This window comes from Corvus kubaryi, unplaced genomic scaffold (genome assembly GCF_017639235.1).
Source record: "Corvus kubaryi isolate FWS band 111438036 unplaced genomic scaffold, C.kubaryi_AGA036_p1.0 133, whole genome shotgun sequence".
NCBI classification, from domain to species: Eukaryota; Metazoa; Chordata; class Aves; order Passeriformes; family Corvidae; genus Corvus; species Corvus kubaryi.
Window position 1 is genome coordinate 40,710,310 of NW_024580667.1, and position 124,507 is coordinate 40,834,816.

Here is a 124,507-nt window from a genome sequence, read left to right on the forward strand (position 1 = left end):
AGAAATGGAGAGGAGGCTGCCCTATTTTTGGAGAGAAAAAATGTTTTTAGGCAGGAACACACAAGAGGTACTGTGCTGTTTGTTCTCACAGCCAGGTCTGTTTTTATAGGAACAGACATGCATCTTTTGATATTTTAAAGGTTCTTGATTAAGTTTCCTTTGTTGATTTTATTCCTCTTTGGAATCTGGACATGAATTATCCATCACACCATAGAATCCCTATTATTATTTTCAAGACATAATGAATATTAAAATATAATAGGGACATAGCTTCAACTGCATTAATTCAGTATATTCTAAAGAAATACTGTAATAACCCACATATAGGGTTCCAGTATTTGTTTCAGCTCCAGTAGATTATTGTCTTAATAAGTGTCTTCTGCATTCCAATCATCCAATCTGATTAGTCAAGCAGATGGAAGAGAACTTTGTTCACTCCAAGAATAGGCTTCCATCTATTTCTGAATTGTTTTGGCATTTTGTGCTGGCTGGTTGTTATAGTTCCCCATCACAGCACAGGTTTAGTCTTCTTAGGCTGTAAATGTTTCATTCACCTGCCTTACCATAACTTTCTGAAGCTGCAAAGCTTAGAGATTGATCTCCTGTTAGTGCTGGGGTGGTTTTCAAATACTGACAGTGGAGTGACAGCAGCAATGAAGAGAGGAGTTTTTCATTGATGCAGACAGTCTATAGGAAAATAAAGGAGACTATTTTCACAGGCATAGGAATTGGTCTGGTTAACAAAGGGTTAAAAGAAAGAGACTGAGGAAAATGTATGAAATTTAACATTACTTCTTCATTTCCTTCTTCTTCAATAGTTTAAAAGTCTTTTCCCATTCTTTGTGATCTAAGTAGGCATAGATAAATAGAGGAGAAACGACAATGGCTCTTGAATTTATGAAACTGGAACCTGTTTTAGCCACCAGAAATTAGAGATTTCTTTGCTTTTGTTGGTAAGCAAACATCTACTTAAAAACTCTCTACTTTGTTACAGATATTTTTTCCCCTGAGGTGATGTGGAAGGACAAATAATATACCACAAAAAAAGCTCAGTACAGAGGTTCAGATCTGAGTGCTCTATAATAGTAACTAAATGCAATATTGCTCACTTCAAGTAATCCCTAGAGCTTTTAAGGCCAATAGTTTTCCAACTGTCATGATACAACAAAGTATGACTTTTTCTATTAATTATTTAAAAAAAAACCCTTGCTTTGCCATTATCTGCATAGCTGAGGTCTGAGTGTTTTATAATGGTGAAGAGCTGCACTTTTTCCGTGTTCCTTGCTTGCCTTTTAACTTGTATGTGCATTGTGATAAATGAAGCTTTTAAGTACCTAGATTTTATGTCTTCCCATGTTTCTTAATCAGTTTTATTTTTCATCCTCCAATATTTTGTGCAATAAATGGATGTGAATGGGGTTTCAAAGTACTGAAATGTGATTGTTTTTACTCTACATGCACATTAATGTGTAGGACAAAGAAAGGACTTCAGCGCAGTTCTGGTTGTCATTTGCAGTAAAGCCTAACCTTTTCTAACACAGTAAGTGCCATTATCTGTAGGACAAAACTTGATTTTTCTTAATACAAGGTTGACATAGTTAGTTTTATAAAGAAAATAAAATGAAAGAAAATCAATAACAGAATGATGTTATTGGAGAAGAATAGGGGGAAATAATGCATTTTCTTTCAGAAATATGAAAACTGTGGTGCTGTAAATTGTATTCTGACCAGCCAAATGCACCTAAACAGTTTTCTTCTCCTTCTTTCTAACAGCTTGTTTAAAAATTTTGGGTGTGCACAATTTCGCTCCACATATATACACTCAAAATACATTCCCTTCATCACTAATTTGCATTCTGTAATTAGAGACTATTCCAATGCCTTCATGCATAATATGCTTTCAGTGTAAATCTGCATCGCCTTTTGACAACAGAAGCTGCCCATGCTCCAAGCTAAAGGGAAGTTAGTATCACTACATTACCACGGTACTAACTTGAACCATCAATCAGAAGGATTTATTAGTTTGGACTTAGTGCTGTGCTATTGCTAAAAGCTTAGTCAGCTTCATCATAGGCTGAAATCACTTGGAACTTTCTGCAAAATGTTATGCAAACATACCCTTTCATTTTTATACTACTGCTAAATTATTCAGTTGTATAGCATTTTTGAATCATATATTCACAGCTGTAATTTATTCATGTAACCAGGATCTCAGCTGACCTTCTGAATCATGTTGAAATTGCATTTAAATTGCCATGATCTGTTACTTCTAGGTTTTCCTTTCAGGGAAGCTGGGTAATGCAAAATGATAAGAAACTCCTTTGCACGTTGTTTCACCCTGAGATGGAGCTGTGGTGCAGGCTGGGACAAATACTATACTTTGCAACTCACAAACACTCAGAGGTTTATTAACCTTGATTGGATCAAGGAAGGGGTTTTAATATCTTATACAGTGATTAAATTATGATAATACTTTAACTATTCTGATAAAATACCATTGATTCATGTTTGTTCTTTCAAATCCTGTGGTGGGTGACTTAAATTTTGAAAATAACCCTTATTTCTTTGACTAATATGATAGGTCTATATCCTTGCATGTGCAAATGTTTGAATCAACAAATATTTCTGTATTTATAGTCCTTATTGTCTTTACATTTAATTACATAAAAAATAAAGATGAATTGTTTAGCTTCAGAATGTTCTATGAAGAGATAAGTATATATTTTTAGATGTTAATTAATTAATTAATTACTAAAACATGACATTTCTTCTAGCTCATGCAAATCTTTTCTAAGAGGGTGAGACGTGGACCTTCTGTTGTAGACTAAAGCAACAAGACCATAATTTTTGTTCTAGCTGTTTTATGACAAAAATTAGTATTGCTAGCACCAGCAATCCTGACAAAATTAATACTAACAGAGCTATTCCCAGCTTCTGCCACACACAAATTTTAAAAATTCAGTATGTCTCCTATAGGTCTCTAGCTTTTGTTTTACAACCTGAATAATTCATAACCAGCAAGTCCAGGTCCTCAGGAGAGAGCTATGTTCAGAATGCTAAGCAAGTAAAAATTTTCTTCAACAATTTTGTTGTAAGAAAACATAAAGTGTTACAATATATTGAATTTAGTTCTATTGTGTGCATTTACTTGTAGCTATTCAATTCTCTTCATCTCTTCCTTTGCCTACAATACAAATAAATAAAAATGTTGGGTGTTCATTTCCTCCTCAGGAGACTTATTAAAAAAATTTTCTTAGGTCACAATGTAAGATGTAACTAAAAGTATGTATTCTATCACCATCCATTAAAACCAGGTGGGACAATGTTCTTTAGCTCTTCCATGACACATCCCTGATAATTCCCTCCGGAGGGATATTTTTCTGTTAATGGGCCATCCAGCCTCACTGTATGACTCATAAAATTACATCATCCCACTGTGAGATGCTCTGCCCAGGCGGAGGAATCAAGCATTCCTACCTGGATATAATCTGAGGTTTGGAACATCACACTCAGCCCTTGCCTACTGGATTCCCAGAGGACAAGAGCTACACAACCACCACTGGACCTTCAGAGGAAGACCAGACCCTTCTAGAGGATCACTGCTTCAACAGAACCACATCTATCACCTCAAGAGGACTGCAGCTACCATTCAATCAGGCTACCACCCTGCCCGGCAGGGTGTCGGGTTGTATCCTAACACTGTCAGTGTTTTTGTACTATTGTATTTATTTTTAATTTTCCTATTAAATTTTAGTTCTGATTTCGAGTTTCTCACTGGTTTGCTTTCAAACTAGTAAAAAAATAAACAAGAAAATAAAATGCAGATAACTATACATTCTGAGGAATGCAATTTTGACTGTTGAAAACAAGTTAAAGTATCATTTGAAACAAAATGCTGAAAATTTCATCATTGTTCTGAGCAGTAGATCAAATATTCCATAAAAAAAAAAGTATGAACTTACACATAATTTATTCTAAATTTACAGAAATATTTAAGAAAACATATACCTTATATACTTTGTACACATCTGTGCTACATCATGATGAGATAAAATACATCATAGTAGTGCTACAAAGCAACAGCATGGATAGTGACAATGACATCAGAGTCCTGTAAAATGTGGGGGGATTAGTATTTACACATCCTTTTCTGTTCTTTTCTGAGAGCCATTAAAGATTTTCAAACTTTTCACTTCCCCAATAATGCTAACTTATTGAAAAACAAATAGGTTCAAAAGGAGAAAGTGGCTTTAAACTTCAAGAGGTATAGTTTTGGTAGAGGATATGGAAAACACAGTACAGCGTCTCTTGTAATAGGACCAAGAGGACCCCACGTTCTGGTGAGTGCTCTAAAAGAGACATCTATAGAATCTCATGGATGCCTGTTTCTCTTTAGGTCTGTATGGAAATGAGATTGATATCTTTCTGAATAGTGATTTTAATGAAAAAAAACTTATGCCACATTCAAAATATTTCTCTAAGGGACAAAACTTCTGGGATTAAAGTTATCTCTGACTTTTACTAAGAATGTAATGACTGGATTGAGAAATCTTCCATCTGAAAATTTTAAGGGGAATGGGGAATGTGTATTTGTTTGAAATGGTTGAGTCCAACCAAACTGGCATTTTCTAATGGAATACCCACTGGCAAAATATTTGACAAATTCTATTTTAAGTGAAATATACAAAATTAATTATTTGTGAGTTATCTGTGGACATTCTTCTGTTAATTCAGTGATTTAATGTTTCTGGTGTATATACACACACACACATGGACTTGTATTTTTTGAAGATTCTTTCAGAGCTAAGATTTAATAGCATGCATTGGTTGAATGCTACATTTCAAACAGCTTGAGTTCACAGGGTGAAAAACAAGTCAAATGTAATTTCTGAAGTTCAGTGTGAGCCAATTAAAAAATAGATAAGGGAAAGTTTAATTGTCAAATTATAGGCTTCATAATTAATAACTCAGATAAGTGGTCATTTAGATCAGTTTTTTAATACATGTTCTCAACTAACAAAGTGATGTTTATAGGACATTTTATTGTACTCTAATTCCATATAAAGATTGGATTAAGAGAAAGTTAAACGTATACAGTTCAATGTCAGGAAATAAACAGTCTAAGTTACACGTGGTGAACCATGCTCTTGTTTACAAGTACACTGTTAGATGTTGTTTCTCAGTGGGAATAGAAGAGAATTACACACTTATTCAAGTTACAAGGTGAATCACTTCAAGAAATAGCTCTACCTTTCAGAAGAAGCAAAAATGAAAGGCAAATTTGCAGTTACACTTGCTGGTCATATTTTTAGCCAGTCAAAACTATTGCTCCCAGTCAGAGATACCTTTTCTAAAAGCTAATACCATGAGATACTTTGGTAATAAATGTTTTAACATAAATGAATTTTTCTTCCTGGTGTGTGTTTTTCAACTGCAGTAACAGAAGATTTGTTTTTCAATACTTAAAAGCTTGTCAGGTGTTTAAAATAGTCATAAAATAACCAAACACATAATATGTTTTGGTTGATACTTCCTTGAAACTCTAGTTCCTGCTTTGTCGTGAATGACTATAAACAAACTAAATCTTCAGAAGAACAGGACAGCGATATTGACCTTCTGTCCTTTGAAACTAAGATGAACAATTTACTTAGACAGCATTTATGGCACTTTGCCTGCATTATTTCCAATTTCACATAGTATTTAATGATACAGCTGGAACAGTAGCTGTGATTATCCTGTAACACCAACAAACAATTTCAGGAAATATTAAGGAAATCATGAGATGTGTGTGTCAGAATAGTGGTCATAATTGATTGTTTCCAGTTCCCTAAGGCATTACAACTTCAAAATATCCCCTGATGTTATCTTACCCATAGGTCTGGGTAGACTAAGGTGTGTAGAAAATTGCTTAAATTGCTGGATTGGTCACTTAGTAGCAATAGTAGTTAACTGCAGATTTTGACAACTGTATTTCTGAATGATGAAAGTATGAGTTACAACATCCTCACTGGGAACAACAAAAAGCCCTGAAAGTGTAGGACCTGTTCTCATTGATGGGATATATTTTCCATTAAAAAGAGAGTGACTTTAAATTTACATGTCCTTTATTTTCAATTTATGTAAGAGAATGAAGAACAATATAGTTCAAACTGGGAATCTTTTTATTGTATCAGGTTAGACTCTTAAAATAACAATGGATACTGACAGAGCTAGAAAAATAAAGACACACCACAAAAGATTTTCCTGCATTAAATTGGATCATGTTTTGTATAAATTAGATTAGGTTAAACTGTGTCACTGTTTTGAAGTTTTCAGTAATACTTAAGTTCTTAAAGAAATATTCTGAAACTCAGAAAGAAAACCAGAGATTATTTTGTTTGTTGGTTATGGGGGGTTTTGTGTTTCCAAGGAACTTGGAAGTTGTCTTTTTATAAAAACAATGATGGAGATAATTTTTTATCAGCTCAATTTGTATAACTTTTTTCTTTTTCAGTCAGTATTGTTCAGTTTTAGAGCACTGATGGTTAGGTTCAATTTCTTTTGAATGCTGATACCATATTACCTATGATAATTAATATTTCTGTGATACTTTTCACAAGAACAAGCTCAAAAAGGAAGGTGATCTCATTTTTCTGCTGTGTGGTAAAAGGATGAAAGGGAATGACTCAAAGCTGTGCCAGAGAAAGTCCAGACTGGATTTTAGGAAAAAATTCTTCACTGAGAGGGTGGACAAACAATGCAAAAGGCTCCCTAGGGAAGTGAACACCATCTTGGTGTTCAAGAAGCATTTCAACAGTGCTCTTGAACATATATGGTTTAAGTTTTGGACTGCCCTTTAGAGTCAGGAGCGGGATTAGGTACTCTTGTAGGTCCCGTTCAACTCAGCATATTTAATGATTCTAAGAGAGAATGATTCGCTTATAGATCTCGTGTTAGAGCCATTAAAAACTCAAGCATTTTGAGTCATTTGCTGTAGTATCAAAATGTCAGTGGAGAATTCTAAAAGTTCCTTAATAGCTAGTTTCAAAGCTGCTTGCTCAAAGTATCATTATGCCTCATTGTTCGTAAAAAATGAACAGAGAGAAAAATTGCTAAGCTTTAAAAAAATGAAAGACACAATGTCCCAAAACAAACTAACAGTTCTGTGAAATAGTTTGTTTTGAAAGTCTGAATATGCTGTTTCTTGAAACAAGTTTTCAAGGAATAACATTAGAAAGGACATTAGGAAATTATCTAATCCTTTAGGGCTCTAATAATGAGATCAATAAAATACACTTTTTAATACTCCTGGCACTTTTTCCTCTACATGTTCTTTAAAACCCTAGGCCTCTGATCAAAAGTCTTCATTTGATCCTGCTGTTTTAAAGTTATTAATACCTTCTAGCATTAATATGGTTTGCTTTAATTTAAACCTATTCCTTTTTTTTTTTGCATTGTCCAGCAGAGATATGGAAAATAAAATGCTGTTTTCCTTTTTACAGCAGCCCTTTACAGTCCTGAAAGTTACTTTAATGTTCATCCCAGACTAAAGGACAGGGATTCACTCACTCTTTTCATTCACATTTCTTAAAATCTTTTCTAATCCCTTTCTATTCATCTGTATCTGTATTGAAGTGGCAAATTTAGACATGATAATCCAGCTCAGACCTGCTGAAGCCAGGTTGGGGAGAGGGCTACTTCATGTCCTTTATACATCATACGTATAATATTTGATTATTTTTTCAACAAAGATCATTTAATTAATTTCAACTAGCAGCACAGAGTAGCCCCAGACCTTTTCTTTCCCCAGAAACTACTTCGCATTCACAATATATTCTGTACTTACACAAAGGAAATGCCAAATATTGTCAAGTCATAGTGATGTGCAGCATCCATCAACCAACCAACCAACCAACCAATTCATTTTTCATAAATACCATGCCCAGAGAAGTTGTGGATGCCACATTCCTAGAGGTGTTCAAGGCCATGTTGGGTGGTGCTCTGAGTAACCTGGTCTAATGGAAGGTGTCCCTGTGGTATTATTTCTTAATAATACCACACAAAACTGTAGTTACTCTGGATAACTTTAATATAATAGTTCAAGCACTTAAAATTGTACACCAAAGATGTCTTTAAATGAATTTACAATGCATTTTCTTTCATGAAAATATCTATGACTTTTGTTTAAAGTAGGAATACTATTCATATATTATTAAAAAAATCCTGCTAAGGTGAAACCAACATTTTAAAAAATGTCTGCGCCACAAAGGAAAGAAAATGATTTTTTTTTAATTTTAAAATCTATTGAGGTTTTTTTAGCGGACAATATTACTTTCAGGACACTTCTAAGCTACTTTGCCTACTGATTTTTGTTTTAATCAACACAATGCTTTCAACACTAAATGGATATGTGCATCTGAGAATGTTTTTAATAGCAATATCATATATTTGCTAGCAAGTACTCCTGTTCATACAAATACTCATTGTAAGTGCTAAAAAATTTTAAGTTTGAATACGGATATTTAAAAAGACTATGTACTTTAAAATGTCGGAAGAAGCATCCCAATTTCCTGAAAGCAACTAAGAAGCAATTATTTATAAAGTTTTACATATAAAAGTAACTCTGTTGAAGTCAATGGCAATTTTGAGAGACAACCAATTTCATGAAAGATTCTTCATAGGTTGAGGATGTACAAAGTTTTAAAACATGTTAAAACAAGGAAAAAACTGTCATGATCTTCCTTAATTTTAGTTACATTTAAACAAATGGAGCTACCAAAAATGAGTCCAAGAGAACTATTATGATAAACTCAATTAATATCCAAAACATACTTATCAAAGCACTAGTTGAAGTTGAAATGCTACTCTAAACACTACATTTTACATCTGCTTTCAGTTTCTAAATTTGGATATTCTATGATCCAGCGGAGATATATCTGATCCTTTAGAGAACTGAAAATCATTGTAAATATGGTACAAGATGACCAAATTCCTTCCTTTTTATAAATTTAGATAAACAATGTGTACCTGTGGAATTCCATGTAAGGCAAGTTTATAATGCAAGTTTTATATATATTTTTATTATTTTATTTCTTAATGTTATGATGAACTCTGAAAGTTTTCAATAACTATTTCTTTACTGCAGAGTTATTTTTTTTACAGATGGTTTATTGTACACTGTAACCAGTTTGTGGTGTTGCAGCTGAGTTTTTTGTCTTGCTTGTTTGGTTGGTTTTTTTCCCCAAATAATCTATCCTGTCACTTAATTCTTTTTTTTATTGAGAATTTTTATGAAGATTAATTTTTTGTCTCATTTCCAAATCACCATCTTTAATTAACAATAAATAAGGAGTAACTTCAAATTTTCATTTATATATTACCTAGAAAATGTTTATAGATTTTCATATGCCTCTTGTGGAGATATTTGCTGTGTATAAACACAGTCATACCTTTTTCAAAGATTATCTTATTACACAGATGAACATTAATGCCTCAATTAAGAAGCTGGATTCTACTGTATGAAATTCAATTATGGTATTGAAGGATAAGTCTAGGGAAAACTTTGCGTAACATTTCCACTTGGCACAGAAAAAAAATGTGCTGATAAAAATTGCTGATGACACAAAGTCATAGAAAGAGTTTGTCAATAAAAAGGACAGTTGAGATAAAATATAGAAAAAAATTACTTTGAACACTGAAACATCTGATGTAGGAAGAAATTTAATAATACAAAATTCAAGGTCAGCATCTGTAATTAAAGGATTCTGTGGTACAAATGGACAGGGATATACTCCCCAGCTGAAGGATGACTTTGAAGTCCCCCTATGACACAGCCATGGAGAAAGCAGAGCAAACTGAACAAACAAAAAACCAAACAAGTTAGGTATTTCAGAGACAGGAAAATATTCTTAATGGTGTGAGGAGTCAGTTGAAACATGGTACAGTGTAATCATACATGCTTAAAGGTAATTGTGGAGCTGATGTAAAGAAAGGCAATTTGTATGATCAGAAATATGGTAAACCTGTCCTATTGATGAATCAGAGAGCTCAAACAGTTGAGCTAACCATTTGAATGCTGAGAGGATGACTACTGTTCATAAATGTGTTGGAGAAATCCAAGGAGTAAACACTTTGGAGGAAAAGTAAAAATTTACACTAAAATACTTAGCTACTCTCAGTTACAGATATATTTAGACTGCAATAGAGGTGCATGTTCCTAGTGCCAGAACAATGTAGTTTCATGTCTGTTTTCCAATAGGAGCAAAAGGAACAAAAACCCCTGAAAGGGAGATGAGGTATAGTGGGGAAGTGTTCAGATTTTCTACTGCAGGTAGGTGTCATCATTATATGTCAGAAGACGCAAGATGTGGCATCATTAGGTACTAGATAATTTGAGCTGTCCATCATTTTCCTGACACTACACATGAAAGTTAACACTGAAATATATCTTAGTCACTTCAGCAGGCAGCTAGGAGAAAACAGCTTTATCTATTTTCATATATTTATGTAAAGGAATTTGGTTTGGTTTTTGCCATTTCTATGAAATTTGATGTAATGACCTATCTGGTTTGTGCATGGTCTGAAAATACATTTGTTTCTTTTTCTGCTTCATGTTTACAACAAGGGTTTTAAACATTAAATTCCAGACTTACATAGCTGTAGGGTTTTTAGGTGTCACTCAGCTACTCAGTTTTGTTCAATTTTTGTTTTCACATACACTGAATTTTATGCTATGATTCTGTAAGACCATTAACTTAATCTGTAATATTCTCTAGAATAGTTATTTTCCCATAACTGGCTTTTAAATTTGTTTAAAAAATAGATTAATATCTGCTATCATTGTGGTTTGGTATTGGTGGGGGGGGGTTTGTTTGTTTGCTGTTGGGTTTTTTGGTTTATATATAAAGCTGGGGGGAGAGGAAGGACATTCAGAGTGACGGCGTTTGTCTTCCCTAGACATTGTTATGTGTGATAGAGCCCTGCTTTCCTGAAGATGGCTGAACACCTACCCACTGATAGGAAGTGGTGAAAGGATTCCTTGCTTTGCTTTGCTTTGCTTGTGTGCACAGCTTTTACTTTACCTGTTAAACTGTATTTATCTCAACCCATGAATCTTCTCACTTTTACTCATGGGCAGAGTGACTGAGTGGGAATGTGATGTCTGGTTGCTTGTCTGGGGTTAAATTGTATTTTTCAGATGCAGATACAAGTGTTTACTATAGCTACAGAAAATCACATCTACACATGTATTGAAAGAAACTTCTCTAACACAGGATGTTCTAATTTTTTCATCTTCTGAACAAAATCCAGACCTATGCTATTTACTGTATCACTAGAGAGAAAATTACCTCAGCTCTAATTAATCTAATTGATGTAGGAAGTTAAAGATATATACGGTAAACTAAAGCAATTCTAAAAGAAAATAGTACCTTGTGAAGGAACCTATGCTATTAACATTTACATTTCTTTTCATCGTGTTCTTACATTTTTATTGTCAAAATTGCCTGTTTACTATCTCTTAAAGTTATACTGGAAAATAAAAAAATAGTACATGAAGTTTTAATGGGATAAAATTTCATTGAGTTGCAAAGATTTTTTTTTTTTTATTTTGTCAGGTTAACATATTTCCATATAAGGAGTAACTATTACTAATTTTATAATAAGAAAACAGAGGCTTTACTAGGCAATTGCTACATATTGTATATGAACAATGAGGGAGAATAAGAAATATACTTTTTTTCCTGAATATAATATTTTTAACTTCCTTCTTATCATTTCCAGAAGCAAGAAGAAAAATATTTATATGTTAACAAGCAGATGGAAGTAGATGACAGACATTCAAAAGGAAAATAAATGTAAAATAATTAATAGAACCATTGCTTATTTTTGGTACATTAATGCAAGTACCAAAGTTCTACTACACTCATAAATACAGCAGAAATGGTTCAAGAAAGTAGTAAAATGTGGACATTTTCAGTGGCACTATCTGTCACTATAGATCAGTGTTCACAGATGCACTATATAGTACAGGACTTAAATTGGACAGAGATAAATATCTTATGTAATGCTGACAGAATGTCAGATTTTGGCAAGAAATGAAGTGTATACGGAAAAGAACATGGAAAACGGTACGCAGAAAATCAACACTGTCATAGGCAGAGTAACAATGAAAACAAAAAAAAAATGCTATTCCAACTGTGATGTGGGAAACTGGAAAGAGAACCGGGAAAATATTGTGACATGGTTGGTTTTTATGTGCTGCAATTTAACACACTGGAAATACTTTAAAGTGTCAGCAATTGATATTAGCTCTATGATATAGAAAGATCATGTAAAAAGGAAGTACAGGAGTGATTCAAAGTTCATCAAGGTCAATGAAAAGTTTCTCTTTTATTTAGGTGGGTTATCATCTATATTTTCATAGTCTAAGGCTCTGACAAGACTGTGATCTTCAAAACAGTCTGCAGTGGGAAACAGAGCAGAAGATACCAGATTCCATGCTTCAATTTATTTTGTTAAACCTTTGTTTGATAAGACTTTATTTACTAATTTCAAAATGTCTTTATGGCTCATGATAACTGATTTCAGTTCAGATCTTTCAAGAAAACACAGAAGAGTACAAGGAACTGCTCAACAAAAATCTTTTAAATGATCAGGAAATCACAGAATAGTGTGAGGATAACCTTGCCTTGACTGAAGATTTAATAGTAGAAAGAAAAGTTTGAAATTGTAAAGCTGTATTTGAAATGCAATAAAAGCATTAAAATCTCAGGTTCATTATTTGAAGTTTTCTAGGTCTTTCAAATGAAGACACAACAGAAAATACAAGGAATATTTAACATACACCTGTAGTTATACATTTTAGTATTTGCTGCCATTTTTGGATAGAAAAGGGCTTTGATTTAGAGATAAGTAGAAAGTTAGTTGAATTTACCATGATAATATAAAAATTATAAAATTACAATATAAAAATTAATTCGTGTACTAGAGGTTTAAATGAAGGTGAAGTGAAAATTCCGTCTTATGGTTTGGTGTAAATGACAATCTATTCTGAGAAGTGCTATACTGCAACTATATATGCTTATGTACAAGCTGTTTGAGTTCTAGGTAAACACATAAGCAACTTCAACTACAGCTGCAGTACCACATGACTATAGCAATCTATTGCCTATAAAAAGTTGGTCCTTTTACTTCTCCTCACCATGAACATGCTAATGTCCTGGTGGACAAAGTAACCATGGGCCAGCAGTGCTCCCTTGTGGCCAAGAAGGTCAATGGTGTCCTAGGGCGCATCGGAAGAGTGTGGCCAGCAGGTCAGGGAAGGTGATCCTGATGCTCTACTCAGCCCTAGTGAGGCCACACCTGAAGTGTTGTGTCCTGTTCAGTGCTCCTCAGTACGAGACAAAGATCTACAGAGGAAGGTCCAGTGAAAGGCTGGAGCATCTCTCTTACGAGGAAAGGCTGAGGGAGCTGGGCTTGTTTAGCCTGAAGAAGAGAAAACTGAGAGGGGGATTTTGTCAATGTGTACAAGAGAGCGTGTCAAGAGCATGGTGCCAGACTATTTTCAGTGGTACGCAATGATATGACAAGGGGCAGTGGGCACAAACTAAACCACAGAAAGTTCCACTTGAAGGAAACAGCAGCAGCAGCACTATTCTTCAGCTCCACACAGCCCTTCCTGCCCAGACAGGGGCCCTACTGAGCTGGACCCACTGGTGGGTGCCTGAGAAGGAAACAGAACTTCCTTGGAACAGTGAAGTTCAGTGAAGTTGTTTGGAAGTTTATTTGTGTTTAATGATCTTAACAATATGTAAGTGTGGTTTATCTGTTGCACTGCTTATATTAGCTAATTGATTGCTCTTAAGTCATGTTCTAAATAAACTGTTTCAGTTCTGATCTCACTTTAGGTCATGTGAACTGGCCTGCTCTCCCCTGTGACAGAAGTTTCTTTAGTCTAACTCAGAAATGCTGACAGAGGATTTCTGGAATCAGTTAAACATCGTTATAGTTTTCTTGAGATATCCACTTGCCCTAACAGTACTTCCTCAAAAAAGTTAACTTTCCCCATTCCTTTCAAAATTCCTTTCTCTATTTCTCTTGTCTTTGAATCCTACTTCACTATTCACATTTATCAGGTTATTCGTCTTGGTGTATCATTTTTTGGACCTTTTCCATTAGCAATGTCATCAACAAAGTACAGGACTTTGGGCACTTACTAATGAACTTCTGCTATGTCACATTTCTCCTGCTGCTGTTGTTGATGTGGTGATGATGGTGTTTTATGTGGATATTTTTGTTTTCCATAAAAGCAAATATATGTTTTTCAGAACAGTTAATCACTTCACAGTGAAAGTGTTAAGATGGTGATTGACAGCACAAAGCTTAAATTTCACATTCCGTATTTCTGAGGAGGGAAAGATTCTTATGTACAATCTGCTCTGGTACTCTAAAAATGTTTGTAAAAAGTTTTCCATTTTGCCACAAAAAACTGGAATTTCATGTGAAAGAAAAATTAAAATTTTATTTGTAATTCCTTCCCCCATTCAGTTTTCTTTTCCACAGATCCTTCTATTTTCATTATTTAAATTATATTTTGCATAAGTATTCAACCCAGATTAATTTTATATTTTCCACATTCAGCGGATGTAATTAAGTTTGAATTCCTGGTTACCTCAACAGTAAGTCAGAAGTGATATTTGCTACTGAAGAAATTAGAATTGTTCTCAATAATGCAATGTGTGGATTATATAATAATATACATATTAATTTGACAATTTTTATTTTGGTATTCTAATTTGGTAATATGCATATTTATTTAATAGTTTGAAAGCATTTTCGTTTTCTGAAAACTGGAAGTTTTGATCAAAGATAGAGAAAAAATTATCTATATGTCTAGCTAATAATGCAGGTTAATTTTCTCAAAACCAAATTCAGGCACTGTCAATGTTTATTTTGAAGTTACTTTTCCAATCAGAAATTGTCGCGAACTATCCGCTGCGGCCTGGCGGTGCTGGAGTGCGAGGTGCTGCGTATTACCGCAGGCCTGGTTCCTACGGTATATCACCGTGTCCCGCAGCTATAGGGAGGAGGAGGAGAAGAAGATCCAGCAGGCAGGAATTGTGCAGCAAGATTGATTGATTTAATTATTTTACAAACTCTTTTATAGACTTTTTTCTTCATAGTCTAATTGGACAAAGGACCAGCCACCCCTTGGGGGTGATTGGCCAAAATCCTAAAACATCCATTATCAAAATATTTTCTACTATACCATTAACAAGGCTTTCCAAGGTTGCAGGTGGCTTGGTTGTTTACATTCCCTGCTACCTCTTCTGTGAGAGAGAAAAGTCTCTGACGGACTTAGAAAAATAACAAGAAGATCCTCACTAACAGCATTTTTGTACCTACAGCTGCGACCTTCCTAAAAACATCTCCAAAGCGAAGATGTTCGGCAGGACCACCACATACTCACACATGCGTGCACGCACACATGCATGGACAGCTCCCTAAAAGGGGTCGACGGCAAAGAGGCAGGAAGAGTCTCCATATAGAGTTCCACGGGAGAGGTTTATTGCAGCCACACTCATGAAGGGTTCCAGGGATGAAGACAAAGAACAACGGAGGGTCCAGGGCTATACAGGGCAGAGGAGAGAACATCACAGACCAATGACCTGAGGGCACAGGAGCAGTACACAGACGGGACTAGGGAATGGGAGCCAATAGGAAACTCTGGGGGAGTGGCGATGGGGCAAGGGCCAAAGAAGCGAACAGGCAGTGGAGAACCTTCTAGGTCAGGGACATGTAAGAAGGGGTGGGGAGGCCCACGGGCCAATTGAGAAAGCGGAACTGGGGTACATTAACATACCAAAGGAGAGCATTCTGGGGGAAGCCTCTTCTGTTCACCCTAACCTGGGGAGGATCTTTTGGTACTACGTACTGTCCCACCAGTGGACTCTCTTTGTCACTTGTACCACAAGCCCACCAGCCACCACAAGAAATGATCACAAAATTTGCTGTTTATTTGAGTTAATTGATTAATCTTTTTAATTTTAATCATTTCCCCACTGTCCACAAATGTATACAGAACAAATATTTTGGGACATACTTGCAAAGAAAATTTGCCAAGAAAGAAATATAACCCTTTCTACGCAGGCAGAAATGTGGTTGTCACTGTGTAGAGGTCCCTAATAATCCAGCAGGTAATGACCCTTTTTTTTCCTATAAGAACTACTGAAAGAAAAATCCACTTATTTTGTTAAGGTATAACTGAATCTAAAATCAGGGTGAAAAACCCACTTAACAATAATGGCAAAAAAAAAGTAATTTCATTAAATACTAAGAAGATGCACAAAGAATAGTCCAAAATACTTTATAATGTACAATCTTCAAGGCTTATAATGCACAAACATTATTTGTGAATTAATTAAGCAACCTGACCTTGCTAGTTGTTACTTAGCAAAGAAAAAGTTATTCTTTCAAGGACTGATCTAATGCCAGCTCAAGAGTAAAATACTCTTCCAGTTAGCATCATTAGTGGTTTTATGGTCTCCAAATAATAATAAGACATTAGAGTTTTGTTAAATAATAATAAGCCATTACAGTTTTGTTTCTCTGCCTAGGTAATGAATAACAATTCATACCTATCAGTAATACATTGTCCATGAAAGAACAAAACATATTTTTTTCCGTTTTTTGTACATTGTGTGTGTGCAACCTCTGCAAAGTACTAGTTTGTCAGAACGCATTAAAAAATACCACAATGTCAAACCTGAATGAGCTGTGGATGTTCCTATAAAAATAATGACATCTGTATAAATGCAAGGATGTTCGAGAGAGGAAAATAGTATCTGTAAAATTCAGCAGTGAAGGATTTTTAAGTCATTCTTCATTCAGTGAAAATATGCTACAGAAATAGACACAATCCAGTCTGTTGCCGTTAGTATTGCTATGTGCATTTTTTGTTCATTATTCCTCTGCATTTTCCATCTTTTTATTTTACTATATCTCAGCAAAAATATTTCCAGAAGAAGATGCCATGGAAATTGATATAATGGCTTCACTTTTAGTAGATGCACAAATGCAATGCAGGGACAATACCTTCATTCACTTAAGGTCTAAAGGTACAAAGCATCCCATTTTGTACTTTGACTCCCTATGGGCTCATGCTGTCCATATATTGTCATTATATTCAATATATTGGGCAATAGCCCAAAACTTAACAGTAGCCATATCACCTTCACACTATGGCACATATGCTAAAGCGTTTTCCATAGCAAAAAAAAAAATGATACCTTGTCTAAAGAAAAATACAGGAAAAAACACACTGTACTTTGCAGGAAAATATTATGACCGGATTTTTCATCCTTTTGGGTTATATCCTATCTGATCTTTTTTTGCATTTTTACTTTACCAAATGTCAAAGTTTCATCTAAAATAGAGGAAAATGTTCTTTCCTTACTACTACGCTGTACATATTCAATCTAATTGGTCCTTACTGGAAAGAACTGCTATTTCCCTTATCATGCTTCCTATTTCCTTAAGCTAAAGCAAATGCTTCTGCTTTTCTTTCTTTATTTTTAAAGCTGCAATACAGTCACTTCTGATAAAATTATGCTGAAATGAGAAAAAGGCCTCTCTATAAAACAGACAAGCATTATTAGGCTATCTCTAACCATAAAGGAAATAAATTTAGCACTCTCCATCTTTACCCGTAATTAAACCCAAAGCATAAAAGATGTCAAAGGTATTAATGTAATTGCTATCTAGATTCTCAGAAGGTTTTAAACTGTGCTCTTTGAAAAACATTATAAGGATATGTAAAGTAATACTGCTTCCTCTGGGTTTTTTTTTTTTCAAGATGACAAATGACATTGCCTATCATTTGATTTCAGACTTGAATGCTACAGGCTTCGCAATTTTTTCTATTCTCATAATATTCCTGAAATATGTCTTTAATTAACTCCTTAGAAGGAAACAAGGTAATGCAGAATTTATACCTCCAAACCACGCAATTATTTCAATTTACTCTCACTTACTCTAATTCTAAAGTTCTGTTCTGAACCACTTTATAATGATTTCTGTTGTTATTGTGAGGTTCTATTAGCATTAATTGTTATTAATATTGTGTGTTAATTTCTATCAAAATATCTTTCGGGTATTCATAAATGCTTCTATGTGTTTACAAGTTAAGATTAGGCCTTGCTTTTCTCTTTTGAATTTTCAGGTGGTAAACATCATTACAGTTGAGTAATAATGCTGATATTCTCTCATGGTGTGTCAACCATCTGATTAAGGGTTTTTTTCAAAGAAATTTAGAGCAAAAGGAGAAACATAATTCTTGCATATCATGGAAAAAAATTGAGTAATAAAATTTTTCTAAGACGAAGCTTGCACAGAGTTAAGTTTTTGCAGATGGCTGGAATAAATCCCATGCTGGAGCTACATCTTCCCACTACTGCAGGGGACTGCTTAATCATCAGTGGCACATGTGCCCACTTTAAGTCGAGCACTACTAACTTCTACCAGTTTCACTGATACAGATCACTTATTTACTAACTTCAACTTTCATTTCAAACTTCTGGCCTCCACTTTCATCCTCCATTCTGGGAATGCTTTTGGACCAATATTTTTAATACTTAAGTACATATTGAATATGCCCCAGGCTTTGAAAAATAAGACAAAAGTGAAAATAAATGGGCAAGTAAGCAATTCTGCTAAGGCAGTAAAAATTAATTGTCCTTTTGAGCAAACTAACCTGAGTGATGAGGTTAGCAATCACCATGGGGCCCAAAACCTTGATGTATTAAATTTTAGCTATGTAAGTACATCGAGATGACTGACATCTTCGGAACATTCAGGTGAACATTTTGTCTGTCTCAAATTTTGGCATAGAGTTAGTGCCCAAGGCTGTAACTAAACCAGGTTCTTATATCACAGAGACAGAAGTTGAACTAGGTTGGCATTTTCTTTTTTAATTTTACACAGATCTTTGGAAAATTATTATATCATTGCTTCTGGCTTAACTCAGAACATCATAAATATATTCTTGTTAGTGAGCTTTATGCATCAAGATGAAAAAGTACCTTCCCAGTACTTCAGTGTAACTGCATAAAATCACTTTAATAGGGGTTTTGCCTCCCCCCCCCCCAAAAAATTCCATATCCTAGAATGATGAAAATTTTAAGCACTGCAGTATTTTTGCACTAGACAATCCAGAAAACTGCTACATTTGTTGCTGATTTTAATTATTTATGGAGAAAAAATAAATATTTTTTTCACTCAGGTGAGTTTTTTTTTTACTGTCATGACCTCAAGTACTCCCTTTTCACTGTCCCATTAAAATAGTGAACTACTGACCTGTGGAGATGTTTTAGACCCTTATTCTTAACTGTTGTCTGTTTTCTTCATGATTACTGCTTCCATAAGCATTTGTTATAACTTCAGATGCTTTGGTGGAAACAGAAAAGATACTCTGACTTAAATTTGAATCTCTGGAACTTAGTCTGATATCATAAACTCTTTGGCAGTCTGTGCAGAGAAATGAAAAAAAAAAAAAAGTTCTTAATCTGATCAAGGATAAACATATTGTATCCTGAAAGACATTTTGGGAGACACTTGAAGGAGTAAAGAGCTATTACCTGAAGAATGCAGTAAATTTGAACGTACAAATAATGGTTATAGACTGGGTAGGAAATACAATTTACGTAGAAAAATGGAACAATCAAGGTGAAAAGTTGTATAGAAGAAATAGCAGGAAAACACAATTTAATATAGTATTGGTTTTGAGGAAGTGTGCTAGTTTGAAAACAAACCAGTGGGAGGCACCAAGTCAGAATAACAATTTAATGGAAATTAAAGAAAAGGAGGAAAAAAAGGTAAAAGAAAACACTGTCAAACTGACAGAGTCAAGGTACAACCTGACACCCTGTTAGGCAGGGTGGTGGTAGCAGTCTGGTAGAATGGTGGCTGCAGTCCTCTGAAGCAGTGATCCTGTAGTGAAACAGTCTGCTCTTCCTCTGGAAGTCCAGTGGTGGCTGTGTAGCTCCTGTCCTCTGGAAATCCAGTGGGAAGCCCGGTGTCTCTGGTGTTCAGCCTCAGCTTATATCCACGATGGGATGCTTGGTTCCTCCCTCTGGGTGGAGCATCTCACAATGGGGTAACGAGTCATGAGGCAGAGTGTTGATTAGGCTCATTAACAGAAGATAGTCCGGAGGGAGTTATCTCTGAGTCAGGCGGCAGGACAATGATGGGCAATTAACAGCAAGATAGTCTGGGGGGAAGGAGGCAAGGAAACACTGCCCCACCTGATTTTAACAGCTGATGGGGATGGTAATAGAATACACTGCAACCCAGGACAGGAAGGAAAAGTGAAATAATATTAAAAATCTGTTTCAGGAAAGTAAAATCTTCATTTCAGCAACAGGTGGAAAAATATGTTGTTATGTTAACTGATTAATTATATTTCAAAATTTTTATGATGCCTTTTTAATATTATTTCTAGTTTATTTTATGTTGAAATTATTTCAAAATTAAATTAAATTGTCTTGGAAATTTTAAATAAGCCCATCAGTTGAAGAGGTAAATCTGGACCCATGAAATAATAATTATTTCTACTTAAATCACCAATGCTGTGTTTTCTGATCTGGAGGTTCACAACTGGGAATTCCCCATCATTATTTCCCTTAATATAGTTTGGCAAAGTTTCATAAAGGCACATACTGGATTTAGTTCTACTTGTTTTTATAAACTATAATAATAATGATGGTATTCTTTGATTTTCTCTATTTTGACTAGGATTATTCTTCATAGTAGGTATCAATCATAATCTGTGCCCAACTATGAGACTCAAAATGGCCACTATCATCTTGAAACTATTACATGTCAATGTTATATAATCAGATTTTTGAGACAAAATCTATTGTGGTATATAGGTATTAAAAAAGCAAATAACTGTTCATAAACTTCATTGATAAAGAGGAAAGAGATTGGTGAGAGCACATACTGATTAGGTAAATGCATATGTTCTAGACACAGCAATTTAGTCAGCGACAGCACAACATTTTTCATTAGTCTGGGATCAGTGTTTTCATCTTAAATAAAGAAAATCTTTTTCAGTGACTCCAAGGGAAGCAAAGGTCTGTGATAAATGAGCCAGTAAATAGCTACATATATCTGACAACAGTAATCCATCCCTTTATTTCCTCAGGGAAAGCCAGTAGTTCATGTACATTCTGCTAACCAACAAAAGTGTATTGTCTTTTTTAACAGGTGATTCTTACTTTATTCATTCAAAGCGTACTTGCCAGCTGCTTTACCCTGGAGAAAACTTCATGTTCTGTATCCTAACTGGATGAAAAGAATTAAAATAACTTAGGTTTCAAGTACTTCATTAGGTCAACTATATCTCTGTGGTGAATGCTTTTTTTTAACACAAACTTGGTGAGATTTGAGGGTCCATCTGCAATGTTAAACAAGAGAGACCATAAAGTGAGCTCTAGCACTACAGCCTCATCATCTATAGTTACTTATGAATTCAATTTCAAGCTCTGTTCAAAAGAAATTATACAGTATTGAGATAACTGCTGACTTTAATGAGAGCTCATACAGCTTGAACACATGCAAAAAGCTGTCAGCAAAAAGTGTAACCCCCCAGGAGCACTTAGGTGTTAAGCACCATTTGAGTTTCTCTACTGTATCCTGCACAGCCTATGGTATCCTACCAGCCTAAAGGGCACACATGCCCTGTAGTTCCTGCACTATACACACTATAGGTGCTTTTTATTCTGTAGGGTATATAAAACATCACTAGATGACCATTTCTAAGTCTTGATTTCTGTCCAGAAAAGTTCACCCCAAATCTGAAACCCCATAAAATCATTGCTGCTCCACACTTCAGGATCATCTAGTAACTACCCAAAATAATGTATACCAGTGTGACTGTTTCTATTGCATAAAAATGCTGTTAATTCAATGTCATGATTATATTTCTTTTGTGAATGAAGAAAGCCTGAGGATTCTAAGACTCCTTTTCTTTTCATTCTGTTCTTTGAAAAGACTCCACAAATGGGCTAAATTATAAATTTCTGAAGTATATAATGAAATATTCCTAGTAACAATAATATTAATGGATTTCTTATTCTGAGAGCTGTGGTAAAGAGGCTCAATAAACAAGATCAGCAATAAACTGAGTTACTAGTAATAAGTACAGAAGTTTTTTCTGTATCAGAAAAAAAATTTTCTTCTTTCTAGAAGCAAAAATAGTTTTATCATTCTTCTAATTATAATCTGACAATTCAGCAACTTGAATTATTAGAAATTTCAGATGGTTTAGCATATTGTTATTTAAAGAAGCAATAGAGCAACAAAATAAAGGTAAGGAAAAATGAAATATTAGAAAAATCACAATGGCTGGTAAAAAAACCTGTGTTGCACAGGAAGTAACTGAATCAAAAAAGTTAAATTACAGCAAGAGTTGTACATAATTTTGTTCCCTTGTCCTCTTGCTAGGGGATTCAGTGCTTTGGTGAGTTAACCTATGTTGAAAGCAAAGCACCACTTATCTGCTCACTTACTCTCCTCACCATCCCAAGAGGGACAGGGGAAGGAATAGGAAGAAAAAAAACCAAGAGAACTCATGGGTTGAGATAAAGATGTCTTAATCAGAGAAGAAGAAAAAAGAAGAAGAAGAAGAAGAAAGAAGAAAGAAGAAGATGATCATAGGTAACAGAACAAAATCCAACTCAACCTAATCCCTGTGGGAGATAAAGAGGGAAAAAGAAAAAGCCATGACACTGCTTAAAAGCTGCTCAATAATATTCAGAAAATCAGCGTGTTTTCAACACTTAGTCACAAACCCTAAACACAACACTGTATGGAATGCTGTGAAGAAAAAATAACCAGAACAAGTTTGAAGGACTATTTTTCAGAGCCCAATTTTTATGTGACAGAAGTATACAGTTTTGAGTATCGGCAGCAGTGCTGCAGCCAATGATGCTGGTTGTTACTATGTAGCACCAGGATATGGAGTAGTTGTTATTTGGCTGAAACTACACAATTTGCATCATCTAAACCAACTTGTCAACCTGAAAGTGACCTAACCATGATTTATGACTGCAGTTTTCTAGATTTAAAAAAAAAAAAAGAAATAAGGGAAGGTGGATTTCCCACTATTGCATATTAAAGCCACCTCATATAAATGTTTACTGGTTTACTCAACTGACAATGTATTGCTTCTGTGTTGAATTCAGTACAGCACTCAAGCAGTATATATAAACTTTGAGTATTGTCCCAAGACTGCAGAATTTAGCAGCCATTTCTTAAAAGAAGAGATCTTACATTCCGGAAATTACTTTCTTGTCAAATTAAGATCACCTCAGAACAGTTCTTGACAATCAATATAGTAACTTCTGAGTTCTTAATGCATGGGGGAAAAGTCAAACCCAAGAAAACAATACCCCAATCCTTTTGAATTACACTTCTGAAGAATAAATATACCTCACTTTGTGCTGAATTAAGATACCCTGACTAATGTGTCATAATTTGAAAATATTTACTTCCTATGTCATGTTTTTCCATAATCCACAGAAGGCCCTCCTGAAACGGGAGGACATTTTATTTCCTACTTTCAGAAGAAAGTAGATACTCTGTGAGAAAAGGGTTCTAGATCTCGACGGGATTCTTAACCACTCAACTAGTTGCATGGAATGATTTCCAAGTTTTCATGTTTTTACTAAGTTCTTTCCATAATGATAACTGCAACTTTTGAAATGTGTTCCTTTCTTTCAACTTGTCTGTCCATACGGAGATTTTAGATTATTGCAAATATAAGTACTGTGCTGGTATGACAAGATTCAAGATATTTCAAATGCAGGAGAAATGTAAGTTATTCTGCAGACTGACTTGTCTAATCTGATTTTAGCCACCTAGAAGTTAAGTGTGTGAATCGAGCAGCTCCTCTTGGTGCTCAATATAGTTAATGGAAGGAGACAGTGTGAATGACTGTTAGACAGATAGAGTCACTGTTCTTTCAGTTCTAAAATAATGACCTAAGACAAGCGGAAGAGACTTTACATAATTTAGAGACAGATATAGATGACTAAATTACAGTGACTTAAACTGTATAAAAAGAATCCTTCTTGTAAAATTCATTAGAAAACTAAGCCCAGAAATAAATAAATGGTTAAAAATTTAGATAAAGTTTGTAAACATCACCTGTTTTGACCTGTAGTAAATGCTTCCAGGTGTACCTCCTAGGATGTGATTTGTTGTGAACAGTGGTAAACCAGCTCCCCCTAAACCAGCTCAAAGTAGATGGAATTCAGCATAGAACTTTCAATATTTCCCAGTAAAGACCTTTACGCTCCGTAGTCATAGCTCATAAGCTTGAATAGAAATCCTATGACAAAATCTTTGATTAAGGCTAATCAAACCACAACCTATACACACTGACTGGGTGCAGCATTAGTGCCATGGTCTGATTGACAAGGTGGTGTTTGGTCAAAGGTTGGACCTGATGATCTCAGAGTTCTTTTCCAACCTAATTAATCCTGTGATTCCATCTACAAATTTACATTGCCATAACTATTGCATTACTTCAGAAAACTGAAATACTTAGGTATACCTAAGTTGGTACTTCTGCCTGGTTATATGCATCATTTTCTAATATAGTGCATAACCTGTGGCCTTTGTAGTCTAAAAATTGTATTTCTTCCATATCAGTATATAAACCAAGAACAAGATACCTTGGAATCTACATTTTTAGAAATATGCAGCAGATGGGAACTTTGAAAAAATTATGATCTAGGAAAAAGTTTTCTCCACTATTGTGCCAAGTACTTCACTAATATATGCATATTTTTGAAGTATATATTTATCAGATAAACAAAAAAGAAGGATAGATTTCCATTTAAAACAGAAGTTAGGGAGTTTGTGCTTAACTCATCCCACTCCCACCCACAGTTATGTTATCTTCTGAAAATACAACATTTTCTTTAGTCATATATTCTATGAATCCTTAGTGGACAACTTCCTTCTTTGGGTACACTCTCTTTAACAGAATGCTTAAGGTGCAGGTTTTCAAAAATGTGTTGAAGGACACTACTAAGTGTTCTTGCGCTTTTGAGAAAGATGACTAATGTTGTAGTGACATTTATTTATTTATTTATTCAATTGCCTAGATAAACAGATATGGAAAAAGAAACCAAAACAAACAGAGAACAAAACAACGAAGCCTCCCACACTTTTCTGTTGAAAATCTCCTTTAGCGAAACTTCAACCATATACACCTTTACTATTGAAGCATGATCCCAGAGACAGCTATTCTGAGGAGGTACATCCTTGCAAATTTACCTATTCTCTTTGCTTTATTCTTTGTACAGAAAGTGGCTGTATAGCCTCTGCTGATGCTATTCTAACTGGTGCTACCAAAAACGCAGTCAAATCTTTTTGTCTTTTTCAGTGCATTTGTGATTATGGTCCCATTCATTGCGTCATACTTCACAACCTCCTGATATTTTGAAAATGTAACTTTTTAAGTTACTGAAAAAGAGACTGACAGTGTGATTTAAAAAAAAAAAAAAAAGATTTTGAATCTTTATCTCACTAGCATCCTCTAATGAAGGTTGCTGCTGGTGCAAACAGTACAAAGGCCCTTCCCCTCCACTCCAAAACCTCCCTCCCCACTGTGGTGGCTGGTGAGCGTATGTTACAAGGGATAATGAGAGTCTGCTGGTGGGACAAGTCCCTAGCACCAAAAGAACCCCCTCAGGTCAGGGTGACCAGAAAGGCTTCTCCCAGGATGCATTGTTCTGTTACGTTTATCTACCCCAGTTCTGCTTCCCTGGTTGGCCCGTGGCCCCTCCACCTCCTTGTTGCCTTATATGTTCCATGCCTTAAAAGGTTCTCCCTCCCTGTTCTCCTCATTGGCCTTTGCCCCTCGCCAGTCCCTCAGAGCTTCCCCGTTGGTCACTGGTGCTCGCCCCACTCCCATACTTAAACCTAGACCCTGCATTGTTCTCTGTGTTTGCCTCTAAAACCCTTCACAGTGTGGAAGCAGTGAACTGCTCCTGTGGAAGTCTATGCAAAGACCCTTCCTGCCTCTTTGCTGTGGACCCATATCACTGAAGCTGTCCGTGCATGTGTGCGTGCAGGCGTGTGTGAGTGTGTGTGGCTGATCCCGCTGAGCAGCTTCGATAAGAGACGCCTTTTAGAGATTGCAACACCTCGTGCTCTGGCACAGAAGCTGCAGAGCCCAGGATAGCAATACCCCACCCTGCCACCACATACAAAGCTGCAATCAGTTAACTGATCTTCAGCAAAATCACAGGAGATGGTTGTATCTGGAAGTGTAAAACACTAAAACTGTAACAATGTAAGAGAGAAAAGCTTTAGAAAAACGTTAGAATAACACTTTAAGTGCAGAAATGGCTAAGAATAGATAATTACTGAAATTGAGCTAAGTCTTTAGGCTGTGATGGTTTGTAATATCTCTCTATTTTTTGAGTCTAAGAGAGTTGCATTCTGTGCTATTAGTCTGAATTATGTTTTCTGGTAACATTTGACTGCACTTTACTGCAATTTAACCCATACAAAGACCTCAATTGTTTAAGGTTTTTTTACAAAAGCCTCCCAAAAGTCCTATATATGTAATAAGTATTCTTTGTTGCAAGAGTAGTCTGCATAAAAGTGATCTTCCAGAATAAACTCCCACTTCACTCTTCAGATATTTTCTTCCTGGTGCTAGAAAAAAAAAAAAAATCTATTTACTGAACCTCATCTAGTTATGTTAAAGTTGCTTCTGCTGGTATTGAGACAGGCTGGTTTATCTAGTGCCTTCCTTTTGGGCTGGCAGGTATGACAGAAGACTGCATGAGGTCTGTGTCTACCCGAAATTACAGATTTGGCCCAGCTTAACCAAAGTTTCTCAAATGGCTTTCAGTTCCTACATTCAAGCAACTGAATTGAAGCCACTGTTTCTTTGAATACCAGCTTCATCTGACTTTACAGACTTAAACAGTTCTGTTTTAGCAGGACACTTGGAAAATCCGTCACTGAATAGCAAGTTGACAAGTTGAATATGAGCTCGCAGCGTGCCCTTGCAGCCAGAAGTATCTTGGGGTGATCAGGAAGAGCATGGCTACCAGGTCGAGGAAGGTGATCCTGCCCCTCTACTCAGCCCTAGTGAGGCCACATCTGGAGTGTTGTGTCCTGTTCTTGGCTCCTCAGGACAATTTATAATAATGTTAGCAAGACGAAAAAATTACAGTGATGGAGGTAAAGCATGAGAAAGTTGTTCTGATGATTCAAATATCATCTTGTGTTTCAAGTGCATCTAACAGACCTATCATAAGTGATTTGCAAAATTTTTCAGGAGTAATTTTAAAATAATTTAAAGCAGAACATGTTCATAGATAACTCTCTACTAAATATTCTAAGAAAATTCAAAAGACTTCTTAGAAACGGGAAACAAATTTCTCTGAATAGTGTAATAGTTGGCAAAGGCAGAATGTTAACCTTTTCTATATCAATCCATTCCAGCTTTACAATATACAACTTTCTTTCAGTATTCCTGTCTTCCTCCTAAAATGAATATTAATTGAATAAGTTCTTTTAATAAATTTACTGAGAGGACAGTAGTTTTGTTAATAAACTTTTTCTCAGGATGACAGTGTCTAGTTGATGTACTTATAATCCAAACATATGATTTTCCTGAACTAAATGTAAGCAAGAATGAAAGACCCTTCACACAAGCATGTTTAAACAAGCTAAAATATTATCACATTGTCTGATTACTTTTTCTGCTTTCCTTGATCACTCTCAGTTTTAATGTCTGAAGAGTCTCCTGTTTGGCAAAATTACACCCAGATTTATATGAAAATATTCTGAATTCTTTGGAACAGGACCCATTTGTGCCAACATTTGGGTTCTGTCTTATGCAATTGAGACACAAATTCCAAGCCAAACATCTCAGAAGAAAATAATCTCAAAGTGAGAAAATCTGGGATTTTTCCAAATATGTTTTGTGGATTTTGACTACATGTGTTAGATCCACAGTGGAACCAAATGATTTCTGCACTGGTGTGGTTTACTGTCTGCATTGGATTGACCTGGGCTGGCTGCCAGGCACCCACCAAGCCATTCTCTCCTTCACACTCTATCAGTAGGAAAGGGGGAGAAAATATGATGAAAAGCTTGTGGGTCAAGATAAGGACAGGGAAATTGCTTACCTGTTACCATCACAGACAAAGGAGACAGAACCTGTGGAAATTAATTTAATTTATTGCAAATTAAACACAGTAGGATAACGAGAATTATCCTTATAATATTATATAATAATACAAGAACAAACCTAAACCCCCCTTCTCCCAATCTCTACTTATCCAACACAGTGTCCTCTCCAGAGTCACCAGTTCCTGCTAGGAACCTGCCCTAGGATGGGCTCTCCACAGACTTCAGCTGTCTTCAGAACATATCTACCTGCTCTGGCAATTGGTCCTCTACAGTCTGTGGGGTGGATCTCTGCTGCACCGTGGTCCTCCTGGGACTTCATTTGGCCAACCTGCCTCACCATGGTCGGCATCATGAAGTGCAGGGGAATCTGCACCTGGAGCAAACCCCCTCTCTCCTTCTTCACTGGCCTTGATGTCTGTAGGGCTGTTTCTCTCACATTTTTTCACTCCTATCTTGCAGCTGTTGTGCAGCCATTTTTTCCGCTTTCTTATATGTATTATTACAGAGGTGCTACTACCTTTTCTGGTTGGCTCAGCTTTGGCCAGTGGCAGGTCCATCTTGGGGGCCAGCAGGAACTAGATTTTGATGTCTTCTCCCAGAAGCCATCCCTCCATCCCCCACCCACACACCTGCTGGCAAAAGAGCAGGTGTTTTGTTCCATACAGATGTCTACGTATCTATGTCTGCAGGGGTCTATGTTCTGTCCAGATCTCCTTATTTTTTTCCCCTTTTCCCTATTTATTGTACAGAAAACAAAGCAAAACAAAAAATCATGCCTCAGATGGGCCTTCTGGGCTCTGCCATTCAGCTATTTACCATAGGCATTTTTCTATTATAAATTCAAAGGTGGATCTTATTAGAAAGGGAGGAAAAAACCAAACAGCTGACAACATCCACAAATAAAATGTTGACAGCGTCAATTGCAACCAAAATATTTTGCATATAGATTATAAATTCCACAGAAAAGGAAAAAAGCCATAAAGCAAAAAGTAAATCTCATTCACTTTTGACATGTGGTCAGGATAGTAGCTGTACAGAAACACTTTTTTCATTTAATGCAGGACCAGATTTCAGCTGAAAACTGCATTGCTGTTTTTGCTGTAGAAAAACCTTCTACAGATCAGTAATCCATAAATATACATCAGAGCTGGGACTTAAAGCCTAATGCGACTAATCAGTTTAAGATTTGAATACAAAACTTAGGAGGCAATACCTGACTGCAAATACAGCTGTACTACGTCGTAAAGGCTATAACAGGGCTTTAGTAATCTTAGCGATGGATGAACCTTGGAAATTCTGCCTGCAAAGCAAACTCACCAGCCTATCTGATGTACTCTCAAAGACTGCTAGCGCAGCAGGGTGATGTATTTGATTTGTGGATGGTTTTTTTTCAGTGAGAGAGAGCATGAAAAATAGTCTTTATTTCCAACCAGCTTATGGTTTCATGTTTTGTTTACAAAAGTACATCTCTAGTTCCTATGTTTTTTGTAATACAACTTAGAAGACCGCTATATTTTTATTACTGAATATTTTATCAGTGCTCTTAACTTCACAGTCTTCATTTATTTCTATCTTTCTCTCTATTGGTTATTACATAAGCAATTTCAACCTTTCTTTTTTCATTCACTTTTATCTACACACTATTTTATTCATGGCAATCTCATCTTAAACTTGTCTCTTAAACCTCAGACCACTTCATTTTTCAAGAATTTCTTAAAAAGCTTCTGAGCTTAGTTATTTTTACTTGTGAAACATCAGGTTGAAGAGTTCTGAAGGAATTACTCTAAAATTCTAAATACACAAAAAATGGAATCCTGATGTCAGTCACCCAAAGTTTGTGAATCTTCTTCATTATACTTTTTTAAATCTGTATTTTATCAATCTACCTTAGCTTTGGGGTAGAAATTATTTACCTTTCCTAAGACTGTAATTGTTCAAGGAGAGCTGCCCATGGAGACTTTAATTTTTGCCTTTGTGAAAACAGAAAAGTTAACACTATGAACAAAATAAACATCCTTGCTGATGTAGTGTTCTTGTGTTCCTAGTACTGGTACTGCCTTGTACAGCATCCAACTTCCCTCTGGCATTTCTGTTGCCTCAAAAAGTAATTATACTAATAACATAGTAACATAATAATAGGATATAACATATTGTAAGAGAGATTATGTTTTCAGTAAGTATACTTAGAATTCCTTAATTATTTACTGCTGATAATTTTTCAGAGTAGAGACAACATCAAGCATTCCTATAATCTTGTTAGCTAATAAAGTGGTACTTATCCCATTTTATGTCACCTTCTTTCCAAGTCCTCTGGAAGATCTTGTGCTTTTTGGAGGGGGGGAAAAAACCCCGTCTAGATGTTGAATTCAGGGAAGCTACAACTGAGAATAGATAATAATTTTCATTCCCATGGGGAAAAAAAAAAAAGGTGGAATATGGACCTAAGAGAAATTGTGGAATCACTCAAGGATCTGCCTCTATTAATTTTCTCTTGCTATTTAAATTACACAGAATTAACAAAGGTAACATACATTTTAATGTAAGAACACATTTATTTGTTTCCTTATGCTATTTTTGAGGGTGAGAAAAGTCAAGGTATATTTCAAAGGAAAATTACTATCTAGTTTTATTTTTCAAAAGATAATACCTGTCAGGAGTGATATCATAAGTATTATTAAGCTGAGTGCAAATGCTCTTTATTGGTTCCTGTTGAGTTCAAATATTTCTTGTGCTTCATTTTCATTCAGATTTTTCTTTTCAATATTATACTCCTCAGTTTTTACCTTATTTTCTCACTTTCAGTCTTCCCATTTTCTTCCCTTTCTAGAGTTACCTTAATTTTTAACAGATGCCTTAGCTGTATTACCCCCTCCTTGGCACAGATAATATTCAGAAGGAATAACTAGTAATGCTGTTCTCGTTTATTTTCACCATTCTTATTTCACTGCAAATTTACTAAAAAAAGTCTGTTCCAGTTCTCATGCTTTGTTTTTTATTTTCCCCTGGCTAATTTCTGTGCTCTGCAGTGTCATTATATTTGGATTAGTTTGAACTGCAATTTGCTCTATAATTCTGTGAAGTTCTGTTCTTGTACCCACTAAAAGAAAAATTATATTTGTAAAAATTAATCACGTAACATTCTTATATAGATCTTGGCATAAATTTAGACTCTGTTAGCAAAAAATACTTGAGAGAGAATTTTACATCCTTTCTAGTAGCAATATGCAGCCTTTGCTTGTGTTATCAGGCATAAGCCTGATTCAGTTTGTCAATGATGAGTGGAAATGCATTTTTTACTATTTCCTTTTTTTTTTTTTTCCCTGGATTTGCTTTCTGCTGATTTCATGAAGCGAATTAGTCAAATTAATGTCCAGGAAATCCTGTAATGAGCACAAGGGAATTGGTGAAATCAAGAAAGACTGCCTTTCAGTGAACTGTCAGCTCAACAGTGTAACAGTATTAGGCTACCTACCATAGGTGCAGAGGAAGGGCTTCTAAGTATATTACTTAGTATTCCATGCACTAGAAATAAAGAAAATTCAACATAGTTGGAAACATTTTAGAGCAATGTTACCAAAATGTAGCAACTCCCATTTCTATTTTAGAAAAACAGCAGTTCTGCTGATCTGATGTTTAAAGTTGTATGGACTGAATTATATATGTCACTTATTCATTTGGCTAGATAGATAAATCAGAGTTTTAAGCATTTCAGCAGTATGTCAGCGAGGAAACTCTATAATCTGCTGTAACTCCAGAGTCTGGGAAGAGATAATTAACTCAATTATTTATTTCATAATATTCGAGATAAAAAATAAACTACTATATATTTAAAGCCTGCAATTAATTAAGCTCTCATCTGATTGATGAGAACTTTGATCCAGAACTTGCTTTGACTTAAAACAAATATTAAAAAAAATTGCTAGTAATAAATTAATTTGGTTTTCTTTTGCCAATATGACAAGTTACTGTACAAAAATGGTGCTTGTCATTATTCTATTAGAGTTGCATTTGATGTTATAAAATCTGTCTCCCTGTGTTTTAAATGAAGAGGTGAAGTAACATTTTGAAGTTTTTGATTTCCAATTATTAAAAACAGCGTTGCATTACCATGTTGTTGTTTTTTGCTGGGTTTTTTTTCCTTCTTCTAATAACAGAATACTTCAGATTAATATTAATTTAATGGAGCTTTTTTTGATGTCTCTGACACACTTCTCATTTCTATTAAACTGTTTTGCATTACTTCAAAGTGCTGTTGATTTATGAGTTGTTAATATGCAAAGGGCTAATTTGCCATGTCTCTAGCATGCCTCAACTTTCTGGTTTTGTGTTTATTGTTGTGCTTGTGTTTGTTTGAACATAATTTTATTGCAAGAAAATATTCTACAGCTAAAAGTACTTTAAACTATTTTGGATTTAAGAACACTCTTCATCTTAGAATCCTTGCTGTCTCAGTCTTGTTCATTAATAAGGTTCCTGTTATTTTTCTAGCTTTTCTGCACTCATTCCCACAGTGGCAAAGCCATAATAATATTACTCATATTAACATTTAAATAACACTCATTATTTAATTTTCTTTGAGGTTCCTTTGCATGCAAAGAATAATTTTCTAATTAGGAATGTGCCATGGCTATTAAAAAGAAAAATTATTCTATATATTCTAATCAACATTATGCTTGTGGTGGCTGTAGTGATAACTCTTAAAAGCAGAGTAAATATAGCTTTCAGACTGTATTGTGAATCAACCCTTCCTTACAATGGAAAAGAAATTAAGACACCAAAGTTAAGGCACCAAAATACTTTTAGAAGTGTGGAGTAAGAATTGGAAGCCAGCTCGTGGTGAAAACTTCAAAAGCTTTTACCTTTTTTTTTGATCACGTAAGGATAGCTTAGATACAGGAAGGAGTGTAGCACTCTAGATATTGTAGGCTAATGCAGAAATGTGCGCATATCTCTACATGCCATTCAGTACTGCCTTCACATTTTGCAGGGGTGAAGTGTATTTACGGGTTCTGCTCTCCCAGCTAGGGCTCTGCTGGGTTTAAGGGAAATGTGTGGTAAACATGGATATTTGCATGACATTGCTTTGGAGGTAAAGCCTAAATGTCTTCGGTAGGGTGGTGGAGGTAGAGGAAAGTCCCTCAGCTTTTCCAGTTTCAACTTCAATGAAGATTTCTTCAGCAATTTTCAGAGAAGAATGTATGAAGATGGGTATTCTTAAGCCTTTTCTGTGACTTGAAGGACTTTGCTCAAATTTGGTTAATATGTTCTATATAAAAGATGTAAAACCACAGAAAATGTCTCTCTAGCTGTCTGTTTCAAAGGTGAGTTGAATGTGATGGTAGAAAGTAATATTAAGTGACTTAAACTTGACAGCTTTGAAAGTCTAAAACTGAAATTCTGTTTAGGCATAGAGATAAGGATGCTCCTTTACTACACAGGGCACCACAATTTCATTCTGGCAGCATTCAGAAATAATAGTCCCATGGATTTCTTTGTTGGATATGGGACTGTGACTACAATTAAAATGTAAAGTTCATAAAAGAATAGATGACATCTGAATTTGCATTCAGTAATATATGCTAGCAGGCTCTTTAGTTCGTATCATTACATGCCAGGTGCTGACGTGCTACCGAACCAATTAAGGAAAGTTACCAGACTAAATATAGCTACTGCAGGCCATGAAGCCAAGCCGAAAAATATTTCACATCCTCAAAGCCAAAGTAGCTCTGATTTGCCCTGTAGTAAATGCCTGTTGTTTGGCAGATACAGGTAGTGCTCTGCATTGTCTTTGAGGGCAGCCAGGAGACTGTACTGCATGGAGCATTGTGGAGCAATTATGGGAAGGACTAAAAGACCAAGATACGTCACATCTAACAATGAGACAAATTGCTACCACCTCAGTGAGAGATAATCTTCTTAACAGTAGTAGATCCTGGATTGCTCATATATTAAGCAGTGCAAAAGACCATGGAAAGAAACCACTATACAGGTCACCCACGCTCCAAGGCTGTGTGAACTGTAAAAAGGCAGAAGGAAAATCACACAGAGAACTTCCACATCCCTCTGATATCAGGGAAGGGTCTGAACTGTGTGGATATTGTTGAGTTTGTAGACAAGGACTGATAGACATGGCTACATAAAATGTCTCTACAGTACCTATAGAATCAATGGGTTTTATTTGGTTTTATTTGTTTTTAGAGGCAGAATTTACCTATATAGAGATAGGAAAATATGAAATGTAACTCTAGATGCTGTTTAATTAACTTTTAATGTAACATATTTGACACAGGTGGCTCTCAATACACTCAATACATTTCAGTGATGGATACAACCCACAATAAAAAAAATCCCAAACCAAACCAAACCAAACCAAATCAACCAACCAACCAACCAAAAAAACAAGAAGCAAAAAATATGCAATTTACATGTTGTCATAAATTTGGCCATGTGAAATGAATTCTGGGCCAAAGAACACTGTGGGTCCCATGAAAGGTCTAATAGATTTCCTCCTGTGAAAGCAATGCAATTAACAATACATTGACCTAAGGACTGAAATAATCTAGTTGATATACAACTTGCAAGACATTCAAGGAAAGATGATCTGTACAGGAAGTCATTACAACATCTGAATAAATTAAATTCTGGTTAAGATTCAGACACCATGCATTTTAAGATACAGAGTGCAACTTCAATTCATGGATGAACATAAATGGAAAATTCATTCTAACCTCTAGGCCTATAGATTACATAAAAGTAAATCATATGTGTTCCAAACCAGTAGACTTAATAATAAGGATTTTGGAAATCCAGCTAATAATAATGACTATGGGCTAGGAATAAGCTCATGCTAAGAGAGAATCATAAATCTTGAGTGTTGTAGCAGCATGCATGCTAAAAGAAAAAGAAAAAAAAAACCAGTGTCCTGACACTCTAGTCTATTTTGATGTAAGATAAAACTTGACATTTACTCATCTTTAAGCTATGTACATGGTAATACTACAATGCCATAATGAGTCACTTTAAATTTGTGCTATCATAGTTTGGGCAGAAAATAAAATTTTGGGGTTTATGCTATCCAGAGAAAATGTCATATCAAGTAACTAAATATCATCCTAACACCTTCCTGAAATTGAAAATTCAAATTTTATACACAGAGACACTTAGACACATAGACCAAAGAGTGAAAGAAGAAGATTTTTACCTCAGTAGTGCATAGGTCTGTACATGGACTGATAACAGCCCAGGAGAACACGGGACATAATCAAATAAGACTCAGAGGAACCGACATTTGAGAGTCTAACACAGCTATTCTACCATCATCTCCACAAGGAAGCTTCATTTCATGCTCAGGATTGAGTTTCAATTGTTTTTCTTTGGCTTTTGTTAATGACCATGTACAGAAGAAATCACCTTTTTACCCTACATAGATCAGGTCTCTTCAGGATTTCAATTGCTCTAACATCTAATTCCTCTCTACAGGTAAAAAAAAAAAAAAAAAAAGAAAGTAGAGTTAAAAAATTCCAAACTTACAGGCTCCAGACAATTTTTCCCTGCACTGATGTGGAAAGACTGAGTTTGGATGGATGGATCTGCATTTCCTATATGTAAATGAACCTGCATAGGATTCAAATGAACTGGAAATGCTACACTGAGTGTAAGAACTTGTGTTATCCACAGTCAGCTTTGTTGCTACTGATTATTCTATCTGAATTTTGTCAACCTTTCACGCAAATAAGAAAAATGTAAGTGTACATGCATGTGCCAAATCTGAATACATGTTTATCCAAGATGAATATCAAATTTGTGAGTTAAGGGTTTCCATCCTATGCTTTAAAAGCACTGTAAAGTGCAGCAGGAAATCTCCATTTATTTACATCTCCTGAGCTGTCTGCTACCACTGTCATTGAAATATGATTCCTTCTAGTCTTAACACGAAATAGATTATCTCCAGAAAAACATCTAAGTCCTTCCTTTATATGTCATGCTAGTGGAGCTATTTTTTCCCCAATTCTTTTACTGAGAGAAAGAAACTTTTTTATTTTTCAATTAATTTAAACTGAGAACAAACAGACAATAGAGCCAAGTAGAAGAAAATTTATCACACCAGAAAGATGATGTATGTATCTAGAGCATTCTGAGAAAAATCCCCGGGTCAGTTCTACAAGGCATTATTACACTGGAAATAGTGAGAATGGAGTACTCTACTCCAGCAGGTAGCACAATGCCTCTATTTATGATATTGATTGTACAAAATTCTGACTAGCAAAATTTGTATCATGCCTTCCACATGAAAAATTCCTCATGTTTTTCTCACTTTCAAGTGTGTTTATATAGAGAATTTTTTCTTTATTATTTCTCTCTGAGACAGTGCATATCTATAATCAACTGCACCAGAGCATGGGCAACTAACAGGACGAGGTGGAAGCCAGAATGCTGCTAGAAAATGCTGCTAGAAAGCTGCAACCTAGTTGCCATTACTGAAAATTGGTGGAATGAATTACAGGACTGAAGTGTGGCTATTGATGCCTACATGCTGTTCAAAAGGGGCAGGAGAGGAAGAAGAGGTGAAGGGGTTGCCCTCTACATCAAGAAAGGGATAGAGTGCAGAGATGTTTCTGAATAATAGCCATGAGCTGTTGGGGTCTCCTCCTCCTGCCATGGAGCCCTGGGAGATGGGCCCTGGGGGGGAGACACGGGGTCTCCCTACCCCTGGTCAGTCTCATTTCCCATTGGTTGTTTTGTGTTCCCCTGTGTGGCCAAGGACCCTCGGGTCCCGTGACTGAGGAGTTCCTGAGCAGAGCCCCGGCCATGCGGCTGGAGAAATAAATATCTCTGAAACATCTACCACAAATCTGTCCATATATTTCCTTTCCATGGGACTCCTGGTTTGAAATATGCTTGTTGCAGTAATGAGCAAGTTGAAAGTAAGAATTAGAGACTGGGCATCAAAGTGAAAATGGTGTCTGGTATCTACTACAGGCCACTTCCTTGCTCCAGCCACAGGAGGCATCGTGCTTGTAGGCACTTGTCCTGCTGGAGGACTTCAACCACACCAATATCTGCTGGAAAAGGAATAGAGAGTTTTAGGCAATCCAGGACAACCCTATATGCACTAACCAGAGTGAGATGTATTACTAGACCAGTTGGCCACCCACACAAGTGAGCTAATCAGGAACATTAAGAGTGGAGGCTGCCTGGGCTGCAGTGATCATACACTAGAGGACTTTGCAGTCCTGAGGGATATGGGTCAGGTGAAGGATAGTCTTCAGAGTAAAGAACTTCAGAAAAACAGAATTCCAGTTGTTTAACAATCAACCAGACACCCTGGGAAATTGCCCTCAGGAACAAGGAAGGAGAACAGAGTTCTTTAAGGCAGGTCATTAAGGATGCTTTCCATAGAGCACAAGAGTTATTGATCCCCAGGTGTCATAAATCAAGAAAGGACTGTCATGACTGAGTTGAGACCTGCTGAGCAAACTGAAGGGCAAGAGGGATAGCACAGGCATTGGAAGCAGATACAGGTATCCTGGAAAGACCATGAGGACAGAGCTCAGTTGTGTAGGGATGAAGTCAGGAAGGCCAAGGCATGGCTGGAACAGAAATTGGCAAGTGATGCAAAGAGTAACAAGGAGGGCTTCTTGTCAGCCAGAAAAGGAAGGCAAAGGAAAGCATATGCCCCTGAGCAGGATTGGCAAACATAAGAGCTGATGAGGAGAAGGCTGAGATATTCAACCCCTTTTGCCTCAGTTTTACTGGCAACCTCTCTTCCCACATCCCTTGAGTGGATGGATTACAAGAGAGGGACTGCAGGAGCAAAGTCTCTCCCACTGTAAGAGAAGATCAGATTTGTGACCTGCTTGGTGGCAAGACTAGACTGATCTTCACTAGTTGCTCACACATTCATTCACACACCTACACTAGCTCCAGTTCCTGGCACCACAGATACTGATCTATCAAGATAGGTTATTGCCTTAAAAAGAACTAGACATTCAGTTAAAAAAAAAAAAAAAAATATATATATATATATATATATATATATATATATATAGGCTTTCAGAGAACAGAGAAGATCAGGTTCATGGCCACTTGTGGAACCTGACCATACATAAGTCTGTAGGACCTGATGAGATGCATCCCAGAGTCCTGAGAGTACTGACCGATGCAGTTGCCAAGTCATTCTCCATCATATTTGAAAAGTCATGTCAGATGAAGTCACAGGTAACCACAAAAAGGTAAGCATTGTACCCATCTTTAAAAAGAATATGAAGGAAGACCCTGGGAACTACTGACCTTTCAGCCTCATCTCTGTGCCTGAGATCATGGAACAGATCCTCCTAGAAGCTCTACTGAGGTACATGGAGGACAGGGAGGTGCTTAGGTTTCACCACGGGCAGTTCCTGCCTGACCAGCCTAGTGGCCTGTGATGGAGTGACTATATCATTGAACAAGGTAAGAGCTATGGGTGTCAGCTACCTAGACTTCTGTAGTGCCTTTGATGCAGTCCCCAACAACATCATTCTCTCTAGACTGGAGAATGATAGACTTGATGGATAAGGAACTGAATGGGTGGTTGCATCCAGAGGGTAGTGGTCAATGTCCAGATGGAAACTGGTGACGCGTGATGTCCCTCAGGGTTCCGTACTGGGACAAATGCTCTTTAATATCTTCATTAGTGACACAGACAGTAGGATCGAGTGCATCCTCCATTGTTTATATTGGAGACATACACAGGATTAGATAGATATTTTGAAGCACTAATTCCTGTTTCTTGCCATTCATGAATTCAGCAAACTCAATCTGGAAGACCAATAGACAGTTTTACCATATTTTTTCCCCCCATAACTCCATAGACATCACAGTTAATAAGGATTATTTTAGTATCCAGTGACATTTATTCAATTAAACATTAACTTTCTCAGCAGGCTGCATGCTGTACAATACATCTGTCCTTAGGCAACAGATAAAGAAATCGTGAAAGTCTAGACAGTTTCTGACATCAATCTCTAACTTTTATCTGAGAAACTTTCGCTATATCCAGGACTGTAAAATGAAAGATAAAATACCAGGATTAAAGTTCAGAGGTGACAGTGATTGTTTGAGATGGAACAGGAAAAGAGGAAGAAAAATAATAAAGAAATCGTCTGCAAATAGAGTATCTTGTTGCATAAACCGTTATTACTGGTTTAAGAATTGGAAATGCAGTTTCCGCTCCATGAGGTAAGAACATTAAAGACTTAAATCCCATTGATTCTGATTGTAATGTTCAGCACAGTTTTGAGAAAAATACCATGAAATGAAAGAAACATCTTGAAAGATTGTTATTTAGTTGGATGATACAAAGACAATTTTTATGCATGCCTCTTTTTCTTGGTCTTGGTAACCTCCCAGCGAGCCTCATTTATAATTAAATATCATGATTAGTTTCACACAAGCACTTGAAGAAAAGCACAGCCATGCTTGCTTCCTTCATACTTGTGGCAAACTTCTGTCATAAACAGGGTTTGTTTTATTTTTATAAATAGAGATATAAATAAAGACCTAGCAATGCAAATGCAAGAAGATCGTAATATTTAGACACCTATTTTTTAACAGATATTGGAATCCATTTATGAAGAAAATAGGATCTAACTATAGGTTCTATCTTTCCCTCTCTTGTCACCTCTTCATACACTGGTGTTTGATTTTTAGCTTTTCCCTCCTCCCACCCTGATCAATAGAAGGCTAAGACACTGTCAACCTCTATCTTAACAGCACATTCTTCTTTAACACCTGTCTTATATTTCATCTTCCTTAAATCTCTTTTGATATCATTTGTGGGCTTATGGGTCATTTAAGTGAGGAGGAAAAAAGCAATGAAACACCTCTCCTATACCTTTCCAAAAAAAGATGAAAACTTTCTGCATATGTTAAACCCTACTAAAGCCCTGTCAAAATCACTTGGTCAAGAGTACAAATGTCTGGTATGGTACCAAATCACTGGTTAATTTTCGGGTCATAGAAGTGAATAAAGTGACCTCAATTAATGTCAAGGAGTCAGGAATACCCCCATTCACTTTCCAACACTTCCCCCACCACAAAATGACTGGTTTTATGTGGCTTTGTATTCTGTAAATATAATTCAACATGAGAATGTACAAACTGCTGCTGACCTTGTTGTTAGGTGTTTCTAAGTGTTGACCTGGATCTCATGGCCAAAAGGGAACTGACCTTATGAAACTGAAGATCCAAGGATTTATTGTTGGCTAAATATAATCTTAAAGTTTTAACCAACACACAACAAATACTCAGATTAGTTGAGCTGCAATATTACTAATATATTCCAAATGACTACAGAAAACTTTGCTTGGAATCACTCTGAAATGTTTCAAAAAACATGTTAATATTCATGTTTAACAAGCACAATAACAATAACAGGTTCAATTATTTGTCTTTTCCCCTATCTCAAATTCTTGTGATGTTAAATGTTACTGCCAAATTAGAACAACTACAGAGGTAAGACTTTCCACTTACTACTCATTTAAACATTCTAGTAAAGTTAATTCATGTCAAGGGATAAATTCCTTTTATCCAAACTCAATACCGGTTTGTGAAGACTCATTATAAGTGGTTTAATATGCTTAATTGATTCTGAAAAATCTCAAACGTCAAAGAAATTTTTAAGAAACCAGATATATGCAGATAAACTGCAAAGGGTCTTTATCCATATTTATCATTACATACAGCTATCTGATTATTATCTGAAGATAGTTCATTCACTGTAGCATAAATAGGATTTATGTGATGATGAAGTATGAGTTTCAAACTGGTAAACTTTCATAATTCGTAAGTTTTCTTCATGTTTTGTGTTTTTACTCACTACAAACTACAACTACAAATGAACTCTAAATCTACTTCTTTGTCTAGGAGTGGTAAAATCCTCTAAGAGAGTGGGGAAATCCTCCAAAAATCTCTGTAAGATTTTATCTAAAATTTTTAGAGTCTTTCTTTCTGTTCACTAGATAAAAATCTGTAATTTCATAAAAAGGTTTAAGTGTCTTGAGCAAAACTTTGGGGTTTTTTCCCCAATTGAAGAATGGGAGATGCCGCCAGGCACCATTTACACACACACACACATATTAAAAAAACAAACAAAAAACCCCAAAAAAGCCCCCACAAAACAAAACAAAGCAAAAGAAAACAAAAGAAAAGAAAACAAAAGAAAAGAAAAGAAAACAAAACAAAAAAACTGGCCAGAACATGGACTGATGAGATGAAGGGGATAGTTGCATTAACATATTCAGTCACTGGCTATGTTTAATGATGGAATTAATAGTATTCTGTTTAATTTTATCTACACTAATATAATGGCCTCCTAATATTGATTAAAATAATATTGCAATATTTCTGAGAGACTTTTAAATAAAGAGGATTTCAGAATTTACTCCTCTCTAAGCTGAAGTACTATGTGCTTTTGAAAGAATGATGAATGTCACCAACTGGCATTTTGCCACGTATTTTTGTTGTAGTTATAATATTGACATCTTTAATTCAGGGTTTGGAAATATCAGTGGTCTCAGAATATCTGTGTATATTTTTCTATTGCAGACTAAAGAGATCTATGATTTTGATAGATCTAAACAGATCTGCCATCTGTTCTTTTTGGCAGTACAGTGGAGAACACATTAAACAGAAAGGTGCCATCACGTAGTTATAGGACAGTATTTCATAAAACCACTAAAAAGCCTCTTGTATCTATTTTATAAAGCAGGTGGTAAAATCGAGTAAAATCATGTTTTAAAGAATAAACATGGGTGTGGGGTCTTTGAAATATTGTAGGATAAGTTTGTAATTTATTTGTGTAACATACTGCTTACCAAATAGTGACATATTCCCTCCAGTTTTGTACACCACAGCAGGGAAAAATAAAATCTTCCTGAAATTAAAGACTGAACAGGAGGAGCAGAGGGTACTTGATTCTTCCTCCTTCACTGTTCCAAAATTCCGGGTTTTCAAAACAGTGCAGGTACGTTTGCCTTTCACTGAAGGTGACAGTTGTTTTTATTACTGTTTTTTCTATCCACTCTTCTGTGTGTATCCTCCACCCACACAAACAGGTATGTGCGTAAACACATACACACAGAGACAAACAAATATGGGGAGGCACACACATTGTAACTAAATTATCATAGTTCCAAAGAAGAGAACTGGACTAATGCTGATTAAACAAATTCGTTTGAATAGTGACAACTATGTATAAAGTTGCACAAGTAATTCTAATCTAAATATGCTGTAATCGAAGATAAATAACATGATGTTTAAAATTCTGGCATCCTCTGGACCATTGTGCAGATTAATCTATGCATTCATGCTATTTTTGCTAAAGTTGAAGCAGTAACAAAAGTTGTTATTTTTTTCTTTCAAAAGGACAGTAGTGAACAACCTAAAATATATTTTTCTCTTTATAAGGTCTTCTCTAAATCATTCTGTGTTTTTGAAACCCTGTCAAAATAGAGCTTTTTTATCTCTTCATAGAAAGAAATTTAATATGACTGTTGACAGTATCTGTCATTTTAAAAGAAAAACTGGAAAAAATGCTAAGCAGTTAAACTCAGTGAATAAAATAATTTATTTGATGTAAACAGATTTTAAGACATATTTCTACCTTGCAGCCTTACTTTGCATACCTTTATTTTTAATACCATTGGATTAAATGGACATGGTAACTATATTTTCCTGCATTATTGTCCAATCATTGCCAGAAAATAACCATAGAATGGCAAGAGATTAACCAGTAAAACTTTTTTTTTTTTTTTTCAGTTAAAGCTTAGGAAGAAAAGGTTCTTCCTAACTCAGAGACATTTCCATGTTTTTTTTTTTTTTCAGTGAGACTAAATTAGTGTTTAACCTCATTGAAATTCTCAACCGTAAGAAGTTTTATTAGAAAAAGTAAAGAATAAGGTCATTCTGTCCTCTCCATAAAGAAGTTTAAATAACTACTATATAAAAGCATTAGAGATGAGATTACCTTGAGATTCACTAAGTAACTTCAGATATCCCATAATAAATTTGCTCCAAAACTATGTAGATAATAAACAAACAAAAAGGACTGGTCTGCACTTCTGAATAAAAGAACAGCAAGATATATCACTGAACCCAAACTTAATTCACAAGGACATTTTCTTTTTCAAATACCGTTGAAATTGAGCATGCAATTTAAAAAGCCTCATACTAGTATTGAAAAGTGAGTTGCTTATTCTGAATAACTATGACATCCACAATACATTTTTGGTAATATTGAAATAATTTTGAGTATAAATATATTTAAAAACTGGTTCATATGTAAAACACATTAGAGCAAAGAAGAAAGAAGGTTATTTTTTACTTCGAATGCTGAGGATAAATGAAAAAAAGCTTCAGGTATATATAGCATTCTGCTGCCTGGGAATCTAACAAAATGTTCATGATTAATGCTCACTATCTCAGCTTTCATCCTGTTTTTGGAGGTAAACAGCCAATTTATTGGATCATCACTGACAACATCATAAATTCAGAGCATTATTTATATGTTTAGTAGCTATACTGAGTTCCAGTTAATATGTGGATGAACAGCAGTGGGGTTTTGTTGAAAACTTTAATTGCTTCATAAATATATTATGAATAAATAGAGTAGTTTGATTTTGCAGGTGAGGAAAGTAAAATGCAGACATATTGATATCACAGACTCAGCTGTTTGGGCCTTACTAAAATGCCTGTGTTAGGAGAGATTTTTCTCTGTTTCAGTGAGGGAGTACAATGCAGTGCACCTAGAAGTAGCAGCACGTAGTGCCACTGTATATCCAGAAACTCGGCATCCCAGCTGCCCTTCCTAGTCCTTAAGCAAGTGCCCTGCCATCACAAAGGGAAGTACAAATCTACATCTCCTCTCGACATGAATGCAGCACACAGGTGAAAACAGGAGCCCACTGTTTTAAACTCAGATACAGTCAAGATTGCCCATCTGTTTGAAACTATCCCTCCTTTTCTGTTTTTTTTCCTCTTTGCATTTACGGTGCTACATGTGAACAATCCTGTCAGAAGTGACTTGTGAAGGATGTACACAGAATTAAGTTTGTGCTGCTAACTTCAGGAGAGATCTTGGACTCTCTCACAGATGCCAAAACTGCTTATGACTCAGCTCTGGGTCAGAGCCAAGTACTCATCCACAATGCTCCAGTTTCCAGGGAAATGAAAGATGAACTCAGAGGCTAACTCTTTGAATTTATGAAGACACATCATCTAAAATAAAACTGAAGACAACTATAGTAAATCACTGCAGAGCTATAAATCCTGCTTCTGCCTATTTTCTTTCCCCTTGGACAAATTGTATCTATTTAAACAGTATGAAAAATGGAAAAATGTAAATAGTTCCTAAAGAGAAAGAAGGCCACCAGTTCCCAAAAATATTTTTAATAGAGACTATAAAATAAACACATTTAAGGTTTTTTTTAAGTAGTTCAATATTTAAATCCCTTAAAAAAAAAGTCTTAGGCCATATTCCTGATGAATAAATGCATAGAATTTGTGTTATACAGGATACTTTTTCCATATTCCAGACTCTGAGTTTATGCAAAATAATTGTTAAATATTAAGAAAGAATACAGGAAATTATGTATCTTAAACTTGACGTATCATTATCCAGATCAAATTCCAGACAGCACTGAGGCTGTGCTTGTAGGCAAAATGCAGGGATAATATTAAGCTTGGTAAGATCTGCCTTATAAGAACAGCCTCAGGAAAGAATTGCAACTGCAGAATTCTCTGTCCTATACCGACTATTTTTCAAAAGTTACAGTCAAAGGTTGATATAAAACTTCAGTATAGCCTAGTGTGAGGATGGATCACTACAGTATCTTTACCTTTTTTGTCACTCTAGGTCCTTGAGTAAACGAACACTTGAATAATAAGTGTTGCTCTTCCATTTCTTCTTCAGAGGATAAACACTCTCCCTGGATCAGCTTATCTTATAAAAGCAAAATAAACCTCATGAAACAGATTTTTTTAACGTTTTAGCCTTCATTAGTTACAGTATCTTCTCATATGCACTTTTTCCAGGTGTGCCACTTTATTTGGTTGGTTTGTTTTTGTCAATAGCTCGTCATAATTGCACTGTTAAAGCCTCCAAGCCATATATTTTTATGTCAGCATGTCATTACAGAATATAATATATATGATAATGATGCAAAGCGTGACTAGTAAGCTCCTACTTGTCATCAAATTCGAGATATTACCAAGCTATCCACCACTGTTTTGTTGCAGAAAGATTATCCAAATGCTAGAAGGACTAGTATTTAATGCATCTGAGTCATAGAAAAACATCCTATGGTGTTTCCTTTTGGTTCCTTTAGGTGGTTGAAACTGCATTTGCCAAATACTTTTTCCATCCGTCTTACCTTTCTTATCTCAGAGGCCCAGAGTAGAACTTACCTTAACATTTTAAAAGTGATTTATGCGCTTAGGAGCCTGAATCGCAGAGGAAAATAATGAATCCTAGGATCATACATTATTTGGCCTTTTTGAAACCTAAATTCTTGCCTCCTCTGTGTAGACAGAGTAAGGATAGATCCTTAGTCTTATGTAACTAGAGAATTAATAGCCATCTTCTTACAGAAGGAGATATTTTCATACTTGGTCTACTATAATTGTGAAGCAAGCAATCAGCAAAATAATGGAACCATGTTTTTGCCCCTATGTCATGTCAATCAAGGAAACTGAGTCATCACCACAGGAGAAGAAACTTATCATAGCCTTTCACATTGGCACAACTACACAGAGCATTAATCCATTAATATAAAAAAATAGGGAACCACCTTGCTAGATGAGCTAAATGTATACACTCTTTCATATCACCTGGGAACTGACATGACATTTTTCAGAGGTAAGTGTTATCACTTTGAAGAATGGACTAGAACCAGGAGCTCACGCTGTATTTCACAGCCTCATGTTTTTTGATAGTTTCATATGAACTACTATCATCATTGAAACATGCCTCTTCATTTTTCTTGCTATTGACACTTTGAGATTCAAAGTAGTTGTCATCTACTTCTAATTCAAAAAGGCCCTGTATTTTGCAATCTTTAAAAAAATCTTCCCTGTGAGCTTAATAGTGTGAAGAACAAAAGAGAATAATGAACATTGAAAGCATTTACAATGAACTTTTCAGAAGCATAAGGGCATCTGTTGCTTTCTGTTGGCTCCTAAACAACTTCCATTTTTCTCTCACTTTACACTTTAAAAGTTTTTCAGATCTGATGGTTACAAAACAGCATTCACACCATAGTCTTACCTCTGACTTTTGTATTACAATTTCTAGCACCATAAATAATCCCTATTCAGGGACCTCCACCGACTCAAGTGAAGTCTCTTGACCACATCCAGCTCCAAATATCCAAAAAGATATTTACTAATACTTGACACTTTGGCCTCATAGCAAGGAATGGAAATAAGAAATCAAAACTACTCTTTGCCATTCCTCTGAAGGGGGTTATTCAGGTATTGGTCAGCTGTCAGATGTACAATAATCAACAGAGCATGGGAACAGTTCTAAGCCTGTTTATTTCAGTTGTCCACTGAATTCTCCTCTAAGATGATCTGGATAGAAGCACTTTGTGCTTTTTAATCTGAAAACAATACTCCACATCATTGGATATTCAGGTGTCTGTTCTACGTTATCTCCATTGACTGCTGTTATATTAAATTCAGCCAATATGACCTGGTTTTTTAATATATATATATGTAATATTACTGTTGTAGTCAAAACGTTTTAATTACAAGGCATACTGTTATAAATAATTACTTTTAACTTTCCTCATTTAACTTCATGCTGGTGCAGTAATACTTTTAAGAAAGACATTCAGATAGGAGCCAATGAAAACCAGTCACCATGTTGCACTGAATGTTTTGCTGGAGAATTGTGCTTGATATCTTTTAAACAGTAGTTTCATTTATGGTTTGAAATTTTCTAAGAAAGTTTCTTTATACTGAATTCATGCTCCATGCCATCCATGTCAAGTACTTCCTTGCTCTTTCTGTGGCTTCACAGGATCTAAACTAAAAAGTCATTATTTAGGCATCATCATTATTGGAAACATGAGAAAGCTAGCCTTCTAAAGAATTAGAATTCTCCTTTTAAGGAGAAATTTTGGATTTTATAGATCAAAATGTTTTCTCTTGCTACAATCATGTTGGAAAGGAAGGAAAGCTACTGTAAAGAAATATATAATATCACAGAGATTCATGAGTCTGCAGAGAAATTTGACTTGATTAAAGTTCATATAGATAGATTGGGATCATCCAGTACATAATGTACAGTGTGTATATCCTATTGCCTATATCAACATAAAGAGTTTACAAATAAAAGTATTAATAACAGTTCAAACTATCTTATTTCAGGTGAAAACCCCCCAAAAACAACAAGATTTCAGTGGTTTACTAGTACAAAAGAAAAAAGAAAAAAGAAAAAAGAAAAAAAAAAATCTGGATTCTAAGAAATTAAGATAAGTAAGCTTAATTTGACCACTGCTTAAAAACTGTCTAGTTGTTCAGTTCTTTTTGTCTCTATGGAAAATTCGAATAAAATTTTTATTTGTAAACCATAGATAAGTACCAGTTGACACAAGCAGGAAGCAAAATGCTACTATGTATGAAGGCTGCTATTATGAGCTCAGCTTTTTTCAACATATGTGTCATATGAAAGTTATTTTCAATATTAAATATTATTTTAAACACTTTAATTATTTCCATTTTTAAATTTCTTTTTTACTAAATGCATGTTATGTTACAAGGAATTCTCTGACTCACAGATACCCTGATAATTGAACATAATGCTTTCTGAATGAACACATTCTGAACAAGCACAAAGAAAGAACAAAGCATATTTTACTACGGATAATTTAACTTTTATTAGCACTTGACTTCAAGAAAGCAATGAACTCCAGCACACTCCCTGGATTTTATGCTCATCGCTGTGCTCTCAATTAGCCCTCAGTACTCTGATTAAGAGTGCATAGATCTCCAATGTATGTCAATCACACTGTGCTCCTTATTCAGGATTTGTCAAAAATCCCAAGCCTTTTCTGTACTGTCACTTAGACAAATAATTTTATCCTGGGTTTATGTATCTTGATTTCAAAGCCATTCTGGATGCCTTTTAGAAACACATATTCACGGGGAAAAAACCCCTGAGACTGAATGATGCTACCTAAATAAAATATTAACCAAACTTCACACTACCTTCTGAAAAAAAGTGGAATGTCTTGCAGCATTCTCAAACACATAGATGCTAAAAGTCTGTTCTAAAACAGACATAACCTGGGCTCCCAGGCAGGTTCACCTGTTCTCTGACTATTCTGGCTTGATGTTTGCTAGGGATCGCACACTCACCTACACAGCTGCACTTGCACATGTACCCAATTCCTGGCAGCATGGGTACATGGATCACTATGACACTAGGGTCCCACTGTAGCTGTTGGCACATTAGTCCACTCTGCTGTCTCCCCTTCCTGGCACTGTGACTCCACGGCCTGATGACCTGTAGGCTGACTGTAGAGGCTGGCACTCAGACTCTGTCCTTCCTTTTCCCCTCAACACTGAGCATGAGTCCATCCTCTGCAAAAAGAGTTAGAAATAGCATTTTGTAAGGCAGGGCAGACCGTGCTGGTGGCATGCAGAGAATTGTCAGACAGCCATGGGTTTACGTGGAATCGACCCTTTTGTCACCTTATTGCTCCACATTCCTTTTTTTGTCTTATACAAAGCAACTAGTTCCCTTTCCCAACCTTCACTTCCTTCTCTAAGCATCCCACATTTGGGATCTTGTGCTATCCCAAAATCTTCTTCCCCTGCATCCCATGATGTGTCCCATACCTCTAGGCAGCAAGCCCTACTCAGTCCCAAAGGTACGCTGAAGAGCTGCTCCCTGACTCTTCCTGATGGGTGTCACACCTGGGCCTGGGAATCTATTTGAATTTATATGCACTCACATGCATTTCTCAGCTCCAGCCAGTGTCTTTGAGTCAATAGTTACAGACAGATGGAGATTTAGAAAGAAGCACTTACAAGACAGAATGAACTCATCCTGATTCAGAGCTATTGTCCTTTCTTCTTTGTGATTTTAACTAAAGAAAAAGCAGATATACAGTGTGTCAGAGACTGAAATATTATATTTTATGGCTTAAACATTTTCTTATAGGACTTTTAAAACTGTATTACAAAAGCTCCAGAGAAGACTACCATACCCTGAATGGGGCCCTGACTGAGGCCTTACACCGCTCGCTGATGAAGATAAGGTAACAACTCAGGGCTGGGGACATTCACTGAGCACAGGCTTAACACCTCCAAGGTGGAGCTCACGGTCCCAGGGCTATCAGCTGCCAGGCTCGCACAGACCCTCTACCAAAGGGCGGGAGGGAGGAGAGGCTTTGGGTGTGTGTTGGAAACGCCTCCGGTCAGAGGCGCAGTGACTGCCCATCCTCCACTGTGCAGAGGAGCCCAGCTGAGGGGCCCTCACCGGGGGCGATTGGGGGGAAGCTTATCCACAGCAGAAGGGGGTGACATGGCCCATCAAAGGGCCCCCCTCAAAGGGGTCCCCACACCCTGCACCAAAGCACCAGAGATGATGCTACAGACCCTCAGTGTTGCAAGGGACAGCGTGTGAAGCCGGCCCCTGTAAGAAAGACATGTGGGCATTCCCACCTGGCCCGAAGTGTGTATTAATCCACGGAATTCTGCACTCTTTGGCATGTGGCGGCGTGTGGTGTGGCAGCGTGACATGGCGTGTGGCAGCATGTAGCGGTGTGGCCACAGCGGCAATGGGGGACCCTCACCACCAGCAGACCAGATGGAGGGGAGCACCTCGGATGGGTGATATGCTTCCACCTAACCCCTGTCACCTCTCCCTGTCCCCCCACCCCCCACGCACATTTCTTTTTTCTATTTCTTTCTCTCTTTTCTCTTCCCTTCTCTTTGCCTCTGTTGGGGTCCCTCCCCTGCCGTGTAGCCCTGGGAGAGGGGCCCTGAGGGCACAGGCACGGGGTTTCCCTGCCCCTGCTCAGCCTTGTTCCCACTGGTTGGTTTGTGTTCCCTGCACGGGCAGAAGGACCCTTGGTCCCGTGACTGGAACAGTTCCTTGGCAGAGCTCCGGTCATGCGGCTGGAGAAATAAACATCTCTCTGGAACAGCTAGCAAGAATCTGTCTGTCCATATATATTTCCTTTCCACGGGACTCCTGGTTTGATATATGCGTGTTGCAGGATCCCCACTGCAACAAATGGTGGAGAATGCGGGCAGAACGATCCCCGATCCCTAAGCGACTGATTTGTGTGAGTAAACCCTGGAAACTTTGGATTCCTCTTCTTGGTTTTGCTTTGCTATTCCATATCTAAACTATGGAGGAACCGTGGGAAGACTCTTGGCTTTCAGAGCCGCATATGGACATTTATCTTAAACTTAAAATGATTCTTGAACAACGATTTGTAAATTTTAGCTTGATTCAAGCTCAAAAAGAACTGAAACACTTCCTGGCATGGTTGTTTAAGAACTTTTTCTATGTTTCTTGGGATTTAATTCTTACCAAGGGCTTTTGGAAAACCGTTTGGACACAGTTAATACTGGAGTCAAAATATATGCCGATGGAAGAATATTTTCGTGAATATTACTTAGTTACCGAGACTGTTGAGCAATGTCAGCTGTGTCCTGGTGAAGGGAAGCCTGGCGCAGGGACCGTGCGGCCCAGGCCACGTGCACCGAGCGCTCTGCGAGCAGCAGCGAGGCAGTTCCCGCGTGCGGGCGGAGCCACGCGAGCCGCAGTGTCGGTGGCGGAGCGAGGCGCGGCAGGAGCGGCGGGACCCGGCGGTGCCCACCCGGCCGTGCACAGCGCGTGGTGGAGCGAGCCCCGTGAATGCCCGACCGAGAGGGGCGGCACGCGGGCGGCGGCAGTGGCGGTGGAGCAGAGCTGCGCCCAGCCGAGACGCGCGCTGGAGCAGGGCTCGGGGGGGTCATCGCTCGGGGGCCCGGCCGAGACGTGGGTGCAGCGCCCGGCATCGGCAGCGAAGCTGCGACCAGAGGAGGCGACGCACGGAGAACTGAGCGGCGCGGCCCGGCCCGGCCCGGCCCACGCAGCCCCGAACGCGACCCCGGGAAGAGCGCGCAGGCACCAGCAGCCCCGACAATTCCAACACGGGAGTGACCGAAGGAGAGAGCAAAGACGCAGCGAGACAGAAAACAGCAGCCACTTGGAAAAAGGAAAAGATCGTAGTACCTAAGATCTTAGGGATAGTAAAATGGTATAATGTTAAGCAAAATTATGGTTTTATAACAAGGTGTGACAACCAGCAAGACATATTCGTGCATAGAACTGCTATTAAAAAGAATAACCCTGAAAAATGCATCCCAAGCTTGGGAGATGGAGAGGTGGTAGAATTCAAAATTATACAAGGTAGAAAAGGGTTACGAGCATCGCAGGTCACTGGGCCTGATGGTGTTCCTGTAAAAGGCAGTATATATGCAAAAAATCGTAGGCATGTTAGACAGTATCTCTATTGTAAGTCCCCCCTACAGCCTCCCTTTCCTAATCCCACCTTTCCCTTTTACCCTATGTCCTATTACCCCCAGTGTATTCCCAATCCGTTTTTTCATCCATGGTTTCCCTCACAAAACCATGCTTTTGCCAATTGTTTCCCCAAAAATCCCTTTCCAATGCCGAGTGGAGGATGAAAAGGGGGAGGGAAGAAGTTAAACCCTCTCCTAGCTCAGTTTCCCCACAAAGCATGCTCAGAGAGTTCTGTCTCCCTTCTGTCAGCCCTAAGATGTTCCACAGAATCTGTTTGGACATTTAAAGGCTCAGGAGGGTGGCTTGTTTTGTTTTGAAACTGTTCTTGTTATGTTTATCCAGTTGTTTTCATTCTCCTTTTATTAAAATAAAACGGGTGAGGTGTTGGGGTCCCTCCCCTGCCGTGGAGCCCTGGGAGAGGGGCCCTGAGAGCACAGGCACGGGGTTTCCCTGCCCCTGCTCAGCCTCGTTCCCACTGGTTGGTTTGTGTTCCCTGCGCGGGCAGAAGGACCCTTGGTCCCGTGACTGGAACAGTTCCTCGGCAGAGCTCCGGCCATGCGGCTGGAGAAATAAACATCTCTCTGGAACAGCTAGCAAGAATCTGTCTGTCCATATATATTTCCTTTCCACGGGACTCCTGGTTTGATATATGCGTGTTGCAGGATCCCCACTGCAACATGCCTCTTTTACTATTAAATAAAATACATCAATTTTTTGGCAACAACATCTAACTTCGTTTGGTTTTAATCTCATTTCTGGGGATATTTTGAACCTTCTAAGTTCTTTCTGGTTTATGCTCAGAGACTTAGCTTTCTTTGCTTTCCTGGGTTTAAACCGGATCATAACACAGTGCTGCATGAAGCATCTGGAATTCAATTTTCAATCTGAAAGCTGACAATCAATATTACTTTCCACACCTGAGAAGCTGAAGGCTGAGGGGCAAGGTTTTCCCTCTGGATGACCAGAACATCCATACTACCAATGTGATCCACCACAATCTATCTTTTTGGTTAATATAATGTGTTCTTTCTCTTGCATTTGAGTATGTGTTTATTGGCTACAAGATAGCCTAGTCTTAGCTCTATGGATCCTGTGGATAAAGAGCAATGGGATTCATTATTTCTGAGACTCATTATGCAAACTGCTCTCCCAGATCCATATTATAGTACATTTGAAAATCATTCCACATATTCAAATGTTCATTTTCATAGTATTTAATTTTTTCTTCAGACAGCCTATACCACAATGGTCAGTACAACAGTGTGTCACATTGATATAATCAGGGGAATGATATATGTGACCCAAAGGCTTTTTGTTCCCTGCAGCAGTTCTCCTGGTAATATCCCTGCAGTAATTATGAAGAATATGCCGTGATGTGCAGAGATACTCTTTCCTCTGACACCCTGAGGAATTCTACAGGGACGTGTCCTTGGACTTTTAACTAGATTGATGTCCTACAGGTCTTTTCTTAGCATGGCGTATGTGGATAATTTTTTATTCTAATGTCTGTGGAGCTCTTCAGAAGTGATGCCCTTGAACCCCTGCCAAAGGGATTCCCTGAAGGCCTTGTGTTAGACAAGTATAGTTTGTCCCAAATCTTTCAGAAAAATGAGTTTATTACTGTTGGAGGTTTTTAAGAGGGTGATGACTCCTGCAATGTATATTTGCTTGGGATTTTAGAATGACAAAGCTTCTGAGAGTATTTCATGTTGTTGTTTTGTCACTTCTATTAGTTGCATTAATAAAGGTTTTCCCCTTGTCATTCTCCAGCACTTTCACTAACTATTCTTCTCATTTAGAAAACTCTAGTGTATTCCACATTTGATGTCACAATCTTGTTCAAGACCATTTTATATTGCTTGAGTATAGGCAACATAGCAGTGATGTTGTAAATGTATCTGACAATCCGTAACTGTGGAAATACACCAAAGCTGGTGTGATGGAAGTCACTGAGAACAACGTCCAAGTCAGAATCAAATGAAATCAGGGAAGATATATACTTGGGCCAAACAAGCTCACCACTTTATGGCTGGATGCAGAGCCATATTGAAAGAAGTGAGAAGCACATATTGTTCTTCCCATGCTATGCAGAATAAAAATTTGAAAAAAACCCCCTAAATTGTAAGGAGTTAAGGTGATTAGAGACTATGTCTCCATTGTTCTTTTCAAAATGCTTCCTAGGGTAACACTCAGAAGAAACTCTGCAGGTACTCTGTTAAAGAGCTGGAAAAAATAGACAATGAGCCTTATAGGATAAAATAATATTGATCATAAATGCTTTGCCTGAATTACTATCAGTCCTTTGACTTCTTCTTCTTGAAATCTTACTAAAAATATTCTTGTATATATTGAAAGCAGATACACATTTTCAAATTAATGACTTTCTAGTTCTCCTTAAAGGAAAACCTCAACCTCTCTGTTCTCCACCTAAAGCCACAAGGATCACTAATGCATTCAGAAAATTCCTATCAGTGTCTGACATAACTTTCCATACCCTTTTTTCTACTACAGCCCACTGAATGCAACTTGATTAAAATCAGTCTGTAAGGACTTCTGTTCTTATCTGCCTGCAGGATTTTCATTAAAGATAGTGATAATTAGGCTGTCTAATGAGAAAGAAATATTTCAGAGTTATGATCTCATGTCTGTTCAGGGCATATGTGTTCTAGTCTTTACTCCAGGCATTCTGCCCATTCTTCTAGTTCATGCATGTACTGGGTAAATCCAAAGACTTGTAAGATTAGTGAAGATTTATGACATGATAGAAATTATCTAACATGCTCACAGGTTCTCATGGAAATATGATCATGTGGAAATTTTATTCCACAACACAAAGAAATTACCTAGTTTAAAATCATATGCAACAAATGCAATATTAGTTAGATTAGAGCATTCAAAGTATCTTAGATAAAACATTTAGAAAATGTGAATGATTGAAGTTTTACGTTTTGTGATTTAGCAAAGAATGTTTTAGTGGAAACAATGTTCTAGTACTGGCAAATCAGCAATGTGGTAAGATATTAATAATGGTCCTTGTGCTTCAAAAACTTTTCATAAATTTCCTTTGAAGACATTCACTCATTTACCTGTAAAAAACCCACATTAAATTGTACGTAAATATAAACAGACATGCACACAAAACTGAACTCTCTTAACAATAGTTTGATTCGCACATTCTAACTAGCTTTTGAAAATACTGTTTTCTTTTTTGCTCCCAGCTTGATGGTTATTTCTGCAAAAGTAGTATTTTTTAGAGCTTCTGAAATGGAAAATCAACACTGTAAGGTTGTGAAGAGTTCCCTGTTGCCCTGGTGATTTACCATTGCATGCAATTTCAACCTGGTTTTTATACAGTGGTATATTAATACTTGTATATGAGCTATAGGGGAAAAAATATTATTTGCAGTGTGATTGAACCAAGAAGTGTATAACAAAGTGCCACATGGAGTGCTGAAGATGTAATAGTTGATGTTCATTCACAAAACTTGCTAACATTAAAGCTCATAATATTCTTTGAAACGCAAAGTGGGTGTACAGGTCAATTGAACTGTCTGCCTTCCTTCTGTTGAGGTGAAAAAAAAAAAAGGGGTAAAGAAATCCTGTTCAGTTTTCCTTTATCCTGATAATTTTCATAAATATGGTCCTCAATAGTCTCGATCTCTATGCAAGTGTATTATCAATTCACATGACCCAGCATGCCATTACATGTGTCCAAAATGCAGTACAGCCAGTAAATTGTTATGAATGGATGATGTGGGTTTAAATCAGTCTCTGCCTTTTGCCCAGGCCTCTGGCAGCAGGCAGTCACGTTATTGAGGTGTCCAGCACCCCAAAACCCCACTCTTATTCACAAGTTCTTTAATAATGGCTGATTTGGTCTATTATAAAATGGATTATTTATTAATAGACACAAAATTAACAGACATAAGACTTAAAACAGACTATTACTACACAGGGATAAGACACAAAGGGAATACTAGTATTACATGTGGGGTTAAAGGTACCATTAAATTTACAGCTAGCCAAGAAATAGTGTAACTTAGGATTCAGTGTTTCTTACTGCCAGTCCTTGACGGGCTAGACATCGAATTCCTTTCTCTCGAAAACCCACATCTGGACTTAAGGGGAGAAATCTCCCTGCATGATCTCAAGGAGTGTGTAAGAGACTTCTGCCCCTGTGATAATTTGTGTGGGCTTTTATAGACTGTCTTTTGGTCACCAATGTTTATTTTCTTTTATCTCCTTCCACATTTGCTCTCATACCAAGATGTGTACTGGAGCTTGCGCTCAGAATTTCAGGACCCTGGAGGTGCTGGACTCTCTTGACTCCTCACTGGGCTGTTAATCTGGCCTGAGTTATCTCTTCCAAATCCCCCAGCCATGAGAGAGAGAGGGGATGTCCTGCTACATAACCCCACACTAATATTTAAAGGCATAGATTTTTATAGGTCATTATGTAGCTGTGTCAAGTGTCACACAGTGGACACAAAACTTGCATTTCACTGATGGGAAGCCTCCTCAGTATGGTTCCATTGCAGCTCTCTCCACATGTTCTGCAGAAGCTTTTCTACATGCAGGAAAGTCTTTGACATTCCTTGTACTAGAGGAGAGGGATACTGTGTGACACTTGAGACCTTCTTTCCTTGTTGCCATGTCAGCTTGTGTACTTTTCATGAAGCAGTTGCAAGATGAAATTTACATGAAAATCCATAAGACTTGGGACCAGAACCCACATGAGTGTTTTAAGAAAAGAGTCTGCAGCTACTCCAGACCATGTTTCTTTCAATTTTATGTTTCAAAGGAATAATAAAACCACAGATTTTTCTAGTAGTCACATCTATAGCTATATCAGGGTCTTGACCTGAGCCAAACTTTGTCCCTTATGCTTTGAACTGAAGCCTCTGACTTTCACTCACTTTGCAAGTATTTCTTACTGGCTACCTGTTATCAGCTGTATTCTGCTGCTTTGGTATTTCAGCCTCTGACAAAGTGTTCCTTCTAAACATTGTTATTTATAATTCTTTCCACACACCACATAGGGAACAAAGGTATATCTATTATGAATCTTTTATTTTCTAAATATAGGCTAAGAACTCCACAATAATTTTTGGGTATTAAGTAAGCAGATAATTAAAGCAATAAATATATGAATGTGCTTAAAATAAAAATACTAATATCTTTTCTTGCTGATCTTGAAAAATGGGTTAAAAATCAATCCAAAATATTTTTGAGTGGTTTTTATTGTTTGATCCACATTTTAGAAGCAAAAATTCATAAAATATTAATATAAAACTGTAACACTGCTTCCATCTGAATTGAAGCTGTTCATTCCATATGTTCTTTGTAATTAATGGAGGGAAAGAAGAATCCTAGGTCTGGATGCAGTAATTTACACCTCGGTGTGCCTGGTTTCCCTCTATTGACAAGAGAGTGTACAAAGAGAGACTGAAGCATATGACATATGTTCTGTATGTAGACAGGTTAATACAACCTTCTATATCCTCTATGGGAATATACCCTATCCCCAGATGGTAATAGATACAGGATAAAACATGTGAAAAGCAAATGTTGTTTTGATCCATTGAGATTAAAACCATGCCATGGCATGAGAACAGTTTTCATTTCTAGATCCTTGTTTGCCCAATAACAGTGTACAAAGAATTTCATTCTTGTAATAATAAGTAGATTATTTTTCTTGATTTTGATAATGCTTAGAGTATCTGGAAGACCAGGATCTACAGCTTTATGTATATACAAGCTAAAAATGTTTGGTCAAAATCTGTCAAAATTTACCTAACAATAATTCAAATCTGTCATTAAATGCAGGTTTTTATATGAGATTTAGTAATCAAAGATCACAGAGCATCCTTCCTGTATTTGGAAGAAGAAAAGATAAAAAAGAGTAATAACCAACATTTTGAATATTTTCTTCTTATTAATGCATGCATATAAATCTTCTGAGGATAGACAGGCAATTGAAAGATAGAAAGGTGGAGTGAAAAGCAAATAATTGGAATTGGAAATGTATGTATATGTTCTCATCACTAGTTCACACATTTCAGTAATATTGACACTCAAGATTTCAAGATGCATTGAAGAAAGGCCAAGCTGGTTGAAACACGCAGATGACATTTCTCTCTGATGTTTTGTATTCTGTGTTAGTGAAGTTATAAAGGCAAAGGTATTAGTTAAATTATTTTGTGCCTGAACATAATATCTCCAAGGTGTATTTTTTTTGCAGAGAATGAGATTGTTATGGCATAGAGAAATACTAAAAGAAACATCTATAGTCAACCAAAAAAAAAAAGTATAGTGGTGCTTAATAAAAATCATACAGAACCAGAAAAAGAAAGCAAGCTCCAAAATAAGCGGTTTTTTATATGTTACTTTAAGAGTGATATTCGGCTAGAAATTTTGTAAAAGACTTCCAAAAAGTCTTTTAGTTTATTTTTCTTTAAAAAAATAGTGGAACATAACAATAGTAATTGCATAAAAACTTTTATTTAGTCTTTAGGTTTAGTCTAAGATATATAGGAAAAACCTCCAACAAGACACATTAATGATATTTATCTAGTATGATACAGGTATCATGGTATGTAAGGGTTTGTTCTTTTCTTTTCTCATTGGTTCCGTATGAGTCATTGTAGAATAGGACATTTGTTTTTATGAACTTTACTACTATTGTTTGCTTTAAAGAAAAATAGTGCAAACCAGTGTCTGCAGAAGAAAGTCACAGAGTTGTATGCTTGGAGCATAAGTGCTTAGAGACTAAAAGGAAGAGGGCAAGGAACAGTAACTTTTTTTTTTTTAACTTTTGAGAAACTCACTGGCAAAAGGGATTAGATACCGTAGGACAAGCTAGAAATGACATATCTTCTTAGGGTGACGTGATTGAGAGGATTATACTATTTCTCAAGACACCATAATGTCTGGAGAGAGAGCACTCTGCTCCCCAAAGCAAACAGTATGGTTGTCTCCTTAAAGTAACTTGGCAGTTACAGACTCTTTTCATTAAAGCCATTGTTGCTGACACTAAAAGTACTTCCAAAGCAGTTAACAATGGCTAGAAAATGGAGTCAGCCTGGAAAGGTAGAAGGTGGAAGCTGTCACCTGCAGTACAGAGTTACAATGTAAGGGGGAACTCTGAGGTCAGACTAAAATGCCAATCTGTGTAATTGGTAAGACCTGCAGTAATCACTTTGAAACAGCTTTAGCAGTTATACTAATGTAAGCAAAACATATGGCCCTGAAAAACACATTAGGTTGCAGCCATAAAGATTACAAGAGGCCTATGATTTGGAAGTATACATTTGATTTTAGCTTCTACTCCCTCCACACCAATTACTTTTCTTTCTGTTTAACCAGGGATCCTCATTCATGAAAGAAGAGATCATTCACTTATCTAAGCTCCATAGATAAGGCAAGATAAACACAAAATATTCAGACCATAAAAGACCTTTCTTGTACAGATCAATCTCTCCTGCATCTCTTTTTCTCATCAAAAAGACCTTTTGTCAGGACTGAACTTTTGGTTTAAAGCAGGAAAGCTGATGAAAAAATCAGACAATTGAAAGAATAAAGGGAATAAAGAACAGCAGAAAGTATTGAAAATCATTTTGAATGCTCACTTCATAAACAAAGCTACAAATGTTCCTCTCTGGTCGATGACTTCAGGGGTTTCTAGCACAAAGAACAACAAATTCAGATGACTTGTTATGCTTGTAGAACAGTGCCAGAGTCACAGTATAGGTTGGTAGAAGAGGGAGATTGATTGACCTTTAGAGCAGCAAGACACAGGGAAAAACAAATGTTCTGTATTTGCTGTCCTTGACATATTCCAAATCCCCAAAGTTCTGGTTAAGTGAAATTGTGCTAAAATGAGAATGCATCAAATCCTGGCAATTCTTACTATTGCTAAAATAGTTAATATCTCAGTAAGTGACAGAAAACCAAGCTGTTATGGTTAGTGAAAAAGTTGAGGGCATGATGCGCAACTTTAAAGACATTTCCCTTTACTTCACACATATATATATATATATATATACACACACATACATACATACATACATACTATGCTACTTGATAATGTCTTATGCCCATGTACACTGCTCCTCATTTATGACTGTCAGAAAACATTATTTCATTTTGCAAGGAGATTTAAAGGAAAAAAAAAAAAAAGAAAAGAAAGCTCTTTCCAAACTTTCTTTGAAGAAGCGGTAGTAAAAGAGAGTGCTTGGACAAAAATGGGAAAAAAAAATGCTGCAACCACTCTTACTCAGAGACTCCTGATTTTTGAGGTAAAAAAGATAAAGAATTCCTCTGTGATATTCCATGGGAATTTTCTTCTCATACTTGGTTCTTGAGAAACAAGGTCAGTCTTTCCATATCTCTTTCTAAATGAAAGAGATCTTTTGCTCATCTACCCAACATTATAGAGCTCCTGAGACCACTGCATTATTGATGAAGAGGTTGCAGACCTGCACCACAGCTTTGCCCTGTTCTTCAGAATGATTTCAAGGCAATCTGTCCTTTGAGTCTAACTGTTCTTTCAGTTCAACTACTTCTTTCTATAAATCCTCAGAAATCTCAAGATTGTTTTCTATTACGTGGGAAAACATATTAAAAAGAAAAAAAAGAAAATCAACCAACTAAAAAAAACCCCAAACCACAAACCAAACAAAATTCTTACACAGTGAGAGATAAACTAATGTCTTCTTCAGATAGACATCTCAGAAATATGATCAAGCTTTCAAGGAGAAAGTATAAATTCCTGCATAAATCTGGATTTTGGAAAATTTGCAAGGCATTATTCTAAGCTACTGATAAAATGACAAAACTTTAAGGCTCTCTGAAAAATAAAAAAACCTGAAACTTCTCATAGCTCAATTTTTTCTCTTCAGCATCAAGTTTTTTTAGGCACAATTGATTTTTTTTGTGTGTGTCCATGAACTAGTAACCACTGAAGTACCAGCCATGAGAAAAAGGATAAGGTTTACACAGAAGTTTTCTCAGATAATGACCTATGGGTTGTGAAATTGACTTTCAAAGCAATGACCACTCATCCTCACCACTTTACAAGACTGTTTTAAAGCTTTCAAGGTTTCCATTTTTTCTTAACATCAAATCGACATGCATTGCAAGTCATCTGGAAGAAAGAGAAAATTTTTAGAATCAATGTATCTATGTGCCACCATGACAAAATCCTTGTAAATATCTTTAGTAAACATATAAATGGAAAAAAAATAAAATTAAGATATTTTTATGCAAGTGATCCCTTATTTCAGGAACAAGCCTCTCTCCAAGGAGATTTTGTACCTATTTTCGATGAAAAACAGCAGTCAATATTTTATGGCAAGGCTAAATGTCTGTCTTCAGGTGGATGTTTTAAGGGCTCCAGGCAGAAAGGATATACTCCATCTTGGGAAGCATTTTTGGCTGGTTGAATATCTGAATAAAATATGGGATTAGAAATAGCCTTGTATTTTTTTTTTTTTTCCCACCATTAGCATCTTCCTGCTATGACTACATGGATCTTTTTTTATTTTTTTATTTTAGACTTTATATTCCCATAGTCTTTCTCCTAATTTTTATATATTCCTGCTTCTGCTGAGATGATAGAAGAATAACATGCCAGTAAAGTAACCAACTCAATTCTTTTTTTCACAAAATAACTGAAAAATGAAGGAAATTATGACAGTACTTATGATGTGTTAGTATAATGAAAAGAATATATAAACAAACAACTCCCACACACTAGTATGAGGATGACTCAAATCATGCAGATAAGAGTTTGCATGTTAAGATAAACTATTTTAAATAAAAAGCATATAATTTATCTATTAACCTGAAATTATAAATTTACAAATATCTGTCTATACACAAAACACCTAATAGAGTTGTGTTTAAGACAGTGAGTGAAATGAGAGCTAGGAAATCAGGAAACTTATTCTTAATGCATTTGTTAACTTATTCCACTCACCTTTCATATGCGGAGATGGTTGGAATTCTTATCTGAGTGCTGGTTTTTGTGCTCTCTTGAGCGTCTTCTCAGAGAGCAACTTATTAACTGTTACGATAAACACCCTAGGAAGATTGACAGAAAATTTACAAAATACCATTGAGAAAAAATGATTTTTGTACATCTTCTAAAACTTCCTGTTCTGTACCTCCATCTACTGGAGAATTCTTTACAAATAACAGACTCTGAAGGTTTTTCTAATTCTTCCTCAATGCATCTGTTATTTTCAAGGAAAGCTAAACCCCCGTTCAGGATAAAAAAATACTTCAGGCTATCTCCCTTGAAAATAACAGTTTAAGCATAATCATTAGCTCAATCATCTCTGTTTCAATATAACCCTTCTTATAAACATTTAAATTTGCAAAAAATATAGTGATCTAAACTAATTAGTAATAATTTTTTTTTCAAAAAAGCCAAACAAAAAGCAAGACAAACAATGAAACAAAACCCCACAGCAACACCTCTTAGACAATAAAGATTCCCTAGATACCTTCATCAGAAGTGGTAAAATTCCCTGCACTCCAAGACTTCTGTAAATGTGAGGGTCCATCTATATTAGTAGCAAATTCAATTCAATAAAGAGTACAGCAAAAACAAATAGTGCTGAGGACCTTGGCATACACACTGCAAGCATTTTCCAGTATTTTACCCTGACCTGGTCACAGGCTGATCCTGTGTACTGAAAACCTATCAGCAGATGAAATGACTTAGCTTTTTCTGGTAAGGTGTGATTGGAAAGATGTCCATTGTGTACATTTTGAGAATCCAACATGGAGAGCACCTTAGCACAGAGAGTACAAATGAGCAATTTACTCAAAAACAGACAAACAACAAGAAAAGCCACCCTTCTGGTCTGAACCATAATGCAGCCATGCTGAGAGATACCACTACACAACCAAATCTAAGCATCTCACAACGCATCTTTTGCCTAGTGTCATTTGAAATTCAGGTTTTGTTTCCAAAGAGGTCCAATCAAGTCAGAATGTTTGCAACTCTCTCCCTTAACAAAGCCCAGCAGCATCCCTTTCAGAATAAAACACAGCATTCACCACCACTTTGATTTAATACTGTTGTTGGAAAAGTTGAAACTATACCATCGTATGTATTTTGGGCAGAGTGGGACACCTGTATTACAGGTCTTCCTAAAGTTCAGACTATAAGCCCATACCCTCTGTTTTCTGAGTAAGGCCTCCTAGATGACCACGACACAAGTACTTTGGATAAAGAAGGGGTGATATGCTGATTACCCCACCCCAATTATTATTATCCCAATTATGACTATCTCCTATTGAAAGTGAATCACTTTTGCAGAAAGGAAACCCAGGCTCAGAAAATTAGAAAGAAACAGGAAAAAAGAAAGGGAAAAGAGAGAAGTTGAGAGTGTCTGTAAAAAAATGAATAAGGGTTTTGCTTTTAAGACCCATGAAATAAGTAACTTCTATAGTGAGGCACATGAAAGCAAGCAAAAAAAATTTGTCATTTTTCTTTGAAGAAAAAACAATGTCAGTAATTTAGCTGAGATTATTTCACTATAAAACATAGGAAACACATCTTTTATTGCAAAACCCTAACAAATAACCGCTAAATGATTATTGATGCTGCCTATAGTTTACATTTTTGCTTACAAAAAACATTTGAAAGGAATACAAGTCTATGAAATTAAATAGGAAATACAAGCATATTATCCAGGTCACATTCTAATTATTCAGGGGCTACTTAATTCACAGAACCTTATGGAACTGTCAGCATGTAGAAAAATTATGTTCTAATTAAAGAGCTAATGGAAGAATCTAGGAAAAAATTGTCATGTAGAAGTATCAAAATAATGTGTGCATTACTTTCAAAGTATTTTTTTTTTTCTGTTAAAGTAACTTACCAACTATAGGTTACTCCACTGCATATCCTAGAGGCTTGAACCGCCAAATTTCCAAACCAAGTACTTATTCTTAGAACTGGGAACTACTGATTGCCCTAATTTCCAAAATCCAGTTTGTAAAGGAAGGTGAGAGACCTGGTGTGCTCTGAAATTCCTCTAAGATATTGATTTAAGATATTGTCAGAACATATCCACTTGATATCCACTTGGGGCTTAGCAGTCACTCAAGCTTGCGAAGTGGAGCTATCGCTTATCACTATGTCCATTAGAAAATTTGGGTTTTGTCACTATTATGGTTAGTCACATCATAGAAGCAGTTAAAGATGTGGAGTATGTCCTAGTATTCATCACCCACTTTTTTTCCTATTCTTTGTAGAAAAGCAAGTTTTCACAAGAGCCATTTGAGTACAGGAATATCGGTCCTCCAAAGGGAGTGTCAGAGATGTCAAATGCACCTGCAACAGGCAGTAACAGCCACAATTTACTCCTATCCTTTTGTCTGCAGCTGCTGTTTCCTTATATTAGGAAATACTGCAATTCCTTCACAAATCACTGTGGTCATGTATTGACTCATACTCCTCTAAACCTACAGACACTGCCATCAAGTGTACAAAGGCAGAGCGAAGAAAACATCATCAAACTATAAAAATGTGAGAACAGAGGCTATCCTGTTCTTTGCCTCTTCTTCCAAACCCTCAGTTCTGATTTTAACCTGAAAGCTATTTAGAAGAAAACATAACTTTTTTTCCTCCTTGACAGGCTAGAAGGTATTTTGTCTGATTCATGACTTTTTGGGTGACAAGACACTTTTGAAATGTTTCTGAAGAGCTGATTAATATAATTGGAGATTTCCCTCTTGGTATAAGCGGCTGAGGAAGTTTAAACTAGATTTATGTTGCTGCTTGAAGGTAGTGTGTGAGCTTACTTCCCCTCTCTTTCTTCTTTATTGTTCCACTTAAATGGAAATGCTGAGAAAACAAGACCATAATTCAGCAATTCACAAGTCATGGCATACAAATATACTGTGTTCTGTCTTACCAAATATATTGAGGACTTAGGAGTTCAATAGGAGGGATCCAATATCATCAACCGTATCATGCATTTCCATGAATCTGAAAATATTTGGTTCTTACATCAGATGTTATTGTGTTTATTCTATCAAATGAAAAAAAAATAACTAACCAAACAAAAAACTCCAACCAACTAATCAACCAAACAAAACAAAACAAAAAAAAAAATCATAGCAAAAAACAACAGTAAAACTTTAATTAATCTGCAGCAAAGGTGAAAGCTAAAAGACATTTTTATAATTATGCCAATTAAAGAATTATATGTCAATTAATTAAAATATGTTTAAATAGTCCTATATGGCTATTTAGGGATATGAGAACATTAGAGACCAGAAAGAAATATTTCTGCTAGCAGACAAGACCTGAGAATCTACACTTTAGATTTCATTTAAACAAAAAAGTTCTTCCAAGAGCCTAACTTCTACGCTGTAGTGAGGTTATTTAATTATTTGGTTTACCAGTTCAGAAGAATAGTAACATTTTTTTTCTTTCTTACTGTCCCTCATTCCCTTTTTAATTGTCACCATAATTTAACAAGATGTTATGCTGTCAGAATTTAATTAAGCCTCTCAACAATGCCATCTGGTGGCATTAAAACTAAATTATTTAGAGCTCATACCTTTTCATCTGAGCTCCCACCTTACACTGTACATGTATGCAGGCAGTATGAGGGACAAACAGGAGAAACTGGAGATACGTGTGCAGTCATAGGGCTTTGATCTCATTGTGATTATGGAGATGTGGTGGGATAGCTTGCCTGACTGGAATGTTTTAAATGTCTCTTGGTTTGAAGTGATGGTTTCAGTCTTGACCTGTTATGGGTGGGGAAAGCCATGAAACACAAAGTTTGATGGGTTAATATATATTCAGGTTCAGGTGAGAACACCCAGGTACCTCCCCTGATGGGGGCAGCCCGACGTAACACTGTGGATCATATGCTGTCCTCTGGCAAAAGGCCCCACAAATGAGTCTGGGGCACTTTGTGGGTCTTTGATGGTTTGTGACACCTTAACACATGGCATCTGCCTCTCACATCAGTGTAGATGAGCCAGTTGTGCCCCACCAGAAGGAATGAACACCCTCAGACCTATGTGTGGGTGCCCCAATACCTCCCCCAAGCGGGGAGGTGTTTTATACCTGAGCAAGTTGTGTAAGGGAGGACATTGGCATGATAAAAAGCATCATCTCACCTCACAGGATCTGCTTATGGGTCTGCACCCTGGCTGAAAACGCCTGCTTGTTGCTAAACAAAGCTCAGTTTGTCATGGTCATTCCCCAGTGGTTGGTGCTTACCCCTGTGCTGTTTTTATTGAGATGAGAGGTTTTTCTGTCACACACCCAAATTTTTCTGCCTCCCCTTCAGTTGCAGGAGTGCAAACCTGGCCTTAGTAAAGTACCCTGCTGCTTTTTCAAATGGCTGATTGAGTCATTAACCTTTATTATTTCTTACAAGGTGATAGAGTACCTCATTCTGGAGGCCATGTTTATCCTCATGGATGACAAGAAGGAGATAAGGAGTGGTCAGCATGGATTCACTAAAGGTAAATCATGCTTGACAAACATGATTGCCTTCTCTGATGAAACAACTGCCTTGGTGAGAAGAGAGCAAGTGGATACTGTCTACCTCAACTTCAGCAAGGCTTTTAACACTGTCTCTCACAACATCCTCATAGGCAAACCTTGGAGTGTGGATTGGATGAGTGGACAGTGAGATGGATTGAGAAGTGGCTGAACAGCAGATCCCAGAGTGTTGTAATCACTGGCACAGGGTCTAATTGGAAGCCTTGTGATGTTCCCCAGGGTTCAATACTGGGCCCAGTATTGTTCAACTTATTCATTAATGACTTGGATTAAGGCATAGAGGCCCCCTCAGCACGTTCACTGACAACATAAAGCTGGGAGGAGAGCCAAATACCCCAGAGGGCTGGGCAGCCCAGCAGAAAGACCTCAAAGGAGAGAGAAATGGGCAGAGAAGAATTGTCTGAAATTCAACAAAGGCAAATGCAAGGTCCTGCACCTGAGGAGGAATAAAGACCTTCACCAGTACAGGGTGAGGTCCAACCTGGAAAGCTGCTCTGCAGAGCAAGACCTGGGGCTCCTGGTGGTCAACAAGCTGTCCATGAGCCAGCACTGTGCCCTTGGGGACAAGATGGCCGATGGTATCCTGGGATGCATTAGAAAGAGCTTTTCCAGCAGGATGACAGAGGTGATCCTGCACCTCTACTCAACCCTACTGAGACTTTGTCCACTTCTGGTGTCCTCAGTGCAAGAGAGACATGGGGCTTCTGGAGCAGGTCCAGCAGAGGGTGACAAAGATGATTAAGGTACTGGAGCATCTCTCTTATGAGGAAAGGGTGAGGGAGCTGGATCCGGTCAGACTCAAGAAGAGACAACTGAGAGGGCACCTCATCAATGTCTGTAAGTATCTGAAGACAGAGTGTGTAGAGAATTGAGTCAGCCTCTTCTCAGAGGTGCTGAGCAATAGAACAAGAGGAAATGAGCAGAAACTGGAGTACAAGAACCTCCACATGAATATGAGGATAAACTTCTTTACTGTGTGGGTGGCTGTTGCCCAGAGAGGTTGCGAAGCCTCTCTCACTGAAGATATTCAAGAGCTGTCTGGACACATTTGTGTGCAATGTGCTCTAGGATGATAGCTTGAGCAGAGAGGTTGGACCACTGTGGTCCTGGCCAACCTTGCCCATTCTGTGATTCTGAGATTCTGTGATACTCCTCTGACAACAGAGAAGAATTATTCTTGGCAACCTCTTTCAAGGAAAAGCAAAACAAATAAGGAAATTTCATTTAGTCAGCTTCACTAGTTTGGAAGTAATATTTACCAAAGTGAGATATGCTAAAATTTACAGCGCTCAGGCTATCTAAACCAGAGTTGGTTTTATGTTTGACCAGTAACAAGATGGACTATTTCGGTTATCATTACCTTCCTACAGAATGACATCATATCCTGTACTTAGAACTGAAGACACTTATATGTCCCTTCTCCATATTCATATCTACAGGATTTTTGATATTTATGTGAGGGATGTATTGGATTATTTTAAAGACCATATCAGTGCAGCAATATACCTGATTAACTTCACAGTTCTGTGGGTGTTGTGGGCTCTTGAAAACTCACACAATACCTGTTCTCATTTCTCAGTGGCTCCCCTTTGAATAAATGAAGTAGCACTCTCCAAGCAATATTTCAGGAACTGCTTCCTAAGAGCTTAATCCAGAAAAGCTATCACAATCGGCTGCTCTATTCCATATAGATCTCCAGCACTGTTTTGAAGACCTTACACTTCAGACAGTCCTAGTTAGCCTTAATGTATTAATTAACCCTGTTAATGCCTCTCGCATTAACATACACCCTTAGGCTCCCACTATTTAAGCACTTTTTTTCAGGGCTGTGATGCTGCTTTCATAGCATTTACACCTTTTGCACTATTGTGCCACACCAAACCAAGTGAGACTAATACATTATTGTAAATTCCACAGATATACCATGAAGGATCAAAAGAAAATATATGCCAAGTGACACAGGCAGTCCATCCCAAAAATAGTAGTTATTTAGAAGTGTAGAAGCAAACCATCTAGAATAATTGGCAGATAAAAAGAGGTTCTATGGAGGAAGAAAATTAAGTAACTTATCAAAGCACAGAATTACAGAATCAAATACAGCTTGTCTCATTTCACAGCTACTGAGGGACATGAGGGCACCACCTTCAACTATAAAATACTTTCATATTTTTCATTTGTACTGGTCTTAGAAGAAATAGAAAAACACAATTTCATCAAGAATGTCATAAGATATGGATACAAAGAAGCCTTTAGAGACAGTTCTTCAAGCTTTGAATCTTGCAGAAGAGCAAGAGTGAATAATTAAGATGACTAAGCATGTGTTAACATCCACACTCCTCTCTGGTCCATATGCATATGAAAAGTAGTTTGAGATTAAATTTACATAAACTGAAGTCTTTTAAGAAAACAACATATTAAAACTCCATTTCTATTATCCCTTTATTGTCTCTTGCATCAAATTCCTGAGAGGAACCTTGGGTCACTTAGACAGCTGAAAAACAGAGAGGAAGGGCATAAGTGATATGATTTAGAGTGCATACAAAAGTCAGTGCTTCACTGCATTCCTGTATTAGTAATAAAAATGTGAAGAATTAAAAATAGTTAAATATTACATATTTAAATCAACAGTAAGTAACTGCTGACAGTGTTCCAGAAGGGCTGCAGTAGTCTTTGGGTACACCACTGTTTCACTACTCTGCCTTAATTAGTTATATGAGAGGACACGGTTTCCTAGCGCTAGGTTGCAGACAATATTGGACTCCACCCTGGGACTGGGCTGGGAGGATTGTGACCACCTTCTCTGTACTAGTGAGAGAACAAGGAATGGTGGTTACCAATTGGAAGGAGAAAACACAGTAGTAACAGTGTATGCAAGAGCTAAACATGAAAAGGTGTGTAGAGCTGCAAACCTAGGAGCCATGTACCAGGAATGCGGACCAGACAGCCATGAGAAAAACAGTCTGAAAGTAATCTGATATTGTCCAAAAAAACCAGCATGCTGATCATGGAAATTACCAAAAAGCAGAGCAGACCATCAAAAACTCTTACTTTCAAATATGAAGGAGATGCTAAAATTTACATATAAAATGAATAGACATGCCACATGGGAATGTCTGGATTCCCTCAGGGAAGGTCTCCTAAAAATGTAGACATGACAGAAACTGATTGAGGAGTACAGATGGAGCTGACTTCTGCTATTGAAACTAATATAAAATGCTAAGAGAATTATGGTACTGTTGTAACTGCTTGACTCTGCCTAGCAGGCTGCAGCTCCCTGTGAGCACAGCAGGGGTTACCTTGGACCGTGCGATCAGTCACATCCCGGAGTCCATTTTGGACAGCCCCTTGATCTGGCTCCGGCAGCCAGCAGCGTTACAACGCAGCAGCGTTACAACAGCGTTACAACGCAGTGATAAAAGAGGTAGAGAAGGGTCTCCCATGAGGGTGGTAAGGTGGCTTTAGTCACATCTTGTCCCAGCACCCTCAGAGGCAGAGAGAGAAACCTCGTGGTCTGGGTGTGGGGTGGTTTTGTCAGGGGCCCAGGGGTGGTCCCTGGGCGTGGTTGTGGTACAGGAGCCAATAGGGAGAAACCGAGGGGGTGGCCAAGGCTGGGGCAGGGAACAGGGGGAACATGGCATCACAGAATCAAGGGGTTAACAGGCTACCGCATGGTACAAAACCTAACTTGAGGAGCAATTAAAAGATATCTATCGAAAATGTTTTGCCATTATTTTGGTAAGCACAGTCAAAAAAAAAAAGTGTTTTTTCAATATAATTATATTTTAATATATGGTAGGACATGTAACTTTAAAAAGTAAACTCAGAGGAGATAAGAATAAAGCAAAAAGGCCTCTTCTGTCCTTGCAGACTGGTCTTTTGTTCCTAGCTTGATTTCAGCCTGGAAATTCAGTTCCTTTTTTCCTCTGTTTGGTTTTAGGTAATCCTTTGGTTCCTAGGTATTCTTTCTTTATTACACTTTGATGTTTATTTTCAACAGCATTTTTGTAGACTTTGTTTTGCTGCACACCTGGCAGATTTCTTGTCTGTCGCCTTTTTAGAGTAATATCATATACATAGTGTCATACAAATAAAACACCACAGGCTGCAAGAAGTTGAAGTGACTGTTGCAAAATAGAGTGGTTTTGTCCTTTCACTTTCCTCAGCTGCATCATACTGAGAAAGCCAAACAGGGCTAGCAAAAAGGAACTGTACAGTTTGCACAATGACTATTCAGAGAGATAGGCTTCTGCATCATCTATTTGCTTTTCCCTTATTAAGGAGGACCTACACCTTCAAGTTCTTTCTGCATGGGGAGCTATTACACAACCATGGAGTGTTTCTTTAACTTTTTCTAGGAATGACAGCAACCATGGGCAGCAGAAAGGGGATTTGACAGTCATCTTGTGAGGGCAGCAGTCCTGAAGACACTGCTTGAGACAGACTGGGATTGCCAAGTTTGGTACAACCATAGCAGTAATGCACCACAGGACACAGTCCTGGCTAGCATTGACCAGTGGACTTCAAGGGCAGATTAGAAGGCTTTACTCTACTGAGTCCTGTGAGAGGACAGTTTCCCAGTGCTAGGTTGCAAGTAATGATGGACACCTTCCCAGGATTGAGATGGGCTAGTTGTGCACCCCCTTCGTCATGCAGGTAAACTCTGTTTAGGCACTGAGTCACATACTGACAGGGCTGCAGTAAGGAATGGATAATCTTCAAAACATCAGAGCAGGACTCAGCAGCAAGAAGATTGACGAGTTTTTCATAGAGGCCCTGGAAGTTCAACAGCCTCAGCCCTGCTTTGTTAAGAGAGGAGAACTAAGACTGCTTGAATCAATAAAGCTCAGAGGCTACAAGGTTGGGGCAGGCTGAAAGACTGGATTTTCAGGCAAGAGGAAAAAAGCTTTTCTCCTCTTGCAGACATGGTCATACAGAAAATGAACTAAGACCTGGTAACAGATGAGTAGGAACAACTTCCACAAGGAAAGACATATCAGGAAACCAAGTATGATATGACACCTTTGTGACAGGGCAGTCCGTGATGCTGTTGAGAAACTCCTTTCGGCACGGTGAGGATGGGATAACAGTGAAGGCACCATTTGCTCACTATCTGAGCTATCTGAGAGGTTTTGCTGTTTGTAAGGGTCTTGCAACCAGGATGTGTGGAGAAATTACTGAGGCCTTCAACAAGCATTTCTTGCTGCTCATCCATGTGAGCAGTAATAATTACCACCAAAGTAAATGCTGAGCATACCAAGGATGAGCATAGGGTTCTGAATGTAAGGAGCAGTGCCATAGTTGTTCATGTGGGGATGTCCTTGCTTCTGCCAGACAATGGAAAAGAAACAAGTAGGTGCAGGTGAAGTCTGCCAGTAAGAGAATCACACAGAATCACAGAACCATCAGGGTTAGAAGAGACCTTCAAGGTCATCCAACCATCATCCTGTCACCACCATAACCACCCCTAAACCATATAGCCAAGTGCCACTTTCAGATGCTTCTTAAACTACTGGAGATGGTAACTCCACTATCTCCCTGGGCAAATTATTCCAATGCCTAACAAACCTTTCAGTGAATTTTTTTTTTCCTAATCTCTAATGTGAACCTCCCCAGGTGCAATTTGAGGCCATTTCCTCTTGTCCTTTCACCTGAAACATGGCAGAAGAGGCTGACCCCACGCACTACCATCTCCTTTTAGGTAATTGTACAGAGCAATGAGGTTCCACCTGGGCTTCCTCTTCTCCAGACAAAACAATCCCAGTTTCCTTAGTCACTCCCCATAAGACATTTTCTTTGACCCTTCATTGCTTTTGTTGCCCTTCTCTGGTCATGGTCCAGCACGTCAATGTTCTTTCTGAAGTGAGTGACCCAAAACCAAACACAGCACTCAATGTGTCGCCTCACCAGTGCTGAGTACAGTGGGACAATCACTGCTCTGGTCCTGCTGGCCACACTAACCTTGATACAGACCAGGATGCCATTGGCCTTCTTCATCACCTGAGCACACACTGCCTCATGTTCAACTGGCTGTCAACCAGCATCCCCAAGTCCCTTTCTGCTCACCAGCTCTCAAGGCATTCTTCCTCAGTGTCACAGACTGCATGATGTTGTTGTGACCCAGGTGCAGGACCCATCATTTTACCTTTTTGGACCTCATGCAGCTGTCCTTGCCTTGGCCCATCAATCCAGTCTGTCAAGATCCCTCTGCAGAGCCTTCCTACCCTAAAGAAAATCAACATTCCCATCTAACCCAGTGTCACCTGTGAACTGACCAAGGATACACTCAATCCCCTCATCCAAATCATCACTAAAGATGTTATATAGGACAGGCACCAATACTGAGCCCTGAGGAACACCACTGGTGGCAAGTCATCAACTGATTGAGGAGCTGGTGTCACATGCCAGTCTTTTTGGTCTCAGGACTCCTCCAGAGTATTAAGTGATAGGACAAGAAGAAAAAGCAAAAAGTCTTTTCAATGAGAGTGATCAAACACTGGAACAGACTGCCTAGAGAGGCTGTGAAGTCTTCATCCCTGAAGATTTTGAGAGGGTGAAAGGACAAATCCCTATACAACAACATTCAGGTTTGAAATATATCCTGCTTTTACTGATCTAGGACTGATGTCTCTAGAGCTCCCTTTGAACTGGAGTTATAATTCTGTGCTCCTCCAAAGAGCATAGGAAAGTCAGGTGAAACTTGCCAAATGGAGGAGGCTACCCCTATGTACTGAGAGCCACTGAACTTGAAGAGAAGGCTCAAGAAGATCAAACAGTCCAGAGCAGACAGAATTAACAGACATGAAGCAGATGAGGCTTCCACCTGCACCTCTGTTGAGATGTTGAGAAGATTAACAAACTGTCAGACCGGCCTCAGTGGTGTGGAAAAGGAAAACTTCCTAGGGCCAAAAGAGGATTTTTAGAGTTGGCTGCCAGGCAGGAAGTGGCTCTTTTCGTTGACATCAAGCCTAGAAGCAAAATTCTATCATTGTAGGTAGGGAAGAATCTCAGTAATGTTAAGCTCATGTCTTCGAATTGTTTTCTTCTAAGGAACAAATTATACTGGCTTATCTTTTAAAACAGCGATATTAGATTTATTATAATAAAAAAATTACTATAGCAAAATGTTTTGGTTTTGTGCTGATTTTTTAAAATTCCTTTTTCTTTTTTTTTTTTCCTTTCTTCTTTTTTACAGTTTCTCTTAAAAAAAAATTGGATTTCAAACAAATTGCCCTGAATGAGTTTGGGTATGATTTCCCATGTTGCAGTGCTTCAAAACTGAAAATTTCTTAAATGGATTCAGTGAAACTGCAGTGCAACATAATTAAAAAACTACTTTATATCATACTGGACATGGAAAAATTACCTTATTTGCTTGTTTTCAAGGTATTTGGTTTTTATTTTGAAAGCATAGAAGCATGAATCTAAAGGATTTGTACAAAGCCATTTTCTACAGAAAAGTTGACTGAATTTTGTAAACTGGGATGAAATAAGCTAAAATCAATAAACATTTTATTTCTCAGGTGTTTTGTTCTTTTCCTCTTAAGAGATGATTGAGGAATGACATGACCACTAGAGGGCAGAGACAGATAACTTTTTAAATACATCAAGCATAATTCCTAGAAGTACTATTTTTGTGACAAGTTAGTAATTTTGGACTGCTAATGAATTCCTGAGCTAGCTATTGACTAGAAAGGAATGAAAGAAAGATTCAAATTCAAACATTCATTTGAATACCATTAATTAAGGTATGTGAGTCAAAATAATTAGAAAAATTACTAGGGACATAATTTAAGATAATTGCAAAATTACTGATGAGACATGCAATCAGTAAGGGAATGAGATGATCGGAAGAAAATATATGAGCATGATAAAGCAATTGTGAAAGGAAAAAGTGATGCTAGCTGGGGAAAAGAGAAAGTAGTATTTCCATATGTCCTGGGGGAGGGTAGGGAAATAAAAATTGATACAGATTGCTATGCTTACTGAAATAAAATACAGTATTGAATATTTTATATATTACTTATTTCATAGCTTTTTAGCTGAATATATTCATACTAAATGATTTTATATAACATATAATTCCAAATAACTTTTATACATATAAATATAGAATTAAATGTGTAAATGCTTAATATTGGGTCTTGTTGACTTCATAAAATTTTCACACATGCTACATTGGAAAGAATGTAACCTTTTAATCACATTTAAACATGCACTTAATTATCTTATATTAGCTTATTGATGTCTTTATAAAATGTCTATAAAAACTAATGTGACAATGTTAAAATGCATTTTGTAATTGTAATAGGAAATAGTTATAGTAAAAGTGTGTATTTTCTGTATTGCCATAATACTCAGTCATACACAGCTAAGTGGCCTTTTTCTGGCTGAAATTTGGCTCAGGGTTTAAAACATTAAAATGTATTTTCTTGACCCATTTCCATAGTCAGTGGAGAGCTGGGATTGAATTTAGTTACCTGAACACAAACTGTTAATGTTTTATGAGACATACTAGCCTGTCAGAATAATTCAGATGGGTTTTACAGCTGTGATGGTCAAATTGTAGGAGAGTTGCAACTTTTGGAAAGCATCTGGAGCCCACGAAGGATATGCTGGTTAAACGTGCATTTATGCAAGCAACAGGACCAGCTCTGGTGTTACACTCAAAATCTGATTTATAGAGAAAGAGGAAGCACACCTTTCAGATACGGAAAATCAATAATTTATTGTTCCTATAAATAAGATTTTAAGAGTCTAATCAGTTTTAGTCCACATCTAATTGTTTTGGAAGAATAAGAAAAAATAATGCAGTTAAACTCTTGTACACACACTTCTTTTATACCCCTCTTCCTGCTGTTATGCTCACCCTTCCTGGGCTCCTTAAAATCCTAAGGCTGGTGGCTTCATTTAGGTTGCATTTGGGAGGACATTGCCATTTTCAGCCTCTGAAGTTCTTTGTCAAGAAAAATATGGCCTTCATGTTGATGGTTCCTTGATTAGTTTCTAGCAAATATAAGAAAACATACACAACAGTCATCTAAAAAAAAAGGAAAAAGGAAGGAATATTATTGTTGAATTACCCTGAATTCAGATTATTCATTATCTTGGATAATATGTGAGTATAATAGGATATTTAAAATAAAGCAGTAACATTTAAACTATAATTAACATACTGTAGTCTATGCTTGTATTTACTTGGTACTGTTATTTATTACAGTAAAGAGAAGCGCTAGCAGGTCATCAAAGGCTAATAACTCAATGAAGTTTTGAATCATTTAAAATATAATGAAATAGAAACAGTTTGAAAACCATTAAATAACGGACAACATAAGACAAGCTTGTATTTCACAATGTCTTTCTTACTGGAGGGTAAAAACAACGTAATTGAAAGATTATAACTCTTGACTTTAAACAACCAAGTTGTATTTTATCATTTATTTTGTTGCAATATTACAGCATGTAATTTGCCAGATTTTCACAACATTTCAATGATTTAAGACTTCATGGTACTTAAAAGTAGATAATGATAATTCATCTTTCAAGGCCAGGTTGCATGGGGCATTAAGTAACCTGTTCAAGTGGATGGTGTCCCTACTCATGGCAGGGGATGGAACTAGATGATCCTTAAAGTCCCTTCCAACCCAAACCATTCTATGATTCTATGAGGCTTTCCCCTAACCAGTTGTTTACCATGTTTCATAGATTATCCTTATATTGGAAGTATGAAATACGTTCATTTGTGGGATATTGTGGTTTAGGATGAAACGGTGTTTAAAATGTAAACTTCCCACTCTTAAGGTAGGTTAACCTTGTAAATCAATAAAAACCCAATTAGTTTGTTTTTTTTTTTCACTGAAGTATGTAGGAGTTTCACCAGAAATTTCATGGGGTCTTTGTCTACAAAAAATGACTTTATTAAAAAGTACAGAGCCAGAAAAGACACCTGTTTGTCCTTGTCTATCTTCTGTTATTTTTAATGAAAATCAAACTCACTATATAATCAGTAATTTACAGTAGCTATCCTTTTCTTCAATGCTGGAAACCTCCTTTATAGTGCAAGAACTTGAAGGTTCTTAGATGAAAGACAGGGGAAAAAGGAAAGCAAAAGATATGTTGGTGTATCACTAGGAACAAAGAACTGCAAACCCAGATGCAAGTCTTTCTTTAAAATAAGAGTGTTATTTTAAAATCAAAGTTTAAGAAAAAAAGTAATTGTGCATGGTGTCCTTAATGCTTACTAGGAGTAACATCCTCCTTTTATAACCTGATATCCTAATTCATATACATGACGTGCTTTGTGTTAAAGCAACTACCACCTTGTAGATAATCTTACTCCCTAATAAGCCAACAAGCCTAAGAGATGCAAGAAGAAAACTTTTTGATTGAGGTACACAAAACCTTCATGAATTCAAGCAATTTGGATTTTACTGTATCTGATCAGAAAAACTATAAATTGGTAGTTTGACAAAATTTAGAGGGAAGGTTTCATTCTAAGGCTACAGGGAATGCAGAAAATAAATTCATTGTCTTGTTTAAAACTTTTTTCAGATTAGTCAAATGGTCTTATTTGTAAATTATCTTATTTATATGATCATTTATGTCTTTGGGTAACCAACTTTTGAGAACACAATTAACTATTGATAACATGAGTCCGTATTTCCCACTCCACTATTGATGTACAAGGCAAAACCACACTTCCATACTGTTGTTTGCTTAGTGTAAAAATAAATACAGAGAGTAATCAGAGATATTGATTTAATTTAATCAACTCCAATTTTCATCATCATCACACTCATTTCTAGGTGGGTGGGTTTTAATATTTTGGTTTGGCTCTTTAATCTGCATGAATAAAAGTTAAAAAAAAAACCAACCAAACCCCCCCCCCCCAAAAAAAAAAAAAAAAAAAAAACAAAAAAAAAACAGGAAAAAAAAAAAAAAAAAAAACAAACCCAGACAAAAACCAAACAAAAAAATAATACTTCATAATTGGGTCAAGTATTTATAGCAAACAGTGGCAGACAACTGCATCATTGTGTTACTGTAGCTATTCCCAAATATAAAAGTAAAAACTAAAATTATGAACGTGAATAAGATCACTAAAATTCAGATATGGAAGAGATAAGCAGAAGCCTGCATGTTTATATTTGCCAAATTAAACTGCTGATTCAGTGAAGTGAATGGCAGAATTTTCTATTATGTCATTAGAGCCAAAATGTGAAAATGTTCTAATCTGTGCTAGCTAGCTCCATAGTGATATGTGTATATTTATCAACAAATACATTTTTTGATGAAATAAAATTATAATTTGAACTGTAGAGAGAATGACAATAACTTCTGATGCTAATACCAAGCTCGAATTTGGTCAAAGGCTTGTCATTTGGTTGCTTTGAAAATGATGTTGAGCCCTGAAAACAAATTCATGCCAGGGGTCATCAATTTTCAATTTACACACTGACATGCTTATTATTTTTGGGATTGCAAATAATTAAGATATTAATAGGAATTGATTCCAGATGACCTTTACGACATCTTTTCTCTTGTTTTCTTTTTTATTTTTTTATGACAGGATAGACTACTGCTTTTACAGTAGCAATACACTTCTTCAGATAGCTGTTGAAATTTTGACAAAGACTTGGTCCGTATTTGAAACTGATTTTGATAGGAAACATATAAATTCAAAAGAAGCTGTTCAAAAGAGCTTGCAGATAAATAGAAGGAAGAAAAAGCTGTTATAGCTCAGCAATGTATAAAACAAATAGGTAAGCTCAATACGTTCCTTACTTATTGATCTTTCCAGTATTTCAAGTGGTATTTTCTTCGGTTTTTCATATTTGAACTGTAATAAATTTATGATTTTTTTAAATGATACTTTCTCCCTAAATTTTGTTAATCCTAGATTAATCATTACAGGGAACAAATAACAATTTTCTAAGTGATTAAAATATAGGTGTTAACTACACATGGGCTGTGAACAGTCTGAAGGCTGGAGGTTTGTACATACTTTTAAATTAATCTAAAATAAAATACCTTTATATTCATGGTGGTAAAACTAGAAAACCAGTAAACCCAGAAGATTTTGCTTTAGTGGATTACAGTTCTCAGCACAAAGAAAAAAATTTCTTCTTCTCCAGTAAGTTAGGAATACTATTTGAATTAGTAAAAGTGATGTCCATATTTTAAAATCAATACAAAAATGTTTCTAAAATTTTCAGAACTGACAGTATTTCAGTTGGGAGGTGCTGCCAGGAGAGGGTGGTGTTGAGCTGTAAATCTAAGGCAATCTTTCCTGCCTTCCCTGAAAGTTCAGTTTTCACTTGAATGTAGGTACATTATTTTGCATAAGAAAGACTGTGAAACTTTCCATTTTGACAATTACTTAGTTCAAAGAAGACCAAGGCATTGTACTGCTTTCAAATATACTCTATGTAAATTTTCAGAATGAATAGAGAATGAAAATGTTTCTCTGTTGAATTTCCACCCTTCCAACCCAAAAGACAAACATTTGAAAATGAGTCATAATAATGTGCTTGCATATTATCAAATGTATGTATATTAAAAAAGGAAATATAATGAGTACCATGGTTTAAAAAGAATTAATCTAAGTTCTTTTTATAATCTTTTTTTCTTTTCCTGTTGAATCATTTTCTTTTCATGTAAATTCTTATTCAAAGGAATTACAGATTATGAATGACAAGTGCTATTTGCTGTGGTGGTGTGAAAAATATGACGCAAAATTAATGATAGCAGATTTTTCATATAAAATCAAAAAAAAAAAAAAGAAAGCAGTATTACTACTGTAGTTTCTATCAGCTCATCACTCTTTACTTGATAAAACATTCTGTAACATGGAATCCTGTTTATAACCAGGAGACACCTTTAATCTGTGCCACCACCTGACTCTCAAGTCAACCGTACTGCAACTTAGATCCAGCAGCTTCATTCTGAGGATCTGCCATCAGACTGCTGCAGCTTGATGAGTGTCCCTTCTACTAATGAACAGATTTTTGCACAATTCACATTGTATCTCACTGATCTGTACTTAGAAACTGCTCCTCCATATGTTATCTCTGTGACACACGGTAATAACCAGAAGTGGATGAAGAAAACAAGTTTTACATACTATGAACATCTCTTAACATTTAGAACATTGAGTATCAATGTTTTTCTGGGGTTTTTTTCTTCTTTTGTAGATTAAGAGTCAGAGAATAAATGGTGAAAAAGAAATCAAAATTTCAAGTTAGTACTGGAAAAGATGTGAGCATGTTTAATGGTAGCATATTAATTAACATTATTTGGTCAATTGCTTGTTTATAAACTAGCAATCATTAAAACAATTCCAATAAATGGATTTATTTCCAGTAACTTTGTAGGGTCAGCAAAAGCTTTGGTAGAAATCAATGGGTGTTTTTCCTGTTTACTTCAGTGTTAGTCTTAATGAGGTTACAGCAGTTAAATCTCAATCAACATCACCTGGGAAAAAGTGACAGAGCTGGACAGCAGCAAGATAACACAGAGTCAACACACTCTGTATCTTTGCACTCATATGGACATATCTATGTAGACAATACTCTCTTTATATATATATATATAAAATTTTAATTACCCACATTGCATTATTTTGATCTGCAGTCAAAAGTTCAAATTCAGACATTTATTGTTATTTATTATAATTTATTTTCTGTCTGCATAAGTCAATGGATGAGTGCATTAATGTTCAAGCTCTTGAACAGTTGATACTTCCACAATTAAAAAAAGATGAAGTTAAAAGCTTGCAGCTATGAAATTCAAATAATATTTATAGGAAATTAAATAATTAGCATAATGCTGACAGTGTCAAAAGAATAAAAAAAGTTAACTGAAACATTGAAATGGTTAATGTAGAAGTTTGAAAACAAAATGTGGCAGCGTTGCTAGGATGGAAAAATACACTGTATTTTTTCCTACTTGCATCCACTGAGCCAATAGAGATTCACTTGATTCTAACTGTGTTGTTTTAATAGACTAGTGTAGTGCATTTTGATTGAAGTATATTTTTTTGAGCTTCATATTAGTTATTAACTAAGGAATATATGTGTTTATGCTGACTGGTTGTAAAAGTTGATTGATACTTTGATAATCAATGTACTAGCATCAGTCCCTTGAATTTCAATGCTTGCTTGTTTTGTGTTTTAGACAATACAATTACTTGAGTATTTTATAGCGACAACTGAATTCTAGGCAGAACACCTGTGATCTTCAAATTAGGGTCTATAAAGGTTTATTCTTTGGTCCATGTTTTTGCTAGAAGTTCACTCAAAGTGTCCAGTGCTTTGAAAGTTACTTCCTTTGATATGTGAAATATTTTCTTTAAAATAGCCTTAATAATAAAGTGCATTTCCAAAATGATATACTAAATGTCACAGAAGTGCAGGCAGTTTTTTTTAAAGAGCATAAACTGATGTCTCAGTGGATTCGATTATCTGTTCTACACACTTGTTTTACTGGTTTTGAAAGGGAGAGAATTTTCTTCACAGTATCTAGTACAGGACTGTGTTTTGGATTTGTGCTGAGAACAGTACTGATAACACAGGGATGTTTTCATTATTGCTGAGTGGTGCTTACACAGAGCCAAGGCCTTTTCTGCTTCTCACATCACTCCAACAGCAGGGGTCTGGGGCTGCGCAAGAAGCTGGGAGGGACCACAGCCGGGAAAGCTGACCCAAACTGTCCAAAGGCATATTCCATAACATACAGTACCATGATGGAAGATATAACTAAGGGCAAGGTTGGCCAGGGGGACCACTGCTCAGAGGCCAGCTGGGCATCAGCTGGTTGGTGGTGAGCCATTGTTTTCATCAGTATCACTTGTCTTCCTTGAGGTTTACTTGTTTCCCTTTTTTATTTTTTGTTTTCATTAAAATGCACTATTGTTATCATTATCATCATCATTATCATTATTATTGTTGTTCTTATTATTATTCTTATTATATTTTCTTTAATTTCAATAATTAAACTGTTCTCTCAATCCACAATTTTTCTCACTTTTACCTTTCCAATTCTCTTCCCCCCATCCTGCTGGATGGGGAACAGGCAAGGGGCTGTCTGGTGCTTAGTTGCTGGCTGAAGTTAAACCACAAGAGATTGGAACAAGAAATACCAAAGGTATTTCAAAAGGTATCTTTCAAAACTGGATTAGGTCATTATTTTAAATTGTGACAGAATCACTGTTTTGCTCCAGACAATAAATAAATATTAAAAATTAATCAAAGATTTATCAAGGGGCCTGTAAAATTGAATTATAATACTTTTTAAAAGAACATGTAGTTATAATAGTTGTCATTAAATGAGCTTCTTAATATATTGGGATTTCTCTAAGCTTGTTTAGTATGAACTGTGTTCCTTTAACATGGTATTTAAGAGTTTTTACACTAGATTTAAAGATCATTAAAGTATTATTTACATTTCTCTCCATGGTAAAAAACAATACAACAATACATGACTTTGAATAAGACCAACAGAATGCTAATTATTATGTTTTGAGATATACTAATCCACTTCTGAGAACCATTTTAAGGTGATGTGCCTTAAAATTCTGAACCCAACAGATTTTGGATTCCCAAAGCATTTCACAGAATCACAGAACCACTGAAGCTGGAAGGGATCTGCTTAGATAATCTAGTCCACCCTCTGTGTCTCAGGCAGGGTCAGCTACAGCAGTGTGACCAGGAACAGATCCAATCAGGATTTGTGTATCTCTAAAGATGGAGAGCCTACAACCTCTCTCTGCAACCTGCTTCATGGTTGGAAGTCATTGCAACATCAAGATGTCAGTTTTGTGTGTAGTAGGCCTCTGAAAGATGTAAAATGTCAATGAAAAATATAAGTTCAGTTTTGGCAAAAATATGGCCATCATTTACATAAAAAAAACCTCCAAAAAAGGAAAAATATTTTCAGTACTAAAGATAGATATTTATTTTTCTAATTAAGACAGATTATATGCAATAAAGAGCAGTGCTCTCTAAATTGAAAAATTTGGTTCGTTCTGAAACCCTTTTTCTTATTGTTTCAAAACAAACCCAACTACAACCTGAAAACAGAGGGGGAGAAATAATTAATATTTATTCAGTCAGGTTACACTGCACACTTTAATAATTCACTATTTATATTCTTAGTTATTAGTTGGACTGAGATAGTGACTACCATGCTGTAAGTGATGGGGATGAAAAAATCTATCTCTGATGTCATGTAGAATACCAGTCCTAGCTACTGACTCAGTAGCTGTCCTACAGAGAAGCTCACACCTGCTGATGGTCTGTGACTCAGTGAAATCCATATGGCTTTTCACAGGTGCCAGTAGATGGTCAGTTGTGGTTACATCTTTAAGTCAGATAACTCTTATGGAAAAGTCAGAAAATTAATTTGGAAGTTGTCCTTACTATGGGTTCTAGACAAAGCTGCTTTGTCTATAAAATTCCATATAAAAATGAGGCCAATTTGTTGCAAAGGTTAAGTGCTCAGAAAATATTTTATTCATAGGAAAGGTACATAGCAGGTAGAGTGTAGGGCAATAGATTTTTGGAAGCATAAATAATGTATATATTCCTGCCTTTTGTGTGTGTTATTGTCACTGAGGAAAAGTAAAGGTGTGTGACAACATGATCACAGCTGGTGAGATGAACTCTCTCGATACAGTCACTACTTTACCCTATTCTCATCTTCTTTAATAGAAGAAAGAACAGAAAGTTCACTCTTCCTGACCTACTTTCTGCATCTTTTTTCAGTGGAAATATTCCTGCTCCTGTCCTTATCCCTCACCCCTGAGGAGAAAAAATTGAATTTTTCTTTCTACAGCCTAAAGAGGATTTTCTTCCCTTTTACAGAAGAAAAATGTTTCATTCTGCTTTACTAATGTTCTTCCTGGTCCATGTAAGAAATCCCAATATCTGAACCTCAACTAACAGTCCAAGGTAACATCCAGTACTATATGAATAAAAATTTCTATTCTTACCTCAAAAGTGAAAACAAAGGTTCATTTGGTCTGCATTATCAGACTGCATAAAAGCAAAGTAAGAGTCCACATCTGCCTAATAAAAAAGTGATACTAAATAAAGTTGTATAAGCCCACTCCTCTTTTGGAAATAGAACCATGTGAGTCTGAAGTCATGCCATCAAAATTACAAGGTAAGCTATCAGTATAACATGCTGAAGTGATTAAAAAACACCTCTCACTGCATTTCAACTTTCTTTTGTATCTCAGGTATACATTTTTTAAAGAGAAATCTGACATATCTTCTGAAAAAAATGAGCTTAGATGTAACTATACACTTTATTCAATAAAGGGAAATTCACTGTAAATTCCTATTTTTTTTTTTTTTTTTAATTTAGGAAATCATATACTCCTTACTCTGTTGATTGTACTTTTTTTTCTACATAATGTGTTTATTTTTACAGTGACTAACATGAACCTTACATTTTTTAAAGTTGCTTTCTAAAAATAAATGTCTGTTTGAGAATAGAAGCCAAAAATGAGATCATTGGCAGATGTAGGTTTGTGTCTTCCTCCCACTTTGACAGAAAGGCTGAAGTGGGTTCTATATCTCATAGGTTGAATTTCTTTAATGTGCTCTCTTTGCTCTGTGATAATAGTGTGAGTGGAGACAAGGGCTATGGCTATGTGGCAGAATACTAGGCTAAGAAAATACACTCAAGGAGGTAACTGCATGTAACAGCACATCTGTCACACTTTTCCTGAGTTGTACCTGTGGTCAGGTGCATTCAGATTTTTACAGCTTCTGTACCTCCAGTTAGAGCCCAATACTCTTGCAGTCTTTACTCATCCGTGCAGCAGCTTCACCAGGGAACAGTAAATTTACTTACAGACTTTTGAGAAGTAAAGTCAAAATAAGGAGTTGGGTTGTTTTTTTTTTTTTTCCAGTTCTATCACTTCCTGAATAGTCTGACTACATGGATATTGTGCAAAAGAGGAACATGGGCATGATGAATTTAGAGACAGGGAGCTTTATTGTACCTCTGTATTGTGGGTTAGCCACCTAAGCAGTTTAGCACCACACAGCCACTTGCTCACTTCCAATCCCCAGTGGGATGGGGAAGAGAACAGAAAGAGCAGCAGAGAAAAAAGCACATGGGTTGAGACACTCACAGTTCAATAAATGAAGGAAAGAGGAAAAAAAATACGTAAAGGTGATCACTCATCACCTCACATGAGTAGGCCAATGCCCATTTTGTCTCTGAGCAACAAGTACTTTCCCAGATATGGCCCTCCCCTCACTTTTTGCTGAGCATTGCACTGTAGGGTACAGTGTATCCTTTCGGTCAGTTTGGGTCAGCTGCCTTGGTTGTGTCCCTTCTCCATTTCTTGCCTACTCCCAACCTACCCATGGTGGGGCAGAGTTGGAAAAACAGGAAGCCTTTACATGGTACAAGTACTTCTCAGAAGTAGTAAAAACACTGTTGTGTTATCAGCTCTGGTTTAGTCACAAATCTACAACGTAGCACTGTACACACTGCTGTGAAGATTCAACTCCACCCCTGACAGATCCAGCATACGCTGGTACCTGCCAACTTATGATAGTTAAGTTCTAGATATCACAGCGAATTACAGTGGCTTCCAGAGTGGTGCATTACAAAGACTGGCATTTTAAGGTGGACAAATTAACCCAGATATGCCCACACATTAAAAAAACAGGCCAATAGATTGATGAACTTGGACTTAATTAATGAACTTTTAGATTGAAAATTAGCTCACGTCAATCCTGTATTGGGAAGTCAGAGTGGTGAGAAGCATGTTACCAGCCACCAAGATCTACAACTCTCTTGAGCACTACCTATTACTTTACAGATCCAAAGAGTGTTCTTTGACATGTGTGCTCACTTGCTTCAGTTCCTGTATTATGTATTCAAAGCTGGAGTTCGGAACACAGTGGCTTTCTAAAGGGTATACATTCTCAGAAAGAAGAGAAAATCTTTTTCAAAGCAGAGCTTAAATACTAATTCACTACTTCATTAGACTGGTGCTGGGTCTGTGAATTTTACTGAGTGTGTATATAGTACCCTCAAGAGAAAGAAATTGAACGCTATGGCTATTTGCAATCTAGCAAAATACCAAACTTGATTGACTGCTGCAGACTTTACTCTTCAGGTGTTTTTAAAAGTTGCCTGGTATAATCTATTTTAGCTGGATTTTGTGGAATAGCAGTAGCATGTAATGTACAATTAGGTTAGGCACAGGCACACATCATCATGAATAAGCTTAGGCACAGTCAGCATGTAGAAACTCATTTGTGTTTAACAGGATACTAATGTTAAATATCAATGCATTATTCATAGACAAAAGGAAAGAAAATCGTATTACACAGCAGATTCATGTTTTCATGTTTTTCTTATTCATGCTTATTGAAAAAGAATAAGAATAGTAATTTTGTAACACCAAAAAAATAAATGTAAACATATGCAAATCATGTAATATCTTCTGTTCTGATTATTGATTACTGCACACCCAGTGGTTATTTCTACTCCTTTTGCAGTACAGGAGAAAAAAAGATGCCATTAATAATTTCAAAAGATTTACACAATTCTTATAACTTTGGGCTGCATCGACAATTGGTACTGAAGTGATATTTTTTTAAGTTTTATGAGAGAAAGGCAGTCAGCTGCTCTCAGCCATAAAAGTCAGGAAATCTGCCGGTACCTCAATTGGAATATTTGTAAGTATAACGTGAAGCTGACTACTCAGAGGTGCAGTTGGTCATTAATTGGCTGACTCTAACATATGGTTAAAAAAAAAAAAAGGTAAGTAAAACATAACTAGCATATATATAAACTTACAAGTATTTTTTAAATGGATACTGACTAGAAGCCCAAAGTAATCAGAAAAGAAGTCAAAGTCCATAGAAGTCCACGCAAATTCTATTCGTTTCACACTAGGTTTTATCTTCACATGGACAAAAAGCACTTTATCCCATTCAGCTTCAAAGAAAGTTTTGAATGGCTAGGTGGTAGTGGAGAGGATGACTTCAGTATAAACCTACAGTAATTGAGATCAATGGATAATAATGTTTCTGGGGTAGCAAAAATTGCTAAGAAAAGGGAGTACAAATTGATTAGTAGAGAACTTTTTGCGCTGTTAGCCTGCTGCACAATGCCAAACCATGACCCAATCTTTTTGTGTGTATGTTCTTGGGTCATTGGCAAGCAAAATACATTTTGAAAAATATGCAACTGATTCATCATAACTGAAGATTGCAAGAACTCAGTTGACTTTTGTTCTTTACAGAGCAGTCACCTCTAGGCATTTTTCTTTAATTGACATTCAAATATTGCCAAGTTCAGGAGGAGAGGCAAGGAGGATCTGTCTGTTCCAAGAGGTTGATTCAGATCAAGAAATATTTCTCACTCCAATACCAAAATTTATGAGCAAGATGAACAATCTAAGAAAAGCATAGGAAATGTTAACTTTGATAGTAAACTCTTCTTATATTATGTAGAACTGGAAGTTCTCTGTCAAGGGGTTAAACAACAACAAAACAAACAAACAAACAAACCAAAAACTAAAAATGAACTAAAGAAGATTCGAGACCTATTGCACAGATACTAAAGGAGGAAACAGTGCAAATTTCAGAAATGTTAAAATTTTTCTGCAAGCTGACTAATACAACAAAACAGGATTATTAAGAAGAAGTATGCAAGGGAAAATACCTTCATTTCATCTGTTCCCGTTGCATCATATTTCACTAAATGACTGAGAATCCAGTATTTTGTGAGGAGCCATGCTCTTAGGTTTAGTAGGATAAAATGTATTTTAAGTCAAGGAGAACATTTAAAGGACCATATGACTTTTTAACTTGAAAAATGAAATATAAAAGATATTGACTTCAATATGTCTTTCTTTGAAATAATTGATTTCAGGGAATGGGATTTTTGCATGATGGTAATTTCCAATGCATACAATATCACATATATGCAGGTGCAGCCTAGAAAACCAACCATATCCTCGGCTGCATCAGATGCGTGGCCAGCAAGATAAGGGAAGTGATTCTCTAGATGATCTTTAAGGTTTCTTCCAACATAAACCATTCTATTATTCTATAATTTTATGATCTGTATACTTACATATTAGGTATACAAATATGAGTCTAAATTAATTTAGTTAGAAAATGCAACAGGGTAATAGAAATTTTTTCCTTTAACCTGATTGTTTTCTTACAAATTGAATATCTTTTTCAGCAGATATTTCAGAGAATTGCCTCTCAGAAAGGGTAATATAAAAATTAAATTTTATGCTTAGACAATAAGTGCTAGGTCTGTATATCACTTTTAGAGGAGAATCCTGGCCTTTATTTACCCAATTGCAGTGTGTTCATGACTGCAAAAAGCCACACAAACAGTGTGGTCAGAGCAGAAGAAGGATTTGAGTAGGACCTATCCCAATACATAAAAAGGGGCAATAGTTCTGTGAAGAAAATAGGTGTTCTGTATCTGAAATAAATAATATAGTAGGCTCTGGTAGCTTCCATAATTATAGCTATGTAACATTATGGGGTTTATTGGTTTGGTTTGGTTTGATTTTGTGTGTGTATGTACATATGCCATGTTTTCTGATACTACTTAGTTAAGTCTTAGCCTTGGTGACAGTCGTTCCATATACAATTTTAATTTATAATATATGTATGAGTTTTGGTTCCTCAGCAAGCTCTCTCATGTGAATATTCAGATGCTGCTTAGTGGTTCCAGGAAAATGCTTCCTTTCAATATGGTATATTAAGCTGTCAGACCCATACTCATACAGAGTTCAAAGGGTTCATGTTGCAAGAAATATAGGTGAAGAGTTGTTGATACAGACTTGAAGCTCCTCACAGGCAGGGATGGATATATTATTTATTGCCTACATCTTGTGTGGAATCAATGGATCCTTGTGTACATTCTGAGAAGTGGTGGTGAGTTGTGAATGATGGGAAAAAATATTTTCTATCCACTGAAATAGCAAATGCAGATGCTTATTCCTCCTGTTATTTTTAAACAATGGAATTACAAATAAACAAGTCACCATGAAGATTAACATTTTGAAGACTGATCTGTAAACCATACGCCTGCAGTACACAAAAGCCTGACAGTTTTAGATTTTATTTATACAAGGTCCACAAAATTTAAAATTGCCAGAGCAATTGATGAAGATGATTATTTGAAGTGTAGGGTACAAACCCTGTGTCAGTTCAACCGACATGCAGATGAACTTGCGGAATCACATTCTCTATAATAATTTGCTTAATGATTCATAGAATTATGGTGGAAAAACAGTCATTAACCGTTTTTAAAAACTTGTTAAAGATGCAGTTTTTGAATTACGAATATTATAGATAAATAATGTGGATTTTTTGTGGATGTCAATTCAAAAGCAAAGAATGATGTTGTTTTCACTTTTAGTGTGAATATCTATATTTAGAGATAGTCTCTATCTCAAACAGCTAACCACAAGTGTTAATACTTGAAAACTGTTCAGTAAAAAATAGAAATAATATGACTTAAAATTCATAAATTCAAAATTAATAAAGAAAATAATGATTTATTTGGCTGGTCATAGATAACTGAGAACCTTAGTCTTAATAGTAAAATGTCTGCAAGTTTAGATTGAGAGACAAGGTTCATTAAAAGTAGCAAACTGCAAAAAAAATAAGTGATGTGTTGAAAAGAATGGCAATCAAATTGCTGCTATTCCTTAGGAATGTTTTCTTGGTGTTTTATTCTTCTAAATTGTATTTTTTATTTTTAGAAAATTAAGCGCTGCAGAGCTCATTCTAATAAAACAAGATATAAATACATATGATTATATATAAAAGTTTATGTATATGTGTGTGAGTATAAATATAGGACAAGATCTTGATAGCCTTCATCACATGGAACAGTGCATTGCAATAGCCCTTCAAAGGTCAACGAGGCCACCTAGAGAGCTATCAGTGCACAAGAAGTTTCTGGAATCTGACTGGTTGGAGGCTGTAGTAAACTGTCTGTATCATAATCCAAGGCACAATAATAACAAAACCGAAATGTTACTCTCTAGAGGGCAAATATGCTGGAGCACCACATCTGTTGTTGCTTACCAAAAGGTTTTGTGGCTCTGTGGCAGTGGGATGAATGAGGAAGTAGCATTTTCAGCTTATAAAACCATCCCATGCAGTGCAGGAGGAATAAGGAACATCCTCCTTGCACAGAATAAACATCTTCCTGTAGCTGTACTGTATCTGCTAATTACTTGTTTATGAGCACAAAGGAGATAATACCTTAAGCATGATACATGTCTTTAAAAATGCCCTTCCCCCAACCAGACCGTTTTTTGTCAAAACAATGTTTCATGCAAATCCAATGCAATCTCACATGGACAGATACCAACACTGTGCTAACATCTGTAAAACAGGCAATTACAGTCAACCCAGTCTTCCTACAAAACAAGATGGACAGTTTTAAAAAGGGCTGACGGCAGTCATTTTGCAAGCATGAGCTCTAATATTCCATAATTTTTTTTCAGATATAAAGTATTTACAATTGTGCATATTCACCCCTACCCCAATCACATGGAGTGGACTGGATTGAGGGATTTACAGTCTCATCTATGTATTTGAATAATTCTGCACTTCAACGTGATAGACATATTTTCCAGAGGACAAAGTTTCCCTTGTGGTGTGTTTTGTGGAGTCTAATTGGGCTGGAATGCTTTCAGGTTTCTAAAGCAAGCATTTGCAGATACAAACTAAATGCAAGGTCTACCCAAGAGAACAAACTGCAAGAGCTGCAGTGGATGTTTACTGTTTTGCAAAATCAGGCATTAACAGCCCTTAAGCAATCTAGAAGATATTTAGCTGAATTTTACTTTCTGAGGCTCACTTAGATAAGGGAGAAAGGACGTGAGAGAAATTGCAGGAGGAGGAGCTGATCTGTCTCAAGGTGGAGCTGTATCTTGTATTAAATGACAGTGGCAGATTAAAGCTCTCTGGTGGGGAAGGGCTTAAAGGCTGAGTCAAAAGCCAAGAAGTCTCTTTATTTACGCCTACCTCCCAGCCCCTGGCAATCTGACTAATAACAAACTGAGCTAACAAGAAAGACTAGAAAGAACAGAGAAAACACAGGAGAAGCTTGCATCTAAAAATCTGACAAACCAAGTGATCAAGTCAAGCTCTGCTGAGCATCTTGTTTGTTTACTGCATCCAAATGCTTGCAAACAGTTAACTATATGCAGAAAAGTCAGCCTAGCTGTGAAGTATGCTGTGAATTTTAATTGAGGAAAAAGGACAACTGCTTACAGGATGGTCTGATGTGCACGGCTGCCTGGAAGATTTTTTCAATCGAATGCTTTGTACTTTGTCTTCTGAACAAGGATTTTAACTTTGTGGAGCTGTAGTATTACCAGAGCTTGCAGCAAAGGGAAACTCAGAAGAAAGTGTGCATTTTTCAGAGGGAAAAATTACTTTGCGTGGAAACAGCTGCTCCAACTGTGCATTACTGAGTGTATCGGGGAGTGCTGCTGCTGTACAGGTAAGAAAGACTCCAGTTAGTTAATTAGCTAAGCACATGAGAATTTCATTTCTCAGTACAAGTTGCATTTATTTTTCTGCATGACTTTGTATAACTTTTATATTAAACTATGGCAGTTTATACTGTATTTTAAACAGTTTGCAGGCACATTTATTCAAACTGATTACTGTGTAGAATATGTGTATTAAGGGAATGCTGTATTCAAATCCCTTGAGGGGAGACGAACGGGTGTTTGGTTTTATTTCCTCAAGTACAAAAGTGGTCTTAAATGCGTCATCTGACTGTGATTCCCTTAAGAATTTAATAAAAAATCCCGAAGGCATTTAGAAATTGCTAATTCTTAGCTTGGGGCTTTGAAAATCCTCGACATAATTTTTTTAAAAATAGCTGAATTAAAGCAACTAAAAAAATAAACCCCCAAGCATAATGAAACAAGCTATTTCAATGTTTTAAAACCAAATAAGTTATTATTTAGGAAGCATGAGATGTCTTTGCTGTAAGGTGACTACTTCTGGAAGTATTCAACTTTGCCTCATAGAAAGAACTCTGACATTTTTTAGTCTTTTAGAATTCCTACAGGGCTTAGTTACAGTATGCAGTCAGCAGTGACTTACATGAAAGCAGATAAAATGAAAAAAACCTTAAGTTACCATGTGGAATTTGCTGAAAAACCTCACCACATGAAAAGGTTAGTTTTTCAAGTCTTTAAAATTACATTTTGCTGCATTGTGAATTCTTTCAGTTAAATGTTAGTCATCTGTTACATGAGAGCAGTTTTTATTTTACAATAGTAGCCCACTGAGAACTTCATTACATATTTCTGAGTGTTTGGAAAAAGAAAAAAAAAACTGCAAAAAGAATACAAATCTCCTATTAATTTTTTGTGTGTGTGTATATATATGTGTGTGAGAGAGTTCTGGCAGTGCTGCTTACAGAAGTATGACGATGATTAAAATGTGAATGTTTTCAAATTGGTTACGAATGTTGTAACTTTCATCTCTGAGAGGAGGGCTTTCATTTTTATAACGTAATTTCTCAATATGCAATAGAATGCAACATGCCTTACAGATTTTTTTTTTCATTTAATTTTTGCTCAGGGACTTTATAAGTGCTGTTTGAATTTGATACAGATTGACGCTGGAATTTCTAATGAGAAAAAGTGTACAGAAATAAAGTTGAATTAGTCATAGAGTAGGTTTGAAGCCAGCAACCGTGTCAAGAGCTTGAATTTTTTACCTTGGGTCACTGGAGAGGATAGTGATGCATGTAAAGCAAGAATAAGTCTCCAGCATAATATGACCCTAGAATTTTTCTGCATACTTCAAAATAACATCTTGACATGGTGTGTCTTATCCAACACTTCTTGGTAAAACAGACTTAAAGGCATATATATTAACCTTAGGCAGCTGGAGTTCAAGGAGGGTTATATGAGACAACAGAATTATTTGCTCTGCTAAAACAAAGATAAAAGCTCATATTTTTAAGGATACCTTTTCTCACACTGTGAATTGCACTTGCAACTTCTAAACTCATACTTCTACTTGCATTTATGAGGAGCTACTAATGGAGAAAACCAAAATTCACTGTGCACACATTTGCTGTTGCTCCTTTTGTATATGTGCGTGTGTAATACTCATACCACAGCATTTAAGTGCCTGCATGTGTAAATCTTTGCAATCTGTTCTAAGGGAAGCTTTGAGAAATAGTGTTTCTAGTAACCAAGGTGCATTATATTTAAAATATTCATTGATGAGATGCCAGATCATATGGCCACACTGTAAAAATATTCATTCATATACTTGAATTGATCCTTGTAAAAGGTTCTAATCTTTCAGAAACTAACACAGCTGGTTGTAGAGTGACATTCTGTATTTCATGTTTCAATAACTTAGTTTGAAAGACTGTAACCTTTATTAGATGGATTACTTAAGAATCTTGCTTAGTTCAGTCCTCAAATAAATAGCACACCCCATAAACATTACTGGTTTTTAAATCACCCATTGCATTTTAAGGGTTTTTTTGGTTATTGTTTACTTTTTTGGAAATGTGGAAATACTTAATTAAAGATTATAAGCAGTGATTTCACTCTACATTGTATATCAAGAGTTACCATTGGTCTTGCCAATTAGGCAGCCTTGACAGAAAGAAACAGAGAATCTTCAAATAGGCTGTAGGACAAATTAATTCAAACCAATAATAAATTACTGATTTAAACATCTAAATTTTGCTTGAGACTCCATAGCTGTATTGTAATGATGCATTTATCAAGTGTTTCAAAGTTTAAGATCAGCTTGTTTAAAGGTGATAATTATATTACATAACATATGGTTGATACTAGTGATAATTTTTAATTTGTAATAAACGGTCTGTTCCATATACACTCCACTGTGGAAACTGAGGATTATAATCATTGGAGGGAGTCTAAAATTAATCTTAAAAAAAGTTTGCCCTTGCTTGCTTGTTTCTTCTGACATGTACTGCATTGTCAGTTCTCTTTTACTTTAACTGTGTGTACAAATTTTTTATATGTATATTATATGCAAACTTTACGCTACTGTGTGCTGTGGTCCCACTTTCACTAAATATCCACAAATTACAATATATGTGTTAGAATTTAAGAAAGATAATTATTTTTTCTACTTCCTTTTCAGTTTGTGGGTACAAGGATTTCAGAGGAAATACCTTTTGATTTCCATACATAATGCAGAACCAAAGAAAGATTCCCTGTATCCTGACAAAATGGGCTTTTGCTCATAACACATTGTTGATCCAAACCAAATCTTGTTTCTTCTCTTCAGCAGCTGGATAACATTAAGTTAATTTTAGCAAGGTACTCTTAAAATCTGCAGTGCTATGTAGTGACACAAAGGAATGATTCAAAATATTATATTATCTTTGATATAAGTTGCTTGGGACAGTAACTTATTGCTGCTGTCCACTGGCAGTCTATACAGCATATAAATAAAACCAACACACACCTGATTATTTCCTACTTTGGGTATCAGCATGAAAGTACTGAAGATTTTCCCTTATGACTCTATTCATTCAGTACATGAAACTAAATATATATTCTCTAATCAGAAAATAATTCAAGTGTTTTGCATGATATGATATTGTTTGGAAGGTGAAGCAGCTCAATGACCAGCATTAGGACTATTTTTTCTTGCTGTAGCCCCGGGGGAAAAAAATCCATAAAAACTACTCAAACCCTGTGAAATCATGACTATTATTTTTCTTTTTCTTTTTTTTCCTTTTTTTTTTTTTTAAATAGAATCTGCTGGACAAGATGAAGCTTTGGATTTTTATTCTATGCTCAGTTGTGGTTGCATCTGATCCTTTCCAGTCACAGCCTTCTTTTTCTTCAGCCAGAGGATCTTGTCAGAGTCTGTGTTCCTGTGAAGAAAAGGATGATACCATGATTATCAACTGTGACAAAAGAGACATCAAGATGATATCAGAAATAAATGTCCCACCATCACGGCCTTTCCATCTTAATCTGTTAAACAATGGCCTGAGTATGCTACACGTGAATGATTTTGCTGGCCTTGTTAATGCTATTTCTTTACATCTTGGTTTTAACAATATTGCAGATATTGAGCCTGGGGCTTTCAATGGTCTTAGCCTTCTTAAGCAACTTCATATCAATCACAATTCTTTGGAAACACTTAAAGAAGATACGTTTAATGGATTGGAAAATTTGGAGTTCCTTCAAGCAGACAACAATTTCATCACAGTGATTGATGCAAGTGCCTTTAGCAAGCTCAACAGGCTTAAAGTGCTTATTTTGAATGATAATGCCATTGAGTATCTTCCTCCAAACATATTTCGTTTCGTGCCGTTGACCCATTTAGATCTGCGTGGAAACCAGTTACAGACACTGCCCTATGTTGGCTTTTTGGAACACATTGGAAGAATACTAGATCTTCAGCTGGAAGACAATAAGTGGGCCTGTAACTGTGATTTGTTGCAGCTGAAGATATGGCTAGAAAACATGCCTCCTCAGTCCATAATAGGTGATGTTGTATGCAATAGTCCTTCAGTTATCAAAGGCAGCATATTAAGCCGGTTGAAAAAAGAATCACTTTGTCCCACCCATCCTGTTAATGAACTTGAAGATCCTTCAGGATCACTGCCCTTGGTTGTAACCACCTCTATCAGTGATAGTCACCTGTCAACTAAGGTGATTCCTCTCCTGAAAGCTCCTACTAAAGAACCAAGTTTAGTGCTTCATACTTCCAAGCCTACTACGTTTCCAGGAATCTCTTGTCCCGTCCCTTGTCACTGCACCAGCCATATGCTCTCAGGAGTTCTTATGCACTGCCAGGAGCGAAATATTGAAAGCTTGTCTGATTTAGGACCCCCTCCTCCAAATCCTAAAAAGCTTATCCTAGCTGGAAACATTATTCAGATGTTATTGAAATCAGATCTTGTGGACTATTCCAGCCTGGAAATGCTTCACCTGGGGAACAATCGCATTGAGATCCTTGAGGAAGGTTCCTTTATGAATCTGACTAGACTACAGAAATTATATCTCAATGGCAATCATCTTACAAAGCTAAGTCAGAATCTCTTCCTTGGCCTTCAGCACCTTGAGTACTTGTACCTTGAATATAATGCCATCAAAGAAGTTTTGCCAGGGACATTTAATGTAATGCCAAAACTGAAAGTCCTCTACCTAAATAACAACCTTCTGCAGGCTTTGCCACCCCATATCTTTTCAGGTGTTCCCCTCACCAGATTAAATCTGAAAACAAACCAATTTTCTCATTTACCTGTGAGCAATGTATTGGATGAACTGGATATGCTGGTACAAATTGAACTTGAAGACAATCCTTGGGACTGTACTTGTGATTCAGTTGGACTGCAAAAATGGATACAAAAATTGAGTAAGAATACCATGATGGGTGATATTTTTTGTAAATCTCCAGGACACTTAGCAAAAAAGGAATTGAAATCCCTAAACAGTGAAGTCTTGTGTCCAGGTTTAATAAAGAGCCCTGCCCTACCAACTCATGCCAGTTTTGTAGTGGTGACAACTTCTTCTCCTACTGCCAACACCGCAGACACCATCCTGCGGTCCCTTACAGATGCCGTCCCACTTTCTGTTCTAATATTAGGACTGCTCATTGTGTTTATAACTATTGTATTTTGTGCGGCAGGAATAGTTGTTCTTGTTCTGCATCGGCGCCGAAGATCCAAAAAGAAACAAGTGGATGAACAAGTGAGGGACAGCAGCCCAGTTCACCTTCAGTACAGCATGTACGGGCATAAGACAACACACCACACCACGGAGCACCCAGCTGCGACTCTCTATGAGCAACGAATAGTTACCCCCATGGTTCAGGTGTACCACAGCCCGTCCTTCAGCCCCAAACATACAGAGCAGCAACAGGAGGAGGGAAGTGCGAAGGAAGCTAATGATTGCAAATATCTTCGCCGAAGTCTCCTGGAAAGAGAGAACAGTTCACCACTTACAGGTCCAAATGTCAAATACAAGGCTACAGATCAATCTGCTGAATTTCTGTCTTTTCAGGATGCTAGCTGCTTGTATAGAAACATTCTTGAAAAAGAGAGAGAACTTCAGCAACTAGGGATCACAGAGTACCTACGAAAAAATATTGTCCAGCTCCAGCCTGACATGGAAGTTCGTTATCCTGGAACACATGAAGAGCTGAAGCTAATGGAGACACTCATGTACTCCAGGCCAAGAAAGGTTTTTCTAGAACAAACTAAAAATGAGTATTTTGAACTCAAGGCTAATTTACATGCTGAGCCTGACTATCTGGAAGTCCTGGAGCAGCAAACGTGAAGTAGTAACACATTGGGCTGGGGCCGAATTTCTGTAATTTTATTTTAAGGTGGAACCATTGTAAATAAAAGTGCCTTATAATAACATGTCAACAGTCAGAACTTAAGCACAGCAGTAATCCTAGCAAAGAAAAACTCAGGGATCACTGTGGGAAGCCATGGGGTTGTGTGCAGGCAATATGTCACACCCCAAGTTTAACAAGAAATTTGTGTGATTGAACTGTGGGAGGAAGATTGCGTATTGCACTACTCCTCATCATTTCAAAAAAAGGTGTGTATGGAACTCTCCGTTCTGTTCTCTGTTTTCCAATCTATGGAAAAAATGTTCATTACCCTTACACCTTCTTTTTCCCCTCCATTTATTTAGATTCCTTAAAAAAAAAAAAAAAAAAACCTTACAAGAAAACTCCAACACCTGTGTTTGTATTTATAACATTAGAGTGTATTTGTTAGGTTAGTACATGCACTGCATACATGACCACTGTCTAGAACTACACCTGACATACCTTTATAAAAAATATGAAAAGAGTTGAAATGTTGTCATACTAAATGTCAGTTAAAAAAAAAAAAAGATAAAATATTTTTGTGTATTCACCCAGAGCCTGCAAATATTTAAGTATTTTACACCGAACTTCATGTGCATTCTGTATCAGTATGTGGAAGGAAAAATATGTAACTATGTTTACCCAACATCTTCAACAAAGAAAACTGCAAGCCTTTTGCTACTTTCCCTATCTGATAGCTTTACCTAAGTTTGGACAATCTTTTCTTGAGCTGCTGCTATAAAATATTGTGCATCACTGGTGTTTCAACTCATAATCCTGGGCAATTTGAAAAGCTACTGAGAATCAGCTGTAAATATGTTACTGTGTTTAATAAGTTTGATTTTTAGATATATATATATATATATATATATACATATGTATATAAATAACTTCTGTGCTGGCTTTAAATATTCTTGAAGGAAATGAGTTTGCTGTGGCTAGGAATTTCCAAGGGCAAATAAAGGTCCTTTCCCACCCTACCCAAAAACAATGCTCAGACAGAATAACTACAACAATACACACATGAGGAAGAATAATAGTATTTAGTTATTTGTACAAAAATATATTTTCTGAAATTAGAAGAAAATAAATTGTTGTGGGAAAAATAGGTTAGAAAAACGTAGAACACTGCAGGTTTATTTTTGCAATGAATTCTCACTAGATTTATATTTACTATTTATTCTGTATAATTTTGTATTTTTTTTTTTTTCTTCAACTCACAAGAAAAGAAAAAGCTTATTCCTGGCTGATTTTCAAGCTAATCAAGGAACTGCTCTCTATTAATGAAAAAGAAATAAAGACTTTTTAAAATGTCTTTTTCTTAAAGGTTACTTTTTAAAGAAGGCAGCAACTTCTATATGCACAAGTTTAAAACTATTTGGGAATTAAACACAATGGTTCTCACTCCTGTCACGGGGACAGAAGCATCTTATCCTGAGTGCAGTAAGGCCATCTAATTTCTGTGCATGACTGACATGGTGCCAAAACAAAATTTCTGACCTGTATTTATCTTCCTCTAAGCAAATCTTTTGTAAACTGACTATGCATGAGGTTTTTTTTTCTAATTCCTATTTGTAAAGTGAAAAATCAGCTTAATTACTACATGTATACATATGTATGCTAAATTTAGCATTGAAGTCTTGATAAACTCAAAGTAAAAAGATATATTCTTTAGTTCAAAATATGGTTCATGTCTTACCTATTTGTATTTACAAATGAGAATTCTTCATATTCTGCTACATAAGTTTCTGACAGAAAAAATTACTGTATTACATATGAAAGTCAGATTCTCAGTTCTTTCAAATTTGCATAGACCTAACAACTTTTATGGTGCTATACTAATTTCTGTATTTTGAGGATCTGACCACACTTTGTCTCTGTTAACAAATCAATTTCCATATTAATATTTTTGAGGTGTTATCAGTTTGTAATGGAAGTAAAACTTGTTGGCTTACAAAAATCAAAATTTCAGTTATTAGAGAATAAGTATTATTTCCTCTTTCTATATCTGAGAATAATTTATCCAGAAAACCTGTCTATTTTGGAAGATTATGAAGAGTAAATGTGGTGACAACATATTTGTTTCATTGCTATTTTTATTCCAAACAAGGAAAGAAAATACTAAGTGTTGCTTGTGTATGTAAGAGTGAGACAAAAGGGAAAATGCAGCTCCAATAACTTTGAATTAAATTAGTTGTATAATGTTATTTTAGATATACTTGCATATTCAAGCACATGTGAATGTGCTTCATGGACATTCCATAGAACCTATGGAAACCCATGCATGGATGTGGAGGAGCAACTGGAGGGCAGGTGAGATGGCTGAGGGCATCAAAATGACACTAGATGTCTTCATTTAAAGAATTTAGTTTCACACAGGAAAAAAAATCAAATAAATTAATTTTATAAAATAATCAAATGCAGTTAAAATTTGGATTTATTCGATGGAAAGAGCACTAGAATGCTTTGAATAGTGAATCAGACCCATTGAATTGTTCTTTTTCAAATACTCAGAGATCTCAAATTAGTGTAGAGAAAAGAATTGGAATAAAAATGTAAATGGTATTCAATAGCAGTTTATTATTTCAGTGTCTTTGATTTCAGTAGTTATTTCCAAATAAAAAATGTGTGTAAAAATAACACCCTGCAATTGGCAAGATACAGGGAAATGATGATTCAAGCCCTCAGGCTTAGATTTAAGAGAAACAGCTTCAGACTAAAGACAATTGCCACATGCACAGATGTCGCTTTGGTAAGCTGCTAACAGTTACTTGGCAGAATGCTGAGGACAACTGTGTGGCAAACATTCTTCTCTGTTGCAGTCTCAAAGCATCAGAAAGAAGACTGAGCTAAATTAATGTCAAAGCAAGTCAGATACAGCTGTATCATCAGGATTAAAGAGACCTTTACCATTTAGCTTTCCTTCAGAAGGGAGATTCATGCCTTTCGCTTTATAATGACAACTGTGCTCTGTGGCAGTCTTAACACTGCAAGTGGCTTGGCAGTATCCAGGAATCACTAGGGTGTGGCTCGCTGTCCACTTTCCTATCATCACATTGCCTGCTGGACTGCCATGTAGTGAGAGTTTGTATAATGAGAAGAGAGGGGTCTGCCTATTGCCTTACATTCAGATAGTGGTTTTTCCATCTATGAGGAAACGTTACACTGCTGTAACAAAAAGGGACAAAAGTATGACCTTATATGATTATTCTTCAGCTGAAGAAAGCCATTGTCAGCTGATAAAGATAAAACTGTGACATAAGAAAGGCATCACATAAGAAAGAAGGATGTGATATCTATTTCTAAGATTCCTTGGAATATTATAACTACTGGAAATGTGTTGTTAGTATTATTGATGTTTGCAGAAAGTTGGGAAGGGTATTCATAAATTTTCTTGTTAAAACCCTAGTGTCATTTTTTTCTTTTTTTTTCAGTGACAGGCACAGTTAAGTGGTTTGATACATTTTTACTTAGCTAGAATAATGGAGGTTGGAAGGCAAAGCATGTTTGACAGTGTGCAACAAAGTGGATCCATTTTTCTTCTGTCAGCATGATAGTTTAATTGAGTGCGAGAACAGTGCTTCATCAAGCACACTGATGTAAGTGGCAGTTATGTTATTGTTGCTAGGGTACCTCAAGGTAACCAATACTACCATTTTTTGCCTCACATTTGAGTGAAGAAAATATATTAAATAACACTACAGACCCGTTCGCTAAATAAACATATTAAAACAATTCATTGCACTTCTTTATTTTAAACTGTTCTTATCTTTTCAACTTTATAAAAGGCAAATGTATTTCTCATTCTTCCTGCTACAGGTCATTTTCACAAAGACTTTTAGTACCGGTACTTGATTAAATTGCTTTCAGTGAAGCCTCTCCAAGTTTTTAAAAAGAAATAAAACCCAACGGCACACTTAAAAAACCCTATCAAACAAAGACTGTAAATTTACACATCAATTAGGGTGTTTGCCTATTCACAAAATGGCCTAAAATTTTTTTACATTGTTTTCCATTTAAATGACAGATCAACTTTCCCATCATCTATTCCACACTGAAATTTAGTTTGTACTTATTTTCAGTGATGTGTCAAACCTATTGGATTCAAATACAATCCATTTTAATTTGTAGTCATTGTTTCTCTGATTGGAATCTAAGGATCAGGTTTCAGCCCCTCTTTGCATGACAAAAATGTTCCCTATATGACTCCAAATGGAAGTTGTTTACAATGTACCACTTACTACCTACAAAGACGTTACTAATTGTATAGTATGCTAAACTGAAGAAATAACTTTGACCAGAGTGGGAAACCACACCACCTTAGAAAGATTCATTTCTTGTCTGTTAAAGAAAAAATGGTATTTACCACAGATAAGACATTATTTCACAGGATAAAGTAATAGTGGCAAGGGGAAAATGGAGACTGAATCTGTCATCACCAGAAGGAATACTGGATTATCATTCTAGGATGCCAATGTCTACAGCAATATATTTTATCAGTCACACCAAAACAATCTGCAAATTTCATGTAGATGTACTGGAATCATCATGACATTAAAGGGCAATCAAACACTTAATTCAAAAGATCAGAAATTTTCATAACTTTCCCTAACACAGAATACCAGCATTTCCATTAATGAGTTTCACACTTAGCCATAGACTCACCTCTGGCATTACAATCTGTTGCAATAGAAATCTACTCCTCGGAGAGATTTTTCAGTGTATATAATGCCTTCAGTGGTGAGTTCCTCTGGGACCTGATGATTGGTGCACCACTGGGGATTTGAGACAGGGAAGATAATTTTGTATTGTAAGTCAAAAGCTGTCTTTTTTTTAAAATTTCTGAAGTTTATGATATTTTTGATGTCGTTTGAGGAGCTGGTATCAAATCATTTTGTTTCTTAAAACAGAAGGGAGCTGTAGCTGGAATCAATATGGTGAAGTTAATCTCCATACTGAAAAGATAAAGCATGGTGTTTTCTTTCCTGCACATCTCCTAACAGTCAGCCTTGGCTTTTTGACACGAGAGAACAAATTCTAAAGAGCCACAGTCTAATGGAAAGCAGCCAACCTTGAGGAAGAACATTAAAGGCCAGATGCTGTTCAGCTCTATGAAAGCAAGATGCGATGAAGATTTTTTTATTTTATTTATTCAGCTTCACCAAGATGGAGTGCAAGTACATGCGCACAGCACATTTCATAAAACATTTACCAAAGTTTCATGTTCTAAGACATTAACTTCAAAACATTCATAGTATGTGAATATTACTACTGGAAGGACTACTTCTACTTGATTTTTACTTATAATTTATGGAATGGGATGTTGGAATACAGAAAAGAAGAAACAATATGGTTTCTTGTTTCAAGGAGAAATGTTATTTATTGTAACTTCAGCTGTTTGTTTTTGTAGAAAAATTCATCCAGATTATTTGTTCAGATAATTTTTTAACAAGTCGAGAATTTTTTTAAGTTCTTCTAGTTGTAATTATTTACCAAATAAACTACAGAAGAGTAGATAAGTAGTTTCTTAAATAGAAAGAAATCTGAAGCCTTTTATGTATAAAGAAATCCTATAGAATGCTATCATAAACCTGCTTTTTAAAAGAAATGATGAAATTTATTTTGTCAGGTCATAAAATTTAGTATTATTTTTAGTTTCATGTTAAGAGACAGCTCAGAGTTTTTCCATTTTTCAAAATTCAAAGCCAACATAACACTTTCATAATGACACGTATTTGGGTTAAATGCATATTAGACAGTTCCATTCTAAGACATATTAACAAAAAACCCACTTTCAAATATAATCTGCTACTTCCTCTCATTTTCCCTACTGAAATGATGTTGTGTACTGTGCAAAAAAAAAAAAAAAAAAGTACATTTCCTGGGCAAGGAGACCAAACTAGAAAAATTCTCTTGTATCTTTGTTTCATATGCTTTTTGCAGAGTCGAGTATCATGGATTCCCATCCCTACAGCACAGTATATTTACATGGTTCATATGGCATGCAAAATGGAAGGATTTGTCCTAACTAGTAAACTATGCAAACATGCTCCTTTGTAAGTAGAAGGCTGTTGCCACTGCACTTTTAAAAAGATCTTGTGTGTCAAATACCTTTTAGATATATCTGTTAGATCAGACCCCGCAGTTATCAGATATTTACGAAACTTGGTAAGATGCAAGATTCCAGGCTGCCAGTTCTGGCCTAGTTAATGGGAATCCAGACACCCTGGAATTTTTGGTATTTGGAGGACAGTGACAAACGTCCATCATTTTTTACAGAGGAAAGGTTCTTGAGCAACTGTTAAAGACTTTGATTGCTTTTCTCATCTTGCTTGAGGTGTTCAATGTTCCTCAGTGTGGTATTGTATGGCTTACATATGAACATAAAACATCACTGAATCAGAAATCTACCACTTTGATGCCATTATTCCCAAAAGGTAAATGTTTCCATGAGGTAATAATGAAATGAAGATTAATATTTCGAGATTTTAATTGCCTCGTGTTACGCAAGTGTCATTAAGTAATATATCACTTCAGGAGAGCTGGGGGGGAGGTGGCGTTGCTGTCTATTGACCACTCACTCACTTGGATTCCCTGAAGGGAGATGTTGTGCTGAGGATAGCTATCTTCATGCTGCCATACATGATATTATGAAGGCTGAATCATATTCTATAGATTTTGAAGTTGTTGTTTATTATATGCTCTAAGGACTGAAGTTGGACTTCTTGCAGGCTCAGATTCCATGATTATTTTTATTCATAAAAATTACTACAGAATATAGATAATATAGCTTTATCATTTTCCCATGTAAAAGCAATCATGTAAAGAAAATAATTCCCTCTGAATTTTTGATTAATGCCCTGATCCAAGGGCCATTAAAGGTAAGGAATTATTTTTTTGGATATAGAATGATGCAGAAGCATCTTAGAAGTCTAGGGTTTTGTCGCACAGATACATATAGAAAAACAGTACTTACAAAAGCATCAGGGTGTTGTTGCACCCAACCATTTCCCAAACAGCATAAGCTGGAACTAGACAAGACCAGAGCCTGTTCTTAACTATAAGATCTGACCATATCTTAAAAAATATCTCACAAAATTATGCTGAAGACTCCCATGACACGGTCTCCTGAAAAAGTAAAAGGTTTGTGTCTGTTTCTTCCTGTCATTTTTTCTAACACCTAAGTATGCTAAGAAGATCACAATGTGGGTTGTAAAGGTAAATCTGAATAGTAAACACCTAAAAGACATTTGGATAATAAGAAAACCTTCTTCACTAGTGCAGCAGGTAAATAACAGTACCTAAAGTAGCCATGGAACCTCAGGCCCTTGAAGCAGGAGGCTGGACTAGACAGCCCCCAGAAGTTCCTTCTAGGGACAATATCTGTGGTTCTAATATTATTCTGCTAAAGATTTTTTAGGGCAAAATAGTCTACAGTTTTTCTTTTCTATACACAGAATATGAAGTTAAGGAAAAAGGCAATAATCACCAAACACTGTCACAAAATAAAAGATTTCACCTAACTCTTGTAAGATACAGAGATGCAGTAATAAGAAAGCTGCATCAAATTAAACAGTACTTCTCTGATAGTGGTATGATGGTGATGGTGAACTGTGGCTACCTAAGTTTATTACTAAAAACACTTTTTTTCCAGAATAGATGACTTCAAATGCCTAAATAAAATGCTGAAATTTCTATACTAGTTGAATTAATGATTCTTGTTTTCTTGATATACTGCTGATCAATATATCATGCATTTCAAGGGTAACAATCTTAGTTTTTCAAACGTTCTTCCAGGTTTTAAAAATACTTAATATACTCTTTTGATTGTCAAAAGGACAAATTATTAAACAGTGTATCAGTAATGTTTGTTTTAAATTAAAAATATTTTTACATAAAATTCTACTTTGAATCTTTCAAATTATGAAGCAGCACTTGGAACAAGACTCTTTGGTCTAAGTGCAGTGCTTCATGCTAATTAGTAATCAGCTTTTTCAAAATCCTTCTCTGGTACGTTATCTGTTACCTGAAACCCAATGCTTCCATACAGATTTAGAGCAAAAATCTACACAACTATATTTCCATGTTTCTTATAGTCTTTAGGTATATAATTTAGCTATTTTTGAAGACTGGATACTAAATTGATCTTTGATTTGTCCTAGAATGGCTGTTAGTTAGTTCATAATATGTACTTGTATACATATAACATACTTGTATATGTTTGTGGAAACCAAATTTCTCAGACCTATCTAGACCTATATCTGGGAGTGGTTTCCTAAATTTTTGCTAATAGAGTCTTATTTAATAGAAAAGCCTATAATTTGTACTCTTTTGATAGGTCTGTTATATATTAATCTTGTAAATTAAACCTCTGAAAGGTAGTACAAACATGGATGTGTTGTTACCAGACCAATTATTTACCCACCTGTGGAGGAAATGAAGGATTGCAATAATCACAGATAGTCATCCATACAAATTCAATGGAAAAATTGCAGCTGGAGATTAAACACAAACATAAGAGTTCAAAAGTTTTTTAGAAATAGACACAAAAATGATTCTTATTCCTGCAATTTAAAAGCAGAAGATTAGACACAAATCATGTAATTCTTTGACAATGGACATAAATTAAAAATGTGGTTGTTTTCTACCTAAATATGAAAATACACTGCCACAAAAATGTGAACATTTTATTCCTACATAAAATGCTTTTTCAGACAAGAAATACCCAAAAAGTCTACGGAAAATTGTTGGTTTAATACACAGTTTTATTCTCTTGGTACTACAGTGAATCCTCAGTCTCATTTCTAAAAGGTAGATCCAAGAGAGAACTGAAAAACATAAATGGTGATTTAACTAAAAACAAAAACAAAAACAAACAAACTGTAAAAAGCCCCACAAGAAAACACAAAAATAAAAGGTCCTTAATAAAAAAAAAGGATAACAAAAAATCATTAAAATATTTCAAGTATTTATCCATCATTCTCTGCATAACCTATCATATATTTCTCTTTATCATCTCTTCTTTATTTTCTTTTTTACTTTTTTCCCACTTTCTTTTTTTCATGTATGTAAAATTTTGTAGCCTGGATAAATTTATGTTGTGGTGTTTTAGGTAGCAACTGCCTAAGTGTTTGTTGTTCACCACTGGGCAATGGTCTCAATGGTGGGCTTTTAAAACAACACAGACACGTAAGGTCCTAATAAACTGACTAGTGTATAACTAATTATTTTGGTTCCTTTCTCTTTTGGGGTAAAAATATCACAATGCAAACAAGCAAAGAAATATTTATATGAGGAGGGGAAGAAAAAGAATTACATCTTAAGGTGACTGGGGATTTCCATCAAAGTACAGCTTGATGGAAAAAATATGCAATCAAAACCCTCAGTATTTCACACAGGAAGACTTTTTTTCCAAAACTAACACTTACTTTTTCAGTCGAACACAGTTGTCAATAATTAAATATTTCAGTTTGTCCGAGTGTTATGTTTTGACATTACTGACTTTTAATCTTTCCTAGAACCCTATAGAAATTTTAAGAGGTAAGCCTGTGATTTTATTGTTTTCCCCTTGAAAAAGTTTATTCAACACCTTCCACTATATCTTTAAAATTTTCCATCTAGCTTGATTGCTGGAAGGCCTGGTTACATAGAAGTTATAAGAGAATGAGAAATTTATATTGCAAGATAGCAGATTATTATGCATGTTCTGATACGAGTTTCAATATCTGTTACAGAATAAATTTGGTTAGGCAAAATTAAGTGGAATGTTTTGCTTTAGGAATGATATGCTTTTTCATTCCTTAAAGCTGAACATATTTATGAGCAACTTTTAATAAATATTTTGCTGTTTTACTTCCTGTTTTCATACAATCCTTAGCAAATTTGAAGTTCACTTTTTTATTCGACCTAATGTGTGTAAAATACAACAGCTTATTTGTGTAACATACTAAGATTATCAGTGCTCATTAACCTAGTATAAGAACACAAGTTGCTAGGTTTGTGTGCCAGACTCTTAAAATGCTTTTCTAGCTAGAATCTCTTCTACCAACTGACTGCCAGCCCTGCAAGCCTCTGTGAGAGCTGCTTTTGGATTTGTTGTTGATGATTACTCCAACTTACTAAAGGAGATTGTGAAGAAGATAAATTGCACCATGTATTTAATGTTCACATGGTAGATGAAAGAGCTAAGGAACTTATTACCACAGCTTGGAACAGCTTCTAATGGTGGATCAAAATCTCTTACTGTAATTCCCTTCTAACTAGTTTAGAGACATGAGATGGTAACTACTGAGAAATATCTTTTTTTTGTTATTAATCTATTTAGGAAAATATAAAGTCATCCTCTGTGTAAGATCTTGTCCTATTTCCTCAGGTTTTAATGGGTTTGATTTTTTGCTCTTCAATTTTTAATTTTCTTTTCTTCTTTCTAGGTATCTAAGTCATAAAAACCACTTAATTTTCCTTGATGTGCAGGAATAAGTATATATTTTTTTAAGATGAACTCCTGTGGAGCAAGAGAAAGCTGTGTAATATATTAATGTTACATAATTATTTCTTCTCTTCTGTTTAACCATCATCCTCTGACCGAGTCTTCAGCTTTACCTGTGAGACTTTTCCTTAAGAGAATATTTTTCCTGTTTCTGCCAGCAAAACAGGAACAAAAGTTTGAGAGGAAAAGAAAAGGTGCGCTGCTAACATATATCTACAGCAGAGGTTTGTGTGTTTTTCTACCCTTTTGCCTACTAATCTTTGTTAAGCTCTGGGTGTAGTGAAGCATCTGTTTTTCTACTTCAGCAGCCCTTACATGTGTTTGTCATTCCCATTAAATATGCATTGGAATATACAACTTGGCTGGCCCATCAACAGGTTAGGCTTCAAATTCAGGAAGTTCAATAAGCAATTCCATCTTTGGTAAAAGGTTTGAATTGTTTGCATGAAAGAAATGTGACATATCAAATATTTCCTTTTGTAGTGCATATTAGGTGTATTATCGAAGAGGAAATCCCAGCACTACAAAAAATAATTACAGTGTCCAATGGACCCTCACTAGATGCAGACAGCTATGGTCCCTTCAAACTACTGATGCTGAGACCTCTACTTGGTTTGAAAATAAACCAACGTTATTAGCAAGGATTTTCTGTTGAAATCCTTTAGTTGATTTGGACAGCTCAAAATATTAATTGAAATAACAATAAATTCTCAGCTCTGTGCTTATGATGTGCTTCTTTTTACCTATAAAAAAATGTGAGTTGTCACTTTCGCAAAACCTTCTGGTGAAGTAGACAGACAGGTATGGCATCAATAGAATTGAGCAATACATATAAGGCAGAAAAAAAGGATAAGGTTTAAGCACTGAGACAATATTTAGACAGACTGATTTTATATTATACCTTTAACAACTGCTCATCAGCAAAAGTGAATGAAGATCAAACACGTCATATTCTGCACCATTTTAATTCAAAAAGCACAATTTACAATATTCTTCCTGAAAGAAAATTAGTTCATAAGGCATACAGCTTTTTTTTTTTTGCATTTTCATTAATTATTTCATTTAGTTTAAAGAGTGGGTTTTCTATGGTGGTATTTCTTGGTGAATCAGAAATTAATGGTTTCCAATTTTTTTCCAGAGCAAGAATATTTTCCCTATTACACATCCTGCTTTTTAAATTATCAAGGTTAGTTTTTAAGAAATAAAACATCTGTATTTCCCTATAGTTCTGTTTATCTAGATTTGCTCCTAGAACTGTATTTTCCAAACAAGACTTGCCTTTGTGTTATTCAAATGAAGAGCTACTTCTTTCTCTATATGTGGGATGGAGTATAGTGGAAAGATAGGTAATCTTTCTAAGTGGAAGCTGTGCAAGTGTTAAAACACAAGAAAGAAAAAAAATTACCTTAGGGACCTCTGTTCTGAAAATTTAAACTTCTAAACAGTTTTAACACAAGTTAAACATTTAATAAGGTACAGACCTGGAGAAAGTGCAGGACCAGGGCAGATAATTTTTTATAATAAAGAAAGTATTAAAGATTTGCTATTTCTGAACTATTAATTGAGAGTTTAAGAGTAAATTTAATAAATTTCCATAATTATTAATATTTTGCACTAAAACTAGTCATATTCATACTGCCAAAGGCATTGTAGAGACTGAATAGCCCGCAAATAAATATTTTATCAAAGATTGACTTCATGTAAAATGGGCTTTTTAAAATACATGGAATAAAATAGTCCCTGAAAAGATAGGATAAATCTATCTTATGTTTACCTTCACCTCTGTATAGCGGTTATGTCCACGTGAACATGGTAGTGAGAAATAAAAAAATGGTATTTATCTTTGGTGCTTGTCCCTTTTGACTTGCAGAGCTGAATAGCACAAGAAAAAAAGCAGCTATAAACTTATATTGGGTTCTTCTTTATTTTCCAAGGTCCTTTGATAAAACTTACTTAAATGACCAAAGCTGCAAATGCAAAATTCATTCATTTTTCTAAATGTCTCCAGAGAGATTTCCTTTTAATTTATATCTTAACTGTCATTCTTGTTAGGTTATTGTGGGATCTAACAGTGAATGACATTTTCTCTGGCTCATGGAAAAAATCCCATTGTGAGGTTTGAATTCAGAGTCCTAATAACAAGAATTTAACTCAGTCTCCCAGAGCCATGTCAGCTGTGCAGTTTCCATTAAAAAACTGTAGCTTCATGGTCTTCAGAAGTAATACATTTTTATCACTACTGCAGAAGGAGAAAATTCAGCAGACTTTTGGACACTGGACATTTGGACATTTCAGGACATTGTTGACTCTTTGAGTCACTTCCAAAAGCATGAGATAAAATTAATTGGGATGTGTTTCTTATTCCATTTAACATTGTATTTTCATGGAATTGTTAAACAACTTGTTCAGTGCTAGCTGTAGGGTTTTAATAAGGTTCAGATACTGACAAACAAGATGTTGGAGCTAGAACCTGTGCTGCTTAGAAATGTGTACCTGTACATAAAAACATGTTTCTACTATAATTACCATCTCTTCTGCAGAAACATATCTGCTTCAGAAGTTGTCTTTTTATATACGATGACATTGCCTTTCCACCTCTACTCAGAGGAGCACACACTAATTTCTTTTCAGATCAGGCATCATGTTAATTTGTGATTCATAAAGAATTCATTGAAATAATCTATTATGGAAATGGAAATATCAAGGGTAAATACGAAAAGGTCTAAATCCATTAGAAAAAGTAACTGAAATGTCTTTATTTGACATCTTTTTGACTACTGGGACTTATCCTTTGGGTATGTAAGTTCTTTTTTTACTTCAGTCATAGTTATTCCTTGACTGTTTTTAAAAGAGAAATTTTAGAAACCACAACTGTCAAGCTCAAATTGTTCCATACTCATTTTTCTGACACTGAGTTTATAAAGTTTGTGGTATTTGACTGTAATCATTAGATACTTGTGTCATCATATTAAAAGTTTTCCTGGAAATTTACATTTATGTAAATGGTTTGGTTTCTGTTGCATAAAAACATAAAGAAGTGGTTTATCACCATTAAGACTTTGTCTCATTAACATATTCTTCTCCTTTTAAAGGAAATATATTTTAAAGTGATGGATGCTGCAGGTTATGTATTCAGCTTAGGATAAATTTTGTGATAATCAGCATTATTTTGTCCCCAAAAAAACCCCCTTGTACAGACCATATTTATTGGAATGGAAATATAAAGCTTTGATGTAAGTTTCTTTAGAAAGTGAAAAAGAAGCTAAACCAGACACGGTGGTTTGTAAAGACTATGTGTTTCCAAATCTTTTTGACATGCTGTCCAGAAGAATCAACCAGACTACCAAGGGGCTTGAAAGGAGACTTCCTAAGTGATTTTAAAAAGTAATACAGTTTCTTAATTCATCAACTGTTATTAAATTAGTGTGCTCCCTTAACTGTCACCTCAGGTTTCATCCAAACACAATTCTACAGTCATGTCTAACCACAGGGCATGTATTCACAAAACCATTTAAAATGCATCTTTTTTTTACAGATGTTCTCTGTGTATTGTTCCACATTATAATTTCGTCGTAATGATTGCAGAACAGCAATATTGTTAAGAAGATAAAGTTTAATAACATGTCACATCTTCAGCTTAGAAATATTTTAGTGTATCAAATAGATAGGTGTCTTTCTCCTTCAAAGCAAGTGCTGTTGTAAAACCTTTCTTCTGAATGAAAATGAGTGAACAGTGCATTTAAAGAAATTGTGTGTGCATAAAATGTGTAAAATATGCACAAATATTCATGTGTACATCTATACATTTCCACCCACTGTTTTGTCTCTGCTGCTTTTTTAAAGAAAAAACATTCATAATGCAGTCCCCATCTCCGTTCTTCAGGTCACATATGAAAATCCACTTTCCATTATGCCTCAAAAAGATTTTAAACCTTTTGTTTCTGTATGTGGTGAATAAGCAACCCATTTTTTTGGGATTAAACATTTCAAAATAATTTGATCAACATAGAGGCCAGTGGACAAACAAGGCTCTTTCTCTCCCTGTTTTTCACTCTCAATAAGCCACTTCACCTGCTCACTGTCAAGAGCAGACTGATATTCACTAGTGCTCACACATTCATTCACACACCTACACTCACTCCAGTTCCTGGCACCACAAGACACCAATCTTTATAGAACTGGCATCATCTGGAAAAGAACTCGTTGTTCAGTAAAAAATAAAATAGGCATGCAGACAATAGAGAAGCTCAGGTTTGTGACCACCTGTGGGACCTGTCCATACATGAGTCTATGGTACCTGATGAGATGCATCCCAGAGTCCTGAGGGAATTAGCTGATGTAGTTGCCAAGCCACTCTCCATCATACTTTAAAAAGTTGTGGCAGTCAGGTGAGGTTCCTGCTAATTGGAAAAAGGGAAACAATGCACCTGTTTTTAAAAGTGGTAGAAAAGAGAAGATCATGGAACAGACCCTCTTAGAAGCTATGCTAAGGTAAATGAAGGACAGGGAAGTGATTTGAAACAGGCAGCATGGCTTCACAAAGGGCGAGTGCTGCTTGACTGAACCGGTGGCTTATGATGGAATGACTACATCAGTGGACAAGGGAAGTGCTATGGATGCCATCTATCTCGACTTCTGTCAGGCCTTTGACATGGTCCCCCACAACATCCTTCCCTCTAAAATTGGAGAGAGATGGATTTCATGGGTCGACTCTTTGGTGGATGAGGAGTTGGTTGGATCCAGAAGGTAGTGGTCAATGGCTCAATGTTCAGATGCAGATCAGTGACAGGTGGTGTCCCTCAGGGGTCCATAGCTGGATCAGTATTGTTCAATGTCTTCATCATTGACACAGACAGTGGGATCAAGTGTACCCTCAGCCAGTTTGCAGATGACATCAAGTTTAGTGGTTCAGATGACACACCTGAAGGAGGGGATGCCATTCTAGAGGGTACAAGTGGGCTCAGGTGAATCACAGGATGCAAGGTGCTGCATTTCAGTCAGAACAACCCGCAGTTTCAATACAAGCTTGGGGTTGAAGAGGCTAGGAACAGCCCTGCTGAGAAGGACTTGAGGAGGCTGGTAAATGGAAATTGGTCAGAAAGCTGAGAGAACCCATGGCCAGCAGGTTGATGGAGGTGATTCTCCTCCTCTACTCTCATCTTTTGAGACACCACCTGTACTGGATCCAGCTCTGGGTTCCTCAGCACAGGAAAGAGGTGGACCTGTTGGAGTGAGTCCAGAGGAGAGCAACAGCAATGATCAGAGGGCTGGAGCACCACTCCTATGAGGAAAGTCTGCGATGGTTTGGGTTGATCAGCCAAGGTTGACTCCAGGAAGACCTCATTGTGGCCTTGCAGTACATAAAGGGAACTTGTAAGAAATGTGGGGAAAAACCTCTTAGTAGGACCTGTTGAGAAACAACAAGGGGTAATGGGTTTTAATTAAAAGAGGGTAGATTTAGGCTAGGTATGTGGAAGAATTTTTTTACGAGGGTGGTGGAACACAAAAAGAACGTCCCATCCCAAGAAAGATTCAAAGTCAGTTTGGATGTGACTCTGAGCAACCTAATCTAGTTGAAGATGTCCCTGCTTATCACAGGAAGGTTGGACTAGATATTCGTTGAAGTCCCTTCTACCCCAAACTATTCTATGATTCTGTGATCTTGAGAACTTTACTATTCCTAACATACGTTTCACAACAAGTAGTAAATGTCGTCTTGGACATGATCTCTTAGCAGGGTAAACTGCAGAATTCCAGCATATTTATTTATTTTGCTTCCTAGAAATATTGGTGGTTTGCAGGGAATATAAATTTCAATGAAAGAGCACTGTGACTTATTTCTCAGAAGAAAGAAGCTTCTTGTAACTTGGGTTATGCAATACTGTATTTGTTTTTACACATAAATCCATCCATGTTATAAACCATGGGGAGAAATACAGTGCTCAAATAAACTTTTTGTCTCCTAGTAGCAATACAGAGACTAAATTCCAGTACCTTTTACAAAGTAAAAATATTCATGCTTGTAGTCTTTTGGTGAAAATACATAAAATGAAGGAAGGAAGAAAGAACATGATATTCTGATAGTAAACATAAAGCCTATATTGACATGACTTGAAAAAAATGGAATAGACAAAATTATATTTCAAGATGTGAAGAACTTCAAAACTGTGTTTTAATACCTCAAACATAAGTCAACAGTTCTAGGTTAAAGTTGTATCATATATTGCATGTTGCTGACACTGCAAATTCAAAATGGAAATAATATTTTTTAAAAAGTAGCAGTATTGCTGTTCAAGCTTGCTTTTTTATGCTTCCAGTCTTATTTTTTTCTGACCCCATGATATACTTGTAAAATCTTGGGGTTTCTTATGCATTTTTGCAAATGGTGTGTCATCTGCAACAGTATCATGACATTGAAACCACAAGTCTTAATCTTGTATATTTATTTTAAATTTATTTTTAGAAGAACAAGAACAGATCTGACCTCAGGACACACTTATTTTTGAGACTGAGTTTCAGGTTCCTTTTATTTATGCTCCTAAAAATCTGGCATTTCTATCTGTCCTTTGATCTATGTAAGTCATTGTGTCATTTGTCACTCATTAGTGGGTTGATATATCAGAATTATTGGTTGAAAATTGGATCTATCAATTCTATTTCAACATCCAGAGTTTCATATTTATCTATAAACCCAGTGCAATTCACAGATTTAAAACTCATTATTCTTCAGAGGAGAAAGGCAGGACTGCATCTTCATTTTACAATTTTCAAAAGAAAGACATGTAAAATGGGATTCATCCCAGGGTCTTTTTTTGTGGCTGAGAGAAAGATAAATTGTCTCTTCACAGTGTAGATACTTAAAGTAAATCAAATAAATCTGCTCTAAAAAAAAGCTTTTCTCTACCGATTATAATGGGTGACCAGGTGATGTAGACACCTCTATCATAGATCCCTAAAGCTGTATGAGACAGAATCCTCACAAAGAGCTGTCAGGACGTTTCCAGGTTCAGAGGAAATGTCTTGCAAAGGCAATTCAGTGCAGGTCCCTTGGGTCTCATTTGTTGAAATTCTTTCCTGACTAAAAGAATTGTACTGACAGTCTATAAATATAGCATTTATGTGGTTTGGAGGAGAATTACTGATGGTGTATTGCTGGGAGGTAAAAAGGCTTTCTATGATTTTATGGTCACTTCAATTTAATTATTTCCCTCATGTAATTCTTTTCATACCTCTGATTAAGTCATTGGTTTCGTTATTACCTGATCAAATTAATTTCCATACTAACTATCTATAATTTTTACCAGTTACTTAAGCAATTTCCATTTACTGTGTTTCTAAACAACACTGTATGTGAGTATCTCTGGTAAGTCTGCATTTGCCTCTCATCCTTTTAATGCAAATAGAAGAAAATAAGTTATCAAAATACAAGTGTTAGCTTGGCTTAATTCTGTAGAGATTTTTGATCAAGTGTAATTATTCTTAAGTATGTACACAGAGTTGAAAATAATTCTAAACAAATATTTAACATCCAATTTGAATGACTGCCCAATGGCCTGGCAAACAAAGAATTAAGACTGTGATTTTGTGAGATGCCTCTTCAAATACAAGGCATTTTGGATGACTGATATTTCATATTACAGGGTGTTTGTTTTTCTTTATAGTACTTCATGTGCTGAACCAAAACTTTAAATATTGAGTATAATACATTACAACTTTTGAAGAATAAATTCTGGCAAAATACCTTTTGAGAACGCACTACAGCATATATTGCTTCAGTATTATAATCTGAGTTAAACAGTTAAAGCTGGCTAGATGTATAAAGCTCAACTATATTGAGCCTGTCTCAAGTCATGAGACTATTAAGGGTAATGACACCCAATACTTTGTATTAAAACTTTAAGTGTCTTCATATCTTCATCCAAAGCTGACTACATCTTTGCAGGGAAGGAACATATATATATATTTCTATACACTCACACGCACACACAAATATATTTATATATGTATGTATGTATGAATAAAAATATACATATCTCCAAGTTTTATACATATATATTATAAGTATATCCAAATTTATCTTCTGTCTCTTTATATGCTACATCACTGCATTTCATGTAGCTGTATAATAGGCAATATTTGATTTTAATTTAAGCGTTATAAAAAATAGAAAATAGAAAACAGACATTTCTGTTGGAAAAAAAAATCAATGACAAGGAAAAAAAACCTGTGGGGCAGAAACAGGTTAAATAATAGCCATGCTACTAAAAAGACCTGGAGCCTAGGAGCATATATTTAAATGAATTTGCCGTACCAGGAGCACATAAATAGTAAATTATTAGAACATATATATTTATTAGAAATGCTGTACTGTTTTCTCCTTTTCACATATTGTTATTGAAACTACCTTTGCAGTGAATATATAATCTATCACATTTTCCTAACAGGCAAATAATACATTTATACTTACAAATTCATAATTGTTTTGACTAATTCAGGCAAGATTAAGAAGCAAAATCACACACAGAAATAAGGCAAGGCCACACAGAGAGGAAAAGTGCAGGAGTACATTTCTGACTTTTCAGAACAGTTCCCTGGCAAAGGGCAGGTGAGGAAAAGGGAGCCAAAAGCTGAAAGGAACAAACTACACCAAATGGATGTACATGCTCTTAAAGGCATGCCTGATCCATGGGCAAATCATCACATAGTAATTGATACATGAAGCTTTATACATTTCTATTAAATTATCTGCAATTCTCCTCTAAGTGAAAACACACATCATAACCTAGGATTTGTGAGCCAATAACCACAAAGTTACTAATGCTTCGGTGGCTGAAGGTGGGCTGCAGTGCCCAATACAGGGATGTTCACACCTTATGTCAGAGCACTGTGTATGCTTCAGTAGGCAGCACATGTGTAACTTTGAAAAGCAGTTTGAGATGTTTTACAGTATTATGCAATGTTATTTGATCTATATGCATTCAGCTTAAAATCTTTCATTGTTTTTGCTTTTCTCATATCTATCAAAATTCCCAGATCTTTCTTCCACTTATAGAAACAAAATCTTTTTTTTTATACAAAAGAAAAAATCGTAATAAGGTGTATTTATTTTATCTTTCTATCCAAATCATATTACTTGAAAGTCAGAATAAGGGCAATAGACATCAACAATAATAGGCCTATAAAATATTTGTAAAAAAAACCTCTTTATACAAGCACTAGATATATCTATTACTCACAATAAAAACTTTGACCAAAAAAACTCCAGTCTTAACTTTTTTGATTCTGTACAAGTGTGTCAGTTTACAAATGAAATATTTATTTTTTAATCTGGAGGAATTTCCAAATACATTCAGTTCTGAATATGTTGCAACATAGTGACGGTGGATATGACTTAAAACTTTGAAAAAACCATGTATGATATTCCATTCTATGGACACACACTCCCACTATATACACACAAAGAGTCACACATGCAGAGTGGTATTCCTGGTAAATTCACTTGGGATCGATGCTACTAACAAGGGAAATACTGCAATAACTCTCTACAATAACATGTATGTTGAATATTCAGATGCAGCATGTATGTTTTGTTCTTAAATTTTCTGTAATTTAAAAATTGTAGAACTATGGAAAACTCTTAATGCATTCATGATCACAGAGTATTCTAAAAAATAATTTTAGGAGGATGTTTCTCCTTCATCTGTTTCTCTTCTCTAGTTCCACATGGTTTAATTATTATTAAATTTTTTAAAACTTTTTTTATAATCAATGAAAATTAATGCAGCGTTAGACTAGAGGGACACTAATTTAAGTGTCTAAATGTAGTTGTCTAACCGTCCATCAAGGTCAGTGAAGAGCTAGGTAAGAGAGCCCTTGGAGCCCAGAGACTAGTCTGCTGATCAAATGTAGGTGCTTGCCTTAACGTGATACTTCCCTCTAGCCTCTCTTGCCTGAATTGTCTCATTATCCCCTGGCCGTAAGGTAGCCTTTGACAGCTCTCAAGGTTGCACATCTTCACTGCACAGACTTCCTCTTTCCCTGGTACAAAGGATTTCAACTTCTCTTCTGCCCATAAAACAAGCTCAGCAACAAGTGTGGAGAATCCCACTGCTGTGAATTTTTTATGATAAAGCTCACAAAATGTACACAGTTCTTCAGGAAAGACAAAGAATAATTGCAAAAAACCTAAAGAACTGGTCCAGAAAGAAAGATGCAATGACTTGGGATTGTTTAGACTGAAGATCAGTATGTCCTCCAGGCTGTTTTGGAGAAAGCAGGAAAGAACTGGGGTGAAGCAAGAATGACCAGTTCACCTTTAAACTATTTCTCTGGTCAGTGGCTTGAATGGCTTGAATTTAAGCTTAGTATTACATGTCTTTTGAATCAGCTGAATTTTTTTGGATGGGTTGAGTTTTAGTCTCTTCATTGATTATATTTATCTGTTTTAATGACAATATGTTCTTCAAACAATATTATCTTTTCATCAACATTTAAAAACTAACTAAAATGGGTATAAATGATGAACTACATCTGCTGCTTTCTCTCTGTCTGTATGTTTCATCCTTCCTATATTCACAACCTCTGTAACAGGATATTCTATTCAATGTGGTTCCCAATGCAGTCAGAACAAATATCTTCCCACAGAATATGGGAATATATGCTAGGATCTTACCTGCTTGTATTGATGTATTCTGGTTCATCACATGCTTTACATGTTCTGCCTGTACACAGACAATCTGTCTCTTGAATTATATAATTTAGAAACAGTTGTTCCATTATTTCAGAGACATTAGTATTGCTAAATAGGTTTTGTCATCTTATTTAAATCATTTTATATAAGCATTTGCTGTCAAATGCATGCTTACGATTTTCTGAATGATTCTAGCCTACAGAACAACTGTCAGTATCACCAAAGTTATCTGTCCTAAGACACAGATGCCCATATTAAAAGTAAATGTCTTTCTTATTCTGTGGAATATACAAAAAAATTTACCACATGTCCCACCTTATTAACTGATGAAAAGTGATGCATTTTTTGCCCCAGGATTCACTGGAATGCTGGTTCTGGTTCAGAAGTAAAAACTGTATTTTAGTTATGGAAAGAATCTATTTATTACAGTTTTACATGTGCAGGCACAATAATGACATTTGCAATAGTTTTGCCATAGACATTAGGAATTGCTATGGATTTTGTATGATAATACAGTTAACTTACAAGTCTAAATTTTACATAAACGTATAATGTAACATTGAATTAGCAAGTATTCCATGATATGTATAAATTAATCTTTTAAACATTGTAAGTTTTGTAAGCAGCTATATTTAAAGTTCTGGAATCCTCAGCAAAGTTACTAGTAAAACTTCCTTTTTGATCAGTGTTGATGTTAAATTTGAAAACAGATTAGAGCAAAAGGAAGCTAAATGAGAAACCTTTCTCATTTTCTTCATTCTGGCTAAAATTACATAACACATATTTCAGAAAAAAGCCATCTAAATTTAAAGTAAAATTCTGAATATGTACAATAACCTGAATTTGCATTCAGATGACTGAACAAAGATAAAATACATATGGATTATGGTAGTCATGACATTTGACATTGGCAGGAGGGTTGGAACTGGATGATCTTTAAGGTCCCTTCCAATACAAACCATTCTATATTTCTGTGAGAGTGTTACTACCCTTCCTTTTACCTAACTGACAGCGTCCAATTTAGTGCTTAAGTGACTGTCATGAGGATGAGAAATGTACATGTGCAATCCTTCATGCATGTAGGGAAACTGAAGCACAGATTTTTGTTGTACAAAAAAATACTCCAACCTGTCAGGTTTGTTTAAAGGCATTTCACAGTCTTTCACCAAAAGCATTGTAGAAGTATACGGGTGGCTCAACTACATTTTGTGTGTCATATTGTTTCTTAAACTGGGGTTTCAGGAACAATTGGGCAGAGGCTATGATGTTCAGGATTTCTAACTTGGAAATGTTTAGTAATACTATCTGTAAAGTCTTCTGTAGTATAAACTCCTTTCACTTCAGTGATAGATGAGTAGGCATTAAGATTTTAGATTTAGGTACCTACTTCCTGTTTAATTTAAGTGCTTTGGTATTTTCTCTACTTTCTGTCATTTCAAAATACATGTATAAAACACAGAAATTGCCCAAAACCAGTAGTAAAGTTCTCTTCAAAGCTTTACTGACCTCCGGTTGAACCTGTTCTGAGTTATTAACAAGACTCTTAAACAGCAAGATCTGTATTTTTTTTTTTTTTTTGACAATTCAGTAGTGCATTCAGTTACTATATCACAATAAAAATATTTGCTGTCGGATTGCTGTTATATTAATACCTTTGCTATTGATAAACTCCTTAATAATGGTACAAATGGCTCAGATTTGTCAATGTTAGAGAAGTCCACATTAAAAAAAATATAAAAATAATTCATTTCAGAAAAATCTGCAAAATGTACAAATACAATTTTGACATAAGTACATTAAAATAACATCCAGCACAGTCTTTCTCCTGCACATACTCTAAAAGAGCATCTCCTTTTCTGATCCATGAGATATAGGGAAGATTCAATTGTACTTCTTTCTAACCACTGCTCAGCTACTGCCCTGAGCTGCTTTAACTTCTTCGCATGAAAGACTGGTAGAGCTGTGCTGTGCTGCCCTGGGGCTTCCTGGGGATCAGAAGACATTTCTGCACCAGCCTGGGCTCCTCACGTCTTGACCTCCTGCAGCCATCTCCTATACCACAGAACCAGATGGGTTTCCTGCAAGCAAGGACTTGCTTGCCTGAGGAAAATGAAGACAGAAAAGCATGGGTATTTGAGCCTGATCCAAAGCCTGCTGAACTCAAGTTATGTCCATGTTTTCAGCTTTGGCTGAGCTGTTAAGATTCGATCTTGATCTGTCCCTTATCGGTGAAAGCTGTGTCTGGTTTGAAAGATAGGTATTGCTTTGTACTGCTAACACTGCATGTTCAGAAAACTACTTCCAGAAGCCACAAAAGAGACAAAAAATAAAGATAAAAAAGTAAATGATCCAAAAAATAAGCGATGCAATTATTGTTGACATGCACATAAAAAATTCCTGTTCTGTATAAAAATATTTTTTTAGTAATAATAATAAAAGTATTGACTACAAGAAGTGAAAATAAGCAATACTTTTATATGGAAATGCAACAGAAAATCTGAAGCATTTAGCAAAAAGAGTATTCCTTATATAACTATGAAAATTGTTCCTGCTGAAAGTTATGTGTAAATCCTACTTGTTTTCTTCTATACTAACAGCTCCTTGAATAGTCTGTGATACAGTCGACAAAATAAATCAGATTGTGAACACATCAAGGTTAACCAGATCTATTCCTTACCCTAGAAATGTTTAATTGATGTTGACAGTCTTGCCCTGAGTAGTTCTAGCTGGAAAAGTAAGGCCAATCTTGGAGCATATCTGCTTTCTGTTTTCAAGGTGACTGCATTTAGCTCAAAAAACTCTTATTTCTTTCATTGAATTTAAAAGTTGAAATTTGTTGTTAAAGAAGCTTTGATGAGAAGTAATTATTAGAAGTGATTTAATTAAACTCATATAAACATGTCCAAACCTTATGGAGACTATACCTATCTTATTTCACATATTTTATTTAAATTACTTTTTTTTTTTTAATGAAAACTGCAATGATATGATGGAAAAGTGGCAATCATTTCTATGTACCCACAGAGATGCTGAAAATTAATATAAAATGATGTAGATTTAATATAACTACCTGGAGGCAGAAAAAAAAAAGGCATTTTGGGCCAAGGCCATGATACTGACATTGTTTAATGAAAAAGAATTAATTACAGCTTGGTGCAGTTACTGCACTTCCCAATTTCAGGATGAGGAGAGAGCATCAAAGAGGAGCTGTTATGGACTGACTGCAACCCCCATTCCCCATCCTCCTGCACCACACAAGCTCTGTCTTTATCTTGATTCATGAGCTTTTTCATCTTATTTTCTCTGCCTATCCTGTTGAGGAGGGGGAGTAAGAGAACAGCTGAGTGGGTGTGAGGGGCTGGGTGAAGGTCTGGCATCCCTCCAAGGTCAACCCACCACACAGACCACAGCTTAAACCTAAAAAAACCCAAAGACATAACTATGAGTTACACAAGTGCTAGATTCAAGCTTGTACTTGAATTATCTCTGCTTAAATTCTGAATGTGTGACAGCTCAGTGAAGAATCTTGTTTTCCACTGGTATCCATATAGCCCTTTCAATTTGGAAACAGACAAACATAAAATCACACAGTGGTGTTATAGGGATATGTATTAGATTAAAACCTCCCTTTCTGGAGCGTCTGCTCCGAATGAGCATGTTTAAAACACAGGCACTACTGGCTTTAGCAGACTCAGAAGCTGAATTCAATTTTATTCCATTCCACAATGATTCACCACTCCAGATTACATTACTACAGAAAAAAAACCCAAAAAATAACAAACCAACAAATAAACAACTATACCAGTACAAAAAACCCATTATATCACTAGTGTTTTTTAACCGTTACAACTTTGAAACAACATTAGACTTCTGATTTCCTGTTTCCTAAGAGAAAAAATCCCAAAATTTCATTAATTACCTAGATGTACATTTAAAATACTAGTAAGCAGAACAGCCAGGCAGAGTGGTATTTTCTCTAATTTGATAACAAGTATATTACACAGAATTGATAAGAAACTCTTGACCATTAGATAATATAGCCTTTGGGTTTGGAGGTAGGTCTAAAATTGCCTGATGCGGAAATTTCTTGGTTTTTCATGTATTTGGCCACAGAGTAGAATATATACTCTGTTTTCAGTGCCCAAGCCCCTTCAGAGTGCTTGAGGAGTGTTACAGACCTAAAGCAATCCATGAAGTCAGGCTGCTGAACTAAGCAGAAAAATTTTGCTAGAAGAGAGTGCTGAGAAGAGCTGCAGGTCTTACGCTTCATTTCTTAAAGAGAGGCACTTTATTCTGGTCTGGAAAAAAGCTTCTCTCTCCATTTGGAATTCATGATCCATCTCCAGACATTAAGGGCCTTTGTCACACAGAGAGAAATTTCTCAGAAGTTGTGATGGATTTGGTCTTCTTGTCCTTTCTAGTTTAATGGTTGAAGTGCATATTTTGATGCATATTTTGTTGAAATCCATCTTTTGCCTGAGGGTATTTAACCTGTATAATCTATGAAGTTATAGATAGAATATTTTCTATCTTTGCTGTTACTGTGGTATAGTTTGGATAACACTCTCATGATTATTGACAGTACTTTGAATGAAAATATTGAGTGATTATCCCTCATCTCAAAAGTCTAAAACAAGCTTCTATTTCTGTTTGTAGTCTGGTATTCCTCACCTTAAAGTATGTATTCAGTTTATTTCCTCCAGGAATGCATAAAAGGAAGAGTGGCTTGTTAATGTGACTGATTTAAACAGTAAGCAATTGTAAACTGATTATGGCACATATTCTTGTGCATTATATTTTGAAGCTGTTATATATTTTTAAGTTTAACGTGATTTATGTTAAGTCCAATACGTTTGGTAATGACTAACTGAGAATAGTGAGATTAGGAAATAAATGCATAAATGCTTTTTAGAATGCTTTTCAATTTACAAAATGAGGGCCCTGAAGTGCATAAAGACAACTGGCATGATGCCCATGCACTGGAGTGATAAGGGTAAAAGTGATAATAATTACCACCATTAGATGCCAATTCACCTAGATACCTTGATACATTTTGCTTGTATACCATGCTGATTTGATGTTGCTATTAAAATAAAAAAAAAATTCTTATTTTAAAAAAATCTGTTTTAAGAGATACTTGTCTATAAATATTGTTAAAAGGAACATGTCTCCTACACCAAAAGATCCTTAATTAAAGAAGACTTGTATTTAAAAGTGAAAAAAAAAATTCCTGTCTAATTAGATGTAGTCTAGAACAATATCATATTATCAAAACAATTTCTTTTGGTTAAGTTATTTTTTGGGGGGTTTTGTTTGTTTGTTTTATTTGCTTGTTATTTGCTTGTTGTTTGTTTTTTACTTTATTATAATATTTTTTTTTAACAGAAAATAATTTTCACTATTATTCACTAGCTAACTATTTTTTCTAATTAAGCACACAAAGTAAAAACTTGAATGAAAAATTAGAGTGTATCTGAAGCAAATACAAACATGTAATGAGATCAGGAAATAATGTTTGATGTACTGTGTAAGAATTGAAACTCCAAAGGTTTGATGCCATTTGACTTTCTAAGCCAGGCAGGACTAAGTCTATTCAACATGTAGTAGGGTGACCTCAGAAGGGTGCTTCGGGAAATTTTCATCTACCCAATTTTAAAAAACTGAAAGCTGAATGTCTTCTAAGACGATTGCCAGAGGCTTCTTCGCAGACAATTAAAAGAGAAAGACATATTTGGATGGTAGATTTTCTAGTAGCGGAAAAAAGGTGTCTAATATTACCAGAATGATTGCACTCTATCTTCTTAGATTAATGTAATGAAAGCTAGAGATGACTTGACTAGATTTGGTGCCAGATTTTGAGGTGTCAAATATGGCCAAAGAAATTCAATAATGTGGTAGTGGGGTTTTTTCCTATTAAAATAAATGTTAGTAAATGCATACAAAGACAAGATTTTATTTACATGGCAAAATCAGTCTGTAAGTGCGCAAAGATATGATATTTCTTCAAATGCTACTTTTCTTGTTAAAATAATGAAAATTAATTAATAAATAAATTTTAATGCGAGTTAAAACATGGTTTTAATTAAGAAGGTTTCTTACACTTCAGTTTTCAAATTTAACTATGAAGCAGCAATGAATTTGTCATCCCAACTCTCTTTTTCTCTCATATATAGTTATGGGTGAGGTCTACATTTCAGTGATTCTTAAGGATTCTTAAGGCTATCACATCAAAATGATATCTATGGAAAGAAGTACCTGTCTAGAGAATCTATCCTAAGGAAACTTAAGGAACACGAGGTGATATGGCCTAATGAGAGACATTAATGAGTAATTTTCAGCCCCTATTTTAATAAAAAAGAAAAACATTCTTATATAAAGGTATTTCTTTTCCTCAAGAACTTTTTTCATTTAAAGGAAACAAAAAATATTTCTAAAATTCTGTTTGACAAATAGTTCTTTTAAGATTTCTCTGTCATATCTGCTAGAAATGAAGATGTGTTGTGTCCTGGGTTGCAGTGTATTCTATTACCATCCTCAGGAGCCGTTGAAACCAGGTGGGGCAGTGTTTCCTTGCCTCCTCCCCCCAGACTATCTTGCTGTTAATTGCCCATCATTGTCCTGCCGCCTGACTCAGAGATAACTC

The 124,507-nt window shown here is 36.0% G+C and overlaps 1 protein-coding gene and 1 long non-coding RNA gene across 2 annotated transcripts; one reads left to right on the forward strand and one right to left on the reverse strand.

Moving 5' to 3' along the window:
• Nucleotides 1–47,955: 47,955 nt before the first annotated feature.
• Nucleotides 47,956–61,840, reverse strand: LOC121666905. The gene is made up of 3 exons (XR_006016833.1): nucleotides 61,746–61,840; nucleotides 49,276–49,334; nucleotides 47,956–48,825 (listed from the first exon to the last, which is right to left on the reverse strand). It is a non-coding gene; the product is annotated as an uncharacterized LOC121666905 (long non-coding RNA).
• A 28,374-nt stretch (nucleotides 61,841–90,214) lies between these two features.
• SLITRK6 (SLIT and NTRK like family member 6) lies at nucleotides 90,215–102,578 on the forward strand. The gene is made up of 2 exons (XM_042043996.1): nucleotides 90,215–90,833; nucleotides 94,105–102,578. The coding sequence occupies exon 2, from the start codon at nucleotides 94,120–94,122 to the stop codon at nucleotides 96,640–96,642; it is 2,523 nt and encodes an 840-aa protein (XP_041899930.1). The 5' UTR covers nucleotides 90,215–90,833; nucleotides 94,105–94,119; the 3' UTR covers nucleotides 96,643–102,578.
• Nucleotides 102,579–124,507: the final 21,929 nt, after the last annotated feature.

What these genes read in the sequence shown, in the direction of transcription:
- SLITRK6 (XM_042043996.1), top strand. Translation starts at nt 94,120, where the DNA reads ATGAAGCTTTGGATTTTTATTCTATGCTCAGTTGTGGTTGCATCTGAT.